The sequence below is a fragment of the Talpa occidentalis genome, unplaced genomic scaffold (genome assembly GCF_014898055.3).
Source record: "Talpa occidentalis isolate TD23 unplaced genomic scaffold, MPIMG_talOcc4v2.1 talOcc4.3, whole genome shotgun sequence".
Lineage (NCBI taxonomy): Eukaryota > Metazoa > Chordata > Mammalia > Eulipotyphla > Talpidae > Talpa > Talpa occidentalis.
In genome coordinates, this window is record NW_023603184.1 from 96,888,833 (window position 1) to 97,016,858 (window position 128,026).

Here is a 128,026-nt window from a genome sequence, read left to right on the forward strand (position 1 = left end):
TTGTGTCTTCTTCTATTTCTTTTAACAGTGTTTTATAGTTTTCTTTGTATAGGTCCTTTACCTCTTTTGTTAGATTTATTCCCAAATATTTGATTTTTTTTGTTTCGATAATAAAAGGGATGTTTTTTTTGATTTCTTCTTCTTCAGATTTATTGTTTGTGTATAGGAAGGCAACTGATTTTTGCATGTTGATTTTGCATCCTGCCACTTTACTGAACTGATTGATGAGTTGAATTAGTTTTTCTGTGGAGTTTTTGGGGTTCTCTATGTATATTATCATATCATCTGCAAATAGTGATAGTTTGACTTCTTCTTTTCCTATTTGGATTCCTTGTATGTCTTTCTCTTATCTTATTGCTGAGCTCACACTTTTTTTAAATGCTCAAAATAGTATTTTCAAAAAGGGCCAGATTATGCAATTTCTGCCTTATAGATCTGGACGGTTCTTTGTGATCAGATTTACTCCTTTGTCACCCATCATGGAGGATACTCCAAAAGTGTTTTGTTCATTTAAAAATATTTTTTGTTGTTGGAAAATTAAAACACAAACAAAAGGAGAGAGTAATATAACTTTCTATGTCCCTATCACTCAGTTACACAAAAAATAGCATCTTACTGACAATCACATTTCTGTTATACCCTCATTCAATTTGCTTTTCACCTGATGAATTATTTTGAAGCAAATTTCAGATGTCTGTTTATCCATAGATAGTTCAGTATGTATTAATAAAAGGGGAGACGGTGTCACAAAGTAGAACACAATACTAATTTCACACATTGAAGAACAATACTTTAATATCAAATATCCAATGAGCATGTAAGTTTCTGATGGCCATGTTTGCCTCAACTTTTTTGGTTATATCAGGTTGTCAACATATCTCTTAAGTCTCTTTTAATCTATGGATTCTCTCTCTTTCCCTTCCTTTCTCCCTTTCTCCTCCCCGCCCCCCTTTCCTTTTATTTTCCTCTTCAATTTATTTGTTGAAGAAACCCAGCTATTAGCTTAGTAAAGTTTTTACTAGTCTGGATTTCTCCAGCTACAACTAATGGTGTCATTTAACATGTTTTTCTGTTCTCTTTCTTTTCTACAAATTGGAAGTTACATTTAAAGGCTTAATCATTCAGTTAGATTGTTGTTGTTAGAACACTTGATAGGTAGGGTTGCAATTTTCCATTGATGACATGTAATATCAGGTTTGTTTTTAGTGATATTAGCAGCTATTGATGGTATTTTCTTGTATTTGTTCATTCATTAAGTGGTCACAGAATGGTGATATTTTAATTTTATCACTTTCTTTTCATGTATTAGTTAGAATACTTTAATAAAGAAAAACTTCATCAATTCTTTGGTCACTGTAATATAACTTGTAAAGGAAAGGCTACAAAATGCTTGTTTTTCTCCTTTTTAGTTTTCATATGCTGCATTGATTCTTTCAATCCCTGCAAAGATGATAAATGAGTTGAATTTTTTTAAAATGCATACGAGATTTGTCTTAAAGCACTACTATTAAAGCACCATTATTCATATTGTCTCATCTCTCGTTAATGGAAACAAACCTTTTCAAGTTGACTTCCAAATCCTTTCAATGGTCTGCTTCTTTATGTCACGAAAAGATGTTTCATTCTCACCTGCATCTCTTTGTTACACCCTTGCAGTAGTTGTTTCTCCAAAGAGACCTGTTTCCTTTTAGTGGGAAAGGTATTGGAGACCACAGACTTGGCATTGCTGAGCTCAGTGTATTATGCACTGGGCATTACTTCCAGGTCTTCACAATGGACAAAACTAGAAAGTATGTTTCTAATATTCTTAATATTTAAAAAAACACTCAGAATTCACACAGGTAGTTTCAATTCAACTTTAGGACTACAGGAATTTTACAAAATTTTGTTGAACAGGTTTTATACAGTCAGAAACAGTTTGGACCATTTTGATGGGGTCAAAACCATCTGGTCAGAACTGGTTTGAAACTGTCAGAACTAGTTTCATTTGGTTCTGGTATGAATAATGGCTTAGTATTTCAATTCTAGAAATGTTAGAAGAAAATATATTTGACTGCATGATTTTCCTCAAAAAGCAGAACAGAGAAAAATGGGCTTAAGTGTAATATGCATAAATTAAAGATTTATCATTTGTTTCCCTCCCCAAACCCCCAGAAATTTAACACACACATACTCATCAGTAATATAAGCCCTACTGTGGACATAACAGACTCTCCAAAAAGTTATTTCTTATTTAAATAAGCTATGCTTGTTCTGATAACCCCTCCCAAAGGATAAGGCCCCTGTACACTAGTGCTTTTCAGACATGAACATGAACAACGTGGGGCTTTTGTTAAAAAGAAGATTCTGGTTAATAAGTTGGAGTGAGGCTGGAGAGTCTGCATTTCTAAGGATCCCTAGGAGTTTCCAGTACTGCTGGCCTACAGACCATATGTTTTGGGAAGGTTGTAGAAGCACAGCTTAGCTCTTAATCACTAGTCGTTGCTGTACATTTAGTTGCTATGAAGTCAGTCATGAGTAGGATGCATTTGTAGTCATTTGTCTATTATTGTGATTGGCTCTGTTCTGCTTCTAGGGAATTTCCTGCATAGGGGGATCATTAAAAAAAAAACAAAACTACTATGGATGCATTTGCCACAATAATTAAACAGTTTATTTAGTGTGTCTTGCAAATAGTTTTCCTTAAGTAGAAAATCAAGAATGATGGCAAGAAGGACAAAAATCAGATCTGGTCTTCTGTGCTGGTCTGTAGTACCAGCAATAGGCTCTGCATGGACCAGGGGAACATAAGAAGAATGATGTTGTTGAAGGGTCCTTTCTAACTCCTTGTGAACTCCCACCATTCCATGGGACTTAACCCCGGAAATCTTGTGCTTTGTGAGGCTTCTCCTTAACTGCTTTATTAGTACCAGTATGTCCTTCCTTCCCTTTCTGAACCTCCCTACAAAACCAGCTGCCATGGTTGAATCCATGCATATTTTGAAAACTTGTTTTGTGTAAGGTGGTCTTAGTATACTTAGTATGCTGAAAAGGAAGGTATGGCCACTAACTCTATTATACATCCATTCAGAAAATTAAAAATATGCAGAAATAATCAAGGCTTTCCATAATAGCTATTTGCTACAGAAGCAGATAAAACAACAGAACACATATCAAATAAAACAGATCTGAACAGGTTGCCAGAAAAATCAGGGTTCACATCAGTGATGATAATTGGCAATTTCTAGGTGCAGAAGAGGTACAAGTAAGGGCTCCAACCCCGATCCTTTGTAGATACTCTGAATCAGAATGAGTCTGAGTTGCTTGTAAATTAGAGTTATGCCATTAGAATTCTATTTCCTACTTGCTAATCTGGATCCTCTAATTTATGCCCCAGTGTTAAGAGATGTCTCTATTTTAAATACTGAAGAGCAATCAACAGATACCACAGTATCATTTCAAAATGACATTTGAGAAAATGAGTAGAGACTTTCAGATCCAAACCTACAGATGGTCCTACTGTAATCTCATTCTGGAAAGCCAGATTTATCTAGAGTGCAAAGGAATTAGGAAGATATATACTGTTGTTTGGAGTACAGGGCAGATGTCGAGGTAAATAATCACAATGGTTGAAGATAACCTACAGAGACCACAATAGAAGTTGGTGAACCTTGTGAAAAGAACAGTTCCTGTTTAAAGCAATGAACCCAAGTTTTGTTTTTTTGCAAGACAGAAGTCTGAGTTTCTTATTTCACGGAGAGCAAAGTCATCAGAAATGTAATTTCGACTATAAATGATAGGGTACCTATATAAAAGGAAATGGAAAAATATGGATGGATTGCCACTTCCATCAGAATTTTAAGAAAAATGACATTTGTGCTGGAAAAATACAATTACACATACAAGGTGCAGGGAAAATGGGGAGAGAGGTCTTGTTGAGGCCTGGGCATGCTGGGACCTCAATGTGGAAGTCAGAGATAAACATTTGCTTGTTAATCTGGAGAAGGAAATGGAAAATGAGAGGAACAGAACAGGAGACTGGACAGAGAAAGCTGAAGGTTGGATGAAGGCCACACTCCAGGATGTGTTTCTTCCTCATATTCACTCTAAATCTTCCAGGCGTAATAACAATAAAAAATTTACACAATGAATGATGTGAGTGGATTTTTATGGGAACTGATGAAGAGATTGTGTTTTGCATCTGGTCTATTGTGGAGTTTTACAGATATGGAGCAAAAGAATACTAGTTTATAGTGGCATAGGAAAATCATGATGTGGGTTCCTGTTTGTGGAATAGAGCTTAAGATCAAGTTTAATTAAGTTTAAAGATCAAACTTAAGATCACATGGGGTAAGAGATCCTCAGCTGGCATTTAGATTACACATATGAAATCATTTATTCCTAGGAAATTTTCCATCTGAAGTTAACGATTTAAAAGTCCTTATTCTCTATCACAAAATGTCTATCTTGAAAGGTCAGACTGTCCTCCAAAATAGGAGACATCTCTCACTGTGTTTGTGAATCAAATAGTCCATTTTACAAAGCCTTAAGGTTTTCTAAGTCCTATTTTTCTACGTGTTCAAAGTTAATTTCCTTCCCTTGTCTATTCTTACAGCTTAAATAAAAAAAAAAAAACAACTAAATTCACTTTTGAAATACTTTGAGACTTAGAGCACTAAAAATCAAGGTCATATTACTTAACTTCCAGTTTGTCTACTTCTTGCACATGGGAGAACAATAGTTAAAAGGTAGAACTTAGAGAATTCTTTTTAAAGACTTTACAAGAATGCAAAATTATGTAAGAAAAGTCAGAGGTCACTCAAAGGTTGCCACTGGGGATAAAATATTTTTCCCTTTTTCTTAGCTTTGCTATTTTCTCTCTCAGAATCTAAAGAATTAAAGAATCATGTTGTTTTGCAATGGGAACTTATTGTAAGAAGTTTGAACTGAATTTGTTTTTCTGGAACTGGCTTTGCTGTCCTCTGGCAAAACAACCTTAAAAAATGATAAATACAGATCTGCCACTATACCTTGGAAATAAAAATCTCCCAGATCTTTCAAATGTTAAACTGCAGACTAATGTGTTGCCAGAGGTATTTATCTCAAATTGTTGTCTGGGTGTTCCTAAAGCACCTCTTCTTTTCAGTGCTATATCAAATTACTGAGCTGTCTGCTGAGATTAAGCAAGGTGATGATTGTACCTAAACCATAAACACATTCTGTTTCAACTTCTTACTCTTTGCTCTTTAGAAATAATACCAAATAAAGAAGTTAATGTAAGTTTTCCTGGTGAGTTATAAATTTATATATAAGCTAAATAAAGCTAAATATATTTAAATTATATAAACTCAAGTCATTAAATGTTTATCAAACAACTTGAATGAAGAAGAGATGTGAACACACACAGACTGGCAAAAATAAAACTAAATGCGATATAGTCTTAGGTCTCAAAGAGTTTAGAAATAAAGATAGAAGTAAATATTTATTTAGCAGTCAAAACTAGTAAGAGGTATGTGCTAACTGGTATTTTCTTGAAAAGCCCTTTTAAGAATATTCCAAATAACTTCTCTGAAGATTTTAAGCATAATCAAACAACACAAGAAACTCAACTTGTCTAAACCAAGTTGCTGATGAATGACTGTGTCATATTAAATGACTGCTTTATTGAATGACAGTCTATGGGGGAAAACCCAGTAAAATAATGTGTATGGCTATAATCATAATTAGCCAGCTTCCCTTTTGTACCATCAATCTCATTTTAAGTACTTTTGTGTTTATTACATTCAAGGTCCCATGGCATGGACTACGAAGAATAAAAAGAGGCATTTTAAACACCATCCTCAGGGAACTTTTAGTCCTGTTGATCAGACAAGGATTCTTCATTGCACATCACTCTAGGAACTGTAGAATTCTGAAGACGGAAGAGCTAACTTGTAGTTTGGGTTGTCAGGCATGGCTAAGGGAGAAGACTGAAGGACTGAAAGAATTTTGAAGGGTGTTTTGGATATTTCAGATGAGAGAATGGTAAGAATTAAGGGGCAAAGGCACACAGAACATTTTTAGTCAAAGTACTGTCTTATATGTTAGAATAAAATGTTCCTTCTAGCAGTCATGGGAGTTAAGGCCAGATGACAAGTTGAGGCAGTATGATGACAGCACTGAATATAGACTAAGGACTTTGTACTTTGTTTTACAAAACCACAAGAGTTTCATGGAAAGCTTATGAGCAAGCAAATGGTGCTATCAGAGCTTCAGTTTAAGATGACTCTTGGATCCACATAAAAATCATCTTGAAAAGTTATGAACCTGAAACAGAAAGGTCAAGTAAAAGGCTGTGGCATTTGCTGAGAGTGAGTTGGTAAGGGCCTGTATCAGGTGGGAGATCAGAGCAAAGGAAAAAAATCTGTGTTTTCCTCTCCCTGTTAAATGGAGCACTTAGCATATTGCTATAAATGAATAATACAACTTCCAAAGCTAAATGTGTTGATAATCTTTGCTGTCAAGTAAATATTTGTGAATGATTATTGAAGTGTCCTATAAAAGACAGCCACATGAATTCTTATCTGCATGATGGTGTTATGAGCATTTCCCAGTTTTAATGTCATTTTCCAACTTTCTACATTCCTAGGAAAACTTGGTGTAATTGTGAGGAAACTGTACATTTTTCGTCCTTCTCTAAATAATATTTTGGGGGCCTCCCTGGTGGTGCAGCGGTTAAGCGCTGGGCTACGAAGCTGCCAGTCAGCCTCTGCAGCGCTGGTTCGATCCCCAGCCTCTGTGAGGGTGCGGCGCCCGCTGGTTCCCTCAGCAGTGTTCTTTGGTCCTTCTACCTGTTCTGCTCCCTGTTCTGGCTCTGGTGAATTCTCTCACCCTCCTGCACTTCTGACTGTACCCAGTGCTTGTATAAATAAATAAGTCTTTAAAAATAAATAAATAAATAAATAAATAAATAAATAAATAAATAAGATATTGGCCCTGAGTCGCAGGCTCCACACCATTCTTTCCCCTAAGCACTGCAGCTGCGTGGAGTGGACTCTAGACCATTGTCTGTTTTGTTACTTGTTATTAATTCTCTTCCCCTCTCTTGTCGTTACTCTTCACTAATCTTACTGTCAGTTTCTCCTTCTGTGAGTTTTCAAAGGGGAAAAAAAGATAACTACATTTAACATGTGCCAATAGCTCTTCCTCCAGCCTGTTTCATTTCTGACCTCCAAATAGAATTTCTGCATCCTGCTTATAATTTTCCCCAATCTATGAACAGATGGGTCCACCAAGCATTTTTCTTATGTTCAACCTTCACTTTATTTAAACATGATCTTTGTATCAACAGCAGCAGCAGCAGCATCTGGGAAATTTTCAGAAATGCAATTCTTAGTTCCCAGCCCCAAATACTAAACAGCCATTTTGGAGGAGTAACCCGGAAGTCATTTAACAAGTCCTTCGGGTGATTCTGACACTTCTAAGTTTGAGAACTTCTGCAGTAGACAGTAACTACTGTTTTCTTTCTCTCTGTGTGATCTTTAGCTCACAATGCCTTGTCTAGTCTGCATGCTTTGTTATCCTAGCGAGTTCTTTAAACACTCTAAAATAATTACAAAGTCTTAAAGGAGCTTTTCTGATTGGGGTAACTATTACCTCTGTCACAGTCACTAAAGCATTTATGGGTACCCTACACCTCCCGGTCACTGGCTGGTCCATGCTTGAACCACTCTTGGGAGTACCTGACAATCAGAGAACAACACTACTTAAAAACAAATAAGTACTGTTTTCTTGAACAGAGTGCAGACCTGCTTCTGTCCAATAAAGTGATATTTAATTAATTAGTTATATGTAGTATAACTTTGCAGAACACTAGCAGGGATTTTTTTATTGTATAATCTGGATTTTAGAGTCCTTTTAGTGAAGACAAGAGGCAACTCTCATTGCTGACATCATTCCAGCAGTGAGAAGCAAGGTAGTCAAGTGTTCTGATATTTCAAGATGGTTCAAATTAGGCTTAATTAAGGTTTCTATTATAAATGAACAGACAAGGACTCAATTTATAAATTATACAGACACCTGCTAATCTATACCCTTAAAGGAAATGTATTACTAGATATGTTTGAGTTAGTGTGTAAAGACACTTTCCCCTCCCCTCCTTTTGAAAATGAAGGAGCACTTTATAAATTTAAATGTGGTGACAACTTACAAATTGGTTTAAATCCTTCAAGTTGCTTTGCTAACAAAGCAAGAAGTAGCAGGAAGGGGATGTGCTTCCATGGAAATCTCTTATTAAACTAAGGCAGAAGATAATGGGGGGACTCTGAAATTCTGCATGGTGGCAAAATAATGAAAGTATTCTTGCAAAATAGATGTGAGTTCCTAAAATTTATTCTAATATAATTTGAAAGATGTTGGTAATCCATGCAGCTAGTAATGGGGTCAAAGCCAACCTTGTTATACAGTTGATTCAGAAAAAAAAAAAAGGGAGAATAAATATTTACTAGGCATTAATGTGACACAGTTCCTACCAGGAGCTTTTTATCTACTTCGAAGAGTCAAGGTTAACATATCACAAGCAATACTAGAAATACAAGATAATAGATGACTAAGTGCTAAATTATGTTATCCTTGACGTACTTCTCTTGGTATACTTTTGGAAATCTCATCTCTCAAGACTTTATCTAATAACTATGTAGGCCAGTGTTTCTCAATCTTGAGTAATACAGGGACACAGTGCTGCAAAAATTCTTTACATTTCCTTAGTTTGTTCTACCCAAACACATACCAATCTAAAAATAGGCACAAATCATTTATCCCTATGCTTCTTAACTATGAAAAACAATTTACATGTTAAATACAAAGAGGCTGTACAACCAACAGAACTTAGCTGAAATTTAATGGCATGACCTGTGTTTTATTGAACCAAATATCACCATTCAAAGTCTCAGCTTTGCTCAGCCTGCTAAGGTACAGCTACCGTTGCTTGCAATGGGCCTTTCTTACTATAATTCAGATCTCTCCACTTCTTTACTCAAAGGACTATGAAACTATTCCGCATACACTTCCTGTGAGATTTTTTTTGCCTATTATTTGTACAGAAACAATATATGCATATTAACTCTGTTTGTGATACTTGCTCACTATTTTGCAGTAATTGTCATAGCACTAAGGATTGTTGACTTGATTAAAACACAAATGGAAAAGGTAAGAAACAAAGTCTTGGGAGATACTTGATATAAAAGAACCAACAGATGGTCCCAAATATTTTTCTGTTACTTTTAAAAGATTATTATAAATAAGAAGACAGTATATCCTCATTAAGAGAAGTAAAAAAAATCCTCATGAAATAAAGGCAGCTATGGTAGACACAGCTCTTCCTCCCAGATCCCCTTCAAGGAAGCACCTGGTGCCCCCAGCCACCAGCAGAGAGCCTCTAGCCTTCAGTTTCTTTATGGTTTGCTCAGTTGCAGAAAGCTGCCACATCCTTCAGTGGATGCCCACCTTTGACGACTAATGGAGGCAGCAGTACCAAAACTCAGTTATTTCACCTGAACAAGCCAATGCTTATGGACCATGTATGCTCCAGTCTCCCTGTGGATATAACTGAGGCTTTGTTAACTGCGCTACTATTCCATCTCCCCATCCAATCTTGCTTTCCTCATCTCTCTCATTAATTATGAATCATAATAAAGTTCCCATGCCAAACTCCATCTTAGTGCCATCTAGAGAATCTAGTCAACAAGTACTCCCAAGAATTTGTCCAAGGACCCCCCACCAGCATTTCTGATTCAAAGGTTCAAAGTTGATGCATGACAGATCTCTTGGGCTCATACCTCAGAACAACTTTTGGGTTTTATCCCCCACTCCTGTTTTATAATTCATGTAATGGATTACCATTGTATTCCCATAAGATCAAAAATTTTGATTCCTTACACACCTTGCTCAGAATATTCAGTCTATTATTCATGCTTTAAAACACCGGAAGGGGGCCTCCCCGGTGGCGCAGCGGTTGAGTGCTGGGTTGCGAAGCTGCCCGCAGCCTCTGCATCAGGGGCTCGATCCCCGGCTGCTCCCCGGCCACCAGAGGAGGGTCCCACATTTCTGACTGTACCCAGTGCTTGTATAAATAAATAAATATGTTTTAAAAAGTTTAATAATAAATAAATAAAAAATAAAACACCGGAAGGACTTCACTTGTTTTTCCAGGGATTCGCTTCCCTTAAAATAAGGTATGCTGCTATAATTACAATGGAGAGCTTCGTTTTGCTTTCCAGCAATAATAGTTTTAAGTTTCCCATCCCTTTGATTCTATAGATTAAAGGACGCAAATTGTGTGTGGGAAGGTGCAGGAGGGGTGCGGGAAGTTTCCTTATAAAGAACACATACACAACATTGCACCCTACAATCATTTACTTATTTTAAATCCAATATGTTGCCTCTGACATAAATAAGCAATACTGTCAGAGGATGGCATCAAATGTCAAACATTTCACTTTTCCTTCTATGATTAAGATTAGTCTTGCTCAATCATTAAAACAAAACATTTTGTCCCAGTTTAACATAAAATACATACAATTTTATTTTCCTCTTTATTTTTATATTGGACTAAACAGTAAAGAAAACCAAATCTTGATAAATGCCAAAATAACAGTTTCATAATATAGACACTAAAACATGTGAACATTATTATATGTGAACATTATTATACGGTTTAGAAGTTTCATAATACAGACACTAAAACATGTGAACATTATTATATGTGAACATTATTATACAGTTTAGAAGTCCATGAAAACATACATTTTTTAAAAAGCGGTCTTTTCACTGAAAGAGACTGATGTTTAAAATCGGAAGTTGGGTTGTCAGTTGAAAATGAGAAACTGAGATATTTGTGAAGGAGATATTGTCAGGAAAGCAATAAAACATTTCCTGCCCATGGGTGCAGTCCTGAGGATTTGTGACGGCCATAATGAACCCAGCAAGCATGACCACAGCACCGATGGAGAGCAAGACACAGGACATAATCTTATCTGAGTGTGTCTTTGGTTCTTCAGACAGCTTCAGATAACATGCTGATGGAATGATAAAAATTAAGGGAGCTGCACAGAGCACACCCTGCATAGTGAAAACAAAAAATAAGAACATTCCTGGGACAGTTTTTTAAAAGACATGACAAAATATATTTGTTAAAGTTAAACACTTGATAGGTTCATTTGAGTCAAAGAAAGAAAAATAATTCCAAGAAAGAGTGTGTATTTACAAATGAGAAGAATAAAGCATATTAGTATATCTGCCTTAAGGAAAAATGATCAGAAAATAACAGAAACTAAAGCAGATGGTACGACCAACTTCTGGCAACTCTTAAAATCTGCCATATTTTCAGTTACATCATATTTCTTTAAACTCTTCATTTCATATGACTGTATACCTAGTATGCTGTTTAAATCTTAAAGGTCTATTTGTCATTTATGTACAAGTGGGGACATTTGAGAAGCACATAAGGCCTACTGACTTTTCTTTTTACTTGCACATGCAAGAAAACAAGTGTCTATAAGAGAAAGAAGTGTAACCCTAAGGGCACTTAACGTGAAATAGCATTTCTAAATCTTCTTTCAAGCAAAACTAAACATATTAATTACCCTAGAAAATTGACAGCAGAACTAAATGACTATGACTCCTTCACCCTACCCCACATTAGCTTACGGATAAGTCCAACCTGAGGGGGAATGTCAGATTGAAAATTATGGGGAGTCGTGTAGTCTATTGTAAAAATATCAAGGGCTACTGACTTCAAAGGAAAAGAGAATTTTCCCTTCAATATAGCAAATTTGCACTAGAAACTTTCTAAATAAAATGTTGCTAACATTTAATGTATTTGGTACTATATATTTTTCTAATCATGTTAAATGTTAATTATGTTAAATAAATAACATTATTAATAAAAATATTAAATATAATTGTATGACAAATGATAGTCTTTTAAATCATAAAACACAAGTTTTTAAAAAAATGTATGCTCAAAAACAGCTGTGACATGGTCCAAAATGGATAGCCTTCTATAAACTATATTTTGCTATATTTGAAAAGTTATTATTATGGAAATGTTTAAATATATAGAAAAATAGAACAAATAATATAATAAAACCCAATGTACCTATCACTTATGGTTTGAAAGCTTTCCCAGGAAAAGTAATAGAAAACTGATTTTGAAGTTAAATCATGTAAATTATACCCTAAAATAGTTTTAAAATGAATACTGTTCTCAATATCACTATTTAATAAAAGTGCTATGTTTAATAGTAAGTATTATCCTCATCCCAGAAATATTATAATTGATTCCAAAAACACAATTGTAGGGTAAGGAAAAATGTCAGGCTTTTCTGCCCTCCCGCCATCAGGATAGATGATGGAGTCTTGCAGTCTTGAATGCATGCCTGATGGCGGGCACCTGGAATAGGGTGTGGGCATAGGTAGATGGATTCACCTGGGCTAAGACTGTGCTTTTTAAGGGCGGCGTCACAGGGACATTAGTAGAAGCCAAAGGAGAAGCCGAGAAAGAAGCGGAGAACGCCAGAGAGCCGAGATAGAGTGAAGACTTGCCTCCCGGCCCCCACAGCACCCCAGCCTGCTGTGTACCGGGTAAATCCTAATAAAAGACCTGCAAAAACCACTGAGGACTCTGACTCCTCCTTTACCCGGTCTGCATGGGATCCTAGAAAACCTGCTCAGTGTCCATTTCCTGACCCTACAACAATGCTGTTATTTTTCAAAAAAAAAAAAAAAAAAAAAGTCAAAATCCAGAGAAATGGGAATTAAGGATGATACATGAAATCAGACTAGTCAGGCAGCATCTATAAATCTGGAAAAGAGGAGGAATCACATTTCATGGAAAATATACAGAAAGAGATAGAAGATAAGAAACTACTAAGGGGTATCAATTCTAATTTAATGTATTCAAATTTAAAATGTATAGATAATATAATTTGTCCATTCATAGCACCTGAATACAAGTGCTTCTTAGGTTCCTACAAAGATATCCAGTGTATAAAGTGTTACTTTTCATAGGATTGGAATTAAATGAATTATGGATTCCTTACACTTTGTGGTGACACTTGAAACTAACAATGTGGGGTTTTGTTTGTGTGCTTGTTTTTCTGAAAAGGAAACAGCACAGAGAGGTTGGTGTTGTGGCGGAGAATAGGTGTAGGCTAGAGGATTCTTTACCAGAGACTGGGTGGAGAACAGAACAGGAGGATTTAATGAGCTACACTGCTAAGAGAAGCAGTGGGAGAGACAGGAGAGATCTGCTGTAGAAACTATGTTTTTTAAGTTATGGAAACTACTATAGAACCCGGTCTGTGTTTATAATAAATATTACCCTTTGAGTCCCTTGAAATAATTGAAGACAATAAAAAAGTATTGAAATACAAATATATAGAAACATGTACATGTGTGGAGAGAAAGAATCTTCTCTTTATAGGAAGAAACATGTGAAGCTAGTTCATGGGGAACCAAGTGTGAAAATGCTATCAGGATGAAAACTTCCACCAGCTGCTGCTAAGAAGTTGTCATCAGTCAGCATTTTGGGAGGCTTCCAAACCTAACTTGCTGGGCAGTGCAAAGCAATGGGTGTTCTGTTTATGTTATAATTCTTAAGAGTTGAGAAAGTAACAATTAGTGGGAAAACTATACAGCTGATGTTTTTACTGGAAGAAATCCAGTTGGGTGTCTTATCTAGATAGCTGTTACTTTCTTAATATGTGAAGCTCAGTGTTGCTAGAGGTTGTTGTTAAGCACATAAAATCATTAGTAAAATGATAGTACAGTTCCACCTGCTCTATTTCCTATAAATTAGTCCAGCTAATTTCATCTATTTAATATAGGCTTGCTTGAGAATACAACACTGGCTTGGAATAATTTTTGAAATTGCTTGACAGGATATAAATACCACATATGTAAAGAAATAATAAAAAATAGCTTCTTTATAAAGGCAGGACAGCACAATTCTTTGATAATATTATCACCTTGCAGGGTAAGTGAAAATTATCAGGATTTTCTGCCTTCATGACATTAGCATTAATGATGGACCCCTGTGGTCCTGCATGCATGCCTGATGGTGGCACCTGGAATAGGGTGTGGGCATGCATAGGTGGGCACACCTGGGCTGAGAGATTGGGCTTATAACAGTGGCATCAGGGGGATGCCAGTAGAACGGCAGAAAGAAGAACGAGAGCAGAACCAGCAGAGTGGCAAGGGAGAAGCAGAGAACAGAGCCCATGAGAGAATGCCAGAGAGCCCAGAAAGAGCCTGCCAGCCTCCTGGCCCCCTGGCCCCCCTGCCTGCCGTGTACCTGTGTGCTGCACTACAAATGGTATAAAAAGCTCAATAAAAGCCCGAAAATCCTGTGAAGGCTCCAGGACTTTCCATTACCTGTTTTCCCAGATCATAGAGATCCTGCTCTGTGCCTTCCTGCCACTACATACTTCCAGGGCATTTTGCAGTTCATTGTAGAAAATAACAGAAAGTGTTGAAGATGTTTACTGGCAATGCAGATTGGAAAAGTATCTGAATTTCCCACCTGAATAGATTCCTTTCATATGATACAAGCAGGCTGAAAACAAAATCAAACAATGGCTCCATGTCTTTCAAATTTCTCCTGTGTAATTACTTTGGAATCATGAAATATATTCCTATCCCTAAAGAAACTCCTCTAGCTCAGGAGATTTTAGGAGGCTGGGCTGTGGCTTGCTCACTCTGATGACTGTATCTCTAATCTGGGTTCTCACTGAGTAATTGGCATGCTTTCTTCTTTCCACTGTAGGCTGCACACAGTGCTTGTTGGGCCTGTTATTCTGGCCACAGGCCCCAGCTGCTTCATCTTTTCTTTTTGTACTTCTGCAAGTAGAAACCCATGGGGCCCAATTACAGCAGACACCTCTTCCCTCCAACAGCAACTTCAGTGCCAAGATGCCGTATTCTTAGTGTTCTTAGTACCCAGAATGGATCTTACATTTGCTTTATTTGCTTCTAATAAAGGGAAGGTGTATTTGCTTAGGAAAAATATGTTATCGTTCACTGCCATAAAACAATGAAATAAAAGGGAATGTCTAAATGAGATTTTTTTAATTAAATAATATAATCCTGAAGAATATATCCTATATTATTTTAGTTATACTAAGTAACAGTTTTTCTATAACTCTACAAATTGAAAATCTTATTCTACTCTACATCTCATCTGTGAAGATCATTGTTCTGCTTAGTAATAATTAAGAAGCCACAATGGAAAAGAATTCCTCAAATACTGTAATTATTAGCCAGGATAAAAACTATCAACCCTAAATTATTAAATTAGATAAAAATTTTTAGTTCTATTTTACTCATCTCCTGGCATTTATTTTAACCCATTACTAAAGTATATCCATATATACTGGGGGTTATTCTTAATTTCACAGATAAACTAATACATAGATTTTTAGCTTAAAAATGGATACAGAAATGAATGTAATTATCTTACATAACTTAAAGCCTTACATTTAGGAAACCTCAGACTAGCATTCAAAGTGTGAGTTAGAGAGTCTGAAATCCTGTGTTCAAATCTTGATTCTGTTACTTGTAACTAGTGTGAGCACAAACTAACTCTGTGCCTAGGTTTCTTCATATGTAAAATTAATACACACTAAGGAAGATAATGCAAGCAAAACACTTGGCACGGAATAGCTGCTCAATATATGCCTATTCATATTGTCATTCTGAGGCTGAACACAACATGCTTCAGTTACTTACGTGCTACATGACCCAGCCTGCATTAGTTACTGACAGAACAGAGGCTTGATATGACTCTATTAGACATGATAAATGCCCACACAAAAGGGAGTTGAGCATAGATCTAAGTAGGTTGTTAGGCATACCAAAAGATACATGTGGATTAGGAAAATATATGTTCGGGCATTTTGAAAGAGAATGGAAATCCCAGATTTTTTAAATTCCTATAGAGTGCTTTAAAATGTATAATTGTCTGGCTATTGGGTTATAATAGACAATCCTGCACTATTCTTTAATTGCTTTTTGATGAATGTCTACGTGACCAGATTTTTTTAAATCTAAGGATCTGGAATCATGTCTTTAATTTTTAAAAATAGCCCTCCATGGCCAGTTCAGATCTTGACTTTATAATAGGTATTCACAAAATATTCTTCTATGATTACTCTACTATATCAGAATTATGTCTTAATCACAAAAAAAACTTCAACATAAGGACAGCGGAGAACATTTAATGTGTGCTTACAATATTGTTGTGCAAGTGTTAGGGTGATCAGCAATCAACAACAGAAAGCAATAGTTAAATTTATTTTTAAAAAATCAGCCCCCCAAAATATATATGTGTACTTGGTTAACTTGAAAGGAACAAAAAATTGTTAGGCTTTCAAGATATGGCGAGTGGCCAGGCAGGCAATAAAATGTTTTCTCGCATACTAAAAAAAATTTGTTTGTTTGTGTGTGTGTATGATCTGAACTGAGATATTTTACAAAACAAGAAATTACATGACTAGAAATCATTATGTTGTTTCTCTTCACTGCATGAGTTGAAAGATTACTATTACCGTAGCTGACAGTTTATGTAAAAAATTAATTTCCTGGTGTTATACTAATAATAGTCTCTTATATCCAGGAGCATTTGTAAAAGCAGTTCCTCAACTGTGATCCTAAGGGACAATCACCACACAGTAATTTGAGCACTGTGTTCTTAGAATTAAGTCAGATATCACAAGGATGGAGAGAACAACCAAATCCATTCTTTTCTGCAAAGTGCTTACAATTTGATATACAAGATAAACTTATGGACAGTTCATATAGACGTGTGTAGATGAGAAAACACATAAATCAAGTTAGAGCATTAAAGTAACAGTCATCTATTTACAAAGATCAAGGTTAGAACATAACATGGTTTTGAGTGGGTCTACTAGTCTTTGGCCTATGCAAAATTGGGAAGTAGGTAAGTTTTTTTTTACATTTGTCTATCTCTCCTATGAGTTTGTTGTTTTGTTTTTGTTTTTGTTTTTTTGCATTGTTGACTGAGTAAATGATTTCCCAATTTCCTGAGGTTTGGAGAAGCTGCTTACAACCTACATTCCATTTACTCTGCTATAAGAAAATCCTCAACAGTGAGTACCTGAGTCTCCCACTGCTTTTGTCTGAAACTTCAAATCCAAAGGCATCTGGAATAGTGAATGAAATATTGATAATTACCTTTACCTTTTCCTCAACTCTCAATGGAATGAGTAAATGATGACTTGGGATCTCGCCCATAAAAGTTTACCCTCCCTATGGTACGTAACTAATCAATGGTGAGTGAGATGATCTGAGTAGAAATTACATAAGGATTATAAAAGGAGATTAGTCATTCTGGAGTAGTAGGTCCACTTCTGTTCATTTCTCACCAAATGATGTCATTATCCTAGTTCCACAAAGTAGAATCAAGGAGTCATTCTTTATGTATCCTTCTATTCCCATATCCACCCAACTGAATCTATCATCAAATACTATCAATCTTTCCTCAAAAATGTCACCAGGGAGCCCATCTACTTCCTTTTGTCTTTTTACCACCTATAAAGCAGTTAAAATTTTATGTTTACTTGAAGATTGTAAACTCCGTGAAAGCATGGATCCTTTCTGAGTTACTATCATTGTATCTATGTTGTGAGCCATGTAGCACTACTCAGTATAATTCTGGAGAGAAATGAAAGGAAAGAAATAATTGCAGGAAAACATAAACATAAGCCAAAGGATAAACAAAAGAGTTAACATAGCTTACTCATAGGTCAAAAATAAAAAGAGCTGAGGGGAGATTTTGGGAACTAAATGGTAACTTTCCCTAGAAAGCAAGGAGTCTGATTATAGGAGAAGAGACATTTATGCTTCTCTGGTAAAAATGTGAGATTTTATTTATTTATTTATTTATTTTAAAGATTTATTTTTTATTTATTTATACATGCACTGGGTACAGTCAGAAGCGCGGGAGGGTGAGAGAATTCACCAGAGCCAGAGCAGGGAGCAGAGCAGGCAGAAGGACCGAAGTACACTGCTGAGGGGAGCAGCGGGCGGCAGGAGGGGTCTGCGCGCCATGTGGGACCCTCCTCCGGTGGCCGGGGAGCAGCCGGGGATCGAACCAATGCTGCAGAGGCTGTGGGCAGCTTCGCAACCCAGTGCTCAACCGCTGCGCCACCGGGGAGGCCCAAAACGTGAGATTTTTAAAGGAGGACGGTGACAAATGGGAAACAGAAGTTAAAACATATGCAGTTAAAGCAGAAAGCCAGTATTAATTCAGATGTGATATAATGAGGGCCTACATTTAGGAGACAGTAGAGATTACAAAGGAAATGTCTAGAGGTAGAAACAAATATCTTAAAGAAAAAGAACTTGGGCCAGGGTAAGTCAATGTAAGTATGGCTATAATTTCATTCACATTTTTTTTTTCAGTTCAGGTAACACTGGTTTACACTGCTGTATATATTTTAGGGGTATAGGTTAACACATTTTTAATGAATATCTCTTGACCTATTTTTACTTGGCAAAGGAGTTCCCAGATTCACTTAATAGTTATCTTTAGTGATATCTATGTATTATAAAACATGACATTGTGAAAAAGTGCTCTAATCCAGGGTTTCTCAATGCCAGCACCACTGGCATTTTGAATCACATAATTCTTTGTACTGGGGACTGTCCTATCAAGTGTGAGATGCTTAGCAGCATCCCTGATATCTGCCTAATAGATAAGGGTAGCAGTCAAGTCAGTTATTACAACCAAAAGTATCTGTAGAGATTGCAACATATTTGGGGAGGAGGCAAAATTTCACCCACTGGAGAATGACTACTTACATAATCCTACAAGTTCACATTATCATCATTATAAATATTTACCATAATACAACAAACAAATGCATTTTCATCCTACTTCAGAAAGTGTCAACTTTGTTAAAATAAATACATCTATGATAAATGTGATTATTATTTTAAAAGGAATTTTTAGAATGGAAGGATTAAATCTTTAAATGTACTTACATTGAGTTCTAAAACTATCCCCAGGCAATCAATCAATAATGACACAAGAGTGGCTACAGTAATGATAACCACTGTTATGGTAATGTGGAAAACGACTGAAAGATTCCCACCGAAAAACACATTGGCAATTACCTGTCAAATAAACAGATTATTTAGGGAGGGATTCTCAGAGACATGCACAGATCTTATTGAGGGAGTGCTTCATATTATAGCACTTAGAATGGTATAAAATATTACCAATAAGGCAATTAATCACATCTGAAGTCACCACGAATATCTGTCTTTTCTGAAGTATTTACATGTAGACAAACACATATCAGTAACAAATATTCCATAACTGTTACACAGGTAGTGAATTTTATTACACATCCAGGATGGCATACTAACATGTGAATAAATGTATTTCTCAAATATCAGAGTGACCTTGAGAAATTAACCTTATTTCCCAACCACTTCTTCCCACATGTAATAACCTTCCTTGACTCCAAAAAGGTCACCAGTAAAACAAACTACAAATGTTATTGAGATTATCTAAATGACCTCTAAGGAAGTAGTTACACAAATTTTTTTTTAATAATAATGGATGTGTAATGCCCTTTACTAACAGGAAACTAACCTTACATAAACTGTCTTATTTGATATAATTTAAGTATATTTCCTCTACAAAAATAGAGAATTGATTACTACATTGCACTGATTTTGAGATTAAGAAATCAAATAGCAACTACCTATTTAATGTGTCCCACAGTGTTGTATGATTGCAAAGAGAAATGTCTAGGAGGTGATTCCTATGTTCAGGAACGAACTATTCATTTCCTAATTGAAGTGATCCAACCAATATAATGAAACAATTAGAGGTCAGTTTATGACAGAATAAAAAGATCAGATCAAATTTAGAACTAGAAGGGACTTTAGTTATTTAGAGCTGCCTCCCCTAGAGTAAAAGACGTTGCAACATTCTTGAAATTGCTTGTCCTAACTTGGCTTGAGGTGAATCTTAAAACACAGAAAAGATTTAGAGCAGAATTCAGACTGAAGCAAAGGTGTGAGAAGGGCATAAGGTAAGAAAAGGAAAGACACCTATAGAGGACAAAGAAGAGATAGTCTGAATAATGTGGTGACTCTGAAAAAGAACAATGAGACAGAGTTGAAAATGACAAGTCCCATGCTGGGGGACCTTCCTGAAGCTAGTTGTCCAGTAAGTTCTACTTATTCCTAGATAACTAACATTCACCAAAAACTGGACACTGCTATAACTACTAACAATTAATATATATATATTGATAACTTTTAGTCATTTACAATTGGTTTTATTATTGGTAAGTTCTTAAAAGTATTATCTTATTTAAAATGTGCTCTTGTAGATACCACAAAGATTTGACTGTAATAGTGGAAAATCACTTAGTGAAGCAGGCTAGTGAGAAATATTAATTAGCACAGGTTTTTTGGCACCCTTATACGCATCTGGCTACTTTACCTATGAATAGGTATGATTGTGTTTATGCTGTGTGTGCGTGCACACACACACAAAGGAGAAACGGAGAAAGGAAGTACATGGGAGTGCGTTAAATGAGCCTCCTCTTCCTAGTATTTGCTACCACAGCAGATATCTGATTTCATCTGTCTTCCTGTCATGGTGGCTAGAAAGGAAACGCAAGTTCCAAGTACTAAAGCCATAAGCTATGCAGGTGGAGTGACTCAAATCATCCACAAGCAGTTTACCAGAAACCACATGAGAATATACCATCTGTTATTGCTGATCTAGAGATCAGATCTGAACCTAAAATACTGGGCAGAAGCTGAAATAAAACCATTTCCTGACTCCAATAATAGCAAAATTTTAAAGGCTCTTAGATTTAAAAATTTTTCATAAAGTAAACCTTAGTTCACTCTATTTCTCCCAATATATTCAAGGCCCATGAGTCATGCATTTATAAGTGAGGATGAGCACTAATTGTAAAGGACATACACAATGCAGACACTTGCTTATTCCATTTTCCTGGGCAGTTTCTTAGCCCCAGAATTGGCATAAGGCAAGCAGTGGTCAGCCCGGAGAAGCCTGCTGATTAGTAAGTGTATCTCAGCTCTGTGGGCACCTCACTTCACACATTAGACCCATTCACATGGCACACTGTAAACAGCCTCTAGGAACAGATCCTAAACTAAGCCCTTTTCAGTGTGATTCCTGAAAGAACCACTGTGAAGCTCTAGCATGTTTTTCTGCTAACTGGTCCAGTGGATTTTTAGCTGACTATAAGGGATTTCTGACAAGCAACGTTATCCCATTTTACACAAAACAAATTGATTCTCTTTCAAGTAATCTTCTTCCACAAATCCAGGAGGACCTATATACATGACTTATGTTAGAGTTGACTTTATAAATGAAATATGTATTAAAAATATAACATTTAAATTCTTTATATTATTTCAAATGATATAGAAATATAACTACATAAATTAAATATATCTAGGAAATGTGATTTAAATTGAATTTATTTTTCATGGAAAATGAGATATTTTAGTTTTGTAAAAATAACAAAATTGATCAGAACCTGTTCTATGGTGCCTTTAATATATGTTGACTTAAAAAACATCTTAGCAAAAAAATGTGGGTCAAACATGTTTTAAATCTTAATATTTCATTTCTTTGTAAGAATGTTCTTTTAAAAAACTTAGTTTGGCTCTTTTCAAGGCTGGCATTCATTTTTGGAATGCAGTTGTAAAAATATTTATACTTGGGCTAATATAAACTAAACCACCAAACATGATTTTCAAATTCAACTTTTGAAAAAAAAATCACGTAAACATTTGAATGCATGTTTATCTTTAAACTCATTGACAGAAAATTTTATAAATCATATCACTTGTCACACACTTGGAAGGCTACAGAAATGAATGTACAAGTCTTCCTAAATTAAATGTTGAAGAGAGTACTTAGGCAAAGTGTTGGAAAGGATGGTTCTTACCTCTCTAGTCACAAAGCATTCAATTGGGTATGTCAAAATGACAGTGACTCCATAACAAAACCTTCCAAATGTTACCAGGTCATCATTTCTGCAATAATTTTCAAACAAGTCCCCTAGAGAATAAAATAAAATAGAAATTTTTAATACACCTTGGATACTTGAGATAGCTAATAAAAGAGATACTGGATATGTATTACATAAGTGAAGCCAGAAAAATTTTAACTTAATAGATTACAAGTCTAAATATTTTTGCATTTGATAACTACATAATTATTGACAAGTATTAAAACCAGTCCATGTTTCACTTGCAGATGAATTCAGTCAGTAACAGGATTTCTCTTATTATTTGTTTTGGTAAGTTTGTCTTTAATATGTATGAACTCCTGAAAAATACTTTATTCATTGTCTTCTTACCCCAGAATCCACTCCTTAAATTCTTGTTCATTGGTTTTGTTAACCTGCTTCTGGTCTTTGTTTCTGGTAAGTAAATGACTTCATTATTTTTTTCCTTAAGTCTGTTAAAATAAACAAATTTCCTTTTGAAATGCTATTCTTAGATCAAGGCCAATCTTGAAAGGAAGAATAGACCAGTATGACAGGGTAGCTGAACTTCCTGTATATTATGCTATAGCATTTAATCACCAACTCAGGGTCACAGCAAGGAATTCCAACACACATTATCTTTCATGGCATCCAATGAAGCCAAATGTAAAGAAACAGATTCAAAACTGGAAAAATTTATTTCCCAGGAGAAGCATTATATCTAGCTGATTCCAAACTAAATGATTGGCCATATATACTTTGAACTAATTCTTTATTTAGAGACTTTTTTTTCTCAGACGCAAATGAAGAAATTCAGGGAACTGACAAGGACACAAAAATCATGTCAGCCAGAAAAGTTCTCCAGTGCCAAAACAAAGATTATTTGGGCCTGTTTATTTCCTATATACAACATGCTTAGATATTAACTTTTAATCATACTTTTCCATGAAGCTGAATAAAAAATTAAATCTAAGTCACATATTACACTGTTTAAAAAGACAACAAGACACTTCTGTACTTTTTTTTTTTCATTAAAAAGATAAATGACCAGTCTGTCCCCAAAACTTACTTTCAGTGATTCTTCTCCCCTCTCCCCACCAGTCAGAAGAAAAAAATGTACATTTATTTCTAGTGTCCCTTGTGGGAAGAAAGGGATTAGACCATAAAGCAGTAGTGGCAGAGACCTGCATCAAGGTTGATGGAAAATGTTTAGGCATGCTGAGGAAAGAAAGGAGTAAAATTATTGTTTACCACACTCCACTAAAAAATAGGTCCTACATCTTTTCAAAAGTCACTTGGAATGTCAAGAACAATCTAGAGTCCTTATTGCGTCACATGTTGGAACTTATCTACTGAAAAGGAAAAGAAAAAAAGTACACAGTTTGCACAAACAAGACTAGATTTGCCTAAGGTGAAATAGCCTGAAGAAACAACGTCAGCTTATTCCAGCTTTCGTTAAAGTGTATTTTAGGGAATTATAGCTAGGGAAAAAAGAAAACCACCAAAACCAAGCTGTCAGCTTTGTTATACAAAAATTTAATTATGTCTGAGCAATTACCACAAGAAAAAATCACCAGGAAGGTGTGACTAAGAAAAAGGTTTATGTCTTACAGAAAAGGCAATTAAAACCAAGGTTGTGTATAAACCAGACTATAGATCATTCAACTTTGTAACCATGTAGCAATACCAATACATAGCAGTGTTTTGATTGTTTTTTAAGACTTTCAATTTATATCAAGACTTTTGAAATCACTTTGTTTTTTTGATCTACTGACACACATATAGTTTTGATGGCACTGTCACTGTGTTAATCATTTTTTTGAAGCTATCTTTATTTCTTAGAAACCTCTGCCTAGGGCCTCCCCTGGTGGCTCAGTGTTTGAGCCCTGGGTTGTGAGGCTGCCCGCAGCCACTGCAGCGCCAGTTCGATCCCTGGCCACCAGCGAGGGTCCCACAAAAAAAGAAAAAAAAAAAAGAAACCTCTGCCTATATTTATTGTCACCTGTAACCTCTATTTGAATCAGTGCCCTATCTACCCTAAAGTACCTTAGCGTCATCTGAGAGATGAGGAACTGGAGGCTAAGAGACAGCTTAAAGTGTTACACTTGACCAAAATTGGGTAGAAAGCAAGACAGAAGAATGGAAAGAAAATTGGACTGGATGTCAGGAGACTTGCTTCCTACTCTGCCAGTAGCCAACTTGAACGAGTTACTTCACTTCTGTGTATTTTAAGCAGGAGGTAAAACTAGTAATTCCACTTAGCTTCATGGGTTGCTTGAAGGTCAGATGAAATAACAGACTTGCAAAAGCTATGATATACATGAATCACAGCATTTAGCAGGCCGTCAGAATGCCGTGATTACTACACTGCATGGGTGAGTGAACGGAAGGGTCAAGGGAAGAGAAGAGATGACCACTCGATTGTCGAGAAAAGAAGTGCTCTGTTCCGTGTGGGGCTGAGAGAAGAGGAGGAAGGGCTAGTTTGGTGGGGAAAGTGATATTTTTTATTTAAAGTCAGAATGGGACAGCTAAAAAGAAATATTCTGCAGGCGAACAGCTAAAAATGAAAAGAAAGGTCTGGATAAAATCTAAAACAATACCAGAGAATATGCTGAGAGAAAAGAAGACAACTTGCCTGAACCAGTTAATGGAGGGGTGGGAGGGCATAAAAGAGGCAGGGGAAGCAAAGATGAACTACTCTGAGGGGAAAAAACAAAACAACAGAGTGAACAATGTGTCCTTCCTCTATGGGAGGAAAGAAAGAAAGACCAGAGCTCTTAAGTGATTCTGAGAGGTCCATGAGAATCAAGCTCATTAGTTCTGAAGATTGAGAGGATATTGGTGTCTTTGAAAGTGATATTATTAGGAAGTAGTAGAGAGATAAGCAGAATTCATGAGCTTTGAAGCTAAAATATGGAAGGAAAGAGAATGGACAGCAGAAATAAATTCAGCAGTTAAAAATGGAGAAAATTGGTAAACAAACTGTAGAGTCAGTAGGAGGAGAGAATGAATAGAAGAGATACTTTAAAGTAGATATTTGGGATTAATTACACCAAAAACAAGAAGTGAGAGCACCAATTCCACATGAATACCAAAATACGACCACATTGAATCTCTTATTTTACCTTGAGTGAAGCCAGTAAATGTCAAGTATCCACATGTAGCAAAGACAACACTGATGAATACAGAGGCCAAGGTGGACACGTGAATGATGCGGGACCACTTAGTTATTGTGGGTTCTTCCAAAGAGCCATAAATTAAGAAGCAGTTATGGTGGCAAATAAATGCTACAATTAAAAAAAAAATAATTAAAGCAAGTGCCAGAATTCGCTTCTTATTTAAAAAAATTCAGAGATGTCTTACTTCAGAATGCTAATGTACTAAGGTTCAAATAGACTAAATTACTAGACATAATATTTTAATAGTTCTCAAAATGTGAAATTTCATTTACATAAGGCTTATATGGTCTCTTCATGTCACTCTTGATATAAACCAGATCTATCCAAATTTCTCTCATATTTTCCACTTCCCAGTGGTCTTTCCAGTCTTAAAAGGAAATCTAAACAACATCATATTTTCATTCCATGCTTTCCTTTCCTATCTGGGACACAGCAGAGTAGTTGAATATATCCAACCCATTCATAATACTTTGTGTGCAAGTTTTGAAGAAGTCAAACCTGCTAGATTTTCAAATTAAGAAGGAAGATAACTCTAATGAGTTTGCTGCCTGAGAAAGTTACTTGTTGAAATTAAAGCAAATTTTAGTGATGAGTGAGAAACACTTGAGCCTAAATTTATGTTGATGCAAACTAGATCATAGGAAGTCTAAAACTTAGCTCATCTGCTCTCCAGACACAAATATGAAACACAGCACTTTTCCTCTGTACAGACAACTCCATATTGAGAAAGAACCACTGAAACCATACACTCACCAAATGACATAATACCAACAGCTTGAATGGCATTGGATTTTGCAAATACCCAAGTATCTTCTGTTTTTGGTCTAGAAGAGAAATCAGCTAATTTGTTGAATGATTAAATAAATGGAAGCATAAGCATATCAGAGAAAGAAATCATGCTACAATAGAAATTGAATACTTTAAAGCAATACAGGGGCCCTATTAATAATATTTTGTTTTAAATAAATTTCCCGGGAATAACAAATATTATCTGTGAACCCCAGTATTTTGAAAGGCTTGTCAAATACTTGGAAGGATTCCATTTTTACATATTTAAAATATTTACTAACTACTTAATGTTGAGAGTTTTTTTAATCATCAATTTAACAACAAACATTTGTTATGTACTCAAGCATAGATAGAAAAATCGATAATCCAATATTCTTCCTCATAATCAATTCTGCCCTTATGCCCCTCTGAATCCTTCTTCCAGGTTCACCCTATCCCAGGGAAATTCAAATTGAATACCATAGTTTATTGAGGAAAGTGGACAAGAACTAATGCTATTGAAGGGTGTACTTAACTATGTTTTAGGAACCATTCTATGCTCTCTCAGTTTTCACAGTAACAGTTACATATCATTATCACCACTTACTTATAGTACAATGGGAAAGTTAAGCTCTGAGTGGTGACACAACTTTTCAGATTTCCACAGACAATAAGTAAAGAAGTTGAGATTTGCCTCCTCAATCTCTAACTTCTAATATCTTTTCCATACTGAACTATTAGAAGTTTAAATTTTCCACCATGTATATATTTCTCAAACTGTGTTTGGAAATATATGTATTTTGCATAACTTGAAGAAGCAGAATTAAAACACTGGCCAGCCTGTATCTTGGTTCGGATTGGAGTCCCTGATTAATGCATCCCTGAGTAAATGTGAAGAGGTCAGACAGCCTGTTTTGGTCCTCTGGCCTCATCCACTTATTAGTTGTGACTTATCCTTTCTGTATTTCAGCTGTTAGCTATAAAATTGGGATAATAGATCACCCACATACAGACACATGCACACAAAGAGATAGCACTTTTTTACCTAACAGATGAGAAAAAAAAGTAGTACCTAATTCATTGAGTTATATGAATTAAATGAAATAGAATATGTGATATGTCAGAAGAGAGCTTTGCATATAGTAAGAGTTCAATAATAAGCGGTCACTTTTATTATCAATTCATGTATTAGTATTGTCATAATCCATTGTCATCTAATGAAAAGTAGCAAAAAGTCTAAAAGTATGGCCAACTTTCTTGAAATGGACAGGCTTGAATAAGACCCAAGAGAAAGCTTGAACAGAGGAGGGGAGAAGGAAGAAAGGGGCCTAGGAAGCATAAGTGCACTTGGTGTAGACTATATTTCATAAATTTGCTGTTCATTCTCTTTGTAAACTCCAACACAAAAACCCCATTTGTTTGGTTAGTTAGTAGGATTTATGCATTATCACTTTTTTCCATGTTTGAAATGTGCAGTTAAATACACAGAGGCACTAGCTATACTACCAGGGAGACCTCCTGCTGTTAAAATGTTTGCTCCAAGTTCTGCGGATTTTTGAGTGGGAGCTGCTGCCACCTGCTGCCATCACTACTTTTACTATATGACAGCAGCATACCTGTCAAACTCCAGTGTTAATGCAGAAAAATACATATTTGTTCAGTCCTTAAAAAAAAAAAAGATTTAAGAAGGGAAGCTCTAACAATTGTAGAAACTTAAAGAATTTTAACTTTCTATTATTTTTTAAAAGATATGCTTTCCCTGTTAGTGTAGTTGCCTAAGAAAAACATTCATTTTTCCTTTTAGTTCAATGTCCAAGTTTTTAATTCATATGAAGAATGAAGTGGTAGGGATTTGATATTCACATTCCTCTATCCACTCAAGTTCTAAAATTTTTGCTTAGTCCATATGGTTCCTCAAATATATTCCTAGATAAGATGAAGTGTGAAACATTACCTAGAGATGATTTTGAATTTTCTATGTTCATCTTAATGATGCTGATTTTACAAGATGTAAAGTGTAAAAATGATGCTATAGATAGGAAAAAATGTGTGCTCAAATCTAGGAAAAGAGACATTGAAAATAGCTTTCCAATCTTTTATAAAATAGCCTGAGATTGAGTTCCAGAAACAAATGTTCCACAAAAAAAAAGAGAGAAAATTACTTGATGCCTTTTATGAGACTACTGAAAACTTGTAACCAATGTGTGTGAGAAAATGAAATTATATACTGTTATTACTTTAGAATAGAGATATTGAAATAGAAAATGGAACATTATCAAATGTTTTCAGGCAATGTATAAGGAAAGAGTCATGACTAAGAAGAGTTTCTCCAATCAATTAAAGGTTCATTAACAGAAAAAACTATTAATGTAATTCAGCACATCACAGGTTAATGGTGGAAAAAAGCTTATGACTATCTCAGAACATGTAGAAAAGCCTACAATCCAACATTTATTTTGATAAGCCTACTTATGCAAATTATTACAATATTAATATAATTTCCTTAACCTGATAAAGATTCTCTATCAAAACCTAGAGCAAATAACATATTTAAAAGTGAGTAACTACAAATTATAATTAATGGCAAAGCCAAATAAAGGTGTTCACTGTCATTGCTTCCAGAATATATTACTGGAGTTCCTAGTTAATGTATTAAAATAAGAAGTGATAACATGTGATAATTGGAAAGGGATAAATTATTTGTGCACAATATAATTGTGAATGCAGAAAATTCAGGAGATTTACTGCAAAGCTACTGGAATAAGGGGTATATAGCAAAGCTATTGGATACCAGTTCTATACAGAAGTCAACAGTGTTGATGTACACAAATAGTAAACAAATAAAATGTTTCTTAAGTGGCAGGAACTTAAGACACTAAGGCAGTAACTTAAAACGCTAAATACTTCAAAAGATATGCATAATCTTAATGACATGATTTAATTTTATTGAAAGATACAAATAACTAGAGAGATATACCATAACCACACACATAAATGAGAAGACTCAATATCATGTAGATGTCAATTCTTTCCAAATAAACATTTAAGTTCAAAGAAGAAAATATGTTATTGAGGGAGGAGAAGTTTTTTTTTTTTTAAACCCAGGTAAAGGTTGATAAACATGATAAAATCAATGGAAGGTAAATATAAAATGTCTGGATGGTAAAGTAATATACATACAAAGTTAAAAATATTTTGATAAACTAAAAACTGGGAGATGAAATTTGTCATGCATGAAACCAAGGAAGGGGTATTGTCTAGTGTGTATTAAACACTTTCACAAATCAATAAGAAAAAGATAAAAATGGTCAATAAATTGCTACAAGTCAAACTACTTAATAACTGGAGAATTTTAAGTAAAATCCATAAAATAGCATTTTACATTTAATTCAATAATAACAATGGAAACTGTTGTGAAAGAAAAATCTGCATTCATTATGGAAAAAACTGTAAGTCATTAAAATACTTTGGAGAAGAATTTGGTAGTATCTAGCAAAGTTAAAATATCAAAATTTGTAAGCAAACAATTACATTTCTAGGTATCCCCTGACTAGGGTAGAATACATATGCACAAGAAAATATGGAATTTTACTGCTGCATTGTTTATATTAGCCAAACTTTTGAAACAACCTCAATGTACATCAATGGAATTGATATATAAACCCTAAAGTAAAATGGAACATAATTATAAAATTGTATGCTACGGAGCAATAAGAAATAACTAAGTGATAACTGTATCAAAATAAAAATATTTGGAATACAATACTGAGGAGAAAATAGTGGGTTATAGGAAGGAATGTGAAATTTTTTACCACAGTGATTATTCATGTTCATTTTACAAACATACTAATCAATACATATATTGTTTTCAATAAATAAAGGCAGAGCATAAGTATGAAAGTATGAAAAGGAATTATCCAAATCAACTTAAAAATAGTAGTTATTTCCAAAAAAAGACAGAGAGATGAATTGACTTTTAAGGATGATGGTCTATTACGATAAAAATTGGAAGCAAATATAGAAAATTATTTCCAAAAGATCTTGCCCAATTTCCTGTTTTCTCAACTTTATATAATTACACAATATTTTCTACATAAAACCTCTCTGGATTTGAATCTAATTTTTTTTAATGAAATGTGTAATTTGTATTAAGTTTATTTATTTATTAAAGAGCTTATTTATTTTTGTATAGAAGAACTAAGATGTAGGCCAGAGGTGTGTGTGTTGTGGGGGCGGGAGGGTGAGAGGATTCACCAGAGACAGAGTGGGGAGCAGAACAGGCAGATCTACTGAAATATACTGCTGAGGGGAGCAGCGAGTGAGACAGGAGAGGTCTGCTGCGCTATGTGGGTTAGCTCCCTGGCCAGGGATCAAACTCAGGATATTGTGGAGATAGTCCTGAGACTTAACCCTCAGGCCACCAGGGAGGCCCTGACCCTAATTTTTAACCTTGAATTTTCAGAGATTTTAAATTGCAAGTGAGCTTTTCTTTTTTCTAGTCCTTATTTAACTTACTCCATTTTCAACAAATATTTAACCTTGGGCTTCCCCTGGTGGCGCAGGTGGTTGAACGCAGTGCTGTGAAGCTGGCCCCAGCCTCTCCCACATGGCGTGGCAGACCTTTCCTGACTCACCCGCTGCTCCCCTCAGCAGTGTATTTCATCAGTCTGCCTGTTCTGTTCCCCGCTCTGTCTCTGGGGAATTCTCCTACCCTTCTGCGCATCTGACCCGTACCCCAGTTCTTTTATAAATAAATAAATAAACCTAAAAAAATTGTTAACTGTTACTTATCAAGGTTATAATCCTGAGGATACTGCAGAAAAAGAAGATAAAAGGTCATCAAAATTAACTTTATATTCTATATCGTAATGTAGAACAGTGCTATACGACAATGCTTTCTGGGATGATTTTAATGTCCTACATTAAAATGGTAACCATATCCCATATGGTTACCACTAGCCACATGTGACTGTTGAACATCTGAAATTATAACTAATGAGACTGAGGAATTTTTAATTTTATCTTATTTAATCTTAAATAGCCACATGTAACTAGTTGCTATGATACTATACAGCACAGATAGATCTAGAGGCAGTTATGCTGATAATTTTGTTTTAGAAAACCTAAATATTGTCTAATGGTTTTAAAGAGTTAAAGAAATTATCTAAAGAGGTTTGATTATTTTTCATAGTGTTGCTTATGCTCAAAATTTCAGCTGCCATCACCACTTGAGCTTTCCGGGAAGTAATGAGAAGACTGGAGAAACTGATTATTAATAATAAACAAGAATAATTTGCTAATTTATAAAGAACCATAAATATTAGAGAGTTTGCCAAAAACAAAAGCAAAACAACAAACTGGGAGAAACAAATGGAAATTGTCATTATGAATAGAGATAGGGAGGACAGTGTACAATTCATTGAAATCCTATAAAATATTAACCCACTAAATAAAACTTATTTTGTTATTTACAAAATAATAAAATAAAAATTGTGAGTTTTTTAATTTTAAAGAATAATTCATAATACATTGCTGATGAACAGAAAATGGCTTTCAAATGGTCACTCACATTCACATATATTAACATATAACTCTCATCAGGACTATTTCTTTTGTACAAAATTAGGTGAGTTTTCTTCTGAAGGAAACCCAAAATAAGAACTACTCTCCAATTTCTTTTTGTTTTAGTTTCTTCTGTTGCTACTGTAAAAGTTCATTCCCTAAGGAACTAAATCAACTGCATTTATTTATTGTCTGGAGTTTGCTGTGAAAGCCAGTAGTTGCGGAATTCATCCCTGCAGTCAAAAGCATCTCCCCATCAAGTGTTAAGTAAGTGTTAAGTTACCTGCTGATCAACAGAACAGTTCCTGATCCTCAGGTGACTTCTACCTGCTCCTTTCATTTACTGTGATTATTTGGTGGCTACAGATCACACTGTGGTTAATATTGTTAACAAATGACAACTAAAACAGAAGTGAAGCTAATTTCCATTGTGAAGGTCAACCTTTATTACAACTATGAAAGCCCACATAAATACGACAGCTGAAATGGACAAATACACAAGTTTTGGAGTCACAATGAATAGCATTTAAATCTTAACTTTATGATATACTAGTATGATGACTTTGGGGAGATTATTAATGACAGTGGTCCCAGTTTTCTGTGCTGAGAACAGAGACAATATTAATAAATCTATTTTGCATATCTGATGAGTTAAAGGAGAAAATGAATGAGTGTGGTATGTAGTAGACAATCAATGTTAGATGAGACCTCCTTGCACATCATTCCCTTTTCTTCTGTTGCCATTAAATTAACAATACATGTTGTACTTTGGGTGGTAAAGGACTGTAAGGATACTGTCATTGTTCATCTTCTTTTAGAGAATGAAGGGACCGTGGGAGATGGTGAGATATCATACTTAAATGAATTACTGAACTTGATAACAGATATACATGCAACCATAAGCTCAGCTATTTGGCCAATGATGAAAAATTTTTCATTGTTCACCTACACTTTGATGATTACAGTAAATATTCAGTATTCTATCTCATGTACCAATTTTCTGCATAACTGGGTCTGCCAAACTGGTGCACCTTTCAATTGTATAAAGTCATTTTAGACAACTTTGGAGTATTTGATGCTGCTCACCTCACTCCAGGGTATAAATCCAATCATCGTTTCCCCAGTTAAGTTGTAACTCAGTGGTGAAATTAAAAATTTTGCTACAGTAGTATGGACACTACTATCAATGAAAGGTAATTAAAAATTTGTATAAAAGAAGGCACTCATTAAACCTTCAGATATTTGACATCTAAAATAGAGAGGCAAATTGCCTGATTTGTTTAGTCATCAGATAATATCTTAGACTAATCACTTGAAATAAAGCAAGTATAAGCTACACTTTTACATTTTAAAACTTCTATCTATACAAGCACACAGACACATACACATGCATACACAATTACAAATTAAGGATTACTTAAGTTGTTTTTATAATAAAAATTTCCAGTTATGGAATAAATTTTATTGTCAGTATTTTCCTTTTGTATTGCACTGCAAGGAAAGATTATGAAAGAATATGTTTTATCATTGATACTGATAAAATAAAAGTTTGGTGACATTTAAGTTAATTTTGTTATATTTGCTTTATAGCATTTTATTGAGAAAAACTGACATAACAAATTTCGGATACACAGCATAATGATTCAATATTTGTATATATTGTGGAATGAACACTAGTTAACATCAGTCACCATACACAATTACAATTTTTTTTCTTTTAAAGGATTCTTAAAATTTACTCAACAACTTTCAAATACGAAATTCAGAATTTATAAACTACAGTCACTATGCTATACATTATATTCCCATGATTAATTTTAAACAGAAGTTTATACTTTGGCCCCTTCACCGATTTCATCCCTTCCTCACCAATCTGTTTCTCTGTACGTGTGAGCTTAGTTTTTTGCTTTTTTGGGTTTCTTTACAGTCAATATATAAGTGAGATCATATGGTATTTGCCTCTCTCTCTGACTTATTTCACTTGGCATAACCCCCTCAAGGTCCATCCAGGTCATTGCAAATGGCAAGATTTCCTTCTCTTTTATTAATGAATAATATTCCATTGTATTTGTGTGTGTGTATATATATATATGTATTTATATATGTATTTATATATACACACATACATGTACATATATATCACATGTTCTTTATCCATTCATTATTGATGGACACATAGGTTGTTTTCATATCTTGATTATTGTAAATAATGCTGCAATGAACATGAGGGTGCATATATCTTTTCAGGATAGTGTTTTTGCTTTCTTTGTCTAAATACACAGAAGTGGAATTTCTGAATCATATGGTAGTTCTATTTTAGTTTTTTGAGAAACCACCACTGTTTTACATAGTAGCTACATCAATTTACATTCCACCAACGTATGCAAAGATTTCCCTTCACATCCTAACCAACACTTGTCCTTTTAATAATAGTCATTCTAAGGCATATGAGAGAACAGCTTATTGTGGTGTCAGTTTGCATTTCCCTAATGATCAGTGATAATGAGTACCTTTTTATATACCTATTGGCCATCTATATGTCTTCTTTGCCAAAAAAAAAAAAAAAAAAAAAGGTCTATTCAGGTCTTCTGCCCACTTTTAAATTTAAGTGCATTTTTTTTTTTTAAACACTGCACTCTCTTCTTATAGGGAAACAGAGGCTGCTTTATTTGTTAAGGAAACTAGATTTTCACTTTCAGGAATTATTAGAAGTCTTATTTTGTTTTCATAAAGCTAGATGGCCTTGCAAATGTTATAAAATCTTGAGATGTGTGTCTGTGTATGTGTGTAATAATCTTTGGAAGCAACAGAAAATTAATCTCTCCTGATTTTTACCAAGTAAATTTCACTGAATACATAAATAACAAGAGAACACTATTCCCAATCTTGGGTGCTAAATAAAAAAGTATCCAGTTAAATAAAATAAAAATCATATTTTTTGTAATTGTTTACAGGTATTTTTCCCCTAAGTTTTCAATTAATTGTTAATGCAGATAGTACTTATTCTTCCTTTCTTTCCTGATGTCTTAGTGGGTAAAAGCCATTGTAAACTAAAAGATAGAGAAGGGGACAAGACAATTCAGTCATTGAATACATTTTGAGAAAAAATTGTCTAGCCACTTTTGATTCATATTTTGTCACCCACTTTTTTATTTTTTCCCATTATTGGCTCCAATTCCTCTGTGAAATTTTTAAGAATTATGGGTGCACTGGTGTGAAGAGGTAGAATCATATTTCTGGATTACATACAGTGTTGAAAACAATGTTACTTAATAAAAAAGTTATAAAAATAAATAAAATTAGTGTTAACTGTCTTTGTGACTTGTGGTTGAACGGGCAGAGAATGGCTGGGAAAGGACCAGATTTCACTTCTCAGCGAAAAGAAAATTTGTTAGAAGTATGGGTGTTCTTTTACTTCTCTACCATGCTTTTCATAAAAAAGAAAATAAAATATGAAATTTTATAGTTAAAATAAAATATAACTTTGGATATGAGTTGCAGATGGTTATTTTAAAACTGGGGTCTACTTGGTTTTACCTCCCTTCACCTTATATGATGTCTCTGTACAATCTAGTCCCTACCAGACTCTCCCTAAATTTGACTTGCATTTCAAAAACTCAGTGTCATTCTCCTTCATCTCCCACTCTCCCCACTCCTGATTTTTACCAAGTAACTTTCACTGAATGCATAAATAACAAGAGAACACTATTCCCAATCTTGGGTGCTAAATAATGGGGGGATTGCAAATGTATGAGGAATATAAAAATAAAATTTATTAATTAAAAAAAAAAGTATCCAGTTAAACAAAATAAAATTAAGCACCTCACTATGAAGCAATCCACAGCCTCTGCAGCACGAATTCGATCCCCAGCCAGCCAGGGAGAAACCACATGGTGAGGCAGACTTCTCCTGTCTCGCCTGCTGCTCCCCTCAGCAGTGTATTTCAGTCATTCTGCCTGTTCTGTTCCCCACTCTGTCTCTGGTGAATCCTCTCACCCCGCACATCTCTGGCTTGTGCCCCAGCTCTTGTATGCATAAATAAATAAATCTTAAAAAAAAGTACTGTATTTTTCCCAGACCTGCTACCTCTCCAATCCTGGTTAATAACTTAAAAGAAGCTGGGGTTCTTCTTCTGGAATCAAATGATATTTTAAACGTGTTAGCAAATTTTGCTAGCAAGGGAGTTGTCTTTTTTTTTTTTTTTTTTAAAGATTTATTTATTTATACAAGCACTGGGTACAGTCAGAAGTGCGGGAGGGTGAGAGAATTCACCAGAGCCAGAGCGGGGAGCAGAGCAGGCAGAAGGACCGAAGTACACTGCTGAGGGGAGCAGCGGGCGGCAGGAGAGGTCTGCGCGCCATGTGGGACCCTCGCCCAACCGGCGGGGATTGAACCGGCGCTGCAGAGGCTGCGGGCAGCTTTGCAGCCCAGCGCTCAACCGCTGCGCCACCAGGGGAGGCCCAGCAAGGGAGTTGTCTTAAGAAACTTTTTCACAGTGAAAATTTTTTGTATGAAATTTTTATTTTCTCAAGATAGTTTTATTGTTTTATTTCCTCAGTTTTGGCCAGTTAATTGTCAAGTTGAATCAACTAAAACAAGAAGGCACAGAGATCCATTCATTTGTTAAACTGATTATTAAACACTTCTTTGCCAGGTTTTAATTGTGTTAGATACTGTGCTGACTAATGGGTATACAGTGTGAATAAAGCTTATAATGAGGTACGAAAGACATAAAATACACAAGACATAAAAGGTGAATAAAGGTAATTTAACATACAGTGTATACTATGGTGAAAATTTGAGATTTAACCAGCTGAAATAATGAAATTATGAACCTCACTTCTGTCTACCACACTCTTAAAAAATACTCTCATCTTTGAAAAAACAGAAGCTATTGGGTATGACCATTCAAATTCCCTTAACTGGTTTTCAGAAAGAATCCATATTTTATACTCCATACTCTCATTGCTTCAAGAGTTTGAAGAAGCATCCTAGCTTCTCTCAAATGAATACTCTATATTGCAAATTCTAATTTCCCAGATTGCTTAGGAGATTTTCAGCTCACCTTTTGGCTTGGAATATAACATGTTCAATATCTTCCAGAGTAAAAATAAATAGTTATTTTAGACCTCTTACCCCCTCAAGATATTTTCCTATCGTGCTCTTTTCATTCACTAATGTCATTCAAAAAAACAAAAGGTAGGGAAGTCAGGGAGCAATTTGGCAAATTCACTTCCCTATCATTAACTTTACACCTTAATTCTCTCTAACTTGGCTTGAAATTTGCTTGAAATTCCTGAAAGTTGCCAGTAACTTATCACATGAAGTGGGCGTCTGTCATTTGCACCATGCAATGGTTACTCCCTCTTCCCTTGGAATCACTGCTGTAATTTCCTTTGGGAGCACCCTTTGCTCCATTTTCAGCCTGAGAGCTTTAGTTGGGTTGGCATGCAATCTAAACACAAGCAACTCAACACAGGCCGTGATGATAGCATTTGGGATCATCACAGATCCTCATTAGTGTCAATCAACTATTACTGGAAGTGATGTTGAGGGTAACTAAAAGAGAAAGCTCTTTCTCTTTTTATGAACTTGGACTTTAATGGATATAGGATGGGACTGCTACTGCCATTTTTTCACAATGAGGGGAAATCTTTATAGTTAGAGCCAAAAAGGAAGCACAGTCAAGAGATGAAAAGAGAGAAACTATGTTTGACTTCATTGACTAATTTCCTAAATACAAACGCATCTAATAAAAGAACTAACCTTGAACTTTACAGTTAGGTAAGTCAATAAATTCTCTGTCATTTCAGCCAGAAGGGTTCTGCAATGATTGTCATTTACAACAAAAAAGGGCAATAATTTTGACACCACTGTAAAATATAGTGGCTTGTCTTCAACAGAATTATCCCCCCTTTTTTACAAATATGCACTATTCCTCTATCTTTTTACTTACGTTTTTCTGATTCTTTCAAAATGCCCTCTAGTTCCTTTTCTTGCATAATATTACATTATAAAATTTCAAGGTTATAAAGAATAAGGAGCAAAGAAACAAACATATTAAAGTCCTTAGAGAACACACATTTTGGGGAATGCTGTTTGGAACTTGACACTATTGATTAAAATGCTTTAAAAAATTCATATGAAGAGAACATACTTATAAATTTGTACTGCATCCTATCACTTCCATTCTGAGGAAATGAATACTAATGAGTCACAGAATGAAGGTTTTCATAGTGATAATGCTTCTGATCCTAGTTTTTTTAAAGCGGGCAAACTGTTATTGCATTTTTATACTAGCACACTTTCTGGAAAGCAATTAAATTGCTTTGCCACCTCAGTTTTTAGAAAGCACAAAAGGTTAGAAAATATAATAAAACTGAACATTATTTCCAAAAAGAACTGAAAGTCATTGGACTGTGAGATATTTGAAATCATATCAAAAAGTAGAATTTATGGCCCTATGAGTTATGGAAAAGGAAATTGAATTGTGTGTTTTATTTTTAAAACACAACCACTAAAGAGGTGTTTCCATAGTAACAAGGTCAATACCAGTTGCCATTACAGACCTTCCTCTTTGCTGACAGTGGATTTAAAGATCTTTTTCAAATATCCTTTAAAAGCTATATGAAAAAGTACAGCTTTTCTGGTCATTCATCTGAACCCAAAATGAGGGAAAACACACATGGAGTATTGAATTTCTCATGTTTTATGGATTATAAGCATTCATGGCTGTCATAATTTCAGTAGGAAACCCATCTGACTAGTTATTATGCCAAGCCCTGCACATGGGATTTGATTAGCCTAATTGTAAATCTGGACAAACAGAAGTTGTTTGCAGTAGTATTCAAACAGATATATAAGGCAGCACAGTATTAAAAAACACACTTCTTTAACATCTAAATATTGAAAGAGTTAAGTAAACAATCCCTGTTATTAGAATAATTTCAAAGGCTCATAGAAAATATCATATCAATACTAGAGGAAGATTAGAAAGATATCTGCCATATTTTTTAAACAGATAAAAATAGGCTAAAAAAATTCGATCCATTTAGTGCCACCTAGAAGTGGCCATGCCTTCCTCTTCATTTTTTATCAAGATACACTGCCCATATAATGGTTGTTTGTGTTACCTTATCTTCCCCACTACATTGTGTGCCTCTTGAGAGCAATTTTATTTCTCTTTACTTGTTCAATATTTTGTATACAAAAGCACTGAAAAATTAAGTAGAAAGTGAATTATGAAAAATAATGACACACAAGTAATTAATACAAAATAAAATGATACAAAATACCTGGTCTATTATAAATATGTCACTTAAAATGCACATTCATAATTCTAATCTGTTTAAACAAAGAGGTCCTAGACTCTTGTTCACAAAATCACCAACTTTTAAATACCAAACCCAAGTGCCTGACTCCTAGACTGGTCCCTTCAAAATATTTGCTGGTGGGGCCCTGGCATCAGAGATTTTTAAAACTACTCAGGTGATTCTAATGTGATGCCAGATTTGAAAATTAACTCTAAATTGTTCTCCTGGGGCTCATTAATGATTGGTTAACTTTTAGCTATGTTTTCTCTCAATATTTGCCTCATAGTCCTATATTTACCAAATCCATGAGACATTTTATTAAAACCAAATAATTTGTTCCCTAAAATCACTTTTCGTAATAAAAGCTTCATTTTTTTCATTCTTTCATCAAGAATCTATTGGCTATTTATTTTATCTTGAGAATTATAATAGGTATGTAGGGTAAGTAAATGATATCAGGCTTTTCTGCCCTCCCACCATTAGGATTTTTGATGGATCCTTGTGGTCCTGAATGCATACCTGATGGCGGGCACCTGGAGGAGGGTGTGGGCATGCGTAAGTGGGTACACCTGGGCTAAGACTGGGCTTATAAGGTGGCGTCACGGGGACGCCAGAAGAAGAATGAACGGGAGAGCAGAAAAACAGAACTATGAGAGCAGCAGAGAACAAGGCCACCAGAGAATGCAGGAGAGCCCAGAGTGAGTGAAGACTTGCTGGGGCCTGGGAGGCCTGCCAGCCTTCTGGCCCCCCAGCACCCCTGCCTGCCATGTACCTGGTAAATCCAAATAAAAACCTGCAAAAACCACCAAGGCTCCAGGACTCCTCCTTTACCCCGTCTGCTTGGGTCATAAAGATCTTGCGCTGTGCCCGTTCCTACACCTACAAGGTACTACAGCAAAATAAAAATTTAGCAAAGAGTCTGCCTTTAAGGAGTTTAGAGGTGAGTGGAAAGTGGAAGAAAGAAGTATGTAAATGTAGGAACAAAATGGTTCCTATGTGGTTGATAAATTTCCATGGTCTATGAAAGAAAAAAAAATGAGATGAGGAGCTGAATTTTGCCATCAAGCCTCCATGCCTAAACATACTATCAATTTCTTAGTTAATGGCACTTTGTGATAAATAGACTGATTGTTATTGATATCTGCTAGGTGGAATAGAACTTAGGTTATTATCTGGTAAAATTAAGCACAATTCTACAGGATGGGCAGAGATCATGGTCATTAGTTGAAGTTCTGACATATGTCCAACTCCCTAACACTAAGAATTGTTTCTGTTCAAATCTAGTTATTATTTCTCTTCTACTTGAGACCCTCATCAAGTTAGCTTCTTCCTGGATTCAAGTTCTAGTCTTCAGCTGCTGCTTATGCCCTAAACGGAGTTACAGAGTCATCACCATCTGCACTACCAGGGATTTCCCCTTTCCAATAAAAAATCTGCACACTGGGCCTCCCCGGTGGCGCAGCGGTTGAGCGCTGGGTTGCGAAGATGCCCGCAGCCTCTGCGGCGCCGGTTCGATCCCCGGCTGCTCCCCGGCCACCAGAGGAGGGTCCCGCATGGCGCGCAGACCTCTCCTGCCGCCCGCTGCTCCCCTCAGCAGTGTACTTCGGTCCTTCTGCCTGCCTTGCTCCCTGCTCTGGCTCTGGTGAATTCTCTCACCCTCCCGCACTTCTGACTGTGCCCAGTGCTTGTATGTATGTATGTATAAATCAATAAATCAATCAATAAATAAATCTTTAAAAAAAAAAAAAAAAGTCTGCACAATGAGCACTGCCCATTACTGCTCCTCTTTCCAGGTAAGAGATCCCGCAGCTCATTATGTCTCCAAAATCTCAGCTCTCTAGGTCTTCTGGCTAGTCAATTCTGTATTCTGGCTGCACTCAAAGAACTGGGGAGTGGTTTTAAAGGTGCTCTTTTTGTAGAAGAATAACAGGTATTGCATTAACGGTACTAAAATTTCCAGACCTGCAGAAGCTTAGGATAAAAGCTTCAATTACAAGTCTATTTTATACAACTAAAAGTTTTAATCCAATTCTTTTCAATATACTTATTAGATTTTGTTACTGTGAATAAAACTTTGAAACAGAGTTGAATACTATCCATTATAATAGATGCTAAAATAATGCTGCTGGAATTGGCTAGATGCTTCTGCGTTTTTGTGCTTATCTTTCCCATATTGCTAATACACTTTACCTCTATCTGTGTAGAAAAATTAAGATTCATCTTTTAAAATATCCAAACCATATTTTTCTTCCTCCAGGAAGTTCCCCCTGATTCAGATAGACTATTAAGCACTCCCTCTTTTAGAGCTGTCATAGCCCACTGTTTCTATCTGCATTTCTCATACTATACTGTCTTTATTTTTCTTCTCTTTTACTTTGAAATAAGTCTCTTCTCCATCCTAGATTGTCAACAACTTTGAGCAGGTCCTGATTTATATATTTCAGCTCTTCTCTCCAGGCACAGCACAATAGTTAGAAACAATAGGCATTCAGTAAGTATTTACAAAATGAAAGAATAAATGGCCACATTGAAGTGGCAGGTGCATTTCAAAACACTGCTGCAGTGGACTGAATTGTATCTTCCCCTTCCCCCATAAAATTCATATGTTGAAGCCCTAACCCCCCAGTGTGCTAGTGTCTGGAGATGTGGCCTCTGGGAGATTATTAGGTTTAGATGAGGTCATGAGGGCAGGGCACTCTTGATGGGATCAATGCCCTTATAAAGAGAGACACCAGAAAGCTTGCTGTCTTTCTCACTCCCTGCCAAGTGAGGTCACAGGTCAGAAAGGGATCCCTGAACCTGACCACAATGGCAGCTGTAGAACTATAAGAAAACAAATTTCTGTTGTTTAAACCACCCAGATAATATTTTGTTCTGGCAGCCCAAACTGAGTAATCTTACAGTGAACTGGGATTAATGTACATGAAGATAAAATTAATATAAACATGGTAGATATGTATATTTTCCCTATCATTTAAATTCCTTTAATGTATAGTTGCTTGTTTTTTCAAAGAAAATGTCATATCAAATGAACTTACATATGCATTTCACACTTCCTTCCACATAAATGTGAGGCATAATTTTTGGTATTTCCCTTGTACACTGAAAAAAGTCTGACATAAACATATCTCAACATCACAAGGAAGTGATTTTGCAGAACAATGAATCAATAGGAAAAAATAAGTCTCCTTGGGGACTGCATCATCAACTATAGCTATTCACTTGGTTTTCTGTTGTTCCTTACAAATAACATTCATTGAAGATTGAGCATGTTTCTTGCACTGTGATAGACATTATTTCTTAAGGTAATTCATATTGTCTTCTTTACTATAGAGAAAATTTTAAAGTCTTACAGAAGTGCCATTATACATCGCTATTCAAAAAATACTGATTGTGCGCTGTGGGGATCCAATTTTGTGATTAAAGCCAACTGAAGCTGGTTTCACTCCAGCATTCTCTTTGGACTATGCATATAAACTACCCAATCTTTAATGGTGCATCTATTCTATTAAAGCACACAAACTGTGTCATTCATATCAGCAGTATCCACACTTTGAACTTCACAGAGAAATTACATATTTAAAATTGGGGGAAAACTAATGTCATGTCGCCAATATTTTGTTTAAGCTAATTAATAACACTAAAAACAAATAAATACCACTATCAGCTATCACCATCAATCCACCGATGACAAAATATTTTAATACAAAATAATTAAAGAATATAATCATAGTAGAGAATAAAGGATAGTTTTCAAAGTCACTACACTTAGTTTATTTTTCTTATCTCAGCCTAGACTGTGAAACATTGTTAAAAAACAAATCATCTCTGGGGGTGGAAGATATAGAAATATCTGCATCTATCACTGATGTCTCTGCTTAGCTCCTATTTGTCCCTATTCAAAATCCCTTCTTTATTCTTACGGCTGGCCATCAAATCATAACTCAGTTTAATCCCATCAGCCATGTAGGGTTCAACTGAAAAATGAGTGTCTAGTAAGATATAATTATTTTTTCTCACTTAGGCAAATACTAAAGATAAACAATGCTTCTGGTCCCAGGATTTCTTTATATTTCTGAATCTATAATATGCAATATACATACATGATAGCTATAAATTAAAGATCAAACAATGTAACAAGACTTACATATGCGGACTCAATGAAACTGCTCTTGCCATTACAATTCCAAGAATGAGACTTGTTAAAGTTGTAGATATAAGAGAGATCTGCAAAAGAAGATGTAATGATATCATCAGTTTAGAGCAGGAATGACTGTTATTAAAAATTTAGCTTTTTCTCTTTTTACATGTTTTTTTTTCATAAAATTCTTTAGTAGTTAATTATTTTTTTTTTATAGAGGCATGTTTTTATTTATTTATTTATTTATTATATTTGTTTGTTTGTTTTGTTTATACATGCACTGGGTACAGTCAGAAGCGCGGGAGGGTGAGAGAATTCACCAGAGCCAGAGTGGGGAGCAGAGCAGGCAGAAGGACTGAAGTACACTGCTGAGGGGAGCAGCGGGTGGCAGGAGAGGTCTGCGCGCCATGTGGGACCCTCCTCTGGTGGCCGGGGAGCAGCCGGGGATCGAACCGGCGCCGCAAAGGCCGCGGGCAGCTTCGCAACCCAGCGCTCAACCGCTGCGCCACCGGGGAGGCCCAGTAGTTAATTCTTAATGTGTTGATAATTGAAGTCATGGAGATTCTTATCAGATCTTCATCTTAACCTTTTTCCCTTAAAATTAAAAATGTATCACATGACTATCTTGCAAAATTATTTTAAGTGTTTTTAGTGGGTTCCTGTGTAGAACACAAAAAGGATGGTTTTGGTTTATGAAAGCAGAAGTTAAATTGTTTTTATTCTCTGGCCCTACTGTGGTGCTCACTTATGCTTTTTTTTATCTACAAATGCTTCTTCTGCTTCTGTCTTTCTTAACCCCACACTTTCAACACAACACCCTCTCTAACACCTGCCCATTCATACCCGTTTTTTGGGGAGTGCCTCTGCTTTTTCTGCTTTGCTCTCCAGCTCTTTTAGTCTATTTTTCCTTTATGTTTTTACCCTTTGTCCTATGTTTCTAAATCTTCTTTGCTTCTTCCTCTCCCCCTTCTGCTATTATTCAAATGGCTAAAATATAAATTGCTTCGTGTGCATGTGCTCTGTGCACTCATTACATTAAGTCAGTGTTTCTACTCTTAATTTTTTAATGAATAAGCATATTTTGGACTTTTTTTCTCTTATTAGAAAGATAGCAAATCACTTGCATTTAATTTGAATGTCATTAAACTTATTTTCTGAGTTGTTAGCTTTTAAGTAGAAAGAAAGTTCTATTTGGACTCCTCCAATCTACTGAAAAAGAGAGCGATTAAATAACATCCAAAGATCACATAGCTAGAAAGCTGCAGAAGGGAGACTCAAAGGCAAGCGGCCATACTCCAGGTCTGGGCTCTTACTAGCTCTGCTCACTAGCAGCTTTATCTAGATATTGCAACATAGCACATTTAAAGGATATTCTTGGGGGAAAAGTAGTTACTAATACTATGATAGAATATTAGTAGCTTTCTTTTCATGAATGCCTTTTTTCTCCTCTAAGAAGATAACACTTATTGAACATTTAAAATAGAAAATAGTTCAATCATTTTAGATGGTCCCCAAAATGCTCCTTTTGATAAACTCCTGCTTATTTCTGAATGACTCTTAGGGAAGGAAGGTGAAGTGGTCAGTATACTCTAATAATGCCTCCATCCTCAGTTCTATCTGGAGGAGAGATGTTAACTATGGATACACATCAAAGGGAAAAGTAAAATTCAATCAGCTGCTTCAAACTAGAATATAAAAATATCATATGCATAACTCTTTTTAAAAAAATTCCTTCTGAATTCTTGGCATCAGATAGCTATAGAGCCAACAATATTTTGGGTAAAATACAAATATTGCTTGAGAGTAAGGAAATAAAATACAGACAGATAAAGGCTAATCTATGCAAATGAGCATATTTGGTGATTTGAGTAAATATTTGGCTGGTTTTATTAGAAAGAAGTCAGCATTTGTCTTTAGCTATACAAATCATAAATATTGTCCAAATTCAAAAATTAAACATATTGATATATAAACTCATTGGATAAAAACAGGCATGACAGATACTGCAATTTACAAAAAATTTTTAAGCCAATAAAGTGATTCATCCTCACTTCTGAGTTTAATTTCAAATTGTTTGACCTTGTGTATATTAAAAGACGATAAAACATGTTTTCAGTAAGACTTGTTTTAAGTATGCTTCTTTATATTTTCTAAACATAAAAAATTGACACTTTTTTTTAAACATGAAGAAACTGGCACCAAAATGAAAAAGAAATAATATATTTAGTTCACACTCATCAACTTACTAACCATCAATCCCCCTACATAAGCTAAAGATTTGATCATAGTTTAGTCAAGTATAGTTATAAGTAAAATACAGGAAGTTAAAGGAAAATACGGTAATGAAGAACTTGGCCATATTGACAGTAGTGTCACAAAAGTAATGCAGGTAATAAAGTACATTTCTAAGCTTATTTAAAATGTAAAAATTACCTTTCCAAGCTTTGCTATATCTCGGTACAAGGATAAAGGCAGAGTAAAAGCAACCGTGGAAAGCAAAATAATGAAGTGGCGACCAATAAACAAGTTTTCAGGATCAACTAAAATACAATAAATTTTAGAGTGTTTAGGTAGGAGTAACATAAGTAGATAACCAAACATTGAATATTACTAAGTAATAACACATAAATTACAAAGGTTTTATGAGTGTAAATTAATTCCATAAAATCATAGAAAAATAGAAATAAATCACAAGTGTATGTACACAGAACAATTTAAACATAAACCTACATTTTAATTAGTGCTATATTTTACACTCAAATGATTTTAATAGATTCCTGGTCAGTTTCCCTACTCTACGTTCCTTCGTCCCCTTAAAATACACTCAAACCACAAACTATAGAGATCCTTTCCAAACACAAAAACATCACTGTCTGTTCCAAACCTTCTCATGGCTTCATTTATGAAGCTACATGAGGACAGGGCATTTTCTGAGGTTTTTAACTTTGTATTCTAAAATGACTTGGAGAGTAAACCTTAAAATTTCCAAAATTGAGGTATCTATTTATCTATCTATCTATATATCTATCTATATCTATCTATTATCTGTCTAGCTATTCAATATATTTTTATCCTTTGTGAGAAAGGAATGGCTTCCTTGAGGGAAAGTAGACAGAAGCAACTTGTTGGACAGGGAAAATGTCATTGGGAACAGCTGGGACCTGATGCGCCCTCAGGCTTCTGACTCTCATAAGGAGAGAATATTGTGTGTGTTTCTTTATCAAACACAAATGAAAGTGGTGAAGATAAAATAAAACATGGCAGGATTTATATAGTTTTAAGATGTGTTAATTAGTTTTCACCTCAGGAGCTATATGTCTTTTCAAATGCAGACACCATTAGTTCATACTGAATTTCTTCAGAGATCAATCAAGTCATTCTATTTTTGAAATGTTGTCAGCGCTAGCAAGTCTTTATGCATTCATTTGTGCAAAGTGTAAAGCCTGAAGAAGTAAAGTGAATGTGATTTTAAAAAAGAGAGAGATTATTCTGAAAAGTGAGAGGACTTTTCTTATATGGCATACAAACTGAGTTCCAAGACTGGAATCTGAAACGGCATACATCCCCACCACCCCCAACACGTGGATTAATCATGAGTATTTGTTTTAATAAACAAATATCAGTTTTAATAAACAATTATCACGAAGTTGTGAATTAAACAGTAAAACAGGAAGCTCAAGTTACCAAATTCATGAACTTTATTATTTACAAATTTTTAGTGAAGATAATTTGTATTTAATTATTTGTATCTCTGTTTCTATTTATTTCTTCAAACCATATGCTTTACTAATATGTTTCATAGAAAATATATTCCCTTCACTGGGAAAATTTTAAGCTCTAAGAAACACTAAATAGACTGCTATGAACTGCATGTAGGAGCCTAATTAGTGAGTATCTCCATTAGTATAAAGAACATTTTCCACTAATGAGCAAATGATGACATCTATTACATATAATGATATTCTAACAAAAATGCACCTGAACAAGTATAGAAAAGAAAACTGAATGCTGAAACTAGAAAAAAAAAATGTATTGAGGTTTAATTGATGTATTACATTGGTTTCAGGTGTACAACATAATGATTTGATATTTAGAGATCGCTGAAAAGATTACCAGAGCAACAGCAGTTACCATTTGCCATCAGACAAAGTTAACTTTAACGTTTATTACCTTGCAACTTTTAAGTCTACTCTACAATACCACTAACTACATTTGCCATGCTGTATATACATCCCCATCACATATTTATTTATAAGGGATATTTGTATCTGTTTTCACACCCACTTCTCTCCTATCAACCAGTGCACTGTTTTCATTATTTGTTTTGTTTTGTTTGTTTTTATAATTGTACATACAAGTGAAATCATATGGTGTTTGTCTCTCTGATTTATTTTGCTTACATAATTCAAGATCCATTCATGTTGTCACAAATGGTAAGATTTCATTATTTTTTATGCTCAGTAGTATTCCTTTCTGTGTGTGTCTGTGTGTGTGCATATAAAAGCATACATCTTTTATCCGTTCATGCACTGAAGGACACTTAAGTTCTTTTCACATATTGGTTACTGTAAATAATGCTAATATGAATAAGATATATCTTCAAATAAGTGTTTTCATTTTCTTTGGCTAAATACCCAGAAGTGGAATTGCCTGACCATACAGATGAATACTAAACTTTTTGTAAAATTTCAAAATCAACTGAATATACTACTTCTTACACCAATGTTTCTCATTACTCTGACTTATATCAAAGACCAATGCCTTGTTTACCTGAGAAAACATGCAATTGCCTGCTTGCCAGTTTAAGATATTGATAGTGTATTTCAGGGGAAATATACAGCTTTTCTAAGGATGACTTACTTCTAAAAATACACTGGCAGCATACTATGCTTTAAAGATATACAAACAAAGCATAAATTATAAAACATCACATTCAACAATGGTAAAGAAACTGACAAGAATAAAGTGTGCTCTGCAAAATTGACCTACTTTTTAAAGGTCATTTTTGATTCTTATAAAATTAATAATCAGGATGTTGGTTTCAAATGGAATTTTAGCCTCACCCAGGATGTTTTACTTTTATTAAAAGTGCATACTCATTCATAAAATTTAAATAAATAAAATTTATTAATCAAAATATTTCTATCAGAGAAAATGAAATGAATTATGATTTAGCTTACTATACAGTAGATGCTGTACAAGAGATGACTGAATAGCTATTAAAGCAAACAGGAAAGATCTCTATGATTTGACATGAGAATGGGTCTCTAATACACTAAGAAGCACTTTAAAGAACAAGATGTAGATTATATTATTTATATGAGTATATGAATTCTTAAAATTCTAAACATACGATTCAAAAAGGAAGGAAAGGAGGAAGTTGTTGAAAGTATTACCCCTACACGATTGTCCCAAGAGAAAGACGTTATTGAGAATGTCTATCTTCTCCATTTTGCTTGTCTGTGTTTTCTAATATTTTCCTAATAAATATGTACTACTTCTCAAATAAGAAAATAAAGGGATAAGAAGTTCTTTTACACAAACACTGCTCTTTTGAAAAACTGAAAAATATCAAAGAAATCAAACAAACAAAAATTCCATGGACCCCACAATTAAAAGATAACCAGAGTTCATGTGTAAATGTATTTCTCCTTACCTACTTAAGGAAATAGAAACAAACAATTTAGATAACATTGCATACATAACACATAGGTTGCCCATTCTATACACTTATGATCTCAGTTTAAGAAAGCATAACTTGGAGGTGGAAGGCTGGGACAGAAGTTGTAGACAGTTCAAGGTAACAATAATAATAGAAGTGTGAGAAAGCCTTCTCAATGGGAAGTACTCTATCATTTTTTGTTGTTGTTGTTGTTTCACACAACAACTCTATGAAGCAGGTGGTATTCTGATCCATAATGTAGAGATGAAGAGTCTGGAACACAGAGAGGTCAATTAACCTGTATCTCTCAAGTAGTGCATCTGTGATTTGATGGTCAAGTCAATCCTGTGTGAGGAATGTGTGCAATTTCTAGTTCTAGGTTTTATTTTATCCTACTTTATGTGTTTTTTGAATGAGTGATTCAAGCACTAAGAGGAAAGATGTTTTTCACCAGTCCAGCTGTAACAACTAGTTAGGTCACAATGAAATGGGTATTATGTGGCTTGGATGAGACACTTCAAAAAGACTCATGATCTCTAAATTATTCAAACCGCCATGATAGGAAGGGTTTAACAGAGAGTAGGTTTGTGGTACATGTTGAAAAGGTCAACCCAAATTTATAATAGATAAATAGATGTACATTCATGCAAAGGAACAGATTTCAGGGATTTAAAAAAATAATAATAAAAGAGCAAACAACTGACAAATCCAAAGACAAGGAAGAATTTCACAACCATTATGCTAAGTCAAAGAAGCCACACTCAAAAGCCTACATACAGTAAGGTGTCATTTGGCATTCTAGGAAAAGAAAATTTGGGAGAGAAATCAGACTGGTGTTTGCCAGCTGCTGGAGATGAGGAAGGATGTGACTATATAGGGGAGCAGGGAAAATTTTAGGGGGATAATGATGGAATTTCCTCTCAATTTTGATTATGTGTTTGACCATATGTATTCATCAAAAACACAGGATTATACATTAAAAAGGGTTAATTTTACTGTATTAAAACTATACCTTGATATAAATAATGGGGGGAAAGATCAGCTTGCATATTTAGGAAATGATATAGTAAAAATAGTACATGAGAAAATGTGACACCAGAAAGTTGGTGACATGTATTATAACATATTTAAAAGATAAAGTATTCTATGTATTATAACATTTATTATTCTAATATTCCCTATTAGTAGGATTATATATTACTATATATAAAAGTAGGTTAATTCTTTCGGTTCACAGACGTTGCCAGATTTTGAAGTCATTTAATTCCCCTACTTGGAAATATTTTACTTATAAATTACATGAGCCACATTAATTATGAATAGCTATATAAAATAAATATATCAACTTACCTCCTGGGATTCTTTGAAAAACTTTACTCAAAGTGTCCCCAGTTATTATGTTGTAACTTATCATAGCTAAAAACACAGTTAAAATAAGACAGTCACCAACAAATCATCATGTATTACATCTTGAATATTTTTATAGTTATCAGTTATTACTTCCCAAATAGACAAACTTACAAATTAATTATATATATAATTATATATAATTACCAATATGTACAACTTTTAAAATAATTAGCCAACATATTTACAGGAGGATATCAATCTTTCATTACAAAAAGATTTCACTTCACAAATTGATTCTTTATAAAACACATTTTTAAATAATAGCAAGTTTTGGTAGTGATTTTAAATGCGATGTATTTTGATATTAATATTCAGTTACCAAGTACTTTTTCAGGAACACATGTATTGCTCAAAGTGAGGAATAATAATAGAAAATTGTGAAGGCTCCAAAATATCCCCCCCCTTTTTTTTTTTGGGTGGGTCGCTCGCCAGCGCTGCAGAGGCTGTGGGCAGCTTCGCAGCCCAGCGCTCAACCGCTGCGCCACCAGGGGAGGCCCAATATCCCCTCATTTTAAAAAGTTTTCTGAGCCTTCTGTGTAGACTTAAGGAACTGGTAGTTTGAAAATTAGCTTCTTCATTACTGATTTGTAAAATGAAATCAATTTGGCCAAGGTGAATGTTAACAATTTACTTAGTTAAGAGCTAGGTGACATTTTTCACCATTCTGGTAAAATCTTTAAGCAGCATGTTGGCCTTGTACAAAGCTTCCAGAAATTCTTAGGTTTTCAAAAAATTGTATTTCAGTCTTAGAGAAACTATTGTTTCTCTCATTTTGAGATTAGTCTATTTCTCAACAAACTAGGAAAGCACAGCATTACCCTAAAGAAAATTAGCCTCATTTAATTTCAGTGAAATATCCAGAAAATCAACCAAAAAGGCCAAAAAAGAAGGGGAAAATGGCTAATTAAGTAAACAATTTGGAAAATATTTCAACTACTGTATTCTTTAATGATTAATGAAAAAACTATTTTATTCAGAAATGACTATGTTTATGTAAATATTTACAATATTCTTATATTTATCTTACCTATAAAAATCTTACCTATAAAAGGATACAAAAACTGTAGAACAGAAAGGAGGAGATACCCTGGAAAGCCAAAGGTTTTATTAACCAAAGACTGGTAAGTGTCTGTTCCAGAGAGTATTCCTCCTTTTATCAATAAAACCAGGGAAAAGTCTGCAGGAAAAAAAAATATGTAAATGTCAGACTATCATTAATAGTTTTTTTTTAACATGCCTTAACTACCATTCAGATAAAGGGAAATTTTAAGGAAGAGTTAAATCTATTCCAAAACAATTACCACTATTATTAGGATTACTTTCTTTTCATAAAACACTACCTTTTGTGAAAAGGTAGTTTCCAGTTATAAATTTTTCGATTGGGATGCAAATATAATTAAATATATCCATTTAAGTAACTGGTCAGAAAAGGGTATGTAGACTAGTGTCAAAGCATCAGTTTTCCTTTTTGCTTTCCTAGCTTGACCAATGTAACCACGATTAATAAGATGTGGCTCAATTATTCAAGCATTAGAATGTAGACATTCAAACATCTCATAGGCATTTAACATGTAAAGACTGGAACATTACAAAATGTTGTAAACATTCAAAAAAAGCAGATTTGGTAGAATCAGATCATCTGTTTTATAACACATTATCATTCATAACTTTTTGTTAGTTATTACGGTTAGGGAGACACTAAGAATTTTTTTTTAATTTACAGTTTGGAGACTTGAGTTCCAATATTAGAATTGAAATGAAGATACAAATATATAGATATTACATAATTAAAACTTAATGTCTTTATTTTTCATTTATTTCAGTGTTATTTGAACACCTAAAAAACGACACTGTAATTGTGCCGAGTACACAGCTATGTACATGGTGTGAAATTTGCTTTCTTATTTCTCTATCTCATGCTTCCATCACAAGTGATTTCTTTTTATCCTTTAAGCAATTTAGAAAAGCATTATAATTCAAAGAATAAAATACAGATCACTGCAGTACAGTTTCCATCTTGACTCGCCCAAATCCCTCACCCCCGCCATGACATGTCTCGTTTTAAGTTCATCAGTGAGCTCCAACTTGATAAACATAATTAACATCTCTTAAATCTTAATCACTTTTTGCTTGTTCAGCAGTATTTCTTTTCATGTTTAGCAAACCCCACTTGTCCAACCATCCTCTCTTGGTCTTTACATTATTAATTTCTCTTGGATTCCCTCCTACCTTTTTAGCTATTTATACTCAGTTTTCCACTAGCTTCTATTTTTACCCTGGATTCTTGGACTCTTATCTCATTTTTCAAGAAGTCATGTGGTAAACCATGTCCTTGGTTTCAATTTTTATACAGATGTTAGAAAACCCCAAATTTGTAAGTCCAGTCCACACGCCTCTGAAATTCCAGACTTCTACATCTACATTTTTCAGTTGTCAATATAGAGTTTTGGAACATTTTTTTTTTATTTTATACATTTTTACATCATTTTTCATTTTTGCACAATGTATGCATTTTCATCTTGGTTATAGTCACTGTACAATTCCCACCCCCCTTGTTTTGATCCTACTCCCTCCTCTCCCCCCATACCATAGTGTGTCTCTGGTTTATAGTTGCTTGTTGATTTTGATTTTTACTTTATTATAATTAGTTTTTTTTCTGGTCCCTTATTTAGGTTTTCTAAATTACTATGAGTGAGACCATGCGATATTCAAAAGGGAATCTGCACCCCTATGTAAATAGCAGCACTATTTACAATAGCTAAGCCATGGAAACAACCCAAATGCCCAAAAATAGATGACTGGATCAAGAAGATGTGGTACATATACACAATGGAATATTACTCAGCAATCAAAAAGATAAACTCATGCAATTTGCAGCAACATGGATGGAGCTGGAAGGGATCATGCTTAGAGAAATAAGCCAGAAAAAAGAGTTTTAGAACATTTTGATTGTGAGGGGAGTGTAATAGAGATGAGGACAGGTTTTATAAAGATAACTGTTACAGCATTATGGAGAGTTAGCCAATACTTTACAAATACGAAAGGCAGGAAAACTGTACAGCAACTTATTTATCAAGGAAGAGGATCTGAGAGGATATGAGTAACAGAGAGGAAGAAACCAATTTCACAAATGTGATATTTGGTGAAGAACTAAATGCTTGGCATGCGCATGATCAGAACTCTATGAAAGTTCAAATGTGGTATTACTGTTAGGCAAGACAAAGATATAAAAGGAATCCAAATTGGAAAAGAAGTAAGATTATCATTATTTGCAGAATACGTGATAGTACACACAGAAAACCCTGAAGACTCCACTAAAAACTATTATAAACAATAAATCAGTATTATTAAAATGGCAGGTTACAAAATCAACATACAAAAGTATATTGCTTTCCTACATGCAAATAATAAGTTAGAAGAGAAAAATCAAAAAAACAATCCCATTTACAGTAGCATCAAAAAGTATTAAATACCAAGGAATAAACCTAACAAAGGAGATGAAAGGCCTATTTAATGAAAATTATAAGACATTTTTAAAAGAAATAGAAGACACACACATAAAAATTAATGGAAAGATTCCACACTCATCCATTGGAAGAACTAACATTAGTAAGATGCCCTTCTTACCCAAAACAATATATTGATTTACTGCAATCCTTATCAAGTAAAATAGAATTCTTCAAAAGTAAACATTCCTGAAATTTAAGAGAAATTTAAATTTAAATAAAATCAAAGAGCTAAAACAATTTTGACAAAAAAGAAGAGGGAATAGGGATGGAGGTGTCATGCTTCCATATTTGAAAGTACACTACAAGGAAATAGTAACCAAAATAGTACGGTGTTGAAGTAAAAATAGACACACAGGGCCTCCCCGGTGGCGCAGCGGTTGAGCGCTAGGTTAAGAAGCTGCCCGCGGCCTCTGTGGCTCCGGTTCGATCCCCGGCTGCTCCCCGGCCACCGGAGGAGGGTCCCACATGGCGCGCAGACCTCTCCTGCCGCCCGCTGCTCCCCTCAGCAGTGTACTTTGGTCCTTCTGCCTGCTCTGCTCCCCGCTCTGGCTCTGGTGAATTCTCTCACCCTCCCGCGCTTCTGACTGTACCCAGTGCATGTATAAACAAAACAAACAAACAAACCAGCAAACAAATAAATAAAGCATGCCTCTATAAAAAAAAAAAAAAAAAAAAAATAGACACACAGATCAATAGAATACAATTCAGAGCTGGGACATAAACTGGCATTTATATGGACAGTTAAACTAGGACAAAAGAGACAAGAATACACAATGGACAAAGGAAAGTCTCTTCAACAAATGGTGCTGGGAAAACTGGACACTTACGTGCAGAAAAATGAAACTAGACCACTCTCACACTGTTAGGGGGAAATGATGTCCTGAGCTAATCCCATACAGGGTTTGTGGACCCCACCCCCACTCCAGACTAAAGCCATCAAATCATTGGAAAAGACAAATCCCGTCACCACCAAAGGGAGGGTGGCTGGGACCTGAGGGTGAAGTTGGGCAGCCAGGTTGGATATAAAAACCAAACACGTGGGCCTTGTGCTGGCTCGCTAATGCTTGCCTCCTGGCTTAGGCTCCTGGCTTGTGGCCAGCTCTCAGAGTGCCATTTTGGGATTGCTAATCAGCGGATCGGGTAGGAGTCATTTAAAACTTTGTCTCCCACTTTTCTCTCCGAGCTGTACATTTCCTCATTTCCCCTTCCCTTGTAAATAAACCTTTTATTAACCTTTCACGTGTGCCTGCAGTTGAGCATTGATAAGTCCTTTTAAGCGCGCAGGTGAGGACCCACAGTCAGGCACCCTGTTTTGTATCGGGACTGCTCTACAACAACACCATATACAAACATTAACTAAAATGGATTAGAGAGTTGGATGTAAGACCTAAAACCATAAAGTATATGGAAGAACATATAGGCAAAACATTGAGATATTGGCTTCAGTGATGTCTTTGGGAACTCAACTCCAATGGCAATGAAAACAAAAGCAAAAATTAACAAATGAGACTACATCAAACTATAAAGCTTCTGTATAACAAAAGAAATCCTAATTAAAAAGACATACAACTGAATGGGAGAAAATATTTGCACATCATGCATCCAAAAAGGAGCTAATATCCAAGTACTCATACAACTTAACAACCAAAAAAAAAAAAAAAAAAAAAAACCCAAATCACCCAATCAATATGTGAACAGAAGACATGCAGATGTCCAACAGGCACATGAAAATGTGTTCAATATCACTTATCACCAGAGAAATGTCTGGTGACATTCAAAACCAAAATGAGATACCACCTCACTTCCATGAGATTGGCTCCATTGGCTCATATAAAAAAACAGGAACAACAAATGTTAGAGATGGTGTGGAGGAAAACGAGCCTTTGTAAACTTTGGGTATGAATATAAACTGGTCCAGTCCCTATAAAAAACAGTATAGCAATTTCTCAAAATATTAAAAAGAGATCTACTAAATGACCCAACAGTTCTATTGCTAGATATTTACAAGAAAAATGCAAAAATAATAATTTGAACAAATACACTCCTATGTTCAGTGCAGCACCACTGACAATATCCACATTATGGAAATAACCTAAGCGCCCAATGACAGAGCAGTAGATTAAGAAGATATGGTACATCTTGGAATACAAATTAGTTATTAAAAAAAAAGATGAAATCTTGCCATTTACCACAGCATGGATAGAACTGGAGAAGATAATGCTAAGTGACATAAGTCAGAAGGAGTAAGACAAATTCTAGGTGATTCTTTTATATGTGGAATATAGCTAAATAAAACAAAGGAACTAACAAAATTAAACCAAACAAACCCTAGAAAAATGACTGTAGAATTGAGGCTCCTAGAGGGAAGTCAAAAGGAGGAGGGGAGAAAGAGGAGGAAGGAGACCAGATGGTATGGATTAAGGACTATGGTGGGTGTGGTGTCATAACAAACATCTGAGGAAATGTAAACTTATTCTATCTATTGGTTTACAGTGTGTGTAAATGTTCGCAGCACACTTAAATGAGCCATGGTTATTAAGCCTAGGTAAATTAATTGTCAGTTCTTACTGACCAGGAAACAGGAAATTAAAATGACAAGGGTAAATCCTTGAGTGGGAAATTTTAGAGTGATAAATGCTCTCATGAATAGTATGCAATTTTTAAACACCAGCCATTTTGTATAAGCACAAAATTTTGAGATACCCAAATAACTAAGTTATCGGTGTTAAGCTATAAATTAAGAGCTGTAGAAGCTAGAAGGAGCTTAGGATTGGGGAGTGGGTAGGAAATCAGGGAGGAAGGGAGTCCACTGTCTCTGTAGCTCTTGCTTGGTATCTAATGCAAGCTTTGCTATTCTTCATGTTGAGGAAAAAGAGAAGCTAATGGCTGGTCTTGGAAGCCTGAGATTTTTTATAAGGGATGATATGTTAGAGTCTCCAGAGGCAGGGCAGAGATAGATTCTTGGGCAAGGGATTTATTGAGGGAGTGCTCTCAGAGAAGGGTTATGACGGGATGAAAGGGCAGGAGAAACAGTTCAGCAAGCATGTGGTCTCAAGGGGAGACGAGCTATGGCCTAGCCCTGTGGATCTCTGAGCCTCAACTATACTGCACACTGCTCCCTCCTGGAGGCCAGCTTCATTGGGGTTTCTACCAGGCAGTCATTCACTGAAAGCTGCGGGAAAATGGTGGTTGGGGGGTCATAACCTCACCAGGAAAGCAGTTCCCTTGACAGCCAGATGAATACTCCAGAGTAAGGGGCAGCTGAGGTGTTTTGCAATTGTTGGACAAAAGTTCTCACATGGAGGCCACAAGCGCAGCAGCCTATGCAGGTGGGTACGTTTTAATGATTTCATGATGGCTGCCTCTTACAGTGATCCTAAGGTGGATGAAATATTCCGTGCGTGTTATGAGGTGAGTTGATGTCAGGGCAGAGATGAGGACAACAGGAAGAGGAGATGATTATGAGTTGTAAAACTTGCATTTAAGTAGGGGAGTGACAAAATATGGGTGTGAGTGAACATGTTACATGAAGATGGGTAAGCAGAAGAAAGGTAATATAGAAGCACCTTATTGCTGCCTTTAAAGATAGTGGCAGCAGGGTGCATGGGGCATGCATGGGTGAGGTGAGGAGGGCGTGACTGAGCACACCCTTTTGGCTGAGCACCAGGGCTTTCAGTTCCACCTGCATGAACAGAGATGAAAGAGTTTGCACATTGTGTGCATCTGCCCAAGGTTTTTGTGGGAAAGGATGCCCTGATGTATACGCTTTGAAAGTACAGTCTTGTTCAGCTGTACTACCCAGCCTTCAAAATGACTTCCCCATCTATCATCTCTGTATAATGTGAAAAAGCACATGAAAAGGATTTAGGCTGGGTAATATATAATGCTTTTGTACTTTTTCTAATCTGTTCAGAGGATTAGCAAGTAAAGTAAATCTCCTCAGACATAAGTATCTAAATTCTTTTGGATTCTTTGATGCACTTTTTAATTAGGAAATTCAATTGCAGAGTGTGTGTGTGTGTGTGTGTGTGTGTGTGTAAAATAGTTACTCTACAATTTAAGTGCTGGAATAAGCAATTATTAAAACATTTTACCTGTAACATATGAAACCCAGAATAAAAGCAATATTCCCAGAGGAAAGCCAGCTTGCTTCATTGAATAAGGCAATCCTGGAAAAACAAAATGCCCAGTCAGCACATTAATAAGATATATTGAAATACAGAAATTTTCCTACAATTCCTGTATCTAATAGGTGAAGTAAACTTACACATTTATATGGTAGTTGTAAATAGTGGATACAACTACTAAAATGAAATGCTGTAAATTACAGGCATGCCAATAGAGCAAATTTCTGAGATGAAGCAATAACACTAAAAAAGCATCAAATGAAGAACTGATGCCAGTTCACACATATGTTCACTTCAGGGTGAGGACATATAATCTTGAATATACGGAAAATAATCATCTAAACTTTTCTTAGGTGCTAACTGGGAAAAGAGAAGATAATAAGAGCAGAGAAAAATTTATCAGATACAAAAAAAAATGGACCCTGGAGTCAAAATGGGGTAGGTGGGAAAGATAAAGAGAAAAAAATGAGAAAAAAAGTTATTTTTATAAAAGGACATTGGAAATTATTTCTCAGGAACTTTGGGGCAAATGTACAATAATAATATTTTTTCAAACATTCAAAATATTTCTACCCATAATTTTTATTCTCTGTAAAATTCTTTAAAAAAAATCTGCTGAGCATGATTAAGAGGTACTTTTTAGTGTTGCTGACATGGATCAGCTAAAAGGGTTCACGTGAGGCATTAACTTTGGAATTCTGACATGCAGAGCTGACAACATCTCAGAGGTTTACGGAAGGAGAATTTCAAACAAGCCTTTGACCCTTCTTGCTTCTGCTTCGGCTTAGGTACCTCCATTTTATGTTACACTTGAATGAAAAATTGTCTATGTATGAAAGTTAGTAAAATCAAAACAGGTAAAATTATGATAAGTGAAAAAAAAATAGATCAAACCAGATAAAGTTTCAATGATGTCACTAAACACCATTTAACTGACTAAAATATCAAAACTCTACAGGAAAAAGTCATGTTTTCAATAAGTGTTGCAGTTTGCAGGACTTTGTTTTGTCCCTGCTTATTCCTAAATTTAATGTTTTCAGATAACAAAACAAATAATAAACACTGAAAAAAAACTTTGTTACTATAACAAATACTTATTTTTTCAGAATTTCCTCCTCCTTAAAAAATTGGAAAAATATGAGCTGTTTATTTTCATTCCAATTTTTTAGCTCCTTTGTTAAAAAAACTTAACCAATCTCTATTTATTGCTAATATGATAGTCAAAATGATTATATCATAATGGTTATAGTTTACATTTTAATACTATATAGATGGGTGAAGGAAATAGTGTAGGAAAATAAATTTTCACAGTTTGTTATATTTTCATGTTAAATGTTAATATTTTCACATTAAACTTTTTTACCTCCAGTATTTCCTAATATTTCTTGACTTCTTGAAAGTCATTGAAAGGTGATAAAAGTAATGGTGGGTACTTCAGGTAGAGGGAAAAAGTAAATTAGGTAACATTATCAAATGCTCCTGTGGCCTATGGAGACAAAATTCAGCATCTTCCCTATGCAAGTCCTTAATCTTGGGCATGTGGAGAATGTTCCAATGTGGAAGAGTGTGGATCCCAACCCCATTCTTGGCGTAGGAGACCGATGTGATGCACATTGTTACAATGGGGGAAAGGATGGTTCTTATGGAAGAAAACTACAAATGTTATCATTTAAGAATTTTTTCTTTAAAAATAATCAATGAGGGCCTCCCCTGGTGGCGCAGCGGTTGAGCGCTGGGTTGCGAAGCTGCCCGCATTCCCTGCAGCTCCGCTGCTGCCGGCGAGGGTCCCACAAAAAAATAAAATAAAAAAATAAAATAAAAATAATCAATGAGGGCCTCCCTGGTGGCGCAAGGGGTTAAGCACCGCACTATGAAGCAATCCACAGCCTCTGCAGCTCAAGTTCGATCCTCCACCGGCCAGAGAGAAACCCACATGGCAAGGCAGACCTCTCCTGTCTCACCCTCTGCTCCCCTCAGCAGTGTGTTTCGGTCAGTCTGCCTGTTCTGTTCCCCACTCTGTCTCTGGTGAATCCTCTCACACACACACCTCCCCCTGGCCCTGCATCTCTGGTCTGTACCCCAGCTCTTGTATGCATAAATAAAAAAATCTTAAAAAAAAATAATCAATGAACACTAGCATGCAACTTAAAAATCAACAAGAATCTTAAATTTGGCCTTTTTAATTTAAAATTAAAACAACTGGACTAAGATTACGAGAGCAAAAGGATGAGGGGGTTCACCGGGTGCTAGTGGAGGGTCATTGGTACTTTAATGATAGCTGTGGTGTGGTATACATTTGGAAATGTGTGAAACTATACTCCTAAAACATGTAGTATTGTAAACCAGTGCTACCACAGTGAAAATAAACAAAACACTTACCTATTATCCCAGATCCTATAATGGAGTTGACAACATTAAAAACAGCAGCAAACTGAAGACAAGCTTTCCCTTTACGTTTATGTTCAGAAACGAGGGTTTCTCTGTCATCTAGAAAGCTCTATTTTAATATATAAAATGGCAATTAAATATTTGCTAGCTCAAGAAATTAGAAAAATGTCAGACAAATATGCAATGTCTGATACTATCAAGGTATTAGGCAGAATAATAAACAATGTCAATAACGATAATTAAATAATGAGGATAATAAAGAGAAACAAGAACAGCTAGTATATCAGCTTTGTAAACTCCATCCTAAATTGTCTAATGACAGGTGCCCCAAGTTCTGGGACTGCTGCGTGGAATCCCAGAGTACAGGATCTGTTATTTAGCCAAAGATGTGATTTTTGTGAAATATTGAAAAGTGCCTGTCCCGCACCCCCACATCCCAAAAGAAGTCTGGTTAAGGAAATATTTTTTCTCCCGGGGAACTTTCTCGGCAGAAAATCAAAACCCTGGGAAGGAAGCAGACCTCTTTTGCAGAGTGAATGCAATGGAAGGGACCAGGCTTCAGAACCTGCCCATCTCCAGTTTTACCTGCGGGGCACTATCGGGCAGCTGCTCCTGGTAGCCCATGACTGCACCCGGGTCCCGAGCAGATTGAAGGTTCCTCGGCCTGGACCCTCGCTTTAGCCCGCCTTGCCTCCTCCGAAACCTCGCACACCCGGGGTCCGCGCGCCGCGGGAAAGCTGGAGACTGCGCTTCTGCCCGCGCCCCCGCCCCGCCAGCGCATCTAGCAGACCGCACGGACTGCAGCGGTGAGCTCTCCGGGCGGCGGCCCCGGGCGGTGTCCCCAGCGGAGCTTGCCCAGCCCAAAGCACCTTCCTTCAGATGCAAAGATGTTGCAGGATGTTACCGATATGGGCAGCATCTCACCTCTCACCCCGCCTTTTTTTTTTAACCCGCCCCGAGCTGCAAAGCACAATTCGTTCTGCTCTCTGCCCTGCTCAGATTGCACAGTTTTGACGGCCTTGTTTTAGTTCATTACTAAATTAATCGCTCGTTGGAGTTTGCTGCCCAGGTAAGGGCGCAGTAACACCATTGCCCCCAAGGGGCATTTTTTTTCTACCACTTCTCCTTCCCCCTCCTGCCTCCATCTCTTCTGTGGCAGAGTTGACATCTAAATTTAGGATTTTTTTCTTTTTTTTTTTTTTTTTTGCTTTAAATGGAAAATAAACAAAAGAAATAGTCGCTAGGATTTTAGCAGAGATGATTATTGGGCATGCTTTGGCCAAATGTTTTCTGATGACCTTTCAAAAAAGGACACTTCAAGAAGAATGAAGGAAAATGAATTGATAACGAATACAGCTAATGAGCCCTCAGGATATTGGGGGCTTAAGGGGGTGGGAAAGAGATGGTGCTTAGATGATATGATCTCCAGAGATTCTTAAATGACCATCTGTTCACCCATCTGGTATTACAGATGAGGAAACTGAGGCCCCGAGAATATTCAATCACAAAGATATAGAATATATGGCGAAGTTTTAGGGACAGTAAGAGACACATAAATCAGTATCAAGTAATTAAAGAGCTTTTTTCATAGACATTTAAAGTTAGGAAACATTTTAAAAACATGGAAAAACTAAGCAAGTTCAAAAAAACTTTATATGCTTTCTATCATCAAATTAATAAATGTTAACATTTTGTCTTATTTTTTCAAATTGCAAAAGTAATTTTTTTTTTATAGAGGCATGTTTTATTTATTTATTTATTTACTTGTTTGTTTGTTTATACATGCACTGGGTACAGTCAGAAGCACGGGAGGGTGAGAGAATTCACCAGAGCCAGAGCGGGGAGCAGAGCAGGCAGAAGGACCGAAGCACACTGCTGAGGGGAGCAGCGGGCGGCAGGAGGGGTCTGCGCACCATTTGGGACCCTCCTCCGGTGGCCAGGGAGCAGCCGGGGATCGAACCGGCGCCGCAGAGGCTGCGGGCAACTTCGCAACCCAGCGCTCAACCGCTGCGCCACCGGGAGGCCCGCAAAAGTAAAATTTTAATGTCACAATTGGAACCCCTTTACCTTTCCCCATTCCTCATCCCTGGAGTCATTCAAGTGATGACTACATCCTGAAGTTGAAGTGTATCTTTTCTATTTATGTATTGTATTTTAATTATCTGGTTTTGGTTAGGAGTCATGGGGGTGGGGTACTGAGGAATGTATTAAAGTCAAAGTGACTGTAAGTCCTGGTTTGCCCAAAACAGTCCTATTGTGGGTTTTTCATCACAATTTGATTATAAATAGCATCACCCTTTCAGATGTTAAGTTACAATATCCTGCTTCAAAGGCAACTGGGAGATAATAGTACCACTCAATATTTATTTGCATAGTACTTCACAGTTTTCTGTAGTGTTCAGGCTGAGAAGGTCTAGACAAAAATACCACAGACTTTTTGTGCCTTAGTGTAGCAAATTAGGACTTCAGGCTCTGAAATTAGAAAAACCTAGATTTGATTTGTAGCTCAAAGGATCTTGGCAAGTTATTTAACCGTTTGAGACAATTTTATTTGAAAAAGGGAAGAATAATCACTCCTTTTAAAAAGCAATGGTTGTTGGAATTAAATCAGATAATCTGTTTGGGTTAGTTTCCTGTGGCTGCTGTAACAACATACCATAAGCTGGGTGATTAAAAATAGCAGTAATTCTCAGTTTGGGGGGGGTTACAAGTCCAAAATCAAGGTATTCTCAGGACCATGTTCCCTTTGATAGCTATAGAGGAGAATCCCTTCTTGCCCCTTTTAGCTTTTGGTAGCTTGCCAAAAATCTTTGATGGTCCTTGGTTTGGAGATGTATCATTCCGATCTTCCATCTACTCATGGGATTCTCTTTGTTTCTCTTCGCATAATCTTCAATCTGGGCATGTTTGTCTATGTACAATTTACCCTTTTTATAAGGACATCAGTATATTGGATTCAAGCCCCCCCAATGAATTCATGTTAACATGACCATACCTGCAAAAACCCTATTTCCAAATAAGGCCACATTCTGAGGTGCTGGGGTTAGAACTTCAACATAATGCATTTGGGAGCTGCATTCAACCCATAGCACTCTCTTAAAATGATTTAATTACTTGGCACATAATACTTGCTCCATAAATGTTTGTTGCTGCTAAATCCAAACAGAGAATTACTTTATTAGGCTGAATGTGTACAAAGTATTAACTCAATAGCTATTGCAGCAGAAACTGTAACAGGGTGGTCCTCAGGAAAGCGGGATATTCCAAGTTTCCTGCCCCACCCAAAAGGAGGGTGGAGCTGAGCAGGGAGAAGCTGCAGAGGAGACTGAGGAAGGAAGCAGGATGGGATGCCAGAAGGAGACCTGGAGGAGGCACATGTTGCTGAGAGACACATGAAGAAACTACACTTGCCTTTTGGCCGTGGACTGGGTGACACAGATGTGGGTGAGAGACCCGTGGGGAGGTGACAGTGGCAGTTTTTATCTTTTGATTCTGCTCTTTTCCTTCCAGACTTGTCTGGTTGTTTCTGACCCTTTTCTATGGGTCCCCACTGGAAGATGCTTTAGACTTGTGACAGGCTTTGGGAACTTGCTCTGGGCCAATCCTGCTTGGGTGGACTTTTACCCACGAGGGGAAGGGTAACTTTGGGTACTTGATTTAGAAACTATATTCTTTGCCTTTCCTGTATTGTTTCCTAATTGTATTAAAGTTCCTTCCCATTAAAGTCTCATAGGCTTTGTGTTGATGCTGCAGATGGCAGAACCTATTTAGAGCAGGCAGGTTTGCGGGGTCTGGGGTGCCCCTCTCCCTGCCCTGTAACAAAACTATTTGGCTCAAAATTGTCGGTCTCTCTTCTTCCAGCATGATGGAGTTTCTGGTTTTTGTATGGACAATGGTCACCTAGGAAGAAAAATAATACTAAATCTTCACTATTACTGGTTGTCACTAAGTCCTGACCCAAAGGTTATTGGATAAAGAGAAGGATTATGTATTTAATTTTTTTGTTCTTATTGACTGGAGTATAGAGACATGATGGCTATAGCAGGAACTTTATCTTGGACCCACTACCTAGTGGGAACTTCATATTGAATTTGGCTAAGTGACAAGATAGAAGGATAGTGGATCCTTGATGGATATACCAGATCTGGATTGCTCAGATGATGTGAAAAAGAAATAAACTTTCATGTTGTTTAAACTACTGAATTGGGAGATTTTCTGTTGTTTATATACAAATTGAATAACCCTTACTAACACACCATCTCATGCTACCAAAATTATGATTCCTAATAGTCATATAGAGCCTCCCTTAGTGGCGCAAGGGTTTAGCTGTAGCACTATGAAGCAATCTGCAACTACTGCATCACAAGTTTGATCCCCAGCCATGGAGGTGACCCTCATGGCACAGCAGACCTCTCCCTGTCTTGCCCACTGCTCCCCTCAGCAGTGTATTTCAGTAGATCCACCTATTATGCTCCCTACTCTGTCTCTTGTGAATCTTCTCACCCCCCTGCACCTCTGGCCTGTACCCCAGTTCTTGTATGTATAAATAAATAAACCTTTAAAAAAATAGTCAAATAGTTTCATCCAATCTAGATATTTCTTTATAACAGCACAAATATTTTATTTTTTAATTTAATTTAATTTTTAAAAATTTCTTCTTCTTCTTATTGTTATTATTATTATTATTATTTTGCATAGAAGAAAGGGGGTACAGGCCAGAAATGCAAGGGGTGAGAAGATTCACCAGAGACAGAGTAGGGAGCAGAACAGGCAGCTGTTCTGAGAACAGTGACTAAGACTTCTCTGTGACTTCTCTTGTCCCGACCCGCGGGATTCGGAGGCACGGAAAGAGAAGGGCTGAGGATTGAAATGAGGGGCTTGACAAATTGATGCTAGCGTTTGCTTCTTTATTTTTCCTTTTTCCTTTTCCTACTTTTACATGTTTTTTCCTTTCCCTGTCCTACTACCTTCCCTGGCTTTCTCTATGCTCCTCTCTCAGTACGTTTCTCAGTATCCTCTCTCAAAGTCTCTACACAGTATCCTTTCCACAGTCTCCTTCTCGAGGTCTCCTCGCCTCATCCTCTACGCAGTCTCTCTCCTTCTCCTCTATGCAGTCTCTCCAGTCTCTCCCGTGGTTCCCTTCTTATTCCCCCTCGCTCCTCCCCTCGTACCTCCCAGTCCCACGTGATTTTCCGGAAACGCAGTGGTTTCTCCGAAGGCGAAACAGAAATCGAAACCTAACTTGCGAGCATGTGCAACACGGCACATGCTCCATGCGGCTCCGGACATTCTCTCTTATCACAGAGAAGTCTCAGTCACTGATTGTCAACCTTAGATCTTACTCAGCAAAACTCAGCTCTGACTCTGACTTGACTGGTCTCTCAGCATCTTCTGCTCAGCTGCCTATATTCCCCACAAATGTGATGGACAATGCAGTTTTAAGTATCTGTCTTTCAGCTAGGAATCCAAACAAATTTGACCTTTCATATTGGCAGCTTACATTATTTACTGTAAGATCAGAACCATTTCCCAAGTTCCAGAAACTAGCAATCACATCTGTTACAGCCTAGCTACTTCATGTGTACTATGTGACTAACAGTGCAAGACAGTAGGTTAGCAAGCTGAGATTGACCTTCAAATAGTACCAGTTTATATCACTCATTAACAATTATGCCCAACAACACCCAAAGTAACAGGGTTGAAGAAATGAAATTGGTACTGTGTGCCTTTTAGTACCTTGTAGTCAAGGTAATCTATGAAGGTTACAATAGACTAAATAAGTTCATTAACTTATTTTGATCATTTTTCTCCTATTGTTTTAAGGAAGTTCCATCTGCACCTTTTGGGCCCTGTGTCAGTTAGATTAAACTAGGAGAAAGGATACCATGTATGTACTTCTTAGATGGGCTGACTAGGAAAAACAGACTTGATAACACGATGGTGCTCTTGACTTGATCAGCTTAAGTAGAGAACTAGAGCGGAAAAGAACTTTGGCAGAAGGCAGGTTGGTGGCAACTGTGACTGTGTGCCTCTCCCAGCTGGAGCACTGCCTTCTAGGGTCTAACGTGTGCTCGAAATACTCTTGGTCAGAAAGAATGGCAAGTGGGGTTAAAATCAGGAAGTGGGAGCAAAGGAACCTTGCAACTGGAGCCAGATTACCCATAAAGTAGAAATATGAAACCGGCCAACTTTATCGAAATCTTCTAATCTGATTTATATATCTTTCTTTCTGGGATGGGTAATTTGGTTTATTTCTAAAATAGAATACTTTTTCCTTTCCCCTGTACTCTCAGTAATTGTGGACTTGTAAATGGAAATGGTGGCTTCTTGAGGAACAGGATCACATTTATGTTGTTCTTGATGATGTTGATTTTTCTATACAGAACCTAATATAGTGATTTATGCAGTTGTTACTCATTTAAAATGTACCAAATGGAAGACACAATCTCAAGAGGAATCATCAAGTGAAAAGCCTTGATGTCAAGTGAGAATAAGTTTAATGTGACCAGAAATAAAGGTCATCAGGAGAACATTTCAGTAATGAGATTATGTTGCTCATTTGCCTCTAGGGCCCCCGAGAAACAGAATAGCCTGGTTGTCCCCATTTATTTGTGCAACCATAACATTGAAACAACAAAATTATAGAAAATGGTGACACAATGCTGTTTTACAGTCTAAAATGTTTCTATTTAACATATTAATCTCCAAATACATTATATTTCTCTAATTCATATGTTAATTATAGGAAATATTAAATATAGTCATAATGCATAAAACGGTGTGTGTTTTAGTAGAAGGTGAGTTTAAAATTGATTACCAAGATAGTCTACCTTATTTTTGTGGATCTACCTTTTCTTCTACAGCAACTCACAAATTAGTCCCTCTGTTTCCCTGGACAAATTCTGGAGAAAGTCAATCTGACTAGTTCAGTTATACACCTTCACTTCTGTGGGGCACAGCCATATAAATGCACACACACACACATATTACATCATTATTTTTGTACAATTTTGTTTTCTCCTCTCAGGTGTAGTCCCCGTAAAATTCCCACCACCAATTCACCTGTGCACCATCACCATAGTCCCTTGTGCTCTTCCCTTCCTTGTTTTGATTTCTACCTCCCCCTCCCTGCAGAATGTCTGTGATATATAGTTGCCTGTTAATTTTTTTCATTTATTATTATTATTTTTTCCCTGATCCCTTAATTGGCCCCACTCTATTATACCTCCTATAAGTGAAACCAACTGATATATTTCTTTTTCCTTTTGATTTATTTCACTGAGCATAATCCCTTTCAGTTTCATCCATGTTGTTGTGAATGAGCTTTTTTTTTTTTTGATTGCTGAATAGCAGACCATTGTGTATATGATATGTATCACATCTTCTTGATCCAGTCATCTATTTGGCAGCATTTGGATTGTTTCCATATCTTATCTATTATAAATTTTGCTATAATAAACATAGGGGTGCAGGTATCCTTTTGAATTAATGTTTTTGTGTTTCTTTGGGGGCACAGCCTTTGAACCACACCTCCTGCTTGGAGACTACCAACCTAGGGATGAGCTCTTCTCAGGCTCCAATGCCACACTTATTTGATGACCAGACCACTGGACCAGCTACTATGGCTTCCCTGCCATTCACTGGGGAAGTGGCTGAAAAAGAGTTTAAATTTAAAGGTAAAATTCAGGCAGGCCTGAAAAGTGACAGTCGAAATCAAAACACTAGATATTTTGTTTCCTCTGAAACTTGTAATCTCCCAATTCCAAGATGCTAAGTAGGATTGAGTTGGTCCTTGATTACTGAAATTAAGATAAGGGAGGGTATGGCAATTCCTGACGTGATGAATAAGACAGAAACATGTATTATTAGGCTAAATATAATAAAAGAAAGGTGCATTTGCATTTGGATAAATATAGATTCTGTTTGGTTTTATTATTTGTCATTATTTTTCAGTTTATAATATTGTCATTTACTACATATTTTCTGTTTTTTTTTTTAAGATTTATTTAGCTATGCATTCAAGAAGTAGGGTACAGGCCAGAGGTGTGGGGGCAAGAAGCTTCACCAGAGACACAGTGGGGAAGAGAACAGGCAGATCTACTGAAATATACTGCTGAGGGGAGCAGCAGGAGAGACTGGAGAGGTCTGCTGCGTCATGTGGGTAGCTCCCTGGCAGGGGTTCCAGCTCGTGCTGCAGTGGCTGTGGGATAGCTTCATAGTGCTGCATCTTAACCCCTTGCGCCACCAGGGAGGCCCCAACTACATATTTTCTTCCTGTTAACTTTGCAGGTACTATGGGACTATTACTAAGCAAAAAAGTAGAAAAGATACTCAATTTGCAAAGATAAAAGTGGAAAAAAAAATGAAGCTCTGTGTTTTATGAAGTTAAAAACAAGTGGTAATAGATGACTTCATTTTTGTTAGTGGCAGATTTCTTTTTGTAGAAAGTCATGTGGGAAAATGAAGTAAAAACAAGATGAAACAAGGCATCCTTTTTACTGCTTTTTTTTGAAGGCAATTGTTTTTAATTTTCAGTTCATTTTGTTTTAAATTTTCCTCTCTCAGCTGTGTTCCTATCTCACAGCTATTCTAACCTATCTCCTTTACAACATGAGATGACACAGCTAAGATTTTTCTAGAAAAATGTCAGTGTGAACAAAGTGGTCTTTTGCCTTTGAGCCAGCAGGAAGTTGGCCTGATTATAAAAAGAAGTTTTAAAATAGTACGGACAAGAATGATAAGAATCCGCACTTATTTATTCTAAATCCTACTACCTTCTTCAACTCCATGTTCAAAAAGACCTGCATTTCCCTAGGGCTGGGAAAGGAGCAATGTAGACAGCAGCCACATTCTCACGACCTTGCTTCCCAGGGACCTGACCCAGATGTGGTGGGAAGCAAGGCCAGCAAAACCCTTACTAAGTCTCTGGCCATTACAAAGGCAGAAAAATGGTAATTAAATAATATGAAACATGTTGCAAATTAAATATAAATTTTCTACAGGGGAAAAAATATGGATTTAAAGATTAGAAATACAAAATAGTAGCAATAGCCAGAATAAGTAAGCCATAAGCAGTGTGTGTGTGTGTATGTTTATGCAAATTGTAAAAATTAGAATTTTTGGTGTTAGTATGTGCTTCTAAAAAGCTTGTAAATTTTCCCTTGAATGGCTTTTGGGGAAAAATAAGAGCAATCTAATAAATTTAATACATACCTCCTCCCAAACACACACACACACCCCACCCAAACAAATTGTTGCAGAGGGAAGAGAGTAAAAATAAACTATGTACACTTTTCCCTTTAGCTTAAATAGTCAGTGATGATCACGGTGCCATAGCTCTTCACTCATTCAGCTAGTGGGAAAATTACTGCCTTTTCTATATTTGCACATGTTTCTGTACTCTAGAAGAAAAATTTCTCTTAGAATTTTTTTTACGTAAGTTTCTGTTTTAAGGATGGCGTGACCGACTTTGTTATCTTTGTAACATACTTTGTTATCTTTGTATATTTATGGGAAAAGGTAAGATTTAAAATTTTTAAAAGTGAAATGAAAAATCACAATAAACTCCGAAGTCATTATTATCCCATAATCCATTTGTGACACATCTTGTGTTGATTCAGAGGGTCTCTAGTCACTATTATGGTAAGCTACTACATCTTTTTTGTGTGAGGTGTCAACTGATAAGATTCAAGGGAGGCAAGTTAACTCTTTTAGTGCTTTCTGTGATAATAAAAAAGTGCTCAGTTACTAAAGAAATCATCTTTAGTAATTAAGTGATCCATAATTCCTATTACAAGATCTAGTAATTTGCTTCTTAATAAATCTATGGGTGCCTGGTGGTGGGTGTGGTGTGATGACATATATCTGAAGAGGTGGGATCTTATATTTCTGCTTCATATACAGTGCAATAACAAAATTATTAAAAAAGAGAGAGAGTATGAATTTCAGGACCTCTAATAAATATGACGGTTGTTCAGATTGTTTATGTAGTCAATTTACCTAAACAGAATTGCTTTTGGGGCCCAGAGGATGGTGTAAATACTTAAAAACTTTTCTCATATCATCAGACAGTCCTAATAGAATCTCTTTCAGATAGGAATCTGGAGATTCCCTTTTCTTTCTTCTTCTCTCTCTCCTTTTTCACTTTTACCTTTTCTTTATCACTAACCTCCTCAATCTATTCTATCTTCTTACATCTTCCAGAGGCTTAATTCCACTCTGGGCAGATTTCCATCAAGTCATTACTGTTCACAGGCAGGAAAACTTAGGTATTTCTCAGTGTGCAGAAAGCTACTTCTCCCTAACACTACTGATTGCTACCCACAATTTCTCTCTCTTGCATCTTGAAGTCTGTGTAGGCCTGCTGGAAATAGGACTTCCAAAATAGGCTGGAAGGCTATTGGCTGAAGCCATTTTTGCTGGCTACATGTGGGATCTCCAGAGCCAGAGGAAGTATACAGCTCTTAAAATTGAAGGTGTTTGTGGTTGTTGACGTGAAACTGAATTCAATCTAGATAAGAGATGTGCTCATGTGTATAAAGCAAAGAACAATATAGTGACTCCTGGTGGCAAACCCAATAAAACTAAAGTAATCTGAGGAAAGGTAAAGTGTGTCTGTGGAAACAGTGGCCTGGTTTGCGCCAAATTCCAAAGCGACCTTCTTGCTACAGGCCACAGGCCACAGAATTCATGTAATGCTGTGCCCTCAAGGATTTAACTTATTGAAAAGCCTACAAGTAGAAGTAGCTTGTGGATTTGTTAAAAAATATAATTGTTACCTATAGCCTAACTCATGTGCACAGTTTCTTTTTGCCTTTTTTAAGACTCACTCTTCGGACCTCCCCGGTGGCGCAGCGGTTGAGCGCTGGGTTGCGAAGCTGCCCGCAGCCTTTGCAGCCCTGGTTCTATCTCCGGCCACCGGACGAGGATCCCACATGGCGCGCAGACCTCTCCTGCTGCCCGCTGCTCCCCTCAGCAGTGTACTTCGGTCCTTCTGCCTGCTCTGCTCTCCCTCTGGCTCTGGTGAATTCTCTCACCCTCCCGCATTTCTGACTGTACCCAGTGCTTGTATAAATAATCTTAAAAAAAAAAAAAGACTCACTTTTCACCATTTAAAATTTTAATGTCTACCCCATCCCCATACACACGTCAAAGAAATGAGCAATAATATGTGCATTTTCAGAAAATGACTGTTTCCAATCATAATTGATTGCCTGAGGTGGTGGAAGCTTCAAGAATTTCTAGCCAGTCTGACTGGAACCAGTGATGAGGAGGCTGGAGGGCAAGGGATGGTTGGTGGTGTGTCCTGGTTTGTCTTGAAGTTATATTGGCATAATTAAATTTCAACTTTATCTTTAGCTTCTCCCCATAAAATACATTCAATGGGAAAATGTTTCCTTGCTACCAATTGATATTTTCAACAACCCTCATAACAATTAGGTTCTTTGACCCTCTGTTCTCCTATTTTGCCAAACTGAGATTTTGGCAGCTCTGGCATTGAGAGTCTGGGGAAGGCTTCTCTTTCAAGCTTGTACATGACTGGTGCCATTGTAAATAGATCCCTGCTCTCTGGACTTAAATGATGAAAGCTTTCTCTTTTTTTTTTTTTTTTTTTTTTTGTGAGTTGATTTCATGGGTTCTTAATACTCCTTTCACATCAGTGGTGGTCACTCAATTCACTTCCTATCTTTTTACCCCAAAGGTTATTTAATATATCAGAAGCTACTGGGAGTGAGACATTCCACATTTTAAGTGCATGCTTTGTGAATTTTGAAAAAAATATACATTGGTGTAACTATTAAAACAATCAGGATATAGATCATTCCCATCACCCCAATGAGTTCCTTTTTGCAACTTTACAATCAATCCTCCTCACCCCAGAGCCCAGACAACCACTAATCTACTTTCTGTCAGTATAGATTAGATTTTCTTATTATAAAATTTCATGCAAGTGAAATTCTACAATGTGTATTCATTTGTGACAATTTTCATTAGCTTAGGATAATGATTTTGAGTTTCATCCATGTGAATGAGTGTATCATTAGCTGGTTCAGTATTATTATTGAATAGCTATTCCATTAAATTGATATAGCAGCATGTTTATCACTGTATTTATATATCTGAGTTGTTTCCAGTTTTCAGCTATTACGAATAAAGCTGATATGAACATTCATATTCAAATCTCTGCATGGGTAATTGTTTACTCTATTGAACACTTAATGGTATTTTGGGGTAATATGGTAAATTTATGTTTAGCTTCAGATTTGCTATACCCTTTTACTAGCCCATTTTGAAGTATGAATGTTCCACTTGTTCTACATTCTTCCAAATATTTGATATTGACAGCTTGGTATGTTGAATAATCTAAAGGCTATGTAGTGATAATCTCACTTTGATTTTAATTAATTTTGCTGATGACTTATTGATATTGAGCCTCATATATCTTTTTCATAACATATTTTTAAAAATATGCTCTCCTGATACAGTACCAGAAAGACAAAAGTTGCTAAATAGATATGTGTTAAACTTATACCAATTGAATAATTTTCTCATTCTTTTTTTTTTTTTTTTTTTTTTTATAGAGGCATGCTTTATTTATTTGTTTGCTGGTTTGTTTGTTTGTTTTGTTTATACATGCACTGGGTACAGTCAGAAGCGCGGGAGGGCGAGAGAATTCACCAGAGCCAGAGCGGGGAGCAGAGCAGGCAGAAGGACCGAAGTACACTGCTGAGGGGAGCAGCGGGCGGCAGGAGAGGTCTGCGCGCCATGTGGGACCCTCCTCTGGTGGCCGGGGAGCAGCCGGGGATCGAACCGGCGCCGCAGAGGCCGCGCGCAGCTTCGCAACCCAGCGCTCAACCGCTGCGCCACCGGGGAGGCCCAATTTTCTCATTCTTAATTTAATTTTTTTTACATTTACATCAGGATAATATTAAAACATTAATTTTTCTATACCATTTTATTGAATATGTTTTATTAATTACAGGTTTTTTCACAGTTATTTCCTACTGTTAATCATTGCAAACTTGTGATATAAACCTCATTTTCACTCAAAATGTTTTTCCCTGCATGAAAATGTAATCTAAGTTCCAGGTAACTATTTGAAAATGAATTTTTTTTTTATAGAGGCATGTTTTATTTATTTGTTTATTTGTTTGTTTGTTTGTTTATACATGCACTGGGTACAGTCAGAAGCACGGGAGGGTGAGAGAATTCACCAGAGCCAGAGTGGGGAGCAAAGCAAGAGAAGGACCGAAGTACACTGCTGAGGGGAGCAGCGGGCAGCAGGAGAGGTCTGCGCGCCATGTGGGACCCTCCTCCAGTGGCCGGGGAGCAGCCGGGGATTGAACTGGTGCTGCAGAGGCTGCTGGCAGCTTCGCAACCCAGCGCTCAACCGCTGCGCCAGCGGGGAGGCCCTAAAAATGAATCTTTAGGCCCTCCCCGGTGGCACAGCAGGCTGAGTGCCGTGCTGTGAATGAAGCTGTCCACAGCCTCTGCAGCACGGGTTCGATTCCCGGCCGGCCAGGGAGATACCCACATGGCTCAGCAGAGCTCTTCTGTTTCACCTGCTGCTCCCTCAGCATTGTTTTCAGTCCATCTGCCTGTTCTGCTCCCTGCTCTGTCTCTGGTGAATCCTCTCACCCTCCCCACCTCTGGCCTGTACCCCAGTTCTTGTATAAATAAATAAATCTTTTTTTAAAAAATCCAAAAATAAAAATAAAATGAACTTTTAAACCAGTGTTTATTTTGGGAGAACTACATTTTAGGTAGTATCTCTGTTTCCTACCTTATTGTTGTATAAGTAATTAAGGATTAACCAATTCAAAGGTGAATCGCCTAGAAAAGAAGTGATCTGTGTATTATCTCTGAGCACTACAATTGCATTTAGCCCTGACTCAAATGACCAGTTGGTGCACTGTGTACAACTAACTGATAGGCTGGGCACTCCATTGCACAATCAGACATCAGTACCCTTTCAATTCTTTATTAAAATCAAGTAACCAGTTAGAAACAATAAAGAGTTCCTGGTTTGTACACACAGATGTCCAGATAAAAAGTTGCCTGAAGCAAAATTCTATTGAGGCAAGGAAATACAGCATTATAATCAATCTCAGATGTCAAGAGCAAGAAACTTTTGTAAACCTCAATTGATTTGGCCATTTTGATTGAATTTTTTAACAAAAAAATCCCCCTTGTTTGTACTATTCTTTAACTCAGAAAAGGGGGTGGGGGAGTCTTACTCATCCTCTGAGGCACATTTTAATTATTATTCATCTCCAGCTTGGCACATTACATTGACAGCGCATTTTAAGCCTGAATTTTTCTTATGCTTAAGTACTTCTTTTGTGTATGCTACTTTTTTTTTTTACCTGAATTATAGTGTACAATGAGAAGTGGTTTCTCAAAGCACAAGATAGAATATGTGATAATCAGTTTAATTTCTTGTCAATGTTCATTATTCCTCCAAGATTCTTTACTTTGGTAGTTTAATCACAGCTCTTAACAGCTACCTTGAAATTTAGAGATAAAAATAATGTCTAATTTTGGTATCCTTAGTCACAAAAATAGTGGTGGAACAAACTGTAGACTAAGATAGATGGGTGAGTCCTTAGATATTCTATTTTATAGTAGTGTGGAGAAAATTTCTTAAAACGTTTACTAGAGGTTGAGTTGAGAAAAAGGGAAAGTAAAGATTAAATAATGGGTACTTGCTCTCTGATAAGAGCTAGACCCAAGTAACTACTGTACTTACTGTACATAATTGAATAATCTCATTTACTGTTTACAATATACCTTAAAGGTAGTCTATATTAACTTCAATTTAGAAATATTGGTGATGAAGTCCTTCAGTTTTAGTAGAGAACGATCCTGGTTACATAATGTGTGCTTATTTACGGTGGTATTTTATCAGGTTCGGCATCTCTACTGTTCATGTCCATGGAGCGGGAAGGTTTCACTTACGTTGCAAGCAGCACGCGCATAACGCAATATAAATTTATTGGTTAAGAATCCACGTCACAATAATATAAATATGCAATGCGATTGGGAGCAAGAAGGGGAAGGAAATGAATCCCTTGGCAAGATTTAGGAGACTGGTCACTGAAAGTTGGCAGGGTCAGGTCCACAGAGTTTTTGGCATCCATCTGTCTGCAGGGATGTAAAGGCCACTTCTCAGAACAAGAAGCTCCTATAGCTCTTACCAAAACCTAAAGTAGGCTTAAGGACTACTGGCACGGAGTCCATATACATCTCATATTTGGCTCTTATACCACTTCTCAGAGGTGTAGTATCAGGACCACCTGTTAATTTTAATTAACATGGGGTTGCTCAGCACAGTCTGTTTTTTTATCTATCCTTGCCTTTTGCATAGCTATTTATCAGTGTCTTCATGAAGAAGTGGTTGCTTTTGATTGACAACTTTAAGTTGCTTTATCTCAATTTGTCCCCACCTCTTGATCTTTGCAACATCAATACATATGACAGTGGGTAAACTCAGGCTTGGTTAATTCTGAAGTTCATGTTTGTCTCTTGTTTCTAAACCTCTTCTAGCAACAGTATTAGTCACTGCTCCCCTAGCTGCCCACTATGCTATTTAAATATCCCTCTTTTGGTATATTTTTTCCTATGTTTCCTTTTTTTGCTTCATGGTCATGACTGTGAAGGAAACACTCCAGGCAACGCCTCCCACACATGATCACATAAATATGTATTAGTTTTTTATTTGTGTATCTCTGTCCTATACAACTCATACAATTTTTCATTGCTGACAACCTTGTGTATTAATCATATCAAATGAAAGATCAGTATGAGCAATAAAAAAGGATGGTTATCTTTGCCCATTTTGAATGGTGGAGAGCTTAAACCATCACAGGCCAATGAGAAAGTGTGCTTTCTTTTAAAACATCTCAGAGGCTTAGCTTTGGCAGTCTCCTTTCTTTAATTCACTTAGCCCACATTTGGCTGGAAATTACTTACAACTACCTTAACTTGGTGGAAAGGCTATGCTTTTCTTCCAATTTGTATTAGCTTGCTAAATACATTCTTGAGTATATTTTTATGTACTAGGTGTTATGCAGATATGGGAGATCAACTTGAAATAAGGCCAGTTATGAAACGAAACATTTCAAAATGTGGCTTACATTAAACAGAGAAGAGTTTCATAATAAATAGCAGATGCTATTAAAAGCATGTTGTATGCCAGAACCTAAAATTTTGTTGTATGCGTGCACAGGGTAAATGGCTTAATCTTTTTGAACTTCATTTCTTTATAAAATAGAAGGGTTGGGGCCTCCCCTGGTGGCGCAGCGGTTGAGCACTGGGTTGCAAAGCTGCCTGCAGCCTCTGCAGCGCCAGTTCGATCCCAGGCCACCAGCGAGGGTCCCACATGGTGGGCAGACCTCTCCTGCCACCCGCTGCTCCCCTCAGCAGTGTACTTCGGTCCTTCTGCCTGTTCTGTTCCCTGCTCTGGCTCTGGTGAATTCTCTCACCCTCCGTGCTTCTGACTGTACCCAGTGCTTGTAGGAATAAATAAATAAATGAACTTTAAAAAAAAATAGAAGGGTTGGATTAAATGAATTTTCATTATCTAACACTATAAAATCATTTTAGCATAGGGTGCTGATTCTGTACCTGTTGTATCCTTTGCTCTGTTCCTGTTCTACTCTGTACTATGAGGGTGCAAATAATCTTCTCCATGTAGACTTTTTCAGATTCCAGTATTAGCTGACTTTTGGCTAATAAGGTGGAGAATCAGTAAGTTATGGGGAATAAGTCAATCAGAGGAGATTGGAGGGCAAGGTGAGGAGTAGTTTTCAGGAAGGGAGAAATCAAGCCATCCCTCTCTTCACAGGCCAATGAGAGGGCTTTCCTGCCTTTGAGGGGCCTTCTGAGGGGCTTTCCTGCCTTTGTGGGTCCCAGACCCACCATCATTTCCAGTTTGTATAGGACAATTCCTGTATTTTCCCATTTTCTCTCAGATTAAGGATGCTAGGTTGCCAATCTCCAGGGTTACATTATCCCCTTCTGTTGAACTCTTGGCTTCTCTGTTCTCCATGGACTCACATGTGTTTTCCATTCTGTCCTGTGTGAACATTCTTGATGGTTCCTTGCCTCTCCCACCTCTTAGTGATGCTGGCATTCCTTAGCTTGTGATCACATCACTTCCATCTCTGCACGTGGCTTCCTCTTGGATGTGAAATTTTCTTCTTCTGCCCTCTTATAAGAACATTTGTGATAGTATAGCTGCCTAAGGTAAGGAAAGTGTTAACAGAGAAAGCAATATTTGTACCTAAGTATGTTATCTTATAAGGAAAGGAATGCTGGTGGTTAAAACAACTGAAACCATGAAATAACTAGCCCAAATTAGCTCCTTCAAATAGAAAGGGGCTGGAGTAAACTAAAGATGACCTTTGCTTCACTGTACTAAAAACAATGGGCAAGGGTGGCAACTTAACATTATAATGAGACACGTGTACAGGCATATCATGGAAAAGCAAACATACAGTATAATCCTGACCCAGAATACAAGGAACATGGAAACACATCCTGCCCAAGTTTTACAACCTCACCCAACCTAAACTCCCAAAATGAGGTCTCCCTTCTTCCATTCTTGCCCAGCCAATAAAGATCTTGCCCTGCTTTATTAAATCTGCTTGTTGCATCATTGACTTTTTAATCATCAAATGAATAGATTGCTAGTTTAGGATGTTGGTAACAAAAACACTCGGGATAATCTCCACCTGAATAATCCAGGAAAACCAACCAACTTTAAAATTTGTTATTACATCTGCATAGTCCCTTTTCTACATAATGTAACATTCACAGGCCCTAAGAATTAGGATGGCTATGTATTTGGAATTCTATATTCAAACTATCATAGTCAGGTGAAATGCGTGGAGAGGTTCATGTAGGTTTTATTGTAAGAGTCTTATGAGGCAGTAACAAAATGAGAGTTAACTGCTATCTTGAAGGCTAAAGTCCTTTAATTTATTGATTACTTCTTGACATCCTGGTCTGCACATTGAATATGGAAAGAATATACCCTTGGTGTGGATGAGTGAAAATTTCTACTTTTAATAAACAGTTAAATTTAATGTTTGTTCTGAAGGATGTTACAGACAGTAATGTTTTCTTTTAGTGTATTTTAATCATGCCCATTAATGATATTTTATAATTATTCTTATAATTCACTTTCGAATTCTGTTTCTGTTTCTCCTCCTTATCTATCTGTTAAGCAGTGATGCTCATTTTTTCATTTTCCCCTATTTTTCATTCTATACTTTTTATGCTATATGAATTGTTCATGATGTTTTGTTTCCATTGTGCATTGTAACTTTTATAAATTTTTAATAATCACTTTACCCTATTTCATATTTTTGCCATAATGATGTTTTGATTTCTACCTCTCTATTCCTCTCTTTTGTATTCCTTTTGATTGGAGAAACTTGACGAACCCATTTATTTCCAACATCTTTGTCAATTTGTTTATATGTATCCTTCTGATGTATTTGTGATGGAAACTGAGTTTTAAATTTGCACAGGTTAAAATAAGACCAAAACATGACAGAAATTTTGTTAGAGAAGTTACCGTTTGCTGGATTAATCCCGTCACAGCATTCTTTCGTAATTGGTCTCTAGGGGAAATACATTGTTCAAATGAAGAATTTGATGTTCATTCAGCTTATAAACCAGTTCATTAAACCATGTATTTGTTTAATATATTTATATATTTGATTAATATATACATATGTATTTGTTTAATATACTATATTTGTTTTGTTATAAAATCCATGTTTATTTCAAAAAGTCCCATCCTAGAGTTGTAAAGAGCATTTAAACTAGATCATTTTAAATTAACTTATTTGTCTTGAAATCCATACATAATGATTTGTCATAAATCAAAGGAAATTCTCCTTCATGATTATATCTTACTCAAACTTAAAAGTTTGTGTGCTTTTAATTATACCACAATTGGAGGTGACACTGTAGCCCTATTACAGGTCCTTTTGCAAATCCCAAAATTTGGGATATCATTTTTCTCTAGATCAAACATTTTTTATTACAATAAGGAGAAATTCTAGTGTATTAAGAGATAGAGATACTACAAAGGGTTTCAGTCTCCCCTTTCTCCTAAAAAAATGCAATGACATGCCAAAATCAGCCATCTCATGTACTATCTTTGCATTCTGCATGAAGTTAGGAGTCACCAATTATCTGTATAGTCTGGATCCCTTAAAATGGATCCTTGGCCTAGTCCTCTCCATCTTTGGGGCCAAATAATATAGGGTGTTCACCGCCTATAACTGAAAGTAACATGGGGTGACTCTTCTAAAAGGGAGGAAGTGTTCTGACCCATATAATTATTTTTCTCAAGACAGAAGTTGTGTTCCAATGTTATAATTAACTTTGTATATCTGCCAAGTTCTTTGAGATTGATTTCTCTGTTTCAAACCACTAGGCCCATTCTGAAAACTCAAGTCAGATGGGCACCTTCTTCCCTGTAGGTGGCCTTATAAGGAACCCTTGACTTCTTCTGAAGTCAGAGGAGATTTAATATAGGAGAAGTAGGAAAATTAGTGTGCTAGCTAAAAGGAGCGTGACATGTTCAGGATGTAGATGGGAATATTTAGAGGTCCTATAGGGACTGGAGGTATCGGGAGCCTTGAATGAGAGGTTAGGTTGGGGAAATCAGCTGATAGTCATTTGTATAAATGATACTTGGAATTGGAGAGAAAGATCAGTAGGCCAAGGGAAAGTAAGTGTAGCTATATGGCTGAGGGCTGAGTCTCACAATTATGAAAGGAGGCAGAGTTCTTGAAGGAAAATGTGGAAAACAGGTGGTTGCAATAAGTTTGTCCTGCCACCTTTGGCCTTCTTGTTACACATGGCTTCATCTCCAAGTGAGATCCTGTCTTTCGGTTTTGTATGTGTGTGTATTAAACTATGAATTTAATAATAGTAGACATTTAAAACATACCAAAATATCTGGGTTCTTAAAAACAATGGAACCAGTTTGGACTCCTAATAACCAGTGATAATCTTGGGGAGACAATCAGAAGACTGTTCAGAAATATGTGATGTTGAGACCAGTGAGAAAGAGAATTGAGAAAAGTTCACTGTATTCACTAAAGAGGTTTCCTAAGAGAGAGGTCTGAGTATTGTGGTAAAAGAAGGTGAAGACATTAAATACAGTATAACAATGGCATGGGTGTCCCAAGTCAGATAGGTTTTTCTCAATATGTCCAGAGAAAACTTTTTCTAATAATTGTCACCTTGATATGAACTAAAGGTCAACAGAGACCGTATGAGTCTGAGGAAGTTAATTATCATCACTTCAGAAATGCAGATTATTTTAAGTTAAAAACAGTGAAGTCCCTGGAATTTGTTTGTCCTTTTTCCTAATTAAAGAAGCATTCTCTGCTCTACATAGAATGTAGTTTGGGAATATCCCCCATTATACCAACAATGTGGTATCACCTTATACCTGTGACAACAGCTATTATCCAAGAGAAAAGATACAGCAAGTGTTGGTAGAAGATGTGGAAAGAGGGAACCCTTGGTGGGAATGTACATTGGTATAGAAATTATGGAAAACAGTACAAAGATTCCTCCAAATATTAAAAATAGAAGTTCCATGCAATCCAGTTAACTTCTTTTGGGTATTTATGAAAAAAATGCAAAACCACTAATTCAAAGAGATATAAGCACTCCCAGATTTATTGCAGCACTATTTACAATGGCCACAACATAAGTGCCCATGTGTGGTATATATACACAAGGGAATACTATTCAGCTATAAAGAAGATGAAATCCTGCCATTTGCAACAACATGGATGGACATGGAAGACATGCTTAGTTAAATAAACCAGAGAAAGACAAACACCTTATGATTTTACTCATTTGATATATAGAGAAAAACAAACATGAACTCAATGAAACAAAAAATAAGTTTCTGGACTATAAGACCTGTTAGTGTTTACCAGAAGGGAAGATCAAGGGGAGTGGGAAAAATCAGAAAAAAAAAAACAGAATAGCATGATGGATAAATTTGAACTTTAGCAGTGAATTTAATGTAGCATTTACACATGTTGATTCTCAGTGATGAACAACTGACACTTATATAATGTTATAATGCAATGTTACTTTAATTAAAAAAAATGTCAAGACAAAATACTGAATTTTAAGTTAAATTTTAAAATCCTTACAGGAATATTTAGTCACAGTGGTAATTAGCTTATCAGACCCCATTTTTAAAATTAATTAACCTAATGTATTTTTTTCTTTATTTAGGTAACACTGATTGACAACATTATGACTTAGGTAAATAAGTTAACACTCTTCAGATGTATGTTACCACACCAGATGACCACAAAGCTTCCACAGTCCTTTATCCTAGATCATTGGGCCCCCTCTCCCCTTTATTTCCACTCCCACCCTCCCTCCCCTTCTAGTAACCTCAATTTCTAGGGTTAATTTTGATTTACTTTTGTCAGTAACTTTGTTTTGTTTCTCTGTATTCCACCTATGAAATCATCCCATATTTTTCAGACTTCATTTTTAAACACATTAATCTGGTATGATTCATAATTTCAGTTCTTAGAGGGTTACTAAGATCATATCTATCTGCTCTAGTCTTTTTAATCACAAACCCATTAAAACCGTGAATACAGTTCTCTACCTAGACATTGACAGCTGGTGGAGTACCATAGAGAAACAATGCTGTTTACATCAATTTTGCATGTTAGCCACTAGAGGGCAGCATTTTACTTCTCATAAGATTCAATGTCTCGCTCCCACAAAATACTAATAGGTACCTGGAAGGCTTAGTGGTGTGGAAAAACTCCAGATATTTGCAGTGAAATCGACCGTTCCATGATTGATTTTCAATGAGAAGAAGGTACTGTAGGTGTCTCTAACTAACATCTAGGCATAGGACCAAATAAATCCACCAAGCTGTTGGTCTTCATGGTTGAGACTTTATCTGGAGGTGAAAAATTTAAATTTGTAATTGTAGAAATTTAAATTTCATGAGGATTTGCCTTTTAAGTATATTTGTGATTCTCTTTGTTCCTGGCCTATATTTTTACCCCCTGAGGTGGGGGCACTTCCAAATGCCCCCTTCAAACATGCTGCATACTGAAATGTGAAATATCATAAGATTTCCTGAAAATGATACCATGCAGCTTCCTTTCACCATGACTTGCCTGTGGACCCTACTTACCCACGTACCCAGCTTCTTCTTCTGTTATCCTTACTGCATTTGTCTACTTTCTGTTACCATTTAGTTTTCAGGCTCCTCGTTTGCTATATGTCCATGTGTGTTTGTGTTGTATGTGTTACCTCCTCAGCTAGATTGTAATCTCTTTGAGGACACAAATTATGTTTTACATATTCTTTCATCTATAGTGTTCAAGAAAGGATACAGAAGACACACTCAACAAAAACTTCCAGCATCCAATGAACTGGAAAGTGATACCACCACGAAGGACACAAAGTTAGATTGCAAATTACCTAAAGGGCATCTGAGACACTGTAATCATGTATGAGACTATGATTTCCATTGCTAGTTTGTTCTTGCTGTTGAATATCATTAATCCAATTTTTCTGTTTTGCATCTCTCATTTTGTCAGGATCTAAATCAGGATACTAATGGGAAGATTAGTCCCCGAAAGCTATCTGCATGATTTCATACAAATTACTAAAGACATTGTTCTCTTTGGTACTTCCATTGCCTTTACAATATCCAATATTAATGATGGAAATTCAAGCCCTAAAAATCTGATTATAGAATTGAGGCTACCAGAAGTAGAAGGGCAGGATGGGGAGCAAATGGGAGAGAGGAATAGGGTAGGGGACTATGGGTGCTTTGGTGGTGGGCATTGTGTGGTAACATACATCTGACTTAATTACTGTTGAATTTCTCCATGCAAGACCTAAGAGCCTAATCATGGAGTGGAAAAGAAGCATGGAAGAATATTAAGAAAGTAAAAGTGTCAGAATCTAGTGATCAAGTGATATGGAAGGAGAGAAAGAGGGGAAACACTAGGAAAATTTCAAGATTCTTCAATGGTTTGAGGAGTCATTACAAGTAGAGGGGAAAGAGGAGGAGGAACAGACCCAGGGCAAAGTAAACAATTCCAGATTATCATCTCGAGTGGCCTGTGAGCTACCCAAGAGGTGCTGTCAGGAGACAGTTGGAAGCCAGAATGTAAAGTACGAAAAGAGATCTGAGAATATGAAGAGTTAGGGCCCATCAAAGCTGTGATGGGGACTTTCATGACCAAAAAATTTGTAGACTGAATGTCTCCCCCATGACTCCATTTCATAACACTCCATTCACAACTGTAATTGTGTACACGCGTGTTCATTTGTTCAGTGACAGGCCATCTTGTTCATAGATTAGAACTTCGTAACAGTAAGAATGAAATCTGTTTTGAAGCAGAGACCAGCAGAGTTCCTGAATGTTCTCCATGCATCTAATTTTATTTGAGTTTTTGAAACTGGAAATATTGGAAATAAGTTTTTAATACGGGAGATATATGAAAGTATATTTGCTATAGATCATGAATATGGAATAAGAATAAATAGGTGCAGATATTAGAGGTTTACAATGAGTATAGAAGTGATTGGTGAGTTTCAGATGAAAGAATAGAAATGTTAAAAGTGATATTAGCAGATAGTATGTAATTATTGAAACTAATTTAAAACTCACTATAAGAAATACCTTTCTCGGGCCTCCCCGGTGGCGCAGCGGTTGAGCGCTGGGTTGCGAAGCTGCCCACGGCCTCTGCGGCGCCGGTTCGATCCCCGGCTGCTCCCCGGCTGCTCCCCGGCTGCTCCCCGGCCACCAGAGGAGGGTCCCACATGGCGCGCAGACCCTTCCTGCCGCCTGCCACTCCCCTCAGCAGTGTACTTCGGTCCTTCTGCCTGCTCTGCTGGCTCTGGTGAATTCTCTCACCCTCCCGTGCTTCTGACTGTACCCAGTGCATGTATAAACAAAAACAAACAAACAAACAAACAATAAATAAATAAAGCATGCCTCTATTAAAAAAATTTATATAAAAAAAAGAAATACCTTTCTCTGTCTTCTGAGGAGCAATTTTTTTAAGATTTATTAATTTATGCATACAAGAGCTGGGGTAAAGGTCAGAGGTATGGGGAGTGAGAGGATCCACCAGAGACAGAGTGGGGAACAGAACAGGCAGATTGACTGAAATACACTGCTGAGGGGAGCAGCGGGCAAGTCAGGAGAGGTCTGGAGGTTTAAATTTGTGACATTTTGCTATAGAGATGGCAATTGAAGTGGTTAGAAAGCATGTAATTGCTTCAGAAACTGGGTTGATTTTTTTCAAGTGAATCTTTTCCAGAATGAGGGAAATGAAGAGAAAATAATGTTCCTGAAGACAGAAGAAGAAAATATTTCAAGATGAGATGAAAAGTAAACCTTGTTCAGGCAAGTCAGGATGGAAAGAAGTCAGACCTCTGATGTGGAGCATTGGTGACTTCAGCAAGAGGTTGTGTGGAAGAAGTGGGAGTAAACATCAAACTAGACTTATTTGTTAATTCATTAAAATATTAGGAAATGTACAGTAGCATGTTTCATTTAATATAATTGAGCAGGTGTAAGCAGCAAGTCTAGACACATTTTTGAAAAAGGCTAGCAGTAAAGAAAAACACAGGCGGATTATAGTTGAGATGAAACTTTATTTTTAAGATGGGAAAGATTTGGTAATATTGAAAGGAAGGGACTGATAGTGAGGGAGAAAGTAATGAAAGAGGATAGAAAAGATGCAGGATGTAATGTTCTTAAGAAAATGAGAAAGAATAACATTGAGAATACAGGAGATTGGCCTTTGATTAGAGGAGGAGGAGTTTTTCTGTGTTAGCGTGTGGACAAGGGGCACACAAGGACCCCAAGTTTTAAGGGGTAACACTCCAAAAGGGGTCCAAGTTATCTGCTGCACAGCCAAAGGAAGCATACTCTTAATATGAAGGACTTTTAATAGAATTAATGTGGTTATGAAAGAAAAGAAGAAAGACTATTCCTAATATTTCCCCAATAAAACTCCAAATTACCCATCACCTTATGGGCAAATGCCCAGCCAAGCAGAGTTGGCCACTGAGCTTTGAAAGCTTGCCATAAGGCTAAGTACCATCTGTCAGGGAAGCACAAGAAATGAACTGAGCGGGTCCCAAAGAGCTGGGCTAGAATGAGATACCACACCTAGAAAGTAGTTGCCATTGTCTCTGCCAAGGACAGTCTCCCCACGTATTTCTTACTCATGTGTCTCTTGCAAGTCTCTACGTGTCTCTCCTTCATGTGTTTGCTCCAAGTCTCCTCTTTATCAGTACCTGGGTGCAAGCTGGACCACAGAAATAAGAGTTAGGTGGGTCTACCTACTGTATGTGTCACCTGGCCATTTAGCACCACACCTAGTTCCCAGAAGTCCAGTTCATGTCACAGATCACTCGTATTCCAAGACATGTAAGTGGGAGTGGGGAAAATGGTGCCTCCCTTTTATGGAAGTGTATCTGTAACTGCTGTAGAGAGAGAGAGAAGGGCAACAGAGGATAGGATTCTCATAGATCTTGTAATTCACAGTTCCACTGCTTTCATTACTTTGGGTTTAGACTCTCTTGTTAACCTTCTAACTGGCCACTTGCATCTGGACACTCTACTTTCTTTTTTTAAAAATATTTATTTATTTATACATACAAGAACTGGGGTACAGGCCAGAGGTGTGGGGGGGGGTGAGAGGATTCACCAGAGACAGAGTGGGGAGCAGAACAGGTGGATCTATTGAAATACACTGCTGAGGAGAGCAGTGGGCAAGACAGCTAACCACGTGGGGTTGCTCCCTGCACTGGCTGCGGATAGCTTCATAGTGCTGAGACTTCACCCCATGTGCCACCAGAAAGGCCCCAGACACTCTCTTTTCAATATTCAGCAGTTTAAAAAATTATATACCATGCAGGGCAACTTTTAAAATGGCATTTCTTCACTTAAACATCCCCATCTGCACAGTGATGGAGTCACAACAAATCCAAGAAGAGGTGCCATATGCTAATAGTAAAAACCAAATGAAAGATGGAGGACTTGGTCTTAACTCAGTATCTGTCTATCTATCTATCTATCTATCTATCTATCTATCTATCTATCTATCTATCTATCTATCTATCTATAGACAGTAACAGAGAGAGATCTCTCTCTGTTACTGTCTAGCCAGACTCCTTTCTTTATACCTCCTGGTTTCCCTGAGATGTTGTCACTTCTGTCATGACATATCATCAATCATCAAGATTCATTTCTTAATTTCCTCCATAACTTGCACTGATGGCTCTCATACAGTAGCCCTGCAGCACCCATTTGTTTCTTTTCATGTAGTGATTTATATTACAATCAAATGTCTCATAGCTTTCCCCAAAATCTTTAAGAGAGGCTCCCGCCTTTCTCTGGGTGGTTTTATCTAAGAAAAACGAGCAGAACATCTTTTTTGCATTTCACACATACATGGCTTTATGTAAGACTTTGTAATAGTTGTAGAGAAAGGAAAACAGAAAGCAATACGAGAGACCTTCAAAAAGTCATTTGTGCTACAGCATTGTGTTAAAACACACATTTCCACAGGAATATTCAGTGCACATTTCTTTTTTTACCTTTTTTTAAAAGGATTTATTTATTTATGCATACAAGATCTGGGGTACAGGTGAGAGGTACAGGGTGTGAGAGGATTCACCAGAGACAGACTGGAGAGCAGAACAGGCAGGTTGAAGTACACTGCTGAGGGGAGCAGGGGGCGAGTCAGGAGAGGTCTGCTGCGCCATGTGGGTTGCTTCCTGGCCGACCGGGATCGAACTCGCGCTGCAGAGGCTGCGGATTGCTTCATAGTGCAGTTCTTAACCCTGTGCACCATCAGGGAGGCCTCAGTGCACATTTCTTAATGGAAACATGCTCCAAAAAAACCCTCTTCAGAAAAATAGAAGAATTAAGTGGAATCTAGCACTAATGTAGCCCTAATTAATTGCTTGACCTTGGGCAAGTTACTTTTCCTCTGGGCCTCAGGGTTCTCATTTGCACACAAAAAGAAATTGACCAAATAATCTGTCATATTCTTCTGGTTATAACGTTCTATGACTCTACTTTTAAGAATGAAGATAATTATGGGTGAATTGGCATTTTATGATTATAGAGATAGCTTCCACAGGGTAATGATCTTAGAATTCATAATTCTTTCTTTGCATTTGCTATGGAAGGAGAAAATTGCTGAATAATGCTTTCATTGTTCCCCAGAGCCACATCACACTTCTGAGGAAAGCCTACTGCTACTGTTAGAATATTGGACACAAAGTGGTAAAACTGTAACTCTCCTCACTTGCTTGCTGTGAGGCAATATTTGATGGTGATTACATAGATAGTCTGACAGAACTACCTAATTGGAAAAATGCTTTTATATTAGACTCTGACAAAAAGAAAATTTTCCCATGCCCCAAAATTTCAATCTGCAACTATTGTTAAACAACAATCACTCTAGTAACAATAATAATGATTTTACCTTACAACTTGTAGTAATTTTTATCTGTGTAGAATAATCAGTTCACATTTTCCACAATTTCTTAAACAGAAAGAAAGCAACACTTTCAATAAAACAAATATGTGATACTCAGTTTATTGATTGAATAAAGAAATGAACTAATGAATATATGATTTGGAGACAAACTGTGTCTTTGAATAGAAGACTAAAGCTCCTATTAAAGATAAGCAATCTGTTAGAAGCATTGATTTTGAAAATACTTCCTGACAGCACATTGTTTACTTTCGTGACAGGACCTGGAACCCATGGAAAGTCTTCTTTCCACTCCAGATACAGTAGAAAGTATGTATCTACCTTTTTCACTGAAACTACAAACTTAAACTTTGTTAAATGTTAGCTGATGAGAAAGTCCATGTAGCAAATCACCTGAAGATAGGAGGCCTTTCTCATTTCCATAAAGCCAAGGATCTTATTCCAGAATTCATAAATCAGTAACAAAGGGCTTTCAGCAATTTGTGACTCCTTGAAACTGCAAGCAAATGTGTGTGTGTATGTGCGTGCATGTGCGCTCATGTGTATTCTTTCAGATAGAGGGTCAATAAATGTCATGAGTGATTAAAGGTGTATGTAAAGAGAGCTACTACCCTTTGATAGGCTCATTTCAGTAGGCAAAATATTCCATTCTTATCCCAAATACACCATCACAGTTATATTGTACCATGATCAAATCACTGAATCTTTTAATGTTTTACATTTTACTTTCTAAAATGTGGGTAATGATGATTCTGTTATATGATATATTGTTTCTATATTACTCAGGGCTCTACTTAGAAACCTAAAGGCTGTAAATACCCCAACCTCATTCTCTTGTTTCTTTGATCTTATGCCAAAGCTCTTGTCAACTGAACCTAACTGTAAGCCAAAGCACAAAACTGTTGATGTATTCCATAAAGTTCGCCCTCTCATGGCAAAAGAAAAGCTGGAGAGTGAATCCTAGGTGGAGGGGAGTTGGCTAGGGGTAGCAGGTGAAAAGAAATTACCTAGCATGTGTCTTCAAGTATGACATTCTTAAAGTTAAATATGCTAAAATGTGGCCTTTACAGTTGTTCTTCCACCTACATAATTATTCTCTCACCTTTTTCAGGTTCTTGCACAAAGGTCACCTCTTCAGTGAGCCCCTCTCTTATCAATCTATTTGAAGTAGCAACACTTACACCTGCCCCTGACTCTCCACCCCTTGTCCCTGCTCTGAGTGGGGAGGGTGATCACCATTAGACAGGCTGTATATTTCACTTGCTAATTTTTTTATTGTCAGCCTCTAGATAAAAGTTACAAAAAAGAAGGAAATACTTTGTCTCTTTGATAATATTCCCTTATCTTTAATGCCTGTGTCAACCATATCGGGAACCCAATAGCTATTCAATATATTACATGAATGAACTCTTGGCTCCAAGCTCACTTGTTATGAGGCGCCAGCATTTAAGGTCACTATGCCAGGTCATGTGATTGCTGCAGATGAAAAAGATGTTATATTTATTTGAGTCGATGTCAAGAGAAAGAACACACACACTATGTTGGTGGGAATGTAAATTGTTGCATTCTTTATGAAAAACTGTGGAGACCATCTAAATCTAAATGCCCATTGAAAGGTAATTGGATAAAGAAATTGTGATATATAGAATATACTGCAATGGAATACAACTCATTCATTATAAAAAGATGAAACTGCATTTTGTAACAAAATGGATGGTTCTATGTGACTATGCTAAGTGAAGGCAGAAAGTGAAAGGTAGTTACTGGATGGTTTCAGTAATTTGCAGAAAATAAATAAGCAAAGAAAATAAAATGGCAAAACACAACAAAAAATAATTCAGATTCTGTGAAAACTATAGTGGTTACCAACGGGGATGAGGTAATATGATGGAGTGTAACACTGAGGCTCTGATGGAGCGTGAGTGAAGCATGTGCACATGTGAAGGTGCAAAGTCATACGCTCAAAATTATATGGTTATGTAAGCAACTGGAAAGTCAATAAAATTTGAGAAAGATGCTACATTTAAACCATTAGCTAATAAATGTTTGATAACATATATCTGTTATTAACCCAGTATATGCTCAGTATTTGTTAAATGAGTGAATGTCTATAGTAAGATATGGAAGAATTAATCCATACATAATGGGATCTTGTCATGTCCTTATTTATTGATGGGTTCTTAGTGTGAAACAGAAAAAAAATCAGTGTTAAGAGTGTGGATGCTCTAGTCAGTCTGCTCAGATTTAAATCCATCCTTACTACCTATGTGAACTTGATCAGATATTTAATTTTTTTCCCCCGAGTTTTCTCTTTCACTTTACCCATAAAGAATCAGCCTGGGCACAGTAACTGATCCATATCACTAATTGTTAAAGACACTGAAAGCCAAACTGAAAAAAAAAATTCTTTTAATCTGACAGGCCGTTAGGCATTCAAAATTTTTCAGAATGTAGTTTGCATGTTAATAAAGACTATAATTAATCCTTTTGGAGCTTCTCATTGCCAAGGCCATTTCAAGATAGGACTAAACGATAGACATTTAGGAAAAAAATATTTCAAAACAAGCTATATTCAAAAGAAGTAAAATAGAACTTCAAAAATCCTTTTAGGTGTTTGTTAAAAGTAATCTGAAAGCAGCTGCTATTAAAACTTTCTACTTTCTGTCATCCAACAGTGTTATTTCACAATCATTAATAATTAATCATAGGTCTCTGATTCATTCTTATACACTCTAAAAATAGGACACCACGAACAGGCTTAGATCCTTAGCAACAGAATATTGAGTATTCCATCAGCCTAACCTGGGTACTTATTCACATTTTGTCAGTCTTTCTCAGGATTGCTAAATTGGAAGGTATTTCATGGCAAAGTCAGACAATTTGTTTTCCCTATTTGTAGTTATTTCCAAGTCATCTCATTAAAAGACTGAAGATTTCTTCTAGTCTGCCTCTTTCTGCCAGAGAATAAAGAGTAAAAGAGTTTGTGTTACCTTCTTCAGAGCCTGAATATGGATACCTTCAGATATGAAGCCCAACAAATCAGTACCTGCCGGGCCACCCACCCAATGGGAGTTTCTGATGTCTACCATGTGATAAATATTTGAAGGTGCTTTGATGAATGAGAAATTGTTATTTATCTAATATTGCTAAGTAAAAAATTATTGATGTAACATTGCATTATAACATGTTACAGATGTGAAGCATTAACATTAACATTGAAGTGTATCTGCTACATTAAGTTCACTTAATGTTCATTTCTGTCCTTTTATTTTATTTATTTATTTATTTATTTATTGCTCATAGAAGAACTAGGGTGTAGGCTAGAGGTTCTGTGGATGAGAGGATTCACCATAGACAGAGCGGGGAACAGAACAGGTGGATCGACTCAAATACACTGCTAAGGGGAGCAGCTGGCAAAACAGGAGAGGTCTGCTGCGCCGTGTAGGTTAGCTCCCTGGCCAGGGATTGAACTTAGGACGTAGTGGTGATAATGCTGAGGTTTAACCATAGGCCACCAGGGAGGTCCAATTTTTGTCCTTTTAATTTAATTTGTTCAATAAACAGTGCAAGGCACTATTCTACACACTGCATATTTGATTTCTATAACAACCCTGTGGCAAGAGTCCATGGATTGTCCAAGTTCTTTCGTTTTTTTTTTTTAATTTTTTTTTTAAAGATTTATTTATTTATTTGTTTGTTTATACAAGCACTGGGTACAATCAGAAGCGCGGGAGGGTGAGAGAATTCACCAGAGCCAGAGCAGGGAGCAGAGCAGGCAGAAGGACCGAAGTACACTGCTGAGGGGAGCAGTGGGCAGCAGGAGAGGTCTGCGCGCCATGTGGGACCCTCCTCCGGTGGCCGGGGAGCAGTCGGGGATCGAACCGTTGCTGCAGAGGCTGCGGGCAGCTTCGCAACCCAGCGCTCAACCACTGCGCCACCGGGGAGGCCCCAAGTTTTTTCTTATATGACATCCTTCCAAGTAGCTAGAGGGAGCTTAGTATATGTGAACTTTTTTAATCAAATAAAATATGACTGCACCGCTTCTTCTTTTTTCTTACCCTAAAGTTTGATCTAGAACTGGACTGTAAGTCAGAGGTGTATATAGCTCTCAGAGTTATATATCAAAATTCAGTGTGTCTTCAAGGGGAGTATCCAGCATTGAAACCAGGGCATCCTGGGGCCTGAACCTAAGACTTACGCACTCTAACAATCCAGGAAACCACAGATCTCGTTAACAAATTTCCATATAACTTGGTTTAACAGCAAGACAAATGTGGGGATAGGCTTGTGCATTATTTTAAATGTGTATATGTGTTTCTTAGCATTCAAAATATTCAACACAGGGCCTCCCCGGTGGCGCAGTGGTTGAGCGCTGGGTTGCGGAGCTGCCCGCGGCCTCTGCGGCGCCGGTTCGATCCCCGGCTGCTCCCCGGCCACCGGAGGAGGGTCCCACATGGCGCGCAGACCTCTCCTGCCGCCCGCTGCTCCCCTCAGCAGTGTACTTTGGTCCTTCTGCCTGCTCTGCTCCCCGCTCTGGCTCTGGTGAATTCTCTCACCCTCCCGCGCTTCTGACTGTACCCAGTGCATGTATAAACAAAACAAACAAACAAACAAATAAATAAAACATGCCTCTATTTAAAAAAAAAACAAAAACAAAATATTCAACACATGGGCCTCCCCTGTTGGCGCAGTGGTTGAGCGCTGGGTTGCCAAGCAGCCCGCAGCCTCTGTAGCGCCAGTTCGATCCCCGGCCACCGGTGAGGGTCCCACATGGCACGCAGACCTCTCCTGCCGCCCGCTGCTCCCCTCAGCAGTGTACTTCGGTCCTTCTGCCTGCTCTGCTCCCCCCTCTGGCTCTGGTGAATTCTCTCATCCTCCCGCGCTTTTGACTGTACCCAGTGCTTTTATAAATAAATAAATAAATCTTTAAAAAAATATTCAACACACAATTGATAGCTTATTACAGATTTTATTAATATGAAAAAAGAATCTGGGAATAATAGAGTTGAACATAAAAGGATATATCCTCATACAAATTAGCAGAGGCAACAAGTGAAGACCTTGACTCTCTGTGACAGAAAGTCCTGGGCTCACATGAGAGTAGAAAATAACATCTCCTTTTCCCCTTATATATTTATTTCTCCTTTTCTAGACAGATAGATAGACCGATTGACATTCACTTCCCCATGCCACCCAAATTCCTCTCTTGTTCTTTTTTGCTCCCCTAATTTAGGAAACATTTATTCTGACCCATAAATATCTGTTTGGACACCTGAGTAGACATGAGCCATAAGTGGCTATATAAATGGGTTAAAAGTACAAGTCCTTAGTCCTTTCATCACACGTGGCTAGCAGCTATCATTGGGGAACACACAGAAGGAATATGCTCATCACTACAAAACTGCTTTAGAGAAAGTTGGGCGCCCTTACTAGTCCTGTCCCCTGAAAGTAGTACTGATTCATGTTCTAAGTTACTTTATTTTTTGTGTCACACAGAGCTACCCAATCAAGTTTAAGGAAACCATCTACTATAAACATTGACATTATCTGGCAACATTTAGTTTATCAGGCACTTCCTTCAGCCTGCCAACATTCCTTGAACAAAATCACTGGCAAGAGTCCATGGATTTTCCAAGCTTTTTTCTAATCTGACATCCTTCCAAGTAGCTGGAGAGATCTTAGTATATGTGAATTTTTTTAATCAAAGAAAATATGATTGTACTGCTTCTTCTTTTTTCTTACCCCACAGTTTGATCTAGAACTGGGCTGTAAGTCAGAGCTGCAGGTGGTGAGAGGATTCACCCCTGACCTCTGGCTTTCACCCCAGTTCTTGAATGCATAAATAAATAAATCTTTAAAAAAATAAATTCATATATTATTAGAAAAAAAGTCTTACCACATTGTTATCTATCCTGATATAGGTTCATCTCACTTTATCTCTCAGAGTTGTATACAAATGAATGAAACAATTTATGTAATTTACATCATAATACTTCACTGGTAGACTGGCAATGATTAAACCACTGAGCCAGCAACTAATAAAATTTAGAGGAAAAAAACCTGATTATTTTAACTTATATAAACAGTTTCTTAGAACAGTTCCTCCCTATTTTTTGCTAAAATAAATAATGAAAAAGTAAACTTAAAAAAATAAAAAATAAAAAAGTAAATAATAAAAAGGCAGGATTGCTAATCTTGAGATTGGACACTGCATACATCAGCCCAAGAAAGCAATTAATAAGACAAAGAAAGACATGATAAAATGATAAAGATTATAATTCATTACCAAGATGATAGTTTTAATAGTCACTATCAAAACCAACATCACCTTTATAAAGCAGAAACTCCAGGAAATTCCTGGAGAAATGATGAAAAATACAGTAATAGGGAAGTTTAATTAACATTACCAAACCAGAATGTCAAGTGGACAAAACACAGGGAGGGTATCAAACAAACACTTCTCAAATTATAAGGTAGATCTTATGACTCTACATTGAGTTTGATGGCCAATAATAACATATTTCTTCTCAAGTGTACATAGAACATTCACAGCAAATTAACCATGTATTACATCACATAGGAATCCTCAATAATTTCCATAAAGTAGAAATGATTCAAAGAACATTCTCTGATCAAAGCATAGTGCAAATAAGAAAAATGTTTTTAAAATACCTTTTTCAGTTGAAATGTTAAACTCTCTACCAAACATTATTTGTAAAAAGAGAAAGCTGCTAACTTAAATTGTAGAATTTCTTTTTAAAATAGTGATAATAAAAATAAATTATATGAGATGCAATCAGTGCCACAATCACAGGGACACTGTAGCCCTAAGTATTTTAACTTCAAAAATGAAAGAATAAAATTAAATGAATTAAAACCAAACCAAAAGTCCTAGAAAAAATAATTGCATGTATACAAGAAGAAAGCACAAGGTAAGGTAAAAATAAAAGCAGCCATTAATTATTATAAAATATAGAATGAGTAATTAAAATGCCTGTCCTTTTGGCTGAGAACCACTGGCCAACTTATTTAGAGATAAATCTAGGGAAACACAGACACATGCAATGAAAAATAACCACTAAAAGAAAGAAAATATTTAACAGACTGTTTTGTACAAATCTGTGCAAGTAAAAGAGATGATATTGTAATTTCCTAGTAAATTTAATTGATGAAAAGTGATCCCATTAAATATATTTAACTAATTTCCATAGGAAGAAATAATTAGTTTTAAAAAAAACTACCCCCTTAGAGGCCTCCATAGTGGCTCATGGGCTTATGACCCAACTTATGAAGCTATCAGCAGACATTGCACCAGGAGTTCGATCCCGGCCCAGGGAGCTACTACATGGCATAGCAGACCACTCCTGTCTCTCCCACTGCTCCCCTCAGCAGTGCATTTCAGTCAATCTGCCTGTTCTGCTCCCCACTTTGTCTCTGGTGAACCCTCACACTTCTGGACTGCACCCCAGTTCTTGTATGCATAAATAAATCTTAAAAATAAAAAAACTACCCCATTAAAAAAGAGGAAACAGACCCAAATGACTTTATAAAGGATATAGCAAACCCTCACAGACCAGGTCATCCTATTTATGCTTAAGTAGTTCCAGGACATAGAAAAAGAAAAAATACTTGCAAACTTTTTTTGACTGTTAATAAACCAAGTAGAACATGAGAAGCACAATGAAGATGAGAAGCACAGTTAAATTGTCTTTACCCACATATATGAAAGATTGTATTTCCCCACCCCCAAAGAAAGGCTTGAGTTCTGCTTCCCACAAACATCCCCTGATAGGCATACCAGAGGAGGGGTATGAGTTGCTGCAGGCAGAGGGCATGGCATTATCATCCCAAAGCTGATGGAGGGAGAAGTTTTCTTTCTATCCTCCAAAAGTCAGGCTGAGCCGCCTCCTGACCTGGATCAAAGCTACAGCTTCACTTGAGTTCAAAATGGCTCCCTTTCTGCAGTTCCCATAACTCAGGAACTTCATACCAGTTCCTCCATTTAACACCCCTGTCCTGCTGGAGGTACATTTGGGGTTTGGGAGGTGTGTGATTTTTTATGTGTGTGTGATTCTGATTAGCTTTCTTTTCTTTCTTTTCTTTTTTACATCATTGTTCATTTTAAAACAATATTTGCTTCCCGCACCCCCTCAGATGTAGTCCCCATAGAGTTTCCTTCACCAATGCACCCGTGCAGCAGCACCTCAGTCCCCTGAGACTGGTAAGGGAGCCAACTGTTCTTCTCAGTTCATTTCTTGGATGAAACTGAAACCTTTACAAAGAAAGGAAATTTGACTGGATTGACTACTGTGTGGAATTCTGGAAAGAGATTAGTGGAAGATAAAGTTAACAAGCAATTTCAGAATTATTAAGGGTAACGAATAACAAAATTTTTGTTTTCAACTGAATGTTTTCCAGAAAAAAAAGATTTTTATTGAAATGTGCTATAGAAAGATCAATCTAGTAAGAATCATTGAAAAGTCTGCTACAATATTTTAGAAATCCTTGCTGCTCAAAGTCTGGGCTACAGACCAAAAGCATGGGAATCACTTGAGAACTGTGACATGTGAACGCCCCGACTCCACCCCAGACCTATGGAATCAGAATTAGAGACAGACAGACAGACATGCTAACGTAGGAGAAGCACAGTCCTAGACAACATAAAATGACACCTGAAGAAAGAAGGGATGGATGCAAGAGAAATTGCATTTCAAAGAAGTGGTAAAGATCAGTGAAGATAATAAGATTTCAGATGGGGTTACTGGGATATATGAAGTTGGCTTAGAAATCAGGTTCATAATGAGTTTGACTACAGTTAATGGCTTACAGCTGCATTACTGGTTATTTTCAAAATAATTTAAATTGTTAAATCATAGTAATATTTCAATTTGGTAAAAATCAATAGAAATCCTGCTGTTATCCCTTTAACTGGAAATTTTACATGGCTATGTTTTTAATGAAGCTATCCATCTGATTTTCCATTTTCTGTCTTACAATGTGGTAGATTTAGAGTCTTCCCCCAAAGTTCCCTTTGTCACTAACCTGGGCATTTCTCCAAACCCAAAGATAGTAGTGAAAATTATAGGCTCTTCCTACATACGCTTCTTTTTTAGGCAACTAGATCTGGGTTCCATATTAGCAAACCTCAATCTTTCCCTATTTGTGGAAGTTCTTAAAAAAAAAACAAAAAAATAAAGCAGAACAAGCACCTCCAGAGTGCTGATCAAAACAGTAAACCTTCAAAAGAAGCTAAGGTCATTGGTGTGCAATTAGGGGAGTTGTTTTATACAGCTTATATAATTTCTTATCAAATACACTTGGATTTTTATAACTATTATGAAGAGATTGTAGAAATGTAAAGTATCAAACACACAAGTGCTCAAAAGCTAATAATTGCTAATATAAATTGCTAATTTAGCTAATACATAATAATACAAATAATAATATAGAAAGAAAACATGTAATCAGGATGAAGAGTGAGTCCTTCTGTTTAACCCAAATACACCAAAATTACTTTCAAAATGTTTTACCGAGCTAAAGTTGAAACTAAAAAATGTGGTTAATCTTAGTAATGACCTACTTCACTTTAACAATCATATATTTAATCACAGACATGTTGATTGAATAATATGTGATTAAAAACTGAAAACAGCAATAGAAAAAAAAATCAGTTTTCAAGAAGTATCTCAGAATTTTTAAAAATTGCTCCTCAGGGCTTCCCTGGTGACTCAAGGGGTTAATACGCAACCTATGAATCTATCAGCAGCCACTGCAGCATGAGTTTGATTCCCAGCCTGAGAGTTGCCCACATGGGCCAAGACCCTTTGTTTGAGCTCTAGATATACAAATCCATTTGCTAAGCAATAAAACCACTTCAGTGTCTCATGGCACTTCAAACACAGCATGTTCATAACTGAAATTGTGATCTTTTCCTGAAAACCTCTTCCACCCACATACTTCAGTAAACTGTGTCACCATATTCCTATATTTCCATGTTAGAAAGCTGGGTAATAACAAATATTTCTTGATACTTTCTCCTCTATGCCTCGACATCCAATCAATCAATAGGTTAAGCTGATTCTGTTTCCTAAATATTTTAAATCCACCCTCTTACCTCCATTTCTGCTGCTGTCACCTAAGTTAAGAAACCATCTCTTATTTGAGCTATAATTGCCTCTAATGATCTACTAACTAATCACTCTCCCACCAGCAATCCTTTTCCATGTAACCCCTGGAGTGCGACCCTAAAAGCCCAGACAGTTCCCGGTCAGTAAGAGAATTTAAATATAACTAGTTGCTATTCTCCATCGTAAGTCCTCCACCTTCCATTCTCAAATAAAGGGAGGTTAGTGTTCTCATCTTTTATTGGCGTGGCCAAATGAGGAAGACACATTGAGATTATTTTAGAACTCCTATCTTGGGAAGTGGATAAAGAGCTTACACTCCCTCAGTTTTCTCCCAGTCCAAATTCCCTTAATGGCATGAGCAAAACTAAATTATCTTGCTACTGTCTTGGAAATCCTAGTCATACAAATATTTTAACCTGGAAGTCACAACTGCTTCTAGGTGGTATGAGACTGAAGCTGCAACACAGAACCCAACTTCGAAGAATTTGTCAACTCTTGTTCCCAGGACTGAGTCTACTGACCAGTAGGTTCATCCGGTCACTTCTTTAGCCTAACCACACCAAAACACCACATTTAATGGCAGCAAAATGTTTTGGACCACACTTACTGTGTCACAGAAAGATTTCAGTGTGTTTTAAAAATTCAAATCAGAGTATGTCACTTCCCTGGTTAAAACTCTTCCACAGCTTTCTTTACTTTGGGGATCAAATGTATGGCCACATGAGTGCTAAGGCACAATTTCAATGTCAAATCTCTGTGGGAAGACAGCTGGATTGAATGTTTGGTCCCACTCACCTATCAGTCTATAGAATATATAGTAGAAGACTGTAAGTCTACAGGTAGGACCTGCATTTCCTATCTAAAGATATTCAGATTTGTTCAGATTCAATTAAAAATTAAGCAGAACAAACTATAAATATGTCAACAAGGAGGGGAAGAATGTTGACAAGCCTTCTACTCTGGCTTCATCATCTTGCCCTCTGCCCACATTGCGGTTTCAAAAAGATGTCAAGCTCCTTCCTGCCACGAAGCTTAAGAACAGCCTGTTTCCTCAGCCTGGAGTGCTTTCTTCCTTTTACCTGATTAGAAGTTTTATCTTATAAACATTAGCATAAAAATCATGTTATTATGAAAGTCTATCTCTTTTGTACCCCTATCTTGAATTAGATTCCTATTTCCCTATTACAGCATACTTATCCTCTTAGCCTCTTTTTTTCAAAATTGTGATTATCTAATATCTTTCACTTTCAACCCATCATGCATCCATCGAATAATTTATAATCTTTGTTGAACATTCACTTTTCATCTGAATCTCCAACCTATTGTAAGAAGCCCATAACAGGATTCCTAGCATTGACTAGTTGGAAATGAATACTGAAAAACAAAACACTCAAAATAACTTTTGAGTGTTAAGCCTGGAAAAATGACAATATCCAAGAATGTAAGAAAATCAGGATGCAAGTAAGTATGGGGCCTGGAGGAATAAATTATCCTTTTATTTTAAGACTGAGGTGAGATATTCAAAGAGTAATGTCTAGTATACAAGAGAAGATGGAGAACCATTAGAGAATCATCTGCAGAGGTGTAATATATGAAGTTATGAGATTACTTAGAATATCTGATGTACAGGGCCTCCCCGGTGGCGCAGCGGTTGAGCGCTGGGTTGCGAAGCTGCCCGCGGCCTCTGCGGCGCCGGTTCGATCCCCGGCTGCTCCCCGGCCACCGGAGGAGGATCCCACATGGTGCGCAGACCTCTCCTGCCACCCGCTGCTCCCCTCAGCAGTGTACTTCAGCCCTTCTGCCTGCTCTGCTCCCCGCTCTGGCTCTGGTGAATTCTCTCACCCTCCCGCGCTTCTGACTGTACCCAGTGCATGTATAAACAAAACAAACAAATATAATAAATAAATAAATAAAAACATGCCTCTATAAAAAAAAAAAAAAAACTAAAAAAAAAAAAAAAAGAATATCTGATGTACAACATAGAAATCAAGAAGAAAAGATTGGCACATTTAAAGAGCACCCCACAAAAGCTAGCTAAAAAATGGAAATTTTCTTTCGCATTTTATATGCAATACAACTTGGCAAAATAGCTTATTTATTTTTAGGAAATAAGTACATTTGGCTCCAGTAAAAAGAGAAGGTTAGATGAAGTCCCTGGTATATACCATTCTAGGAGGAGAATGGTCTAACACTTCAAAGGTGGAGAAAAAGAAGCCCAGTAAAGTTCAGTTGTTAGGTGATCAGTAATTGTTCTGTAATTGTATACATTGGAGCCTTAATTAGCCATTAAATCTTGCTTCCTCATCTTTCCTATTATCTAAATATATATTTTGAGTTTTCTTTGGATGTTGGAAAAACTCTCCACTCTTGAAGCAAGGCCTGAAAATATTATTCAATAGAAACCCATCTGCACAGTGATTGAGTCACAACAAATCCAGATTCCTGGAATCTGTGAGAAATATTTGTGGTTGTCAAATCATCCCCCCCATCTAGTAGTTTTGCACAGAGGAAGTGGCAAGTTTGTTCTTAGACGCAGGATTTTCTGTGCTGCTATTCTCTGTCAACTCACATGAGGGCAGCAGAGAGGCAGAGTAGACGGCCCAGCCCTAAGGAGCAATATAGAGCAGACTGAAGCTCTAATTTGGGGCGTAGTGTTTTTAGAAACACAGCTTCAAAAATTAAATCACATATTCTATCTCTTTAAACAACCCTAGTCAATTTATTTGCCTACTCTTCTCCTTTAAAAGAAAAATCAGACCTGTATCTAAGAATGGGTAAGTACATGTAAATACAGACATTTGCAAGAGTTGTATCTGGTCTGCTCAAAATACCTTTCCCAGTTTTTCCTGGGCAGTTACAATTTGACAAAAGATTTATTTAGTAAATACTCTTTTGTGCTGCCCTACCTCTGTTAAAATAGTTGTTTTGAGCATAGTCCTAGCCTTGCTATTCTGTTTTGGATATCTAGGAAGCACACTGGGATTAAATGCAATTTGAATAAAAAATTAATGAGAGGGCCACAATTTTTATATTATGTTTATAAAGTGTCTTTGGCTGTATCCTGAGACACAATGAGAAGTTGTGGAATCTATTTGACTCATAATTGAAATCCTAAGAATTTGACCTGTGACGATAGAGGGTAACTAACTACTCCCCCAGCTTCAGGTTCCAGATCTCTTGATTCTTTTATTTCTTCAGCCAGGTGTTCCCCACTCCCAGCCACCGAACCCTCCCCTCTTTGTCAGACTTCCATCTGTATGTTTCTCAGGTCTCATGGCAGAAGTGTCATTCAGGCTAGGCTGCCTCACTGCTTTTCGATTTTCTTGGCCAATATGTGCCTTTGCTATTTACTCCCATGGTGTTCTAGAAGCTCCTAAGGGAAATATGGCTGTTTCTAATTTAATCTCCAGTCCCTAGCACTATGTACTTAGTAGGGGCAATTTTTTTAAAAAGGAAGAAATGCTTGAATCTTTATCAAGAAGGTGTAGGTGAAGACTAAGGAACAAAAGGCTATTCACCCCTTGAAGAAATTAAAAGAGAATTTTTTCCTGCTTATTGTAGGGTGGAGGTGGGAGTGCAATATTCACAGCCATAGCAAACATGATGGAGATCAGCTCCACTCAGCAAATATTTGACAGGTGAGGCAGGCCAGATAGACCTGAGGTGTGTAGCCACTCAGGTAGTTAGTCAGTCAAATAACTCAAAACTGATGAGAGCCAGGGGCTTAAAAAAAAAAAAAAAGGCATGTTTGTGAAAATGCTTTGTGCAGTGCTAAGCACGGAGAGGTGAACACTTATTTGTTTAAAGAACAAGAGGTTTAGATCTTGTAATGATTTTAGCAAAATTCTTATCCGATAGCTTTCTGGTTAAAGCAGTTCTCTCAAGGGCATCAGTCTGTGTTAGAGGTCATTGCAGTGCATTTGGGAGAGAGAGGAAGCTCTTTCTAGAGAGGACTCAGCTAGCCTTCTTAGCATCTTGTTGCTAGGCAATGGCTCCTCTGGTGAAAGCTCATCTCCCTCTTTAAAGATGGAGTGAAGTCTTGTTGAGGGAAATGATGTTTGTATAAATTGGACCATATGCAAAAAAATATTTAGTCTACTCCTCAAAATGGCCTTGTCCTGTAAAGAAGACAAATAATTCCCACTTAAAATCCTGTTTCTTAGCAACCAGATACTATAACTCCTCTTTTTTTGTTGCAAAGCAATATACTTCCTTTTTAATCTCATTGATTTATTTTTACCTTTCCACCCATATGCCATTCCAAATTGATTTAATGGGATTCAGCAGGGCATTGTTTTGTGATAGTATTTCCCTAGACTGCTGAAGTAATTTCCATTTGAAAAATTACTTTGAATCTGCAGCTTCTAGCCAGCACCCAACATATTGCCTTTAGTATATATTATATAATGATAAAATATAATGGGTTATCATTTGAAAAATCAATATTTAAAGAATAAATATCTTTAATGAAGTGTGGATAGATCAGTATTCTTGGTGTGTGTGTGTGTGTGTGTGTGTATATATATATATATATATATATATATATATATATATAAAACCTACATAAGGTTACATATGGTTTATACATTTTTTAAATCAATGTAGAATAACTATCTTTCCAGACCTACAAAATATCCATCAGATTATAAAACCTTTTGTATTAACCTTTGATATTTTAAGTTGTTGGTCAATTTAGAGAAAAAATTTACAATGTGCTTTTATTCTTATCTCACAAAACTATCACAAACTTTTGAAAGTTGGTGATAAAATTAACATAGCCACATTTTATGTATATATATATATATATAACTCTCATAGACTATTGATATAAGAAGGGAGAGTTGCTGCACATGGCAGACTGTGGGGAATGTCTGTGCCAAAAAGCCTTTACAACAGCACTTATGTTGATATTGACCAGTTTATAAAATATAGGGATATGCTGGCTCAAACAGGGAGAGGAGGGGGGATCTCTAGGGTCAGTCAGGCGGTAGAGGGAGCAGTGGGAATAAAGGCAGTAGCTTTTATTACAGTCTCTGTGGAAAGGAATAAATGAGGCAGATTAAGTAGGCTTAGGATGGGTTGGTTTCAATAACTTTAGGGGTCTCTGAGTATAAGACCTATCTCCAGACCTCTGGTGCCTGACCCTGGGATGATCTTGGGGCAGGCTCAGAATGTGTGGGAATCCCATAAAAGAAGTGATTGAGGGTTGCATAGATTGGATGATTTGCATATATAAAAAATGTGACCCTGGCAAATTGTAAGTTATCTCTAAGAATTAGCTATAAGATAAAGACCTCTCCACTGTCAGCAAGATGTCAAAGCATTTAGAAATACAGAAAATAATAATCCATAATTAATACAAAATGTAACAATACTCTTATTCTTAAGATATTCTTAAATATATTATTAGATATTCTTTTCCAATATTTTCATGTAACATAGATAAATAACATATAAATGGCTAAAATTTCTGAGTAGCATGAAAGAGAAAAATTAAAATTTCATCAAATTTTAGATAGCAGATAATAAAAAGTATGAATAAGACTCATGGATGTGTTTATAAAGTAATAATAAAAATTCTAGAAGCCATAAAATTCTTCTCTTTCATTCTCTAATGGTGAAAATAATCTTGATTTGTTAATAAAAAGAGCCACTTAAATGCAAATTATTACATGAAATTAATATTTGAAATTTGGATAAGCTATCAATTTTCTTATGATGAAAATATTACCTATTACGATAGAAATATATACTTTGAAATAGTAGAAAATAACTCAAAAATACTTTGGGCATACTTTATCTGAATTTTTTTGCAAAGCTCTTTTGCCCAGTAATGCTCTACTTAGGTAGGTTATCCAATTAACTTTTGTTTCCTGAGTACTTACTGGCCAGGCAATAAATGAGGAGTATAACTGGAGGAGTGGGGAGTTTATTTGAAACTTACAAATACACAGGAATCATTTATCTCATCTGTATATAAATTATTATACTATATATTATATTTATTTTATAATGTATTATATAAATTGTTATATAATTGTACTTTGAAACAATGCAAAATCATTTTAAAGAGGTAAATGCTATACAGATCCATCACTCTCTAATATATGAAGTAAAAATTAATATATGTGAATAATACAAATGCATCATTATATCAAGATCTTTTTATATAGTCTTACCTATAATAACTCTCTGTTTAAATATGTACCAGTTATCTCCCAGCAGTGATTTTATTATTCATTTTGCCTTTTTTTCCCCACAATCTTAAGTAGTACACACAAACCATATATCAAATAGAGAAACACTCCATGAAATGCTCCAAACAGATAAATCTTTGAACTAATCTTACACATTTGCATTGAATATGCTGCTTAAAATTCATATATTCATTCTCTTGGGCTATTTACGTAGTAGTAGCCTAAGAGATTTGTCAGTTTTCTAATGTATAGATAGGCAGAAATAAGCATATTACAAAAACCATTTATATTTTCCCTCCATTTACTTATTGGAAATATAGCAGCTCTACTGACCACAATTACCTCGAGCCATTCTCTGTGTCCTTTTTCTTTTTTTTAATTTAAATACTGATCAATTTAATTAAGAGAAAAGGGAATGAAAGCCTTTATCATAAACTTACAATCACAATTGGTGTTGTATTCATGATTGAGGAATTGGGAATTTCATGTTAGTGAAATGAAAAGTTGGAGAAAATGCTGTCCAATCTCACCATTGGGGGTACACAAGAATGGTATTAGGAGGTAAATATTTTTAGCAATGCCCCGTAATACGCAAAGTTAGATGTTTGAACATGATTCCCAAGAAGGATTAATTTCATAAGAGGATTGTTAGAATGGCAATACAGCATGTATAGTTAAATTATGAAAACAGGGCGATATTTTAGAAGTAGCATCTGGTTTATAGAGAATATAAAGGTAAGTATAGTAGTTAATAGCATAGTACTATTGATTATGACAAATCCTTAAGCTAAATTTGTTTTGAAATCCACATGTATAATGTTGCAAATGCAAATGTTTTATTTGTATTGGCAGAGATGGAAATGTCTTATTAGATCATGTCCTGCCAATGCAAAACAGGCTCCTGAAGCCTGCTTATGATGCTTTGTCCTTACCACTTCAATATAGTTGGGTTAAACTTAAATAATGTTGGAAAATATATATTTACTATAGAAGGTAGTTATTCTGATTTGACTGGCCTATTTACAATAGCAGTTGTCAAATATGGCCATTATGACTTTAAGATAACCCAATTACATATTAGGTGACTCAGCAGAGGTGTCAAACCAGAAACAGCTCGGCTATGTCTGATAAGCTGCCTGTGCAACACTCAAAGTGCTTCACGAATCTTTGATGCTATTTAGGTTGATATGTAAATTATCTAGCCCACCATGTTCAAAGAGTCACTATGCAGTGACACCAAAGATCAAAAGGAATGTGAGTTGTTATTCTATTGAACTTCAAAGACTTATAAAAAAAATCATGAAGAAAGTTAAATATAAAGCATTTTATATTTAATACTAAGAATCTTGAAAAATGTAACAAATAAAGTTTTGGCTGAACTAGAGATAGTCTAAACTATTGTTTAAAATTCCTCACTGTGGTTCTCACTACAGTCTCTCATGATTTCTCCATACCTTTGAAGATACAGAAAAAGAGCAGTCCAAACAGGATAAATACAGTATGAACCCGAAACTTGACCTATTACCAGAATTCAAGAGGAATTTTCAGTAACTGCAAAAAACCTGAAAAGCGACTTTAAGGTGTAAGAAATAGAATTTTAATCTAAAGCTGTTTTATTATGATTTATCTAGTTGATGGGGATATAGGGTATAGTTGATATTTTTTTCTCCTTCTGGTTAGCTTGTCACTTTTTCCCTCCACACACATATTTCAGAGGATCTGAATCAATAAAAACCAGAGGCAAAACTAAAATGTTGTTTGGATACTACCCCTCCTCCAACACACACACACACACACACACAAATACAGACACACACCCTATGATAAAGATAGTGGAAGGGATATTAGGCAAAAAGAGAGTGACTGTGTATTTACTGACAGCAATGTGTTACATTCTGACAGTCATGTTCCACACAAGTCAAGTACAAGTACTTAGCAGAGATGCCCAGAATCTTAGTATCAGTCCTTTCTGTGAGTTGGAGTGTTCCTGACTCTACCATAAAGAGGATCAGAGAGCCAGTGAGTAGAAGGAAGTAGAAGGTCCCACTTTAGTGCAGGAGAATCTCACTAGATTAAAAACTGTTAGTATATTGAAAATGGGACTGAGAACATTTTTTACTTACTTGCCATTACATTATAGACTAGATTATAGATAGGGATTGTATTTTGATACCTGGGGGAAGGGTTCATTGGTCAATTTGCTATCACTAAATGTTTTCTATCAATACATGTTCAGAGTTTAGATAAGCATGATTTAGTGTTGAGTAAGTGAAAAGAAAAATATCTGCCTTGGAGATTAAAGAAAAAAAGCAGTTCTAAGAATCAGATTTTACAAAACAAAAACAGACCCTTGAATTCTTACAGCAGAACTGAGGTTACAAGGAGGAAAGGGGGTGGGAACAAAGTAGAGAGTTATTAGTACTTTGGTGGTGGGTATGTATGATCACACACATTTAAAGAGGTGTGAGCCTGCACTCCAGTATAAATATTTTATACAGTATCACTTCAATTTAAAAAAACCTGAAAATATTAGATTTTTGGACAATGGAATTTCTATATAATTCCAAAAGGAAGATGATGGATGGATGGATGGATGGATGGATAGATAGACAGATTTTTGGAAATGACAATTCAATATCTGGATAAAAATATTATAGACAATTAAAGACAGATTTAACACAATGGAAAATTAAATCAGTAATATGAGTAATTCTCAGATTGTAAAGAAAAACACAAAATAGTGAAAAAGATGAGGAGGAAGGTCATAGATATGAGAAGTCAAAAAATGGAAAGTCAACATCAAAATTACACAAGTTCTGAGAAAGAAACTAGAATAATTGGATCAGAAGCACCGATCAAAGAAAATTGATAAAAATGTCCTGGATTGATCATGTTGATTGAAAGGGATCGCCATGTTTCAGTCAAACATCAATACGAATAAATCTTTAGGTAGGCACATCTTGCCAATTAAAATAAATTTCCAATAGAGTTATGAAATATTTCAAAAGCGCTGAGGTAAATAAAAAAGAGCAGCTTATTTGCAACAGACTAACTCTTGTGCCATATATATAACTTGTACTAGTTTTCTATAAAATCTAGAGTTAAAAATTTGTAACTCGAGGATTTTACATATACCAGGATTTTCTTTCATGAATAAAAAGCAGCAAAAGGTATTTTTACATGAGCAAATTCTCAGAAAATATATCACCCGTATGTATTTTAAAGTATCATGAAAAATATACATCAGCAAACCAAGACAGATTATAATTAAGAACTCAGAAAAGGTGGTCTCATGTAAAATGTATTTAAGTTCCAGCCCTTGTTTTAATGGACCCCACATGTAGTAATAGCAAAGAATTGTATGTTTCCATGTAGTTCTTGGTCACCACTTTCCCTGGTTCCTGCCAACTTCTTCACAGTAAATGTGAAGTACTTGCAACATTCATTGAGCAGTAGTTTAGAAGGACTCTCTTAACAACACAGCCAACAACACTGACATCAAACTGTATAGGTTTGGTTCAGTTACTGAAAATTTGTTTTCATGAGAAAGTTCTTAACCTATTTGTGCCTGGTTTCCTTATCTGTTAAGTAGGAATAATAACAGTATTTATCTTATAGTTATAAAGATTAAAAAAGCCAACCCACATGGATGTTAGTGATTGTTATTTCAGATTTTCTAATCACTCTTCACAGTGAATGTTTCACATGTGCAAATTGGGAGAAATGAATAAACTAGCTTTGATGGGAAGAGAGCTTTGTAATATGTGGCTTAAATGGTGTAATACAATCCAGACAGCATGAATTCCTTCTCTGCCACTTTTTTAATAGTGAGAATTTGAATCAGTTACTGCATTTCTCAGAGTGTAATGCTTTTTTTTTTTTACACTTTTAGAATGAAGTAAATAATATTTAATGTATGGGTAGGGTGACCAACTCATCCTGGTTTGCTTTGGATGTTTCTGGTTTTTGCCCCTAAAATCTCACATCTAAAAACTCCTCAGTTGATAAAAACTAGAAGCCTTGGTTACTCTATTACATGTTAAGATCTCATAATCGCTTAGCATATGATCTTAAATCATACGGTTTTAAAAGTGTTTTTCACTATATACATTCATTCTGGTAATCTTCAAAATCCAGAGTATATCTTAGACTTACAGCACTTAATTTACATTTAACACATTTCCAGACTGCAACAGCCATGCATGGCTAGTGATGGTCATGCTGGATTAAGTTGAAGAAAAGACAGACATCTCCCCCATATTAGCTATTTTCTCTCTATAAAGAAGTTGATGATGTATTTTCATCTTTCTTATTGCACACATTCACTCAGAATTTCCAAAGCCATGACTTCTTGTGAAGTAGTTAGATGAGGAAGTAAAAAGATGTTAGTATCTCATGTTTGTGATTATCACAACACTCACCAACCACTTGCTATATATGGAAGGCTTTTTTCAACCACTTTCCTGAGAGAAACCAAGTCACAATTCATAAACTAGCAGAGCTTATGGCTTATTCCATCTTGTTGCTCATTTATTTTTGAATAGTTTGAAATTAGTCTATGTTTACAAATTATTCCAGACTGGAGAGCAAACTTGACTCTTTGGTCATTCTTTTTTTCAATCTGAAAATAATGTTTGCCCAAGAGATTACTAACCATATGAAGTACAAAACTGTGTTAGCTATGGTGTAATGCTTCCAAATTATTTTTACATTAGTTGTCTATACCCGAGATGACTGTAAGCCATAAGAGTAATGGATATTAGAAGCCCCAGTGAATATTAGAAATTTGTCAAATTTTTCTTAACCACTGCTAAATGCTACATATTTTACTTTAGACTTGTGGACCCCACAAAGATCATATACTTAGTAATATAATTGAAGAATAAAATGAAGGTAATTGGATCTTTCTCTAGTGCTGAGTCTTACAATAGCTCCTCCTTCCTTCCTTCCTTCTTAATATCTTATAACCTCTGATTATACCCATTTAGTGAAACCTGGAGAACTAGGTCTTTTCTATATAATATATTTTTTTAAAGATTTATTTATTTATACAAGAACCGGGGTACAGGCCAGATATGCGTGAGGGTGAGAGGATTCACCAGACAGAGTGGGGAACAGAACAGGCAGACTGACGAAATACACTGTTGAGGGGAGCAGTGGGCGAGACAGGAAAGGTCTGCCATGCCATGTGGGGGTCTCGCCAGCCGGCCTGGATCGAACCCACACTGCAGAGGCTGCGGACATCTTAGCAGCGCGACGCTCAACCGCCTGCTCCACCAGGGAGGCCCTTTTCTACATAATATTTCTGAAGTTGTTCAGAAAAGCCAGTACTATCTGACAACTCAAAATCTATTTTCCTGGGGGCTTCCCTGGTGGCACAAGGGGTTAAGCACTGCACTATGAAGCAATCCACAGCCTCTGCAGCATGAGTTCCATCACCGGGCGGCCAGGGAGAAACCCACATGGCAAGGCAGACCTCTCTAGTCTCGCCCACTGCTCCCCTCAGCAGTGTATTTCAGTCAATCTGCCTACTACGTCTCTGGTAGATCCTCTTACCCCCCACATCTCTGGCCTGTACCCTAGCTCTTGTATGCATAAATAAATAAATCTTTAAAAAAATCTATTTTTCTATTATTTTAGATAAAAGCTAGGCGACAGAAGTTGAGATCATCTGTCCCAGGATGACAAGTTATATTTCCAATATTAACCCTAATTGATTATTAGTGATTGTATATAAGGCTCTGCTAAGGAGTACCATAAGATCTGGGGCAAATTTCTACAAAGATCAGCTAATTATCTCAGCAACTGCCATGGGAGGAGGGAGTATATATGCCCAACCTAACCTCTCATTAACAGCAGTCCTCTCAGAGAAGTAGGGGAAAGGCGAGAGAGGTGTAATGGTCAATTCAGCAGACGGTCTGGAGCTGCAGGCAGCAGTATGTGAAAAACCAGGTCAGCTGGATGCTAAGCTTAAAGAAAAATTTTGCTGTTGTAATTCTGAAAAATAAAGTAGAATCCTGGCCCAAATGCTCGCAGGGATAATTCTTAAGGAGTAGCATGCCTGAGCATACTGTATTGCCAGAATGCTTATTATGTTATAAACAGTGGGCATTAGCAGATTATGGAGGGATGATGCTGACAAAAATCAATTCTAGAAAGTGGAAGACTCTTAAAATATCACACATTTATCTCTGACATCAAAATATTCTAAACTCAATTTAATCAGTGTTTTAATGGGGAATAGGTTAAATTGGGATCTTTTTACAGAAAGATAATTTTTGAAATATACAGTTATAGACTATCAGGACTGGAAGTTATTATATTTATATCTAACTTATTCATTTAACACATACATAAGGGCCAAAGAAGATGGGTGAACTCTAAGGACCAAGAATTTATGTGCACCAGAACTGTGTTCAGAATGCAGTCTCCTGCTTCTTTTGGGATATATCTGAACCTAGAAATTGGATAACTCAGTAGAAAAGAACCATCATTAATAATAATTTAATGTAAAACATCAGTTTGAGGAATGCTATAAAATGTCTTAATTTTAGCCAGAATGTTTATTCATTCACTAATCATTTTGAGTAACTACAATATGTATTAAATAAAGTGAAAAGTTGAATGTGATATGCCCTAACATACTCATAATTTTCAGGGTAAGAATGCACAAATAAAATTTTAAAATATATTTTATATAACAAACATGGCTAAAATGTTATTGAACTTTAGAAAATATAGTCTGGGAAGACTGGAAAGCAGTATGGAGGTGACTCAAAACATTGAACATAGATCTGCCATTCAATCCACTCTTAGGCCTTTACCCAAAATAATTCAAAAACACTAATTCAAAAGGAACTTGAACTCCCATACTTATTGCAGCACTATTTACTATATATAAACTATGGAAACAACTTAAGTGCCCTAGAACAGATAAGTGAATCAAGAAGACATGGTATGTGTGTGTGTGTATATATATATACACAATGTACTACTACTCAGCAATCAAAAATGATACACTAGTGCCATTTCCAGTGGCATGGCTAGAGCTTGAAAAAATAATGCTGAGTGAAATAAGTCAGAAGAAGAAAGGCTAATACTACATGGTGTCAGTATTGCATGGGATATAAAGTAACTAAATAATAGTCAGATAATGACAAGCTGAAAATAACTAACTGGATGCAGAACTAAAACAGCAAGGTGGGGAAGAGTCAGGGAGGAGAATTAACAGAGAGGAAAGGAAGCACAGTAGTTTATGGTGGTGGAATATGGGCAAGTTGGTGATGGGTACACTATGGTGGTAATACCTGATAGGAATAACCCAATATTACCTCAGTTAAAATAAATTAATTTAATTAAAAAAATAAAATAAGATACATCATTGTGTTGTAATTTTTTTTGCATGAGTTTTTCACATTAGAGACTGACCATGCATGGCAGATGCTATCTTTTTTTTTTTTTTTAAGATTTATTTTACTTATTTATGCAGACAAGAACTAGAGTATAGGTCAGAGGCATTGGGGGAGGGTGAGAGGATTCACCGGAGACAGAGTGGGGAGCAGAACAGGAGGGTTGACTGAAAAACTTCAGAGAGGAGCAACAGGCAAGACAGGAGAGGTCCGCTGCGCCCTGTGGGTTAGCTCCCTGGCTGGGGAGGGGATTGAACTCAAGCTGCAGAGGCTGGTGATAGCATAACACTGAGACTTTAACCCTGTGCCAGCAATGAGGCCCCAAACGCTATCTTATTTACCCTATTATCTGCTTAAAATCTGCCATATATTAGGTACCTACCAGAATGTGTTAAATTATTGAAACTGGTTATGAATTGATGATGACATAATGATAGATATACAGACAGACATAGATATAAAGGGCAGGGTTTTTGAAGATAGTGGCCTGGCCTGATTTGCTTTGAACTCCATGTTCTCAACCCAAATTTCTTTTTTATATAATAGCTTCAAGAGAACTATCAGGGGTGAAATAGGCACTTAAGAGAGACTGAGAGGAGCTCCTGATTGCACTTTGGTTACTCAGCAATGCAACATACTCCCCAGATCATTGTTCCCATGGTCTTTATTCATTAGCCGTACAACTGGGAGCTATCAGTTAGTGTGGCCCAGCTGTGCTCAGGTCAAGCTCAAGGAACTTAGATAGATCATGATGGGATATTAAAGGTAATAAGAGGAACAAGGATTAGTATTGCAATGCAGTGCCATTAGACTAAAAAAATCAAATCAGCATATTTCTGGGTGTTGGTTGTTCATTTTCCATCCCTTGATCTGTAGGATGAGGTTTGTTTCTGATGGGAGAATACTTCGCCAAGCATAGTAGAGTTAATTGCATTTAGTTATTTTAGATTGTGAGATGAATGCACATTGAATATTAGACTGTTCATACCACAGTCTTTTGCAGAAAGTAGAAAGCAAAAGACTTATTCCCACATGCTTGTTTAAATTTTAATTGCATTTTGAAGAGCCCAGAAGCTTGTAGCCAAGATTTGCAGATATCAGAATCTAGGTCATCAATGTAGTGCACAAACTCTAACTTTAGGACTGTACAATGCTGCTCCATTAAAAAGTGATTCAGTACATTTTTCCTATTGTTAGCCAATCAATAAAATATTTCAGAGGATTATTTTGCTAGATAAATGAATTAATTCTGTCATAACATTCTAAGGATTATTTCTTTTTGGTGCATGCTTTTGTCCAGGTGGCTTAAAAAGCAGGTTTAATGAATAATTGCTAGAACTATTAATTGAAAATGCAGACTTTGGACTCATTTTCCTTATATTACACTGCAGAAGGCTATTATTTCCACTTTCCTGCCTTATGTCAAGCCAATTCAGTTTGATTGACCATCATTTTTCTTTTATAAATATCTATGGGGCAAGAAGAGAACAAAATCATTTATGTTAGACAATTTATGTTGGATACGGCATGGCACTTAGATTTTAATAACTTTTGCTTGTTTCTACTCTCAACTGAGTGTCAAACAAGAGCATGAAGGTGTGAATTTACCTGTTTCCTATTTACTGGATAAGATAATTTTTAGCAAGTGACCAGACAAAGTTGCACTATTATTTATTATTTGCTTAAATTATTTGAAATCTTAAACACATCAGAGGGAATTTCATTTAAAAGCAAGGCATAACATATTGACTAACTAAACGTTTTTTTAAAAAAGGATTTTTCAAAGCCTGTCGAATTTATACTAGCGCTTTAATTTAAAAAAATTATTGAGCCCCTACTCTGACTGCCCTGTGCCAACACCAGGATAACCAATATGAATAACACAAAATAAATCTTGTTTCTAAGATTGACTGAGTTGATAATCTTGTACTTCATTATTGGATTTTACAAATATAAAATAGATGAATAAATTTAATGATTATAAAGCCTTCAAAAATTTTACTCAAATCACCATTTATATTTGAAAGTTTATGTATAACTACCTAATACTCTTTTTAGAAAATAATAGAATGCCATATGAGGGAAAAAAAGTCTTGTTAAAACAACCACCATCAATGGGACTTCTTTTCTAGTTACACATTCTGACCTGATCACCTTTTCATGGTCTTTGAAGCTGGACTTCCTGTAGGGTAAAAGATAAGCATTTTAAAACTGCATTTTAGGAACATTGTTTTAAAAATGCCCATTATGCCTTTTTATTGAAGTGATAAAACGCTGACTTGGAGCAAAGGATAGAAACGACATTTTTTGTAAAAATTTACAGCCTCTCACTGTTAAGAACAATTTTAAGTTCTTCCTGAATTCTGTATGAAGTATTTCATAACTATTAAAACCTATGGCACAGTTTGGGACACTCATAACTATTAAAACCTGTGGCACTCTCTGGAGCTAGATGGTGTAGAGTTAAGTCTACCAGAATATCCCAATAATATCCCATATACAACATTTCCTACATGGAAACTATTGCTTCCGCTAACATGCTTCCTTACCCTTTTGATATCTTAACATTGGAAGAGTCCTTGCCAATACTCTCTTTGAGAGGGCCTTGGCCTCATAGTGAAGACAAAGGAAAACTTGTGTTACTCTGGATATGAGCACTACAGAGACAAAGAGAACTAGCTCTGGAGAAGGAGTTAGGAGAAGATAAGTCACCTGGGACATAAAAAAGCTAAAAATTTGAAAAATGTTAATATTTTTTAAAAGATTTATTTATTTATGCATATAAGAACTGGGGTACAGGCCAGAGGTGTGTGGGATGAGAGGATTCAAGAGACAGAGTGGGGAGCAGAACAGGCAGATCTAATGAAATATACTGCTGAAGGAAACAGCCGGGCGAGTCAGGAGAGGTCTGCTGCGCCATGTGGGTAACTCCCTGGCCGGGGATCAAACTCCTGATGCAGTGGCTGTGGATAGCTTCATAGTGTTCTTAACCCTTTGCGCCACCAGGAAGGACCATGATAATTATTTTTGACAGATAGTAAAGTTTTGGTCATTTTTTGAAGTCCTTTATGTGCTACTGAGTTTTCTTAAACAACTATGTTATTTTCCTTTGTTGTATGATGTTTATAGATCTATAAAAGCATTCTGAAATGTTATAGGTATGTCAGAGTAAGTCTTTCTTTACTTTAGCTTGGATTTAGTTTCATGTATACTTTCTTACTCCACTTCTCCCTTTCACAGACATTATCCCCATAAATCAAGAGCTCTCTATATTCTTTTTTGAATGTTTAAAAAAATTTAAAAATTTGACAATTTTATTTAAATTATACTTTTAGTGAGGAAAGCTACTCTTTTTTTTTTTTTTTTTTTTTTTTTTTTTTTTTTTAAATATTAAATTTTATTTTTATATTCCCCCATACAATTGCAAACGCCCCATTCTGACCCCAATCCTTCCCCTCCCGCCCCCCACCCCCAAAAAGTGTCTCTGGTTCATAGTTTTTTGTTGATTTTGATTTTCACTTTCTTATATTCATTTTCCTGGTCCCTTATTTAAGTTTTCTAGATTCCTGCTATGAGTGAGACCATCCGGTATTTTTCTTTTTCTTTTTGGCTTATTTCGCTGAGCATGATCCCTTCCAGCGCCATCCATGTTGCTGCAAATTGCATGTGTTTATCTTTTTTGAATGCTGAGTAATATTCCATGGTATATATGTACCACATCTTCTTGATCCAGTCATCTATTTTTGGGCATTTGGGTTGTTTCCAAAGCTTAGCTATTGTAAACAGTGCTGCTATAAACATAGGAGTGCAGGTGCTCTTTGGAATTGATGTTTCTGTGTCCTTTGGGTAAATACCTAGGAGTGGAATTGCTGGATCATATGGAAGCTCTATGTTTAGTAGGTCCAGAAATCTCCACACAGCTCTCCATAGTGGTTGGACCAGTTTGCACTCCCACCAACAGTGCACAAGAGTTCCTTTTTCTCCACATCCTCGCCAACATTTGTTGTTGCTAGTTTTTTTAATATGTGCCATTCTCACTGGTGTGAGATGGTATCTCATGGTAGTTTTGATTTGCATTTCCCTGATTACAAGTGATGTTGAACATTTTTTCATATGCCTGTTGGCCATTTTCATTTCCTCTTCAGAGAAGTTTCTTTTTAGCTCTTCTGCCATTTTTTGACTGGATTATTTTCTTTGTTGTTGCTGAGTCTCATCAGCTCTTTGCAGATTTTTGTGATCAGTCCTTTATCATTAGTGTTGGGTGCAAAAATGTTCTCCCAGTTGGTGGGGTTTCTCTTTGTTTTTGTTATTGTCTCTTTTGCTGTGCAGAAGCTCTTTAATTTGATGTAGTCCCAGCTGTTTATCTTTCTCTTCACTATCACTGCTTTGGGTGATGTGTCTGTAAAGATGTCTTTGATGTGCAAATCCCGTAGTGTTTCGCCTATATTTCCTTCTATGTATTTTATGGTTTCAGGTCTTATGTCTAGTTCTTTAATCCATTTTGAGTTGATTTTTGTGTATGGTGTGAGGTAGTGGTCAAGCTTCATTCTTTTGCATGTAGCGACCCAGTGGAAAGCTACTCTTTTGTGTTTTATTATTTCAGGTGTTATTTCCTGGGCTAATCTAAGCCATGTCATTGTTGGAGACATTTAACATTTCAGGGAACCAATTTAATTTCCAGGATGGGTGTATGCATGTACAGAAGGAGTAGATAGGAGAGGAGTGGTTAATACTTATAGTAAATTCAAAGAAACATTAAGGTTATATACTGTAACATTTTGGTACTTAATATACAATTCTTTCAAAGCACAAATCTAGTCAGAACCCAAAAACAATTCTACTTATGAAAAAATTAAAAAATAATTTTTAAATTCGTACAGCTATTACTCTAAAGCATTTAGTTCCTTAAGTAAGCACATATATGGAACAGAAATGATATTATAGTCATGGGAATTATTAAGGAACATAAAATATTTAAAAGTATGTATTTCACACATCCTTGAAAATGCCATTAGTGAGAAACATCCTTTACTTGCCAGAAGGAACAAGGAAAACATATATTTTCAATAAAATTTTATCCTTTTTGAAAAAAAGCTGACACTTTCATGCAGTCAGAAAATTTTTTTTTGACTTTTTTTTACGTAAGTCCCTTAAAGAAGGAAGATACAACTTCAGTAGTATTTGAAATAGCAAGCATGTATGCATTTACATTAATATTACTACATATATACGTTGCAGTGTTAATTCTATTTGCCTGGATTCACGGAGAACTAGATACTGTATCTATTTGCCATGGCAACGCTATCTTGATGAACTGCTGAGGGCTCCTTATTGAAATGAGTCATGCTTCTGGTAGCGACAGTGTGACTCTTCCAGAGCACTGCAGCAACTGACTCTTGTGTGAGGAAAAGAGGGAATGTTTCATGAGTGCGTGGGCTGTAAACAGAACAAAGGGGTTATCTGTTATTGAGACTAAAAATAAATTGCAGAGTTAGCAACAGCATTCTCACCAAGGGCCCTGCTCCAGAAAAGCTTCAGATGAAAAATTTATGTTTGAAATTTTCCCTATAGAAGAATCCAAACACAACACAGAATTATACTTTTTCCAATATTTTTTCCTACTTCTGTAAGGTATTTTATTTCCACATAACTTATTACTGGTGGACTTATTCTTGCCTTTCAACTAATAATAAGTTTGTAAAAATCTTTTAAAGATGTTGTTACAGAGCATTTAAGTGTCTGACCCGGGAATAGTGAATCTACTCTCCAGCCAGGAACTAACAGTTACACTTTTGTAGGAGACATGCTGTCACCCCAAGAATATTGCTAAAGAGGAGGGGTTTATTATCTAGCTTTCTTGCTTAGTAACAGTAGGACACAATAAAAAAGAAAATTCCTATGCTAACATCTGACAACTCCATGAGATAACACTGTGATTCTGTGTATAAATGTAATCTGTGAACTTTGTATTTAAGTAATATGAAGAGCTTGTCATTCATAAACAACATTGTTTTTTAAAATCTATTTTTATTGAAGTAACATTAATTAACAATACTGCACAGGTTTCAGGTATAGTTTCACATCTGACAACTTTGTATATTACACCATACCCACCACCAAATGTCCAGTCATTATCCACCACCAACAAATTGTCCCCTTTACAACCCTCCCTATTCCTCTGGCAGCCTCCAGTCTGTTGTCAATATCTAAAGGTTTGTTTTTGTTTTGTTTGCTTTACTTCTTCATATTGCAGAAATGAATGAAATATATGGTATTTGTCTTTCTCCTTCTGACTTATCACTTAGCATATTCCCTTCTAGTTCCATCCATGTTGTTGCAAATGATCTGTCCGTTTTTTAATTAAGTTATATGCTTTTTCTGTTTGGAGTTTGTATGAGTTGTTTATATATTTTGAATATTAACCCTTTGTCTGATATAAGGTTTACATTCAGTAGGCTGCCTTTTCATTTTAATCATAGAATATTTTTTTTTTTGGCTGTGTAGAAACTTTTTAAATTTGGTGTAGTCCCACTTATTTATATTTTCTTTGTTTCATTTGCTGTCCATGAATCCACAAAAACATCACTAAGGTGGACGTCAGAGTTTATCAGCTATGTTTTCGTCTATGTATTTTATGGTTATAGACTTCTATACTTACTTTATCAGTATCTTATAGTCTTCAGTGTACAGGCCATTCACTTCTTTGGTTTAATATATTCTTAGATATTCTTTTTGATCATTGTAAATGGTATTGTTTTCTTCATTTCTCTTTCCACTAGTTCAGTGTTTGCATGTAAGAAATGCCAATTTTTGTATATTGATTTTGCAGCCTGCAACTTTACTGTATTTGCTTATTATTTGTAACAGATTTTTTTGGTAGATGATCTGTAGATGATTTTTGATAAGCTGTTTCTGAATCTAGACCTACTTAAATGCCTGGACCATTTGATATCTTATTTGATAAGATATCAAATAAATGGTGAAATGGTGTTTTATTTTAGAGCAGTGATTCTATAACTTTTTATTTCGACTTCTTTAAAGTCTAATTCTATTGTGTGTGTTAAACTAGTACAATGTTATATGTCAATTATATCTTGATACTTGAAAAACAAGTGACACCTTTATACTCTTAAAATTGTTGAGACCCTCAATGTGTTTTTGCTTATGTGAGTTGTTTGTATTGTATTTTTGCTATATTTGAAATTAAAATTAAGAAACTTAAAAAAATATTAATTTATTTAAAATAAGACCAATACATGGTAACAAAATAACATGTGTAAATATTGTGTAATAAACAATTCTAAATGTCCAGACAAAGGAGATTTAGTGAGATGAGTGACACTGTTTTGAATTTTTGTAAATATCTGTAATGCCCGAGTTAATAGAAGACAACCAGATTCCCATACCTACTACCATATTCAGTCTACAGCAATAAGTTACTTTAGGTGAAGTGTGTAAAGAGAATATAGCCTCACATAGTTATGTGCTTAGAAGAGGGAGGAGCTTTTTAATAGGTTTTTAGATAATAGTGGATACTAATCTTTGACACTACACTAAACAAGAAGGTATTTCTTAGAAGTTAGTTCCAATGTGGACTCTGAAAACCAAGTCAGTAAGCTTTGTATACTGTGTGACATTTAAAACATATCAATCTATCTTTTTTTTTCCTTAACCATCAGTGATTGGTCAACTGGAAAATATTGCTTCATTGCTTCATCAGAAATGGTATTTCCCCCAGTTTTGTTGAGATATAATTGACAGTGAGATAAGTTTTTAAGTATTGGGAAGTTGTCGAGTTCACTTTAGTAGATACTAGTTTTCCAAATTTTTATATTGTTTGAAAGTTGGAATTTTATCATTGGTGCAAAATAGTGTCAGCTGTTTTCCTTGAAGTGAAGGCTTCTTTCATTTCCAAAAAATGCCTGTCAGATACCCAAGACTGAATAACCGTTGCTTGTCTGTAAGTTGTTCTTTCAGGTATGAATGATGTTTTGTGAGAAATATTTCATGAAAAATGGCTGGTTTATTTCCAAGATCAATAGCCAAATGCTTTCACTCAAAGAACAGGTAAAAAGCAGGAAGATTTTTTTTGTATAATCCCCTCTTCTCACACAATTCCCTGAATATACGTAGTAAGTGGTTGAGATTTTTTTTTAAAAAAAGATTTATTTATTTTTATTTATACAAGCACTGGGTACAGTCAGAAGCGCGGGAGGGTGAGAGAATTCACCAGAGCCAGAGCGGGGAGCAGAGCAGGAAGAAGGACTGAGGTACACTGCTGAGGGGAGCAGCGGGCGGCAGGATAGGTCTGTGCGCCATGTGGGACCCTCCGCTGGTGGCCGGGGAGCAGCCGGGGATTGAACCGGCGCTGCAGAGGCTGCGGGCAGCTTCGCAACTCAGCACTCAACTGCTGCATCACCGGGGAGGCCCAGTGGTTGAGATTTTATAAAATAAATAATTTTTACTTGTTTTATATTGCATATTTTATTTTTTAAAGATTTATTTTATTTTTTTATACAAGCACTGGGAACAGTCAGAAGCACGGGAGGGTGAGAGAATTCACCACAGCCAGAGCGGGGAACAGAACAGGCAGACTGACGAAACACACTGCTGAGGGGACCAGTGGGCACGGCAGGAGAGGTCTGTCGCGCCATGTGGGACCCTCGCCCAGCAGCCCGGGATGGAACCAGCGCTGCAGAAGCTGCAGGCAGCTTTGCAGCCCAGCGCTCAACTGCTGCGCCACCAGGGGAGGCCCTATCTTGCATATTTTAAAGTAAAATTGAATTTAAAAATTTTTGTGGCTCTAATATATACTAAGACACCCAAATTTTATCTACAATGCTTTTGCACTATCAGTGTAAATGTCAATAAGTTAAAAAGGCAAATACCACCTTCGTATTATGATAATCATTTTGATTTGAGGATCCCCTGCAAAAATCTTGTGTGCTACTAATTTTTTTTTTAAGATTTATTTATTTATGTATACAAGGGCTGTCGTATACAGGCCAGAGGTGGGGGAGAGGGGAAGAGAGGATTCACCAGAGACAGAATAGGGAGCAGAATAGGCAGATCTACTGAAATACATTACTGAGAGGAGCAGCAGGCAAGACAGGAGAGATCTGCTGAGCCATGGGTTAGCTCCCTGGCCAGCCTGGGATCAAAATCCTGCAATGCAGCTGTGGTTGCACATTGCTTCATCGTGCTGCAACTTAACCCCTGCACTGCCAGGGAGGCCCTCTTGTGTGCTACTATTTAAATTCTAACTCTACCACTTAATAACAGTGTTCTTGTTATCTATTGCCATGCAACAAAATCACCTCGAAAATTAGTGGCTTAAAACAACAATTTATTATTTCCTCTAAGGCTTCTGTGAATTTATTTAGTTCAGAAGGGCAGCTTTCAATTAAAATTTCTAATGCAGTTGAGGTCAATAGCTGGGGCAAAGTCATCTAAAGATTTCCTCTCTGCATTAGTCATGGTTCTCCAGAGAAACAGAACCAGTAAATTATGTGGATATAGAAGAGGACAATTATTATAGGAATTGGTTGCTGTGGCTATGGAGGCAGAGAAATTCAATGATTGTCCATCTGCAATCTGGAGAACAAGAAAAGCCAGTAGTATAATTCAATCAGAGTCTGTGAAAATTGGTGTGGTGGCAGGGGTGGGGTATTGATGCTGTAAGTCCCTGTCTGAGTTCCAAAGAACCGGGAGTACCAGTGTTTGAAGGTGGAAGAAGATGGATGTGTCAGCTTCAATCAGAGAAAGAAAATTCACTTTTCCTCCATCTTTTTGTTCTATTCAAGCTCTCAGTAGATGGATAATGCTCATCTGAATGGGTGAGGGGATCTTCACAAAAGCTATTCTCTTGCAAAGATACTCACAGGCACAGTCAGAAATGTTTACCAGCTAACTGGGCATCCCTTCCCAATCAAGTTAGTACTTAAAATTTACCATCATATGGTCTGGCAAAATGGATGCAGGAAGAAGATGGCCTGCCTGCCTCCTTCATGTATTCACAACCAAATTACCTCTAAATGATGACAACAACCACTGAACTATTGCAGACATCAGAAGCAAAAGACCTCAGAAAGAGGTAGGAAAAACTGTAATTAAATCTTGTTTAGAGTAGTACAACTCATGAGGGGAAGGGCCTGCTACTCTATGGAGCCTCCCTGGTGGTGTTCACTAAAAGACACATGCCTCCATAGGTGTAGGGTAAAGAAAATATCAAGCTTTTCTGCCCTTCTGCCATCAGGATAGATGATGGATCCTTGTCCTGAATGCATGCCTGATGGCGGGCACCTGGAATAGGGTGTGGGCATAGGTAGATGGGATTCAGCTGAGCTAAGACTGTGCTTTTAAGGGCGGCGTCACGGGGATGCCAGCAGCAGCAGCAGAAGAAGTCGAAGCAGAAGCCGAGAAGCAGAAGAACGAACGCCAGAGAGTCCAGATAGAGTGAAGACTTGCTGGGGGCTGGGAGGCCTGCCAGCCTGCCAGCCCCCCAGCCAGCACCCCTGCCTGCCATATGCCTGGTGAACCCCAAATAAAAAACCTGCAAAACTACTGAGGACTCAGACTCCTCCTTTACCCGGTCTGCATGGGATCAGAAAACCTGCACTGTGCCCAGTCCTGCCCCTGCAATAGGGGACTTGAAAAACCAGGCACTGTGCTGAGAAGGGGGTGCACAGAGTTGGAATGAAGACACAGGGTGTACCACTGGAGAACTATAAAAGTAAGGGTGAAGAGTGGTGATTACTGGTTTGATTTGAAGGCTCCTAACCTAGAACAGTAGGAGCCTGAACTGATGAGAGGAGCGAAATCACATCACCTGTGTCTCCTCATAGATAAGGTTATTATCTGCAGCCTGAGGCTGCTACGCACAAAACACTTACTTACCCATCCCCCCAGGCTGAAAACTGAGACAACTGAATGCTCTCACTGTCAGAGTTTGAATCACCTGGATCTAAACAACGTACCAAGATCCACAGGGTAAGTTTTCCTGCTCAAAAAACAAAGAAAATAATTTTCAGCTTGACTGCGTCTCAACTATAGCCCAGACCCAGTGCTGTTCAACCACAGCCTAGAGGCTGAGGCTGCCGGAGATTATACCAGACATTTTTGTTATGGAGTTTACCCAGGGGAAGGAATCACTGTGGATCTGCTGCACCTCCCCCCGCAGTGATCTTTAGGAATGGCTTTCGCCAGGGTCCCTAGATCCGGCTGGGCAACCAGCGCGCGGGGAGAGAACAGCCTGAAGCAGAGGAAGTGCAGCGGAAGTTCCCTGAAAAGGCAGAAGCTTATCAATAGATAACGACCACCAAGAACCACTACAAGAATGCTAAAAAATCTTATCCCGTCTTTCTAGAACTACAAACTTTAATCCCTTATTTGTCTTTCTAAACTTCCTTCTTTCTTCTATAATGGTCATTGTTTGTTATGTAGATCACTTCCCTGATGGTGATAGACTGAGCCCATGAGCAAGCTAATTTCTTTGATATTCATTCCTGTGCTTTTGGAAAACATATATATACTGGTCACAAACTCAAAGAAAATTACACTCAGATTTTCACTCTTGAAGTGTGTCTGTTTGTCATTTCTTTCGCCGACGCCCTGACCACCCTGCACGCTTCTCTCAACCCTGAGGTGGCCTCATCGTCTACTGCTGTGCTGGTCCGCGGCATGGATCCCTACCACACAATTTGGGTAACCACAGCAATATAGGAAGCTTGAACCCTTCAGGTTCACTGGAGGTGACTTTTTGGAGCCCTACAGGCTCAGTTAACGCCTGCCTATTCCCCCTTGCCATTACTAGTGCCTTGACCATCTGAATAATGCAAAGACATTGGTCTAGAGATGCTGGTAAATCAATAGAGAATTATACTCAATTCTTGTAGGAGGGGTATAAAGCCAATCTATAAGATCAGAAAAGGAAACTATTACAACCCGTAAAACTAGAAATGAAAAGACAGACAACATGTTACAAATATGAGAGCAAAGACACCCTGAGTAAAGTCTCAATCCACCTGAATTGGGGAATATCCCTGAAGAAGAGTATAAGGTAGCAGCTATAGCCATGCTTGCTGAATTAAAAAAAACAATGGATGTTCAAAAACAGGAACATCATATAGAGTGAATATGAAACAATTACAACTAGAATTGATGGATATAAAAACTCTAAGTTAAAAATACAATAGAGGGGTCTCCCCAGTGGCACAGCGGTTGAGCGCTGGGTTGCGAAGCTGCCCGCAGCCTCTGCAGCAACGGTTCGATCCCCGGCTACTCCCCGGCCACCAGAGGAGGGTCCCACATGGCGCGCAGACCTCTCCTGCCGCCCACTGCTCCCCTCAGCAGTGTACCTCGGTCCTTCTGCCTGCTCTGCTCCCCGCTCTGGCTCTGGTGAATTCTCTCACCCTCCCGTGCTTCTGACTGTACCCAGTGCTTGTATAAATAAATAAAAAAATAAATCTTCAAAAAAAAAAAATACAATAGAGGGGGCCTCCCTGGTGGCTCGATTCCCGGCTGCTCCCCGGCCACTGGAGGAGGGTCCCACATGGTGCGCAGACCTCTCCTGCCGCCCACTGCTCCCCTCAGCAGTGTACTTCATCGGTCTGCCTGCTCTGCTCTCTGCTCTGGCTCTGGTGAATTCTCTCACCCTCCCGCGCTTCTGACTGTACCCAGTGCTTGTATAAATAAATAAAATAAATCTTTTTAAATAAATACAATAAAGGATCCCAATAGTAGATAAATGCAAGTAGTGGAAAGAATTAGGAATTTGAAAGTACAGTGGTGGAGAACACGCAAGTAAAACCACAGAAGAAAAAAGAATAAAAAATGAAAACACGTATAAGAGCTCTTTGGGATAACCTAATGAGAAGCAGTATCAGTATCATGGGGATTCCAGAAGTGTAACTAAGACATCTCCATAAAGAGGGGGAGAACCAGGTTCCCTACTCTACTTTTTATGGGAGGAACTCAGGTCAGGTGAAGCTACATAACAGGGAAGGACTCTGGAGAGACATGTGGAGATGAGAGATATGCAGAAAAGAAGAGCATGCTTAATTCTTGGCTTTGGATTTGCAGCAGGGATTTGAGGGACTTGGCGGAGACACAAGGAGGAGAAACATGTGAAAAGGCTGACAGTGGCAGCCGTTATCTTGATTTGTATTTTGATTTTGTTCCTTTCATCCCAGAAATCCTTGGCACCTTTTGCCTCCTTCCCATGGTTCTCTGCCAGGAGATGCCATAGACTTGTGGCAAGGTTTTAGGATTCAGCTGCCCTGCTTCAGGCCAACCCTATTTGACTGGGCATTTACCCACCAGGGGATAGGTGATTTGGGGTGTTTGATTGGGAAACTGTTATCCTTTCTCTCTGTCTATGCACACTAATCTTATTAAAGTTCTTGAATGCTAAGTATGCTTTGTCTTTTTGTGCAGATGTCAGACCCCTTTAGAGTGTTACAAGTTTGGGAGTCCCTAGGAACCCCTGGGTTTGCCTACTGACAGATTGAAAATATCAAGGCATAGAAAATTTATGTAAAGAAATAATTGCTGAGAATCTGGGAAATGAACAGACATAGAAGCAACCTAAGTGCCTGTTGATATAAGATTGGATTAAGATGTGGTATAGGCAGGCAATGGCATGGTATTCATCTAAAAGAAAAGACAAAATGTTGCCATTTATAGTGAAATGGAAGGAGTTCCAGGGAATGAAGTGTTGTAGGCAGGTCAGAGTGGCAAAGACAAATATTGGATGTTTACATAATGGACAATTTGGCAAAGCAAATGCTTATAAAAACGAGCAATATTTCATTGCTTAATAAATATTGCAATATTTATTTGTATAAATATTAATTTATGTAATTAATTGCCAAAATTCCCTATAGTTTCAAGTCAGCCTATCCTTTTAGAATACCACCAGTTTAAACTTCTTGAAATGAACTGCTTGACTTCCATATTAACATCAATTTTTTATACTACTTACTCCAGTGGAGATAGAGAGGAGTGCAGTAATAATGGAGAACAGACGTCTCTCCAGTTTGCATTTCAAGGATGTTGACCTTGAATTAACATTTAACAGCAATTAGACTCAATTCAAATATTGCTGTGATGTCCGGGTTAGTTTCCAAACCACAAACTCTGTTATATACCGGTTTTATCCATGTAATCGTGATTCCCCTTGTCCTGGGGCAACCCTCCCCTAAATGCCCTTATCATTATATTTTTTAAACTTTATTTTTCTTTGTTCGCTAGCTGTTTTAGATGTAATGCCAACAAATCACAACTCAGCAGCCCCTCTCTGCTCCTTAAGTTTTACTACAGAACTCCAGAATAAAAAAAAAAATCTTATACCATATGCGAATGGCAGTCAGAAGTGATAAGGCATTTTCCCCAAACTGAAAAAACATAGGAAATAATCCGTTTAAACTTCCTCTGCTAGATAAATCTCTTTATTACTTTAGTTAGTACATCTGAATACTTGGTCTCTAAGTGCAGTAGTATGTCTGTGCCTTTTCTCTCATAAAGAGACAAAGGTGGAAATGTATGCTGATTAAATGTTCAAAACTAAATTTGTAATTCATATGCAAGTAAGAGCCTGTGTAGGATGAAAATACATTGTTACCCTTAAAAAATATGCTTCAGGTTATTTTCACTAGCCTTAGTCTAAATGGTAGAGATGAGTATGACTTAGTGACCACCATTCCCTCCAGGCCTCATTCAGTATTTAGGTCTAAGGCTAAATGGTTGACTTCTTGCCTCTTGTCAAGTGGCAAGGCAGTACTCAATAATCACTACAAAATTTCCTTTCTGGAAAGGAATTTTAATAGAAATACCATTTGTATGTATTAGTTGTAATCGTAGTTCTAAGTTTCCAATTAGTTCCTATTTAGGTAATAAAAACAACCACAATTGTTAAAGAGAACTGCATATCAGTTATAGCACCTTTTAAAAATGTTTCCAGAATATATAACCTTGTTTCTTATTTTAATGGTCTCATTTGTTATAGCCTATTAATAAACTTTTTTCCTATTTAGATACCAAGCTTTTGCATTTATAATTAGTTGAAACCACCTGTAGGTGTGTACCCCATTTCTGTTGCCATCTCACACTCTTGGATGCTTATGTATTACCAGGAGACACCTTACATTTGGGAAAGTTGTTAATTAGGATAATAGGGGTAATGAAATTTGAGCAAGTGGAAAACTACTTTCAGAAGACTGGTTCTACTTCCCTCATCGCTTAGTCTGGACTCAACTATTTTTGAAGACTATGGTTGGGTCTCATTAAAAATATAACAGATCTTAGATGACTTCCTTTTCTGAGACTTAATACTTGCAAACAAACAAGGGAAAAGTCTTGTTTGGTTGGCATAGTAACTTCATAGATATTTACCACACAAAGGGTGAATCTCATTATATCAGGTTGATCTAATCAGGGTATAAGTCTCCAAAAATACTAAATTTTGTCTTATTTTCTCTTTAAATTTTTATATTAGCATTATCTTAACATAAAATTCATTAAGATGAAATAAAAACAGACCTTATTTTAGAAGGCATAAACTTGCACTTTGAAGAATAATTTGTTTTACTTAATATCTTGCTAATTTTTGAGAATTATGAGGAAATGAAAAAAAAAATAGTTTAGTGTGGTGGTTAAAACAAGGGCTCTGGAGTCCACTGGGTTTAAATATCCACCCTCTAGTGGCTATGCAGCCTTAATCCTGTTTCTAATCTAAGCCTTGTTCTCCACTTCTATGAAGTGGGGGTGAAAATAAGACCTGGCTTATCATTCCTTCTTCAGTTGGATTCAAGATTATCATACTCTTTATTCCTTGGTCAGTTTGGTAAGTTACAAGGCATCTGTCTGCTCTTTGCTAGGGCTCTGTGCCAGACCTTGCTGTATTATATGATTTGTTCCCTCCACTGGCTTACAGCCTTGCCACCTTTTTTCATTCCTCATTTTCAGTTAGATATCCCTTTGTAGGGAAAATGAATGAAGACTAGGTTAAGTGCCCACTTTTCTCTTCCTAGACCAGCTTGTTTGTTCCCACTTCCCCAGGCTACCACACAGCATTGGCATTACCTATTTGTTTCTTTGTACCCCCAACTAATCAGTAAGTTCCAGAGTGTATATTCTTGATTGATATGTTTCCTCACAATGTCAGATACAGTAGGTGCTCAGTAAATGTGTTAATAATGATAATGGTCAACTTGCTTGGATTTGGCTTTGACCTTTCTGCTATTTATATACTTTGCTTCATTTTTTAGTGTCTATTATTTGTTCTTCATGTGTGTCAGTACTGCCTGACCTTAATAGGGTAAGACATTGTCTATTTAATCAACCTTTTCCATGTTCACAGACAGTTCATGTGATCCAACCTTTACACTCAGAACAACTTATTCTAAAATTAAATTATTTTATTTTATTTTAAGCTCCAGTGTAGGTACTAGTTTTATTTTCTGTTCTCTCACACCTTCTGATTCTCTACAGAAAAGGATATTCAGTAATGTCATGCAATATCAAATGTAGTCTCAAAGAAAATATTAACTGAAGATGGCCATAGAATAGATAATGAATCTGTTAGTTTTAGAGGTAATATACTAAAGAGAAATTCAGTTTTGGTAGATTTAGTACCAGCCAGATCTGAA

General features: G+C 36.6%; 1 protein-coding gene across 1 annotated transcript; it reads right to left on the bottom strand.

Annotated features, from left to right (window-relative positions):
- Positions 1 to 10,364: 10,364 nt before the first annotated feature.
- SLC38A11 (solute carrier family 38 member 11) lies at positions 10,365 to 60,876 on the bottom strand. The gene is made up of 12 exons (XM_037521846.2): positions 60,673 to 60,876; positions 60,079 to 60,196; positions 57,667 to 57,741; positions 51,106 to 51,240; positions 50,004 to 50,069; positions 45,425 to 45,531; positions 42,998 to 43,077; positions 25,961 to 26,031; positions 25,154 to 25,315; positions 21,987 to 22,099; positions 19,021 to 19,152; positions 10,365 to 11,076 (listed from the first exon to the last, which is right to left on the bottom strand). The coding sequence occupies exons 1-12, from the start codon at positions 60,709 to 60,711 to the stop codon at positions 10,783 to 10,785; spliced, it is 1,392 nt and encodes a 463-aa protein (XP_037377743.1). The 5' UTR covers positions 60,712 to 60,876; the 3' UTR covers positions 10,365 to 10,782.
- Between the last annotated feature and the right edge of the window lie 67,150 nt (positions 60,877 to 128,026).

Excerpts from the sequence above, each read along its gene's own strand:
- SLC38A11 (XM_037521846.2), bottom strand. The coding sequence starts at position 60,711 with ATGGGCTACCAGGAGCAGCTGCCCGATAGTGCCCCGCAG. Across the intron at positions 51,241-57,666 it reads CTGGGTTTCATATGTTACAG|ACTTTTCCCTGGTTTTATTG; the intron begins GTAAAATGTTTT and ends TTTTTCCTGCAG. Across the intron at positions 45,532-50,003 it reads TTTTCAAAGAATCCCAGGAG|TTGATCCTGAAAACTTGTTT; the intron begins GTAAGTTGATAT and ends ATTGTATTTTAG.